Raw genomic sequence first — 134163 nt, forward strand, 5'->3', positions numbered from 1 at the left:
GGACATGCCAGCCTCCTGCCGCCCTAGCCTTGAGGGCTCAGGGAGAGGGGAGACCCTGGGTCAACTGGCAGTCAGGTTGCTGCCCCCCTTAGTGGGGGAGTCAGGGAGGAGACTCGCAGCCTCATGCTGAGGGGGCCCTGAAGCTGGGAGAGCCCGGGCCAGTCTGGGGGCTGAGAAGGCTCACCGAGGAGGAGATGAGGGTGCAGCTCCGAGTCTCAGCTTCCGAGTCTCCTATCCTTTGAATTCCTCCATCTCTAGCGACCCGTCCCCGGCCCCCCAGGAGCCTCGATGTGGAGCGCTGTGAGGTTCCTGAGCTTAACACTTCACTGACACCCTGTGTCCCCATCTTGCTTTCCCATCGGCTCGGGCCTAGGGAGTATCTGCTGGGGAGACAGGTCTACGGGCCGGACCACGGGGCAGGGGTCAGGTACGGGACGGGAGGCTGGACTGCGGGGCAGGGGGTCCCCCTCCCCGGCCTCCGCCTCTCACGCACCTGCGCTGGCCTCCTCCCAAGCCCCGGGGGCGGCGGGCGGGCTGCGCTGGGAAATCAGAGGACCGGGAGGAGCTGGCGGGGGGCGGGGGGCGGGGAGACGGGGTAGGGAATTCCCCCTACGCCTGCCCGGGCCTGCCCCTCCCCCCTCCCCGCCAGGTTGGGGGCGCGGCTCAGGGAATTCCACCGCATGGCTAGGGTCCCAGGGCGGGGAGCGGAGGGACGGGCCAGGCTGGGACCCGGTGCAGCTGCCTGCCTCCCCAGACACCAGCTGTCCCTGCCCTTCCGGGCCGGAGTGCCTACCACCCCGCCTGTCTCGGGAGCCGGGGCGGGGAGGCCACTACCTCGGTCAGGACCCAGGAACCAGGACCAGGGAGGGACGGTGTGGGAATGGTTCTGAACATGAATGGGGCCTGTGGGGGAGTGCGCGCGCGTGCAAGTGAGTGAGGGGGCTGAAGGCAGGTGGGGCGCCGGAGCGGCGGGAGGGGGCATGTGTCCCCGTTAGATCCTTCTGTCTGGCAGCGCGACTGTCCCCTCCGCACTCCCACTAGAGCCCACAGGGACCCACCCCAGAAGGGGAGGGGGCGAGGAGGTGGCGCCGGGACGCCTGAGTTCCCGGGGGGCGGGCGGGCGAGGCGTCTGGACCTGCTCCTCCGCGCCAGTCCCGGGCGGGGCTTCCCTGCCTCCCTCAGGAGGAGGGACCCGCTGGGGACACGGGGGGCGGGCGCCAGCGCATTGGAGACCTGGGCGAGGGAACGCAGAGCACCAGGCGCAGCGGGAGGGGCCGGGTGTGGAGGCTGCAGTGCAACCCCGAGCGTGGAGAGGAGAGACAGGACCAGAGGTCCCGGAGGGGCCCCCGGGTAGGGACCGGGCAGAGAGACGCCTCTTGGGACAGACACCCCGGAGAAACTTCCCCTCCCCAGACCGAGAGCGCCCCTTGGGGCGGGACGAGGACAGGCGGACAGAGGACAGAGCCCCTCAGGGCGCCTGGAAGACCCCGGAGCGCCCTGGGTGTCCTGGGTTGGGGCGATGGGGACACGGGCTCTGCAGGGCCTCCTCGTCCTCCTCTTCCTCCCGCTGCCGCTTCCACGCAGGGCTTCCGCTGGGAGCCTGCACAGCCCAGGTGAGTGGTGGCAGCCGGGCCCCTGACCTGGCCCCCCACTCCGCGCCAGCCCCCGGAGCTGGGAGGGGGCAAGCAGGTGATTGGAGCTGCTGGGTAGCCCAGGGACCGGGAGGGAGCTGCGCCGGGGCGGGCTGGGGGCCTGGCGGGATTGGCAAGCTTGGGTGCCCTACCACGGTCCGGACCCTCCCAGCCCCGCCGTCGCCCTGCAGGCCTGTCCGAGTGCTTCCAGGTGAACGGCGCCGACTACCGTGGCCACCAGAACCGCACAGGCCCGCGAGGGGCCGGCCGCCCGTGCCTCTTCTGGGACCAGACTCAGCAGCACAGCTACAGCAGCGCCAGCGACCCCCAGGGCCGCTGGGGGCTGGGCGCGCACAACTTCTGCCGGTCAGGGGCGGGGCCGGAGCGGGGACGCGCTGGGGGCGGGGCGGAGGCAGTGATGGGCGCTGACGGGGGGCCACTGCAGGGCCGGAGAAGGCGGGGCCTGACTGCCCTGGGGCGGGGTTGGGGTGGGGCAGGGCTGGAGCCGGGCGGGCCTTTGGCACCCACCTGCAGAGCCGCAGGTCTGGGCCGGAGAGAGGGACCAGGCCTCTGCGCTCCAGAAGCCGGTACCGGCGGGCCTGGTCGGAGAGCAGGAGTGAGGGCTTAGGCACAGCAGTGCCATTTCTCTGAGGGCGGGGACAGAGTAGCGTACTTCTGTGGGGTTAGAGTCATACCTGTGTCTGGAGAGATCAGGACGGGAGGACACTTCTCTGCTGAGCCACAAACCTTAGGACACATCGCTTCTGCCGTCAGGCGGGGTTCCGAGGCGAGGGGCCTCAAAGTCCCCACGTATGATATCATGTTCTAGCAACAGCTGAAACCTAAAAACAGTCCCCGGGCCCCTTAGGGACAAACTTCCCGCGGTTCACTAAGAAGTCCACCAGAAGTACGTGGGGGAAACTAGGATTTGTGTGACACGGAGAGAAGCTGTAGCTAACCTCTGACACGCACCGACCTCAATGGCCATTTTGCACTCTGGCTGTGGGGCGGGCCCTGGGCTCTTGGGCGGTGGAATCCAGACCACTTGCCCCCTCCATCAGCAGGAATCCTGACGGAGACGTGCAGCCCTGGTGCTACGTGGCCGAGACGGAGGAGGGCATCTACTGGCGCTACTGCGACATCCCCACGTGTCACAGTGAGTGGGCCCAGCAGGACAGGGGCGGGGGGGCCGGGGTGCTCGGGCGGGAGGCGGCTTTGGGAGGCGCCAGAGCCTGACACTAAGCACCCTCAGTGCCTGGGTACCTGGGCTGCTTCGTGGACTCGGGAGCGCCCCCAGCCCTCAGCGGCCCCAGCGGCACCTCCACGAAGCTCACGGTCCAAGTGTGTCTTCGCTTCTGCCGCATGAAGGGCTACCAGGTACTGCCCCTCCAGGCCAATGGCCCCTGACCCTTGACCTTGGGACCTTACTCCAACTCTGACGCCAAACCTTGACAATGATTTCTGGATCTCCAGCCCAATTCCCACTTCCGACCCCAACCCGACCACCAGACCCCTACCCTGAGCCCTTGCCTCTGGGGTCACCCAGTCTGTGCTCCCAGCTGGCGGGGGTGGAGGCTGGCTACGCCTGCTTCTGTGGCTCAGAAAGCGACCTGGCCCGGGGACGCCCGGCCCCAGCCACAGACTGTGACCAGATCTGCTTCGGCCACCCGGGCCAGTTGTGTGGCGGCGACGGGCGCCTGGGCATCTACGAAGGTGAGGAGTGGGCGGAGACTAAGGGGCGTACGTGAGACGGGGGCTCTGCGTGAGACCCTGATAGGGGGTAGAATCCAAAAAGGGGAGGTCCGAGACTGAGGGCGGGACCTGAGAAAGGGACTGGGTTGAATCTGGAGACTGGGGGCGGGGCTTGAGGAGTAATTGGGCGGGGTCTACGTTTGGGGCGGGGCCTGAGGAGAGGATTGGTTTGGGGGCAGTACCTACTGAAGTGATCTGGGCGGGGCTTGGAGTTGGGGGTGGGGCTGGAGGAGGGGACTGGGCGGGCCCTGCGGTTGAGGATGATGCTTGAGGAAGTGATTGGGCTGATCTAAGGACCCGGCCTCGCTGAGAGGGGAAGGGCTTCGCGGGGGGGCCCGCCCCTGACCTCAGCCCCGCGGGGCCGCAGTGTCTGTGGGTTCTTGCCAGGGGAACTGGACGGCGCCTCAGGGCGTCATCTACTCCCCGGACTTCCCGGACGAGTACGGGCCTGATCGGAACTGCAGTTGGGCGCTGGGCCCGCCAGGGGCCGCGCTGGAGCTCACCTTCCGCCTCTTCGAGCTGGCCGACCCGCGCGACAGGCTGGAGCTGCGGGATGCCGCCTCCGGCCGCCTGCTGCGCACGTTCGACGGCAACCGCCCGCCCCCGTCAGGGCCCCTGCGCCTGCGGCCAGCCGCGCTGCTGCTCACCTTCCGCAGCGACGCGCGCGGCAACGCGCAGGGCTTCGCGCTCACCTACCGTGGTGAGGCCCGACCCGCCCGTCTGCCCTTCCGCCCGGGCCCACGCCCGCGCGGTCCGGCCTCACATCCCTCTCCGCAGGCCTGCGGGACGCCCCTGAGAAGCAGGCGCCCCCCAGGGGTTCGGCCCAGACCCCTGCAGCACCCCTCGACGGGGCCAACGCGAGCTGCAGCCCCCGGCCCGGGGCTCCGGAAGCTGCGATGGGCGGTAAGGAGGGCGAGCAAGGGGGGAGTGAGTTTGGGGTGCAGCCCCTACTGCCCTCACAGCGCCCATGTCCCCGCAGCCCGCGTCTTCTCCACGGTGACGGCCATCTCGGTGCTTCTGCTGCTGCTTCTCTCGCTGACGGGCCTGCTGCGCCAAAGGTGCAGGCACTGGGGCCAGGCCTGAGATTTGAGGGCACTGGTGGGGAGCCTGGGCCAAGAGGGGCACGAGGCTGGGGAGGGGGGCCTGGGGTATTCAGTGGCGAGACTTTGGGTCCACACAGGGAACAGTCTTGGGATGGCAGGAGAGTAGGGATGCTGGTGGCTGGGATGGGCTCAGGATCCAGTTGACGTCTGCTCCCTCTCCAGGAGCTGTCTGCTGGCCCCGGGGAAGGGGCCTCTGGCGTTGGGGCCTTCCCGGGGTCCCAGGAGAAGCTGGGCCGTGTGGTACCGCCGGCCCCGAGGGGTGGCCCTGCCCTGCCCGTCTGGGGAGCCCCAGGCTGAGGGTCCAGCTGCAGGCTACCGGCCCCTGAGCGCCTCCAGCCAGAGCTCTCTGCCCTCACTCATCTCCGCTCTCTGACTCCAAGCCTCAGGGGTCCATCTCCGCCAGCGGGATGGACATCTGAGATGCTGTGCCACACGCTACCTCGCCTTCCGGCCATTTACCAGCAGCTCGGCCTCTGGTCATCTTGGGGAAGCCAGAGTCGGGCGGGAAGCATCTGGTGCTACATGGCGACCCAGGCATGACGCTAGGGTCCAGATGGTTATGGACAAAGGGCAGGAAAAACCCAGCCCACCCATTCACAGACCTTGATGTGGGGATGGTGTCTCTGGTTTCAGGGGTCTTTGGGCACCTCTTGGGGTGCTTCTGGGCTACTGCCCTCAGGGAGAGGTCAGGAGTCAACAAAAGTAGTCAAAAGACCAGCTACAGACTTTTGAATAAAGGAACTATTTTGATTCAGGCCTGGGCAAGTTCTTACGCGATGGGGAGGAGCTATGCAACTGAGGTGCTGGAGCCGAGAGTTGGGCATCTCTATGCAAATAGAGGACGTTCGTTCTACACTGAGTGAGTTTAGTGGAGCGGCTTGGAATGCAGAGGACTGAGGATTGAGGCGGACGGATGCATGGGCGGGGTCCTGCAGGAAGAAGCTGGAGGGGTGGCCTGTTGTGGGCAGGATTATGCAGAGGGGGTGTTTTCCTGGGCCTAGCTCCGGTGGACAGGGCACAGACTGCCAGGCTGACCTTTCTCCCCGCGCCACCTGCCTCTCTCTTTCTCTTCGTTTCCTGCCTGTCTTGGGCGGGGCAGAGGGTGAGCCTCGTGGGCCATAACAAGGATCGAGTCAGGCCGAGCCCAAGCTCGGAGAAGCCTGGTCCGAAAGGCAGGGCCTCGCCTTAGGGCGGCAGGCGCGTGAGGCAAGAAGCAGAGGCCTGGGCATCTTGCTGCGCTCCGGGGAGTCGGGCCCGTGGAGAGCTCGCCCCCGGGAGTAGGGGAGCGCAAGCTTTGGCCGCGACCGTCCGAATGGCCCAGGGCCGACAGCACCTTGGACAGAGCCCGGCCTGCTAGTGGGGCTGGGTGTTGGGGCTGCGCCTGAGAAGGTGGGTACCCAAGGGTGCAGCGACCCGGGGGTCGCGGGGACACCCGGGGCGCACACTGCTGGGGGACCCGAGGCGCCGGGGCCGCTCCCAGAGAGCTCCCGGGAACCAGAACGTCGGGTCACAAGCCGACCGCCCCTCATACAAACGAGGCGGGGACTGTATAAATTATGCCAAGGGGCGAGGTCCTGGGCGGTCTACCCCTGCCTGCCGCGCCAATTGGCCTTGGCAGCACTGACGTCATGGGCCTAGCGCGCGAAACTACTACAGGCCTGTGGGGGCGAGAACCAGGGCGGAGCCTGGCGTCTCCTCCTGAGTCCCGCCGCACCCGTCTTCCCAGCTGTGGCTAGATAACCCGCCGGCCGCCTCCGCACTCCGTCCCTCCGGCCCGCAGTCCTCGGGGCCCGGGCCGGCACTGCGCTCCGGCGCCGGCGCGTTCCGCACCCTTCCCAGTGGCGCAGGGGGGCCGGGCTCGCGCCTGCGCAGCGCCGAGGGGCACGGGCCGAGATTCCCGCAGGCCGGCGGGGCCCGGCATGAGCGTCCCGGAGCCGCGGCGCCGCTGAGCCGGAGGCCGGCGAGGGAGTCCCGCGGGCCATGGCGTTCCTGGCCGGGCCGCGCCTGCTGGACTGGGCCAGCTCACCGCAGCACCTGCAGTTCAACAAGTTCGTGCTCACAGGCTACCGGCCGGCCAGCAGCGGCTCGGGCTGCCTGCGCAGCCTCTTCTACCTGCACAACGAACTGGGTAACATCTACACTCACGGTGAGCCCGCGCCGCCCGGCCCTAGCGCGGCCAGGAGTCGTGGTCACAAAGCTGCCATTGTCCCGGGCTGCGGTGCACGCTCCCGCTCCCCCGGGGAGGGGGCCCGGGCCGGGCGAAAGGAGCAGAGCGGTTCCCGCGCCCGCGTAATCCCCCTGAGCCCTGGGGGAAAAACCTGGTTTCGGGCCCTCAGTAATCCCGGCGTCTTGAGCACCCTCCCCAGTGATAGGCGTTGACTCCGCGAGGAGGGGCCCTGGAAGGGAAGCCTGGTCCGGCCCGGCCACTCCCCGCGTGGACGTCCTGCCACCCCCTCTCCTGCAGCCGCGCTGCTCAGCCTGGTGGCGGCAACTTCCTCCCCCAGTAGGCGCCCGGCCCCTCCTTCCCGGCCCACCGGCTGGCTCTGCTGACACAGCCCTGCCCGTCCTTGAGCTGCCCCAGCTGGGAGAGCGGCCCTGAGCAGCACCTGGCCTGGCCAGGCTGGGGGGCTGCAGACCCACCAGACCCCACCTGGAGTGTGCAGCCAGTGGCCCAAGGCTGCTGGGCCTGGTTTGACCCCTGCCACAGGGCAGTGCCAAAGTGCCTGACCAGGAGAGGCCTGGGCTGGGGAGAAGCTCAGTGAAGGATTCTGCCCACCCTCCAACCCCCCCAGCAGCTAGGACAGATGGGTTCCCAAAGGGCATGTCCAGGGTGATAGGACAGGTTTGCTTCAGCCTCTTTTCCTCCTGGCTGGCCTTGCCCTTGCCCTTTTCTGGAAGACAAAAAGCCCCAAAACCTGCATTTTTCTAGACCCTTACTTACAGGACACAGGGGTTGGGAGGAGCAAACTAAGTGGCCAGGGTCTGGTACCACTGCCCACATATCCTACTCTGCTCAAGGTCAGCACCTGCTTAAGGCTTCTGCGGACCCACCAGGCCAGTTTGGGGCCCCCTGCTCACAGGGGAGGCCATGTGGCTAATGGGTGAGAGGGGTTTGGGAACCAGGCTGCCCAGGCTGGACCGCTCCATCGCTTTTTTGCTGAGTTCACCTTAGGCAGGTTACTCAACTTCTCCAAGGCTGTTTCCTCATCTGCAAGGCGGGGATAACGGTCTCTAGTTCCCAGGACTGTCTGTGAGTAACTAAAGCCCCCAACTGCCTCAAGCCCAAGGCTGGCAAGGTGGTCAGCTAACAGCATTATAGTGTCTCTTATCCTGGGTATTATCTTTAGACTTAAGACTCCTTGAGACAAGCCTGCCTCTTGTCCAGGGCTTGTCCCCAGTGCTTTCTGAAGTCTTGGTACTTGGGACACTGTCAGACCGCTGTCTCTCTCCCCCAGGGCTGGCCCTGCTGGGTTTCCTGGTGCTGCTGCCCATGACCATGCCCTGGAGCCAGCTGGGTAAGGATGGCTGGCTAGGGGGCACACACTGCGTGGCCTGCCTGGCACCTCCCGCAGGCTCTGTGCTCTATCACCTCTTCATGTGCCACCAAGGGGGCAGCCCCGTATATGCCCGGCTTCTTGCCCTGGATATGTGTGGGGTCTGCCTTGTCAACACCCTCGGTGAGCCAGCTGGAGGGCTGGTCAGGGGGCCGGAGATGGGTGGGTGGGTGATGGGTGGGGGATAAGAGAAACAGGGAGGGGAAGGCAGGGAGGCTCGCACAAGCCCTGGAGAGGGAAGGGCAAATGGACCCCTGAGCAGTAACCCACTCTCCCTCTTTGCAGGGGCCCTGCCCATCATCCACTGCACACTGGCCTGCAGGCCCTGGCTGCGACCAGCCGCCCTGCTGGCCTACACCATGCTGTCAGGGTTGGCCGGCTGGCGGGCGCTCACCGCCCCATCCACCAGCGCCCGGCTCCGCGCCTTTGGCTGGCAGGCTGGTGCCCGTCTCCTAGTATTTGGAGCCCGGGGAGCGGGGCTGGGCTCTGGGGCCCCAAGCTCCCTGCCCTGCTACCTGCGCATGGATGCACTGGCGCTACTCGGGGGGCTGGTGAACGTGGCCCGCCTGCCTGAGCGCTGGAGGCCCGGGCGCTTTGACTACTGGGGCAACTCACACCAGATCATGCACCTGCTCAGCGTGGGCTCTATCTTACAGCTGCATGCCGGTGTCGTGCCCGACCTGCTCTGGGCTGCCCACCATGCCTGCCCAACGGACTGAGCCACTGGCCCACCATGCCAGCCTGCAGGTCCCCTAGGGCCAACACCACCACACTTCCCTCCTGCTAGTCTGCAAGGGGCTGGCTCCCTGGATGTTTCCAGGAAACTTGGGACTTCCACGCCGGGAGCCATAGTCTGTTCACTCAGTCTTCACATGGAGAAGCCTCCTCTTCCACCATGCTGCCAGCGCCAGCTTCCCTCCCTGCTGTCTTCTTCCAGGCACTGTCTATGTTGGCTAGAAAGAAACCTTGCCCTTTCTGGGCCTCAGTTTACCCTCTGGGACCTGTGAACGTTGGTCCAGAGAAACTGGGAGGGATGTCTTGCTGTGACAACTGGAGTCTTGTCAGTTTGCTGCCCCCTCAGCTCACCCCTCCACAGCCCCCACACACGGAAACCTCGTGGATCCCCTGGCCCAGCCTCACCCGCCTACTTCCTCATCCCCTTCCCTGCATGCTAGCCCTCCCAGCAGCCTGTGGCTCATCTACCCTGCTCCATTCTGCTCAGAGCCTGAAGAGTAAGGGGCTGCAAGCAGCAGGACTGGCCCCTTTGTCCAAGGACCAAGGCAGCACTGATCCTTCTTGTACCAAGATGGCCAAGGGGCAGGAAGGCTGCTGCTGCTGTTCCCAAGCAATGGGCATGGAGATGCAAAGAGACATGTGGCCGGTACCCAGGGGGCTGAGGACCCACCTCTGCCTGAGCCCCACCTGCCCACCAGGAAATTTGCTCCACACAGAAGCACAGCTCCCAGCTCTGGGCTATTGGTCTGAGGCCCGGGGTCCCTGGGTTCCACAGCTGGGCTCTGCTTCCAGTCCCGTCCCAGGGGGCCTTAAGTCCTGGGCGACATCAATAAAAGGAGCAGGAAGCCCTGTGTTGCCACCTGAGCAAGCTGGGGTGCTCCCAAGACTCAAATAACTTTTATTAGACATGCTAGGCAGAGGGCATTGGGGGTCCCCAGAGGGGCACCCGCATTTGGGAGGGGCGGGGGTAAAAGGTTAAAAGTACTGAGGTTGGGCTGTGGGGCTCAGGTTGAGTCCAGTGAGTCCTCAAATAGGCTGAGGAGGTTCCGGGGCTCGAAAGAAGGGAAGGAGCCCAGAGAAGGTGCTGAGTCAATGTCACTTAGGTCCAGGGGGTCCCTGGGGGGAAGGAGGGGAAAGAAGAAAGGAATGACACCCCAGAACTAAAAGCCAAACCAGCGTGCCTCCACCCAGGACTCTGGCTCCCCAGGCCAACTCATCTCAGGGTGTACCTGCTCCAGGGGGCAGGGGAGCCGCTGTGGGGGGTAGAGGTGCTCCCAGCAGTCCTGGCCAGGACAGCCTCTGGAGAGAGTGAGGGCCTGTGCCAGGGTGAGACAACAGACAAGCAGGGTGTCAAGGGGTGGGGGTCCAAAGGGAGGTGGTTGCAGCTAGGGGCGCAGGCAGTGTGACCAGCTCTGTCCTGGCTCTTGACCCGGGCTCCCATGTGACAGAGAAGCTGGAGCCCCAGTTGGGGACATCAGACACATGGTATATTTTGAGAAGCAGCTTTACAGCTTTCAGAGCCCTTGAGCCCGACCAGGCTCCATGTTCCAGGACACATGGGCTTCTGCTGAGCTGGCTCTGAAATGAACATTTGGCCAATGAAACTTACCTGCCACTTCATGTCCACTCTAGGGTGTCTCCAGAGTGAGAGACTGATACTCATAAGGAAGGGCCAAATGACATCATTCCTCCTGAGAACTGTCCCCACCAAGTAATGCATTTGTCCTTTGTAACGGTTTCTGAATTACAGCCTCTCGCTTCATCACCAGGTACCCTGGGATGGCAGGGACCCCTCCAGGGGCTGGGCTCGCCTGGTTCTGGGGGCTCCCCGCCACCTTGTCCCTGGGCACTGGTGGCTATTCTAGTGGGATGGGGGCTGTACCGCCTCCCTCCTCCAGCGAGTGCCCTGACCCACAGACTGTTCCCAGGGTAACAACTCCCAGTATGGCTGCCCAGGTATGAAGCTGAGCCAGGTATGAAGCTGCCTGTCCGCCTGTCTGCTCCACACAGCGGCTAAGCCACACACTGAGCTTAGCATAAGAAGAGCTGCATTCACGCTAAGCCAGGCTGTACCCATGCTGGGCCCACACACCTACCTGAAGCTGTCATCTTCCCAGTTGCTGGAGAGGCTGCTGTCTAGGAGGAAGCTGCAGGGTGGCGAGCCAGGCGGGGTGGCTGGAGGGCCCCGGGGCTGCAGCCAGCTGGCAGGGTGGGCCAGCCTGTGGCAAAGCCAGCATAGCAGGGCCAGCAGGGCCTGCGGGAAGAGGGTGCGGGAGGCTGGGTGGACCCTGGGGCAGGGCGGGGTGGGCCTGTCCCCAAGCTCACGAGCTTACCTGCCACAGGGCCCAACCTCGGCTCAGGGCTTCAGCTGCCATGTACCACAGGACACTCCAGGGCCTTGGCTGCCTGAGCATGGGTAGGGCCAGTAGGGCCTCGGCCGTGGCCCGCAGTGTGGGGTCCGGCTCCAGCATCATGGCAAGGACGCCATGTAGCTCAGCAGACAGACCTGGATGTGGGGCAGAGGGATGGGCATGTCATGCGTCCTGAGTGCAGCTGGGCCCAAGCCCAGTGGTCCCACATACAGGCCCCCAAACCTGGGGTGCAGGAAGGGGCTCCACAGGAGCTGTCCCCCTCCACTATGGCACACCCCCTCCTGGCCTCCACTCACCTGCAGTGAACTCAGGGGGCAGATAGCCCTGGCGCAGCTGCTGCCAGCCCTCCCCACCGTGAGGCAGCTCCATATTGCAGGCCACTTCCAGGATGGTGAGGCCCAGACTGGAGGGCCCAGGGGCCAGGGACAGAGGGGGGCAGGGTTGGCCTTGGAACACAGACCCCAGCCCCAGAGGAGGGGGAGGGGAAGGGGCCTTGAAGCTTCTGCCCCAGACCAGGGAGGTAGAGAAGAGGGGCCTCTGATAAACTCCCCAGGTGGGAGAAGTCTGCCAGATCAGCCCACTGAACAGGCCCTGTGGCTGCTGTGGTTACCAATAGTAGTATGGGAGCCACTGGGTGGGTTCAAACTGCCAACCTTTCAGTTAGCAGCCGAGCCTTAACCATCCACACTACCAGGTCTCCTATTACTGCTGCTGAGATAATTGGACGCAATTATCAGAGTCCATGCAGAGGGTAAACTATGGAGCCACATGCCTGCTGCAAGCCTGGCTGCCCCCTTAACCTCTGTGCCTGCCCCACCCCTGAAGAGAGGTAACAGTGGTCCCTCCTGACAAGCTGTTGCAATGGGTCATCTCTGTAAAGTGCTCCAGAGGTGTTGCTGCTTATAGGTCCCAGGCTCAGCAGACCCTTCGATCCCTCAGGAGCAGCCCCTCCCAGGCCCTAGGTGTAGGAATCCACAGCCTGGGCTGTCGGAGGCCCAGCGTCTTCACCTCAGCTGACTTTGGAAGGCGTTTCCCTTGGGGGAGTAGCCCTCTCTGCTGACCACCACCAGGAGTGACCCGCAGCCCACGCTGCACCCCCATATCCCAGTCCTCACCTGAACACGTCTGCCGCTGTCCCATAGGAGCCCTGAAGCAGCTCGGGGGCCATGTAGCGGGGGTCCCCCTCTTGGGCCTCACAAGCCCCAGCTGCACCCAGCTCTACCAGCAGCCCAAAGTCACCCAGCTTGCAGCGGTCCCAAGGCCCCAGGAAGATGTTGGCAGGCTTGATGTCAAGGTGGACCAAGCCTCGGCTGTGCAGGTGGGCCAGGGCGAGCAGGGTGTCCCGCAGGTAACCCCAGACCTGGGCCTCAGGTAGGCCGGTGCCCTTGGCCTCACAGTGCTGCTGCAGGCTGGGCCCACACAGCTCCATCTGCAGGTACAGCAGGCCACCTTCCTCCCAGGCACGCTCCAGCCGCACACAGCGTGGGTGACGCCCCACCTTCTCGTGGCTGCCCACCTCAGCCAGCTTGCGGGCGCGGTCCTTCGGGCCCCGGAACGGCAACACGGAGCGCTTGATGGCATACAGGCGGCCATCTTCCTTGGAACGAACCTGGAAGGGAGGTGGCGCCCATAGGCGTGGTGTGGCTGGGGCAGGCCACGGTGGCACAGAATCTGACAGATCCAAGATTTCAGCCATGCCAGTTCAACTTGCCAGCAGCTATCCTAGAGAGACCCTAGCCCACTGCAATAGCGAAAATGGACACACCACCCTCAATAGGGCCTGTCTGGGGGAACCCAGCGAGCCCAACGAGATGGATCTATGAGCTCCAGCAGGGAGAATCTCTAAGACACGTTGTGAAGCGGGAAAACCAATACAGGCAGCATGATCCTGTCATGTAAAAAATAAAACAGGTCTGTCTTCATGTGTTCAAGTAGGCACAGACGTAGACAGAAAGATCTGGAAAGGAGGACACCCATCTGAGAAGCTGGGCTCCCTTTGGGAAGGAGGCTAATCAAGGTGCCTACACTGTGTGAAATTTTAAAAACATTGTATTCATGTAGTACTTGTGCAAGGGAAATCAACATTATAAATGAAATATAAATGACTGGAAAATATGTTTTAAGGAAAAAACAGAGGCGGCAGGGTGTAGCCCAAGTGCCTGCCAGCCCAGAGGTGGGGCACCACACTCAGCGGGTGGCTCCGGGGACCAGGAGAGCTCGCCAAGAACCCCAGCATGGCTGGCTCCAGAACAGGGAAGGCATGCCAGGGTCGGGACAAGGGGAGAGTGTGTGCCGAGGGGGCACCGGCAGGGGTCTGCCCAGGGAGCTGTGAGAAAATAGCCAAATCAAGCAGCAAGGGAGGCACCCACCAGCCCAGGAGAGGAGGGCTAGAAGGAAGAATTGGGAGTGCTGCCTAGGTCTTGGTCCTGTCTAGCTAGGGGGAGGGAGGCCCAGGACCATTATCCTACTCACCTTGAACACCTCTCCATAGGAGCCGTGGCCCAGGAGGCCGAGCCGCTGGAAACACTGCTGGAAGAAGGACTCAGGCCGGCTCGGGTTATAGCCAGAGCTCTGCAGGGTCTCTGAGGCCTCACCCCAGAAGGACACTTTCCGGGGCTGGGGCTGGTGCCACCCTGGGGTCCGTGAGGGGAAGAGGCGGCTGATGGGGATGCTGCCCTTGGCGGGCGGCCGGGGCGGAAGGCTTCGACTGAGACCCCTGGGCCTCTTGAAGGAAAAGCCAGGTTCTGCGTGGCGGAAGTAGGCAGGGACTGGGGCGGGGGTGCCACACAGGGGTGGCAGAGTGCCCTTCGTAGGCATGGGCATGGCCAGCGTGGGTAGCCCTGCAAGGGGCAGAGAGCAGAGGCTGAGCACAGGACAGTGTGTCCACTAAACAGCACCTGGTCCTAGGGCCCAAGGAAGCTGTGGAGGAGCGCCACATCCATGCCCCGCACAAGTTCGTCTTTAAACATGAAGGCCAAAGGGCAGCAAGCACCTACCGGGAAAAGGCAGAGTACCAACATACATACATGTGCACATGGTGTGGTCTGTATTTTGAGTGGATAGTAGAAACATAACATGAACACCACATGGTCTTTGTCCTTGAGGGCCCCATAGTCTTGTAGAGAGCTTAAAATCTCGTCACAAACTTGCTGTTTGACCTTGGTCAAATCATGTAAGACAGAAATATTAATTCTGGCCCACTATGCCTCATCTCCAATTCAAAAATAAAAAAGCTCTGAATTCCAAAAGTTTCTCTTTTTTTCATGGTTACGGTGCCAAAACTCATTGTTGGAGTTCCACTTCTAGAATGGCAGCAGGAGCTGGGCAGACCCTTGGGGTGAAGCAGGTATAACTGGTGAAAATTGTTAAAAAAAAAAAAAAAAAAAAAATTACGGTCTCTAGAAATGATCCTAAGGGTATATGGAAAACAAAGAAACATTTAAACAAGAAAATCTATGAAAGTCTCTCTAAGAAGAGTGAGAAACTGTGGCACTTGAGCCATGGCCTGCTCCCTCCCTTCCACCCACCCCCAGCTCAGAGTGAGGGAAGCTCCACTCTGGGTGGGTGTGGCCAAGAAGACAAATCTCAAACATTGACTTCAAAAGTTGCCCTAGCAAAAGAACCCAAATTTAATTGGATCAGTCTGTGAAGTAATTTATGCCCCAGGGTATTGTTGAAAACAATAGCACAATCAGCTGATCATTAGTGGAGCCCAACAGCTGGGTATGAACAGGTAAAAAAATAGTCAAGGAAAACCCTGCTAAATAAAAATCCTGTCATCCCAGGAGCCTGTGCACATGCCCAAGATGGCGCCCTCTGAGGAGCAATGTCAGGGATTTCACACTGAAGGGGCGGCAGACTTCACTAAAATAGTCCAGCCAGTTACTAAAGAAATAAACAAGCAAACAACAATAACAAGCCCTGAAGGGAGGCAGGGAATCAGCATCCAGAGTTGCTATAAAATATTATAAAAAATGTCCAGTTTTCAACAACAAAAATATGAGATATGCAAAGACATAGGAAAGTGTGACCCATACACAAGAGGAATAGCAGGCAACAGATACTGCTTGTGAGAGGGATCAGATGTCAGATTTCGCAAAAACTTCAAGTAGCCATTATAAATATGTTCAAACAACTAAAGGAAACCATGCTTAAAGAGGTAAAGGGAGGTATGATAATGTCTCACCAAATAGAGAATATCAATAGACAGAAATTATTAGAAAACTACCAAACAGAAATAGTGGAGTTAAGAAGTACAGCTAAAATGAATAATTCACTAGAGGGGCTCAACAGTAGATATAAATTGACAGAAGAAATAATCAGTGAGCTTGAAGATAGATCGATGGAAATTATGCAATTCAGAGAACCAAAGGAAAAAGGAAAGAAATAATGAAAAAAGAAAAGCCTCAGACAAACGTGGAACATCATTTTAAGCACAACAACATACATGTAATGGGAGGTTCAGAAGGAGTGCAGAGACAAGAATCAGAAAAATATTCAAACAAATAGTGGCTGAAAACTTCCCAGTTTTGATTTAAAAAAACATTAAATTACACACCCAAGAGGAGTCCCTGGGTGAAGCAACTAGTTGAGTGCTGGACTGCTAAATGAAAGGTTGGTGGTCCAAATCCACCTAGAGACACCTCAGAATAAGGCCTGATGATCTGCTTCCAAAAGGTCACAGCCTTGAAAACCCTATGGAGCAGTACTACTCTGCACACATGGGGTCGACATGAGTTGGCAATGACTCAACGGCAACTAACAACAACAACACATCCAAGAACCTCAACAAACTCCAGGTAGGATAAACACAAAGAGATCCACACACAGACACATCCCAGTAAAAATGCTGAAAGCCAAAAACTAGGACAAAATCTGGAAAGCAGCAAGAGAAAAATGGCTCATCACTTACAAGGGACAGCCCTCCCGATAAACTCAATAGCTGACTTTTCATCATAAACAATGGAGGCCAGATGACAGTGAGATGACATATTCAAAGTGGGGGGGGGCTGTCAACCGAGTATCCTATATTCAGCAGAACGATCTTTCAAAAAATAAAGCTAAACAGACATTCCCAGATTAAAAAAAAAAACAGAAAATTTGTTCCTAGCAGACCCACCTGACAAGAAATACTAAAGGAAGCTGTTCAGGCCAAAAGCACGAGACCCCAGACAATAATTTGAGACCATGTGAAAATACAAAGAGCAGTAGTAAAGGTAATTATACAAGACAGTATAAATGTATATTCTCCTGATTCAAATTGCAATTGTATAAAGCAATATGTATATAATGGTATTTGGGGCATACATAGAAATGTAATATATTTGCAAATAACAGCACAAAGGGGGTGGGTGGGAGCAAAGCTGCACTGAACTAAGGAAATGACACCAGATGGTAACACAAATCCACAAAATGAATGAAGAGAATCAGAAACGGTAAATGTCAGGGATTGAATTGTGTCTCCCAAAAATATCTGTCAACTTGGCTATGCCATGATTTCCAGTATTGCATGATCGTCCACCATTTTGTCATCTGATGTGATTTTCCTGGTGTTGTAAATCCTATCTCTATGATGTCAATGAGATGGGATTACTGGCAGTTATGTTAATGGCAGGACTCAATCTACAAGATTAGATTATGTTTTAAGCCAATCTCTTTTGAAATATAAAAGAGAAGCAAGCAGAGAGACATACCGCCAAGAGAGAAGCACCAGGAGGAGAGCACATCCTTTGGACCTGGGGTCCCTGTGCTGAGAAGCTCCCCAACTGGGTAAGATTGATGATGAGGACCTTCTCCCAGGGCCAACAGAGAGAGAAAGCCTTCCCCTGGAGCTGTCGCCCTGAATTCGGACTTCTAGCCTCCTAGACTGTGAGAAAATAAGTTTCTCTTTGTTAAAGCCATCCACCTGTGGTATTTCTGCTATAGCAGCACTAGATAACCAAGGGAGTAAATAAGAAGGTTAATATAACAAACTCCATATGCACTTACTAGTTTTTCTTTCTTCTCTCAGCTTCTTTAAGAAATTAAAGAAGACCTAAATAAATGGAAATGCATTCCACGTTCATGGGTCAGAAGATTCATGTAGCTAAGATAGCAATACTTCCCAAATTGATCTACAGATTTGCGGAAGTTGAAAAGATGATCCTAAAATTCATAGGAAAACTCACTGGACTTAGAAGAGCCACAACAACCTTGAAAAAGAAGAACAAATTTGGAGGATGCATATTTCCCAATTTTAAACCTTACTACAAAGCAACAGTACTCAAGACAATCTGGTACTGGCATAAGGATAGACATGTAAAGCAATGGAAAAGAATTGAGTGTCCAGAAACAAACCCTCCCATTTATGGTCAATTGATTTTCAACAAGGGGCCAAGCCTGTTCAATGGAGAAAGACTTGAAACAGATGGTACTGGAAGAACTGGATATCCATGTGCAAAACTCATTTAGCAGCAAAATCTGACCTGATCTATTTTTCCCTCTTAGTGTGAATATTCATACATTTCATGGTAGAAATATTCATGTGATTGGTTTTGGAGTACTGTCCCAGATGCACAGGGGTTGCTATATATGTTATATACGCCACATGATCTTTCTGAGACATTTTGAATTCCAAAACACAACTGGCCCCAGGGTTTTGTGGGCCTTTAGTATGGACTGTAACTCAACATAAAGAAAACAAAAATCCTCACAACTGGACCAATAAGCAACATCATGATAAACAGAAAATATTGAAGTTGTCAAGGATTTAATTTTACTGGGATCCACAATCAACACCCATGGAAGCAGCAGTCAAGAAATCAAAAGAGGCATTGCACTGGGAAAATCTGGGGCAAAAGGCCTGTTTCCAGGGTTAAAAAGCGAAGACCACTTTGAGGACGAAAGTGCACCTGACCCAAGCCATAGTATTTTCAACAGCCCCATATGCTTGCAACAGCGGGACAATGAATAAAGAAGACCAAAGAATTGATGCCTTTGAATTATGATGCTGATGAAGAATATTAAATATACGCTGGACTGCCAGAAGAATGGACAAACCTGTCTTAAGAAATACAGCCAGAATGCTCCTTAGAAGAGAGGATGGTAAGACTTTGTCTCACATACTTTGGACATGTTATCAGGAGGGACCAGTCACTGGAGAAAGACATCATGCTTGACAAAATAGAGGGTGAGTGAAAGAGAAGATCCTCAATGAGATGGATTGACACGGTGGCTGCAACAATGGCTCAAGCATAGCAACAATTCTGAGGATGGTGCAGGACCCAGCAGTGTTTCGTTTCGCTGTACACAGGGTCGGTATGAGTCGGAACTGTCTCGACGGCATCTAACAATAGTACCGATCTCATGGAGGCCTAAGCCCAGGATCTGGCAAGCAGAGGGCTCAGTGAATACTGTTATTATTACAAACAAGGAGCCATGGTGATACAAATGGTTAAGTGTTTGGCTGCTAACCTAAAGGTTGGTAGTTAGAATCCACCTAGCAGCTCTATGGAAGACAGACCTGGCCATCTGATTCCGTAAAGATTACAGCCAAGAAAACCCTATGGGGCAGTTCTACTCTGTCACATGGGGTCACCATGAGTTGGAATTGACTTGATGGGCACCCAGCAACATTACAGGCAGTCCCTGGGTTACCAACATCCGGCCTGTAGTTACAAACCAACTCTCATAAAGCCTATTATATTAAAAATTTGAGGTACATACAATGGCTTATAATAACAAATGGGTGCTACTTTGCAATCCTATCAAATTATTATTTTTACTATTATTGTATTATTATGTTAAAGATGTTTTAGTGTATCTCGAAGTGTTTCTTTAATGTTTTTTATGCATAGAAAGGTCACTACATACTAACGCAAACATTTGACTAACTGACTTAGGTACTAACTGTACCTAACTTCCAATTTACAAATCTGACTTAAAGACAGACTTAGGAAGAGAGCTCTTTTGTAATCTGGGAACTGCCTGTATTACAAACAATGCTCAGAGTGTAACTGAGAACACACACACAGTACTGTTGTCCCACTTTGGAGGTGACTGTACATTGGGCAGAGAGGGCTGTCAGTGTTGCTACAATGTATTAGAAACAAAAACAAGAAAAGAGAGGAGTTATTCTCCTATTTTCAGAGAAGGCCACAATGTATCCAAGAATGGCATACCCAGAAGTGCGTGAGTAAGTAGGTGAAACAGGAGAGAGTGGTCATCTGAAGCATGAGAACCAGCTTGGCCTGGAGTAGCCAGGGGAGGGACCCCCTGGGAGTCCACAGAAAAGACCCACCCTACACCCTCTGAGGACCCTTCCTCCTGGGTTCTGCTTCTATTTACCTCAGGAATCCCATGCCAGAGTTTCTCAAAGTGAGGAACAGGGCTGCCAGGATCCCCTGGGGCACTGGTTAGAAATACAACCTCCAGGACCAGCCCGGACACCTCCGAGGACACTGGGCACCTACATCTCAAACCAGCTCTAGGGCCACCCCAATGTCACTTACGTTCTAACACCATGGCCTGTCCAAACCAGCCTTGGGAGAGGGGTGGGGGTGGTAGAAGAAGCAGGGGTTCCGAGGTGAATCCAGGGTGGCCCTGACCCCAAGCCAGGTTGGGGTGACCTCCGCAGGTTCCGGGGGCCTCACCCTCTCACTGGGGGGCACACAACAGCTGGCCACGTCTGCCGCGCTAGACTGTGAGTTCCTCCCGGGCAGGGCCACTGCTGAGTCACCTCCGTGGGCGTGGAAAAGCCCTGATGAACAGAGTCAGGAGAGGGGCTGTCACCGGGGCAGGGGTGGTCACTGAGGGAGAGAGGGAAAGATGGACCTTGATAAAAGGTGGGCGGGGATTTTCCCGGGGAGGGTAGGGTCAAGGCGCATCACCGGGGAAGGGGCCCCCAGATGAGAGGGGACGAGGAAGGAGCTGGGGAAAGACTTGGGGGGAGGGGCCGTCCGGTGAGGGAGTGGCCAGGAAGGGGCTATCAGAGGACCCGACTCAACGGGACGGGGTGGGCGGGCTGTTGGAGGGGGAGGCCCGGTCGTGAGGGAAAGGGATGCAGGGGTAGCGGGGAGGCCGACCCGGGAGGAGCTGGGTCAGGGCCAGGCACCGCCCGGAGGCGGCCCGGGGAGGGGCTGCCCGCCCAAGAGCTCTCCAGGCCCGGTCTCCGCTCACCTGGGAGGGTGGGCGGAGCGCCCCTTGGTGCAGTCCCTGTTTCTGGGTCGGGAGGAGGCCGCGGGAATCCTTGGGGCGGCGAGGCGAGCCGGAGTCAGCCGCCGACCGGTCCGGGTGCCCGGGCGGGAGAATCCTCCAGAGGGGGAACGGCCCGTGAACGCGCGCGGAGCCGGCTCGCGCCAAAAACTCCTAACCGGCCTCGAGGCCCCGCCCAGGAACTCTTATTTCCCCTATACAGCCTATCGGAGCTGCCCAACCTTCTTGGGCTCCGCCCCCTCACGTCCGGGCGTGCGCGGCGCCGACCCCATCTCCGGCGGCTCTCTGGACCGCGCGCTCTCAATGCGCAGGCGCAAAGAGTTCCGGGAGTTGGCCCGGGCTTGCGTGGCCCGGCTGTGAGCAAAGGCGAAGTGCGGGGTTCCAGGCGGCTGTTGGGCGTTTCCTCCCGGCTCCCGGGTAGTCACTGGCCCCTGGCCTCACGCCCGCAGCCCTCCTTGAGCTGGCTCAGTTTTTGCTCCGTGAACGGGTGGTCACCACAGTACGCCCCGGAGGCGTGGTCCCAGGGGGCGGTCACTCGAGGCAGGACTGGAAGTCCCTGCGACCTCCCGGGTACCGGCGGCATGGAGTGCCCTGAGCTTGCTGACTCCCTCATTCGTTCAAACCTGTACCGGGCAAGTCCCCTAACCCCCGGAGCTCGCGTCTTCGAAGCCAGAAAAGCCGCCTCCTTCAGGAAGCCCTCGAGATTGCCAGGCAGGAGCCTTCTCGACGCGGTCTCCCCTGACCGCAGACTCCCTGCCTCCAGGATTTAGTCCCCTTAGTGGCAGCCCTTCCCAGTCTCTGGGTTTGAGATTTGAGCTCAACTCAAACGCCCCTCAGCCCCTTGCTAAACCACCTTGGCAAAACACAGGGCCTTCCTGACCTCCGGATTAGTCTCCTCACCTGTGAAAACGGAGCTGATGACCCGCCGCTCACGGAGCTGGAGGCTCAAATAGGATGATCGCCTTAAGGTGCTTAACAGGGGACTGGTGCTGAACAAGGGCGGATTCCTAACAGTCTAGTCCTTCACGGAGGGAACCATCATCCCCGCCACCCTCCCTAAAACACCCTCATCTCTTCCTCCTTATTTTCACTGTTGCACTTTTTTTTTTTTTATTGTGCTTTAAGTGAAAGTTTACAATTCAAGTCAGTTTCTCATACAAAATCTTATACACACATTGTTATGTGACCCGGGTGGCACTCCCTACCATGTGACAGCACACTCCTTCTCTTCACCCTGTATTTCCTGTGTCCATTCAACCAGCTCCTGACGCCCTCTGCCTTCTCATCTCACCTTCAGAAAGGAGCTTCCCTTGGTACTGGTACAACAACAGATACATGGACCAATGGAACAGAATTGAGAATCTAGACATAAATCCATCCACATATAAGCAGTTGATATTTGACAAAGGCCCCAAAACAGTTAAATGGGGGAAAAGACAGTCTCTTTAACAAATGGTGCTGGCATAACTGGATATCCATCTGCAAAAAAATGAAACAACACCCGTATCTCACTCCATGCACAAAAACTAACTCAAAATGGATCAAAGACCTAAACATAAAATCTAAAATGGTAAAGATCATGGAAGAAAAAATAGGGACAACGTTAGGAGCCCTAATACATGGCATAAAAAGTATACAAAACATTATTAAGAATTCAGAAGAAAAACTAGATAACCAGGACCTCCTAAAAATCAAACACTTATGCTCATCCCAAAGACTTCACCAAAAGAGTAAAAAGACTACCTACAGACTGGGAAAAAGTTTTTAGCTATGACATTTCTGATCAGTGCCGGATCTCTAAAATCTGCATGATACTGCAAAAACTCAACTACAAAAAGACAAATAACCCAATTTAAAAATGGGCAAAAGATATGAATAGACACTTCACTGAAGAAGACATTCAGGTAGCTAACAGATACATGAGGAAATGTTCATGATCATTAGCCATTACAGAAATGCAGATCAAAACTACAATGAGATTCCATCTCACTCCAATAAAAAAAATAGGCTGGCATTAATCCAAAAAACCCAAAATAATAAATGTTGGAGAGGCTGTGGAGAGATTGGAACACTTATACACTGCTGGTGGAAATGTCAAATGGTACAACCACTTTGGAAATCGATTTGGTACTTCCTTAAAAAGCTAGAAATAGAACTACCATATGATCCAGCAATCCCACTCCTTGGAATATATCCTAGAGAAATAAGAGCTTTTACACAAACAGATACTTGCACACCCATGTTCACTGCAGCACTGTTTACAATAGCAAAAAGATGGAAGCAACCAAGGTGGCCATCAATGGATGGATGGATAAATAAATTATGGTATATTCACACAATGGAATACTATGCATCGATAAAGAACAGTGAGGAATCTGTGAAACATTTCATAACATGGAGGAACCTGGAAGGCATTATGCTGAGTGAAATTAGTCAGTTGCAAAAGGACAAATATTGTATAAGACCACTATTAGGGCATTCACTAATTAGACAGTAGATAAGAACTACTTTATGTGAAGGGAAAGACAGCACACAATACAGGGGAGGTCAGCACAATTGGACTAAACCAAAAGCAAAGCAGTTTCCTGAATAAACTGAATGCTTCGAAGGCCAGCATAGCAGGGGCAGGGGTCTGGGGACCATGGTTTCAGGGGACATCTAAGTCAATTGGCATTATAAAGTCTTTTTTTTTTTTAATAATTTTTATTGTGCTTTAAGTGAAAGTTTACGAATCAAGTCAGTCTGTCACATATAAACTTATATACACCTCACTACATACTCCCATCCACTCTCCCCCCAGTGAGTCAGCCCGCTCCCTCCCTCCAGTCTCTTTTGACCATTTTGCCAGTTTCTAACCCTCTCTACCTTCCCATCTCCCCTCCAGACAGGAGATGCCAACATAGTCTCAAGTGTCCACCTGATACAAGTAGCTCACTCTTCATCAGCATCTCTCTCCAACCCATTGTCCAGTCCCTTCCATGTCTGATTAGTTGACTTCGGGAATGGTTCCAGTCCTGGGCCAACAGAAGGTTTGGGGACCATGATCGCTGGGATTCTTCTAGTCTCAGTCAGACCATTAAGTCTGGTCTTTTTATGAGAATTTGGGGTCTGCATCCCACTGTTCTCCTGCTCCCTCAGGGGTTCTCTGTTGTGCTCCCTATCAGGGCAGTCATCGGTTGTGGCTGGGCACCATGTAGTTCTTCTGGTCTCAGGATGATGTAAGTCTCTAGTTCATGTGGCCCTTTCTGTTTCTTGGGCTCATAGTTATCATGTGACCTTGGTGTTCTTCGTTCTCCTTTGATCCAGGTGGGTTGAGACCAATGGATGCATCTTAGGTGGCCTCTCGTTAGCATTTAAGACCCCAGACACCACACTTCAAAGTGGGATGCAGAATGTTTTCATAATAGAATTTATTTTGCCAATTGACTTAGAAGTCCCCTTAAGCCATAGTCCCCAAACCCCCACCCTTGCTCAGCTGACCTTCGAAGCATTCAGTTTATCCCAGAAACTTCTTTGCTTTTGGTCCAGTCCAGTTGAGCTGACCTTCCCTGTATTAAGTATCGTCCTTCCCTTCACCTAAAGTAGTTCTTATCTACTAACTAATGAGTAAATAACCGTCTCCTATCCTCCCTCCCTCCCCCCTCTCGTAACCACAAAAGAATGTGTTCTTCCCAGTTTATACTATTTCTCAAGATGTTATAATAGTGGTCTTATACAATATTTGTCCTTTTGCATCTGACTAATTTCACTCAGCATAATGCCTTTCAGGTTCCTCCATGTTATGAAATGTTTCACAGATTCCTCACTGTTCTTTATCAATGCGTAGTATTCCATTGTGTGAATATACCATAATTTATTTAACCATTCATCTGTTGATGGACACCTTGGTTGCTTCCAGCTTTTTGCTATTGTAAACAGAGCTGCAATAAACATGGGTGTGCATGTATCTGTTCCTGTGAAGGCTCTTATTTCTCTAGGGTATATTACGAGGAGTGGGATTTCTGGGTTGTATGGTAGTTCTATTTCTAACTTTTTAAGAAAATGCCAGATAGATTTCCAAAGTGGTTGTACCATTTGACATTCCCACCAGCAGTGTATAAGAGTTCCAGTCTCTCCACAGCCTCTCCAACATTTATTATTTTGGGTTTTTTGGATTAATGCCAGCCTTGTTGGAGTGAGATGGAATCTCATCCTAGTTTTAATTTGCATTTCTCTAATGGCTAATGATCAAGAGCATTTTCTCATGTATCTGTTAGCTGCCTGAATATCTTCTTTAGTGACGTGTGTGTTCATATGCTTTGCCCAATTTTTGATTGGGTTGTTTGTCTTTTTGTGGTTGAGTTTTAAAAGAATCATGTGGATTTTAGAGATCAGGCGCTGGTCGGAGATGTCATAGCTGCAAATTTTTTCCCAATCTGTAGGTGGTCTTTCTACTCTTTTGGTGAAGTCTTTAGATGAGCATAGGTGTTTGATTTTTAGGAGCCCCCAGTTATCTGGTTTCTCTTCGTCATTTTTAGTAATGTTTTGTATTCTCTTTATGCCTTGTATTAGGGCTCCTAACGTTGTCCCTATTTTTTCTTCCATGATCTTTATCGTTTTAGTCTTTATGTTTAGGTTTTTGATCCACTTGGAGTTAGTTTTTGTGCATGGTGTGAGGTATGGGTCCTGTTTCATTTTTTTGCAAATGGATATCCAGTTATGCCAGCACCATTTGTTAAAAAGACTATCTTTTCCCCAATTAACTGACACTGGGCCTTTGTCAAGTGTCAGCTGCTCATATGCGGATGGATTTATATCTGGGTTCTCAATTCTGTTCCATTGGTCTATGTGCCTGTTGTTGTACCAGTACCAGGCTGTTTTGACTACTGTGGCTGTATAATATGTTCTAAAATCAGGTAGAGTGAGGCCTCCCACTTTCTTCTTCTTTTTCAGTAGTGCTTTACTTATCTGGGGCTTCTTTCCCTTCCATATGAAGTTGGTGATTTGTTTCTCCATCACACTAAAAAATGTCATTGGAATTTGGATCGGATATGCATTGTATGTATAGATGGCTTTTGGTAGACTAGACATTTTTACTATGTTAAGTCTTCCTATCCATGAGCAAGGTATGTTTTTCCACTTATGTAGGTCCCTTTCAGTTTCTTGCATTAGTACTTTGTAGTTTTCTTTGTATAGGTCTTTTACATCTTTGGTAAGATTTATTCCTAAGTATTTTATCTTCTTGGGGGCTACTGTGAATGGTATTGATTTGGTGATTTCCTCTTCGATGTTCTTTTTGTTGATGTAGAGGAATCCAAGTGATTTTTGTATGTTTATCTTATAACCTGAGACTCTGCCGAACTCTTCTATTAGTTTCAGTAGTTTTCTGGAGGATTCCTTAGGGTTTTCTGTGTATAAGATCATGTTATCTGCAAATAGAGATAATTTTACTTCTTCCTTGCCAATCCAGATGCCCTTTATTTCTTTGTCTAGCCTAATTGCTCTTGCTAGGACCTCTAGCACAATGTTGAATAAGAGCAGTGATAAAGGGCATCCTTGTCTGATTCCCGTTCTCAAGGGATATGCTTTCAGGCTCTCTCCATTTAGAATGATGTTGGCTGTTGGCTTTGTATAGATGCCCTTTATTACGCTGAGGGATTTTCCTTCAATTCCTATTTTGCTGAGAGTTTTTATCATGAACAGGTGTTGGACTTTGTCAAAATTTGGCATAATAAAATCTATTAAGAAAACATCCTGCATCCCACTTTGAAGAGTGGCATCTGGGGTCTTAAAGGCTAGCAAGCAGCCATCTAAGATGCATCAATTGGTCTCAACCCACCTGGATCAAAGGAGAATGAAGAACGCCAAGGACACAAGGTGATTATGAGCCCAAGAGACAGAAAGGGCCACGTGAACCAGAGACTACATCATCCTGAGACCAGAAGAACTAGATGGTGCCCGGCTACAACCGATGACTGCCCTGACAGGGAACACAACAGAGAACCCCTGAGGGAGCAGGAGAGCAGTGGGATGCAGACCCCAAATTCTCATAAAAAGACCAGACTTAATGGTCTGACTGAGACTAGAAGGACCCCAGTGGTCATGGCCCCCAGACCTTCTGCTGGCCTAGGACAGGAACCATTCCCGAAGGCAACTCTTCAGACATAGATTGGACTGGACAGTGGTTTGGAGAGGGATGCTGGTGAGGAGTGAGCTTCTTGGATCAGGTAGGTACTTGAGACTGTGTTGGCATCTCCTGCCTGGAGGGGAGATGAGAGGGTGGAGGGGCTTAGAAGCTGGCGAAATGAACACGAAAAGAGAGAGTGGAGGGAGAGAGCAAGCTGTCTCATTAGGGGGAGAGTTATTGGGAGTGTGTAGCAAGGTGTACATGGGTTTTTGTGGGTGAGACTGACTTGATTTGTAAACTTTCACTTAAAGCACAATAAAAATTATTAAGAAAAGAAAAGGAAGGCACTTGCCACAAAGTCTCTTGTATATACTTGATGTTGCACATATCCTTATTGAAATTCTGTCCACTATTTATTGGTTTACTTGCTGACTCCCAGTCTCCCCCTAGCCCTTGTCACCAGGTCCAGGAGAGGGTTTGGCACAGAAGAGGATCTGTGCATATACGTTAACAAGAACAATTTTAACTCCTGTCGTTTATGGGTATTATCTCAGTTGATCCTCACTAACCCAATGGATTTATCTTTATCTGCATTTTGCAGTTGCGGAAACTGAGGCCCAGAGAAGGTAAGAGGCTTGCCCCAAGGGCAAGAACCAATGAGATTCTTTCCTCCAGACTCTCCCTGTCTCAGTTCAAGCTGCCTCCCTCCTCCCCTTCCCCAAATTGGCTGAAAGGCTGTGGACTGCAGGACTCCCAGCCCGTCCTAATGTCTGTACCCTTAGTGAACCCTCTGTGCATGGACCAGCACCAGGGGAGGGCTGGCTGCGTTAGGCCCAATGCCAGAGCATCTGTGGGGGGTGCAGCCCCACCACACACACCCCACCTTTTCATTAGCATCTCTGGCTGCCACAGCCCCTGAGACTCAGGGACTCAGGCTGGTCCCTTGTTGAAGCCCCCAGGTTTGTCCCCAGGAGGACTGGGAAGCAGGTAGGCCCCTCTCCAGCTGCCCAGGACCACCTCTACCGGGAGTCCTGCACTCAGGCCAACTGCCCATTCTTGAAAGTCTGATTTACAGTGATTTAAAAACAAAAATAGATCTTTTTAAATTCAAAAGCATGCCTCCCACGGACAAGTCACAGCATGGGTAAGGACTATAATACAAAGTTAAGTACAGATAGCAGGTGAGAGAGAGGGCTGTTGGGTCCAGGAGCTGTGGACTCCAGTCCTGCACTGCCACTTGTAGCTGTGTGATCTTGGGCAAGTTGCTTTATGCTTCCGAGCCTCAGTTTCCACATTTGTAAAATGGGGATAATAACAATACCTGTCTCCTTGGGGGGAGCCCTTGTTGTGCAGTGGTTAAGAGCTTGGCTGCTAACCAAAAGATCAGCAGTTGGAATCTACCAGCCACTCCCTGAAAACCCTATGGGGCAGTTCTACTCTGTCCTGTAGGGTCCCTGTGGGTTGGAACTGACTAGACTGCACCGGGTTTTTTTTTTTTTTTTTGGTCCTTGGGGGTATAAGCATGAAATGAGAAAACATACTTGAGGTGCTTAGTACAGGACCTAGCATACAGTTGGAGTTTACTCTTTGTTTAGTAGTAACAGTTAACGCCCCATTATTTCCCGGGGGTCTAGCCAGAGAAGTCCAGGAGCAGAGCTGGTGAGAGCCGCGAGCGCCCCCGTGTGTCCCGTTGCCGCAACAGCATCTCGGAGCTCCTCGCTGGGTACCTGCGGACCTGCCCAGGCTCTACCCTTAGGGAAGCCCCTCCAGAGATAGGGAAGCTTCTTAAACCCTGGGTGAATGATAGGGCCACAAAACAGAAATACCGTGATGTAAGAAAGTCTAGGAAATGAGGCCCCTGAGTGGGAATGTGGTTACCCCAGGGGGAGAGAGGGCATTGCAATGTGGGCTTCTAGGGAATTCGGCAATGTCCTTTCTGCCTAGATGCCAGTTGCATGGGTGTTTGCTTTATAAATGTTTGCTATATTGTGTGTTTATATCTTACGCACACTTCTGTATCCACGCCATATTTCACAGTTGCATAAGGCTTTCATAAATGATGGGCGGATGAGGATAGGACAGGCATAGAAGTCAGCTTTGTACTGGCTGGAGTACGTGGGGGTGCCTGGCAAGCAAGGCTTCAAACTGGTTCTTCTCAGTTCAGTCACGCCCGAGGAAGTGAAACCAAAACAGGCCTGAATATTTAAAATTTGGGTGAACCGGAACCATAAGTGGAATGGGAAAAATCACTGGTACAGATTGGAGAAACCCCAAGGTGGAGGCTTACTACAACTCTTCCAAGTCTCCCATTCCAGGGCTTCAACCCGTAATTTTTCCCATTCCGGTTATTGTTCCAAATTACCCAAATTGTGAAAATTCGTGTCTGTTCCACTTTTGCTTCATCAGCCATGGCTGAACCAGTTTGAACCCATATAAAGCCCTGATGGCAAGGCATCCCAGAGGCAGCCAGTGCCAGGACTGGGCTGAAATGCTGCCCGGGGTGGATGGAAGGAGGGGTCTGAGCCAGTGATGAGGGGCCTTCAGCTCAGCAGGCCCCTGGCTGCACCTCCTGAATTTGCACCCTCACAGGTGCTGCTGGTGTCAAGCAGCTGGCTGGGAATCTCTGCCCTTGTCACAGGCTGTAGCCATTTTAGGCAACACACTCGACAGGACACTGCGGCCTTGCACCTCCAGTGCCCCAGCTGTCACCTTCACCTCAGCCCCCAGCCCTGGCCCCTCAAAGCTTCTCCTCTGTTCAGATGCTGGGCCATGTCCACCTCAGGCTTGGGCACCGGGGAGCAAAAGGTAGTCCAGGCTAGGGCTCCACTAGGTGCTTTCCTAGCCCTGAGCAGCCCATGTGCCCTCGACTGGCCCCGTTTCCCTCTGTGGGGCTGAGGGTGAGCTGAGGGGACAGCCGTGCTGGGGGTGGGAATGGCATCATTGCAGGGGCCAGGGCTCCAGCCAGGCCCTGGTCCTGAGTGGCCCACAAGCTGGCCGGAGGCCCCAGGCTGGCTGGCATTTCCCACAGGCCTATGCCAGCACCCTGCAGACAGGCGGTGGGGTTGAGTACCAGCATTCCTTCTGGTGGTGGCCAAGTGGGCACCTAGCTTGTACCTCCCTCGTGGCCCCTCCAGGTCTCTTGCCTCCTCCTGGGCCAAGCTTCCCCGGTGCCCTGTGGGGTGAGCTGAGTGTGTCTGGGTGTCTGGGTGGTGTAGCTGCCCAGCTTTCCCAGGTCTGAAGCAGATGCCTTTGCGCCCAGACTGGCAAGGGCAGGCAGGGAGGGACTAGGTGTCTGGGGCAATTGGGCCTGCTGCAGGCCCAGCAGAAGCTTGTAGACTAGTAGAGAGAGGGGGAGTGTGGACACTAGGGTCCCTGGACTGCCTGAGTTCTAATCCCAGCTCCATTGCTTACAGTCTGAGGCCATGTCACTTCTCCTGTCTGTGCCTCTGTTTCCCCATCTGTAAATGGGGATCAGAAGTAGCTCATTCCAGTAGCTCTGACACAGAGCTACTATTATTGTCATCACCTTAGAGAAGATTCCTGTCCAAGGTCAGCAATCAGAGGTGGTGGCAAAGAGGAAATCTGAACAACTCTGAGTCCAGCTCCTGGCCTGCTAACCATGAGACCACCCAGCTGCCCTCCATGAGGACCAGAGACCAGTAGGCACCGGGATAGGTGGCCTGGCAGGAAAGCCCTCCCTGGGGAATGTAAATGAGCTGTCCCAGCTGTCCCAGTCTCTCAAAGGGTAGTTGGGGCCAGAGGCCACCCCTGAGCTCCTCCCAGCAGCCAGCAGCAGGTCCCACCTCCAGGACTTGGGGGGCACCACTATTTGCCCAGGCAGGGCGGGAGCACATGGGCACAAGGTAGGCACCTGGGGGTCTGGCCCTGAGCTGGGCCGAGGTGACTTATGCAAAGGTGGGTCTGTGGGGGGAAGGTAGGGGCCCCAGGCACGGGTGTGTGTGTATGTGTGCGTGGCCCCTGGGTGGGGGCCCTGGGTGGGGATAGGGGGCAGCAAGGGTGTGCAGCGTGGGGAGAGGAAGCAAGGGTGGAAGTGCAGGCCCCTCTCTCAGTGCTGGAGTGTCCCTAGGGGAGCCTGCAGTGTACAGGAAGCTGGGTCTGGACCCGCATGTGTGGTGGGCTGACAGGCTGCCCCGTTGCCTGCCTGGCCCCCTCTTCACTGTAGCCCTCTCCAGGTCCCCACCCTGCCTGGCTTGGAAGGCTGTACCCTCAGCCAGAGGTGCTGGGAGGGGCTGGCTGGCAAGGGGACAGGCCAGCAGACAGAGAGGGTGTGGGGCCTCTGGACTAGGGTCCAGGGATGGGGGGCTGAGTCACTGCTGTCCCCAGCCAGCTCGGTGGGGTCACCAGACTTAAGGAGGCAGCAGCTGGGGTCCAGATCTCCCCCTCCCCCACTCCCCAGGCCTGCCTCTCCTGCCTGCCCATCCTCACTGCCCATCAAGACCCCTGGCGGCTCTCCCTGGCTCCAGGACTCATCTGCTCCCCCCAGGAATGGGGAGCCACTCCCAGTCCCCTAGGGGTCCCCTCCTCAGCCAACCCCTGTGGACCTATCCCTTCCCCATCCTGAGTGCATAAGGAGGCTAGACCTCTAGGCTCTGACCCCCAGATTAGAGTTGGTGCTGCTGGGCAGGAGTGAAGCCTTCTGAGAAACAGTGAGGATGCAAGGCCAGGCTGAGGTGGGTGACTGTCCTTGTGTGTAACCTGCCCCGTGGAAGGCAGAAGGTGTGGCTTAGGGATAGGGGCTAGGGCCCACTCTTACAAGCTGAGCCTCAGGTGGAGACAAACGGCCTGTTTCTGGTGAGGCATGTTCCAGCCTTGAGAATTAGCTTGGATCATAGTCTGACTCTGCCATGGCCTGTCAGACATGGACTGATTGAGATAACACTGTAGCCTGTGCCACCTCTGTCCTTAATACTCCCTGGCCTTCTGCCCCTTCACCCTTTCACTGGGTAACACAGTAAATCCTTCAGGCTCCCCTCCAGCCCTGCCCCCACCGCTGGCCCTGGCTTGAGCCCTGTCTCCTGCTGTATTTGGGGTGGGCCTGGGGTGCCACCTCCCCTCATTAGCTGCTGGGGGGACACCGGAGCCCTCCAACCCTAGTGCCAGGGCCAAGGCGCTGATGGGGCAAGGAGCCCTGGAAGCCTGTCAGGGGCCTGTCCTTGCTGTCAGCACCTATGATAGATGAAGGGTGGGGCAGCAGAGGCCAGGCTAGACCCACCTCCAGAGGAGGGGTTGGCCACCCAGGGTCTGCACACAGCCACTCACAGCTGGGGTCCTGAGCAAGGGTCCCACCCACAGGGCTGTTTAAAGGGCTAAGGGTGCTGGGACCTCCCACTCACCATTGCACCATGGGCACCCAGGCCTTCCTTGCCGCCCTGCTCCTGCTCTGCCTGACTTCTGAGACCCTGCAAGGTGGTGCGGCGGGGGCTGGGCAGCAAGAGCTGGGCGCTGGGGTCTAGATAGAGGGTGGGTTCTGGAGAGAGGAAGGGGCCGGGGTGTGAAGCCTGGCTGACTGTAGAATAGGGACGGGTGGGTTCTGGGGGTTGGGGGATAAATGCCTGTTAGCCTCTTGGGTCACCAGCCCTGAGTCAGCAGCCCCCTTCCTCCCCCAGGGCTGCCCCCACTGCCTCTGGATCCAGAGGTCAGGGAAGGGGCCTGGCTTCTCCCACAGGGGACTCCAGGCCTGCCAGCTCCCCATTCAGAGGCAGGGAGCCCTCTCAGGAGAGCACCAGATGTCCCGCAGCTCCGGACTCCAGATGTAGGGCCCGGAAGAGCACAGGGTCCTCCTCAGCCCCCAGTCAGCGCAGTTTGGGGAACACAGACACCCAGCACACAGAGGCAGAGGGACCTGGGCGTGGGGATGTCAGGACTCCGTGGGGGAGGTGACATGGTGGCCTGGGAGAGGTCGGGGCTGGGTGTCATCGAGGGTGTTTCCTTCACTCCAGGGACCTGTGGGGGCCTAAACGTGGGAGGTGAGGGTCACCCTGAGACTTGATCTAAGCTACAGGAGAGAAAGATTGGGGGTGAGGGGTTGGGAGGATGAGACTTCTAGGATGGACAGGGAGGTGTGAACTCTACTGAGGAAGAGGTAGAAATGGTGGGGGTGGCTTGGGGAGTGTATGTCCCCCCAGGCCCTAAAAGACTCAGCTCAGACACCATTCTCCAGGCCCAGAGACCCTCCAGTCTCAGCTGCCCCTACCTTCAAGCTGTCATTTCATTCCCACCCCTCTGTAAGCCCCAGAGGAGGGTGCATTCCTGCTCTGCAGAGAGGGAGGGGCAGCATCTGGATTCAGCTCTTTGCCACCCACTGAGTCACCCCCTTCTCCCCTACCCTGCAGACTTGGGGAGCCCGAATGGCTACAGATCAGGTAAACTGATTGGTGGGCAGGGTGGGGGCAACTCTGTGTCCTCCAAACAGGGGCCCCTCCTGGACCCTAAGGCTCAGCTTCTCATTCCCCCATAGGCTACAGCCCCCCCATTGGCCTGGGAGCAGGTAAGGGGTGGGCACGCGGATGGGGGAGTCTGAGGTGTAGGGCTGGGAAGGGCCGGGGACTGTTGGTTGCTTTCCACAGCAAGTGAGATTTGGGGGCTGGGAGACCCAGGGCAGCAGCAGGGACAGTGGCAGGAGGGAGACAATCAGAAGCACACGGGGCTTTTGCACCCACACTGCAACAGTGCCCCCTTCCCAGGTGGAGGGCCCACCTGTAAGCCCTTCCTAGCAGGCCTCCTGTACCTGTGTGCCTGCTGTACTCCCGCCCCTGCACACCCACACCCACCGCCAACACTCCCCCCCCCCGCCCCCCGCCATCCTTCAAGACTGTGCTCTGGTGTCATCCTACCTGTGTGACCAGACCTGGCCACCTCCCTAAACTCTTTCCTTTCCCTACTTGTTCACCTTCTGGTTCCCACTAAGCCTAGCTCTAGGGCTGCAAGCCAGGCTGGGGAGGGGGAGGAGGAATGAAGGAAAAGGGGGTGCAAAGGCCTGCCCCCCACACATGGTAGACTCCACACTCAGTGGGATAGTTTGACTTGAGCTGAACACCTTATAGGCCCTGCAGCTCAGCGTGGCTATGGGTCAGGTAGGGGGGCATGGGGATCTGGGGAGAGCCTGAGGGACATATCTAGGGTCCCTCACCTCCTTTATCTCTTCCCCAGGCTTCAGAGGGGGCATTAAACCTCAGAAGGCAGGTGAGTCCTGCGCCGGCCCCAGTGCTCATTCTCTCTCTGTCTCCCCACTTTCTCTCACACCCCTCACCTTCATCTGTCCCCCCAGGATTCAGCAACAGGCTCAGACTGGGAGGCCAGCCAGGTAAGAGTGGTGGGGTCAGTGTCTGGAGTGTCCCCTGTCCCCTGTCTCTCAGGCCCTGAAGGGCAGGATGAGTGAATGGTGAGAGATGAGGGTGAGGGAGAAGGGAGCCTTCAGATTTTCTGGTTTGGTACAAGAGAGGGGTCCAAGGGTCCCGCCCCCCCACCTCAGCTGAGACCCCAAACCTCCCAGCTCACCCCTCCCTCTCTCCCAGGCCCCCCAGCTCAGAATGGCTTCGGCGCAGGTAGAAGTGGGGCCAGGGTGGGAGTGGGGGGCTGGGGACCAGGGGTCTGAGACAGCCCTGAGATGAGGGCTCTGAGACCCTCACTTGCTCCATGTCTTTCTCAGGCATCGGAAGGGGCATGAAACCCCAAAAGCCAGGTAAGCAGCCTCACCTCAATCCTTATGTCCCTCCCCATCTCTATGTCCAGTCCCCCCAAGCAGTGCCCACCCCCCACTCTGTCCTGCTCTGTCTCCCCAGAATTAGGGAGTGGCCTGGGAGCAGGGGCCTTCCCAGATGCTGCCGCCCAGCCAGGTGAGGCCCTGGGAGGAAGGGAAGAGGGAGGGAGGGGATGAGCTTGTGAGGGGAGTAGGAGGGGGGTGTCTGGGCCTACTGGGGTGTGGGGCTGGGTCAGCAGTGGAATGCCCAGACTCCCCATGCCTGGGAGGGGCAGACTGGTGACTCATTGGAGGTAGGAGGGAGGGGGACCATAGGACTTCTGATGTCTGGTTTGGGGAGGACCAGGGCACCTCTGCTTTGTCTCCACCTCGGCTGGGACCCCAACCCCCTCTCTCCCCACCTCAGAAGGACTATGGAGTAGGGAGCCCGGGGAGGAGGCTGGGTTCTGGATGTCAACTCATCTGCCCCATCTCTCACTGCAGGTTTTGGAGGGGCCATGAAGCCCCAGAAGCCAGGTGAGTCCTACCCCATGCCTGTCCCAGTCTGCCCCCCTCCACCTCTTTCTCAGTCTCTGCTGAAAGCCTCAACTCCTCCTCCTTAGTCCCTCCTGCTGCTCTGTCTCCCCAGGATATGGGAATGGGCTGGCAGCCAGGGTCTTGCCAGGGGCAGGAGCCCAGCCAGGTAAGGACACTTGGGGCAGGACTTTCCAGCTCAGGGAATCAGGAGACAGTGGGATCTAGGGAGAAGGCAGGGGTCTCAGCTTGTCAGTCTCTCCTCAGGTCTGGGAGGGGGCATGAAATCTCAGAAGCCAGTGAGTCCAGAGCCCTGCCCACCCCACGGCTTGTGACCCCTCTCTGTCTCCCCCAGGATTTGGGAGCAGAAATGATCTGGGAGCTGGGGCTTTCCCAGGGGCAGGAACCCAGACAGGTGAGGGTGGCCAGGCAGGGGCTGCAGGGAGTGGCGAGGGGGCCCAGAGTCCCAACCGCCATTCTTAGGGGAGGGGGCTGGTTGGGGTCAATGTCAACCTTTATGTCTCCCCAGGCCTAGGAGGGGGAATGAAATCTTAGAAGCCAAATGAGCAAGGGCCTGCCCCCTTGCCCTACCTTCTCCCTCCCTGTCCCCATCTCTGCCACCATCTGCCTTGCCCCTCCCAGGGACAGGTCCCCTCATTGGTCTGCTGTGGTCTGGGGGAGGGTCTTCCAGGACGCACCCTGGGTCCGCTTGCTGAGAGAACTGTTGTCCTGGGGTGGGAAGCCCACAGGCAGGTTAGCCCACAGCAGCCCAACACCAGCCTGGTTTCAGCCTCTGCAACCCTCTCTCTAAAGAGGCTGTGGCTCACAACAGCCAAAGACCAGATAGGGGAGGGTAGGTGGGAGCTGGGGGCATATGTTTGGGTTCAGGGCAACCCAGTGGTGGGGTGCTCCTGGCTTCCTCACCTGCTCCCATCTCATTCTCAGGCATCAGAGGAGGTGTGAAACCTCAGAAGCCAGGTGAGCCCTGCCCAGTCCCTGTGTCCTTGTCCCCCTTGACGGCCTGGCCTGCCCTTACTCCTTTCTGCTCTGTCTCCCCAGGATTCGGCAATGGGAACGGACTTGAAGCTGGGGCCTTCCTGGGAGTCGGAGCCCAGCCAGGTGAGGGCACTCAGGGTGAATGGGGGTCTAGGGAGAGGAGGTAAGTCGTGCTAGTAGTCAGGAGGGCAGAGCATCCATTTCTGGAGGGCCATCCATTTCACGGGGCAGGGTCTGCATGGGGCTCAGCCAGAGTCTCTGGTCTCTCCCCAGGCTGGGAGGGGGCATGAAACCCCAGAAGCCAGGTGAGCTGGAGACCCTGCCCTGCTCCTGTCTGCTCTAACTCTGCCACCTCAGCATTAGTCCCACCTCAGTCCTCCCCAAACCACTCCTCAAAGCCCTGCTTTTCTTCTCCTGGCTATGGCGGCAGCGACAGGAATGGGCTGCAGGCCCAGCCAGGTGAGGGCTGTTGGGCAGGGGCTGCTGGGAGGGCAAGGTTCCTAGCAGAAACCTGGTTCTTACCAGAGGGGTCCCTTTTGGGTTCATTCATTCAACCATTGTTCCCGGAGCACCTACCCTGAGCCAGGCCTTGCTGGGCACCTGGACACCTAGGTTGTCACAGTGGACCCTGTCCAGCCATCACTGGGCTCAGCCCCTAAGCTGAGAACCAACTGTACCCTCACAGGCCAAGTCAGGACCTGGAGGAAATACATTACACAAGAGTGTGGGGTGGAAGTGAGGGGGTGGAGCCTATGAATGGGGGCAGAGCCTGGGATACACCCTCAGGGTTTGGGGGTTTCAAGCTGAGAGTGATTTTTAAGCTGAGAGTGAAGGCCTCATCTACTAGTGAAACACTTCTTGCTCCTGGACACTTGGACACTCTCTGAGAGGTTGATGGGGCATTTTGGAGCACAGGGCAGGGAGAAACTGCCTGATTTTAGAGCTATTAGGAAGTCCAATAAGAAGCCCTGGTGGTGCAATGGTTAAGCACTCAGCTGCTAACTGAAAGGTCAGGGGTTCCAACCCACCAGTGGCTCTGCAGAAGAAAAGTCCTGGCAATCTGCTCTGGTAAAGGTTACAGCCAAGAACACCCTCTGGGGCAGTTCTGCTCTGTCACATGGGGTTGCCTGAGTCAGAATCCACAGGACTTTGTACAACAACAACAGGAAGTCTGATGGGCCAGACTCACTGATGGATAGGGGAGAGATGGGGAGGGACAGGCTAGGGGCTGGGAGGGTGTGCAGCCCCAAAGCCAAGAGGCTGCCTACCCCTCACAGCCTTCTCACCTGCTCCGTCTCACTTGCCCGTTTCTGAGGTCAGGCCCACACAGTCACCTCCCCCACTTCTGGGACTCAGCCCACCCAAATGAAGGATGAGTGTGGGGAGCCAGGAACCGGCCAGTCCCCAGCCTCATGCAGCCCACCCACTTAGCACCACTCAGTCTCCCCATGTCTCCTCTAAAATAGGCCCTGCAGCTCCAAATGGCTTTGAACCAGGTAGGGGCAGGATGAGGGTGGAGGCTTGGGAGCCCAAGGCCAGAGTTTCTGGGGGGAAGCCCAGAGATGAGGGGCTCCTGGTTCCCTCACCTGCTCCTCATCTCTCCTCTAGGCTTTGGAAGGGGTGGCAAGCCTCAGAAGCCAGGTGAGGACTGCCCCGTCCCTGTCTCTGTCCCTTATCTCTTTGTGGCTTCCGAAGTCCCAGAGCCCCCCGCCCCCACCCCTTATTCCCCTCTGCTCTGTCTCCCCAGGATTTGGGAATGGGAATGGGCTGGGAGCCCAGCCAGGTAAGTGGGGAAGGGCTGGTTCTGGAGTCTGGGTGGAGGTGGGGCGAGGGGGTCACCTGGGGTATCTCAAAGGGCAGAGCTGGTGAATGATTGGGGCTAGGGAGGGAGCCTCCAAGATGCCTGGTTCCTGACTTGTTCTAAGAGGGAGGACCTTCACCTCCACCTCATCCAGGGTCCAAAACCCCCCTGCTTACCCTTCCTCTCCCCACAGGCCCCCCCCCACTGAGAATGGCTACGGAGCAGGTACTGAGGGTTGGTGGGGCTGGGGTCAGGATGCTGGGGTTCTGGGGTGGCTCAGAGATGGGGGATCCTGGATCCTTCACCTGCTCCCCATTTCCCCCCCCATGCTTTGGGGGGAAAACCTCAGAAGCCAGTTGAGCCCCACCCTGGCCTGCCTCTCTGTGTCTCCTCCAAAGTCTGAGCACCCCTGTCCTCATCCCACCTCCATCTGTTCCCCAGGATTCATGAACGGGCACAGGCTGGGAACCCAGTCAGGTGAGAGGATGGGGTCTGGGTAGGGGTCCCCATCTGGGGTGTCCTCTCCCTGCCTCTCTTCCAGACCTCAGAGGGGCAGGACTGGTGAATAATTGAGGGGGCAGACTCCAGGATTCCTAGTTTCTAGCTTGGTCCAAGACAGGGAACCTTCACCTCTACCTCAGCTGGACTCCAAATGCCCCCTCCTCAGCCCTCCCTCTCCCCACAGGCCCAGCAGCCCAGAATGGCTATGCAGCAGGTAAGAACATGCTTAGAGAGGTGCTGGGGAGGCCTTGAGATGGGAGCCCCTGGGTTCATCACCTGCTCCCCCGTCTCTCCCCCAGGCTTTGGAAGGGGCGTGAAGCCTCAGAAGCCAGGTGAGCCAGGCCCTGGCGCTCTCTCTCTGTCCATGTACCCTCTGAAGCCCTGAGCAACCTACTCATGCCTTCCTATCTCTCCCTAGGATATGCGACTGGGCCAGGGAGCAGGGCCTTACCTGCGGTGGTAGGAGCCCAGCCAGGTGAGGACACCTGGGGCAAGAGCCTGTCCTTCTTGGAGGGAGGGGCCAGGGCAGCCAGTTGTGTCCTGAGTGTGTGGGGGAGGGCTGTGGCTCAGCCTCTCTGTTTCTCCCCAGGTCTAGGTCTAGGAGGAGGTGCCAAATCTCAAAAGCCAGGTGAGGGGAGAGCTCCCTTCCTCTCACCTGGACTATAAGGCAGCCCATCCCTGCCCAGCCTCCTCCTGACTCCCATTCTGAATCCCTTCCACACACCGCCCCTCACACCCCTGCTTTCCTTCCCAGGATATGGTAATGGAAATGGGCTGGGAGCCCAGCCAGGTGAGGCTGCTGGGCCAGGCCCTCAGGTGTTGGGAGGTGGGAAGGGTGGCAAGAACTGGGGAAACAGGGGAGTTAGGGCCTGGGGGGTGGGAGGGGGCTGGGTGGGGTCATAGTCAGCAGCACTGTCTCTCCAGGCCTAGAAGGGGGTGTGAAAACTCAGAAGCTGTGTGAGCAGGGGACTGCCCCCAGCCCCTTGTCTCCTCTCTCTGTCCCATTTTCTGTGCCTCTCTCATGTCTCTCAGGTCTCCCGCTCTGTCCCCACCTCTGTGCCTCTCTCAGGTCTCCCTCTCTGTCCCCATCTCTGGTATCCCTCTCTTGAACACTAAGTGTACTGGGCTGAGTCTGTGCATGAAGTTCAACACCCACTTCCTGAATGCAGGCTGTCTGGGTTCTACGAAGGGAGGAGGGGAGGGAAGGCAGGCCCCAGGACCTCAGCCCTGACCACATCCCCTCAGCCTGTTCCCACACTGGCCCCACCCAATCACCCTCCCCTGCTTTCACTCCACAGGCCCTGCAGCTCAGAATGGTTATAGACCAGGTAGGGGCCGACAGGGCTCTGGGAGGCCATGAGATGGGGATCCTGGGTCCCTCACTTGCTTCTTGTCTCTCCCTCAGGCCTTGGAGGGGGCGTGAAACCCCAGGTGCCAGGTGAGCCCAGCCCTGCCCCTGCATCTCTCTGTCCCCCCAAAGCCCTGAGCTCCCTCCCCTCACTCATACCCCCACCCCATCTGTCCCCCAGGATTTGGGAACGGGAAAGCGCATGGGCTGGGAACCCAGCCAGGTGAATGGGGCAGGACTGGGTCTGGAGCCTGGGTGGAGGTGGGTGAGGGATCACATGGGGTGTTTCAAGGCACAGGATTGGTGGATGATTAGGGGTAGGGAGGGAACCTCCAAGATATCTGGTTTCTGGATTGGTCCAAGTGGGGGGACCTTCACCCCCTCCTCATCCAGGGTCCAAAACTCCCCTGCTTACTCTCCATCTCCTTACAGGCCCCCCAGCTCAGAATGGCTACAGAGCAGGTACTAAGGGGTTGCGAGGTGCTGGGAGAGGACGAGGAGGAGAGCAAGATGGGTGCTTGGGGCAGAACCTGGTTCTGAGGGTCCCCTGGTAGACTCCTGTCTACCTTGGAGAGGGTGGAATTGGGGATGGGATGGAGGTAGTAGGAGGCAGAGGAGGGCCTCCAGGATTTCTGGGTGCTAAGCTAGGAGGAAAAGGGAGGCCCAGCTTCCAGCCTCATCCTCCAACCCAGCCTTTCCCTGACCCTTCCTCATAGGCCCTGTGGTCCCCATAGGCTATGGTCCAGGTAAGGACTGTGGGCACTGGTGGCCAGATGCCAGATTTGGGAGGAGAGGCCCAGAGATGGGGAGTATTGGGTCCCTCACCGGCTCTTATCTCAGTCTCCAGGCGTTGGAGGAGGCATGAAAGCTCAGAAGCCAGGTGGGCTTTTTTTCTCCTTCCCCCCAAAACTGTCCACTCCCCCTCACCCTGTCCCATAGCCCTCACAGTTCCCACCCTATCTCCACAGGGTACAGGAATGGGCTGGGAGCCGGAGCCTTCCCGGGGGCAGGAGCCCAGCCAGGAGCTCAGCCAGGTGAGGGAGGCTGGGGGCGGGGCGGCGGGGGCGGCACAGTTCTGGAAGAATGAAGACCAGGGGCCATGGGGCAAAAGCTTGGGTCCTGGGAAGGGAAGGGGCAGGGTGGGCTCTGCCTGTTTCTCAGCCTCTATCTGTCTCTCCCCAGGCCTGGGAGGGAGTGTGAAACCTCAGAAGCCAGGTGAGTCCATCCCGGCCTGGCCCTCTTCTTGAGGCTCCCTCGCCTCAACTGCTCCCCTCATGCCTTGCTCTTCCTCCCCAGGATACCTGCCAGGGAATGGGCTGGGAGTCCTGCCAGGTGAGTGCAGTGGGCAGGGCCTCAGTACAGAAGAGAGCAGGGGTCCTAGGACAGGGGTTGGTTGGGGTAGAATTAGCCTCTTTCAGCCCTGGTTGTACAGTGGTTAAGAGCTCGGCTGCTAACCAAAAGGTTGATGGTTGGAACCCATCAGCTGCTCTGCAGGAGAAAGACCTGGCAATCTGCTTCCCCAAAGATTACAGCCCTGGAAATCCCATGAGGCAGTTCTACTCTGTTCTATAGGGTTACTATGAGTTGGAATCAAACGGACTCAGTGGCAACAGGTTTGCTTTTTGTTTTGTTCCCCCCACAGGCCTGGGAGTGGGTGTGAAGCCTCAGAAGCCAAGTGAGTGAGGGAGCCCCCATGTGGTCCTGGTCCTGCACCTCCCCTGCCCTTCCTTCTGGAGCCCCCTTTCATGATGCCCCTCACAGTCTTGCTGTTCCCCTCCAGGATATGGCAGTGGAAATGGACTGGGAGCCCAGCAAGGTGAGGCTGCTGAGACTAGACTGGGGGTCCTGGGAGGGAAGTGGGAGGGATGTTGCCGGAAGGTAGAGGGGGCTGGGTGGGCAAAGAGCAGGTGCCACACGAGGTGGCCCTGGACCCTGCCCATGGCTGGCCACCTGGTCATCAGAGCAGGTAGGCATTGTGGCCACAGGATCCAGGCTTTTTCCAGGATGGCCAGTGCCCTCCCCTTGGATGCTATGTCTGCCCAGAAGCCACTGCAGGCCAGGCTGAGCCAGGAGGGCAGCCGGGGGGAAGGAGCTAGCCTGGGCTCACTCCCCACTCCTTTCCTCCCCCATCTTGGGTCCCTGCAATGATGGGGTCCCCCCACTCTTCCTCTCTGGGCCTCCCACTCCAGGGGTCTCTTTGGGGAAAGGGGGTGGCTGGGGCCTGAAGCCCCAGCCCCCTCCCCTGGTGCAGAGTGGTAAGTTTCCAGGTCATTGGGGGGTGGGAGGGCTGGGGGGTTCCTTTCTCCACCTGGGAGGGTCATAGGAGGGGCTGGGCCTGGCTAGGGTGCTCAGAAGTCCCTCACGCCATCGTCCAGCTGAGATGGAGGCTTAAGGGAGGCACTAGTTCATCACACAGCAAGCCAGCTGAGGACAAGCCTACACTCTGGCCCTGGGAGCCCAAGTGACACCATAAATCAGCACCCTCCATCACCCCCACCCCGCCCTTTGCCTTGGGCTCACTCCTGCCCCCTGGCTTTCTTCCTAGCACGGACCTCAGCCATCCAGTGGGGACTGAAACCTCAGAAAGCAGGTGTGGGTCTCTCCCCCAGGCCCCATATCCCAGAGGGCTGTACTCTCACCTGGGTCCAGCCCCCTGTCCCCACATCAGATCATGGACACTCCTCCATCCCTTCTGCTCCCCAGGCTGCCTCAGCTGTTCAGGCTCCATAAGGCCAGGAAGTCCCTCCCTGAATTTACCCTCAATCTCTCTTGCTGCCTCCTAAACTCATGTCTTCTGGTTCCGTTCCCCGTGGATAGAGGACTCCCTATTCCTCAGAGTCTCTAAGGTTCATCGTTGGCCCCCAAGGAGTCAGGGAGTGTCTGGTTCCTCTCCACTGTCTTCCATATTCCTTGCAGGGTATCAGCCTCCAAATGGGTATGGACCTAGAGCAGAACTGGGTGAGAAGGCCCTTCCCTGAGCCCTTCTTTCCCTTCCCTCTGCTGGGTGGGGGTGGGGTGGGGATGGTTCCTGGTTGCATTTTGGGGTCAGGCATATGGGGGCCAAAAGTTACAGCCATCTCTCTCTCTGACTCCTAGGCTTTGGTGGTGGCCTCAAGCCGCAGAAAATTGGTGAGCCTCCTGGGCCCCCCATCTCAAGTGGGAGCTGCATCTCCCTCATTACACACTTCTCTCTGTTCCTATCTTGCTCTGTGTCCTTCTCCTTCCTTCCTTACTAGGCATTGGACCATAATGATGGCCAGAACAAGGATGGTCCTGTCTTAGGCGAGGGTAGAGTAGAAAGGAAAGGGCAGGTGAGGAAGGAGGGGAGGCAGGGAAGGCTTCCTGGAGGAGGTAGCCCCAAAGGTGGCACATGGGCTCATCAGTTAAGGGCAGGGAGGGGAGAATGCTCCAGGCAGAGGTGACAGCCAGTGTGAGGCACTCTTACGGTGGTCCCTGGGTCAGTCTGTCTGTCTACCTTTATCTCTCTGAGCTGGTCACTCTGGCCCTCCCCATGCTGCCCCCACCCCTCCTCAGGCCTGTGTACCCCCAGCCCCTAATTTCTTTCCTGCAGATTTTGGCTACAGGAATGGTGGTCTGCGACCTGAGGTTTTCCCTGAGGCCCGCCCACAGCCAGGTACCTGGCAGGGCTGGGGTAGCAATGGGGGTACTGGACTTAGGGACTGGCCCCTGCTGCTGACATTCTTTTTTCTCCTCCAGGGTTCCCTGGGGCCAATGGCTTTGGGAATGGTGAGTTGGACCCAGTGGTCACAGGACAGGAAGGGGTGGAGGGGACATCCCGAGGGGCTGGACAGGGATAACTTGGCTCTCTTGCAGGGCATGGGGAGGAAGCGCTCACGTACCCCGAAGCAGCAGCTCCAGACCTAGAAAAAATGGTAAGGACTCAGTATTCAGGTAGGAGAGTGAGTGCTGGTGAGGACTGAGGGGGGAGCTAAGGGAAGGAGGCTGGTACTGGGGGGAGGGAGAGGGGACACTGGGGCCATGGGAGGACCAGGGCATCCTGGATGTTCGGCTCCAGTAAATACAGTGGCCCATACCAGCTCTCCTCCCGCAGGTCAGGCTGTGGCCCTTCAGAGCTCTCCCTGGCCCTCCCTCCAGCCCTGGGGAGCTGCCTCCAAGCTTGAGTATGCAGCTGGAGCCAGGGGCGCCTATCCAGGGGTGGGGGGCCAGCCAGGTAATGGGGTGTATGGAAGGGTATGATGGGGGAGAGGGGTGGCTGCAGGGAGCCCTGTGGAGATGGGGGAACATGGGGGTGGGGTGGGCCGGGAGGGCTGGGGCAGAGGCCAGCAGAGCAGGTTCCTTGAGAATGAACCAAGTCACCGAGATGGGAGGGTGATGGGGCCTCGGACAAGGGTCGTGGAGACTCAGGGCCCCCACTTCCCTCCCTTTCCCCTTCCAGGGCCCTATGAAAAGCTGAGGCCAGAGCTGGGCCCCGGGGCCCTTAGGTGAGTGGGGGTCTCCCAAAGCATGGAGTGAAGCTGGGGTGGGCAGGAGAAGAATCGAAAACCCTCTGATGATGCCAGGTGACCCCTATTTGTCTGCTGTGCCTTAGGGGGGCCTGAGGGGAAGAGAGGCAGCAATGGCCTGCTGGGAAATGGCTATGGAGGTGAGGAGGAGGCCCACCATGTCACCCCTCCAGGCTGCACTGGGGGAGGCCCACCACTGTCACCCCTCCAGGATGCACTGGGGGAGGCCCACCACTGTCACTCCTCCAGGCTGCACCTGGGGAGACCCTGCCCTTGGGAGGGGTGTCAGGCTCTCTGGCCACATGTAGGTGTCTGCCCAGGGACTGACTTTGGAGGCCAGAGAAAACAGAGGGTGCAGGCCCCCTGGTGGGTGAGGAGAGGAGAGGACAAGACAAGAGCTCTCTGGGGTCTCTGACCCCGCGTCCTGCCCTACCTAGTCCCAGGTCGCTGTCCTTTTGGGAAGTGCTGAGGACAGAGCATCCACTGCCTATCCTGAAGCCCTCTGCATCAAGCCCCAACCACCTGCCCAGGAGGAAGGCCAGACCCTAGGCTCAGCCTTGGTGCTGCATGGCCTGGAGTCACCTTAGGCTGGAAGTATTAATAAAAGTGCTGTGGTTCCTTGTTTGTCTCTGTGTGTTGTGGAGAGGGGTTGGCTGGCTGAGGCTGGCTGAAGTGGGGGTGGGGCAGCCTGAGCCTGTACCCTCCAGCCAGCACCTCGTTCATTCATCCACTCATTCATTAATTCAACAATGTGGCCACATGGCAGGCACCATGCTGGGGATCAGAGAGACTGTGAGAGCAAAACAGACTGGACGCCTGCCCTCAGGGAGGGGGTCACAGAGTATGGGGACAACACTGCCTGGGGTAGTGTACTCATGCATGGAAACAAGACTTAATGATTGGAGTTTTAATCAATAATCCAACTATTAAAGTTATGAAAGTAACAATGTCATTTTTCTTAAGTCAGATGTCATTTTATTAATTAATCTAGTAATGTGAATGTAAAACTCACTTTCACATTCTTGGATGAATACCCAATTAGATTTGCGTAATTACATAAATTTGACAGATCTACTTCCCCCTCAATATTTAATATGCCTTACAAACCTGATTAATTAATTCGATTAGATATTTCAAACAACAGTTACAAAGTGAACAGACTAGGTTCTCTGGATGCAGCAGGGGCACAAATCAAGTAGCATCTGCCTAAGCACTTAGGAGTTCTTGCAAATGAATAAACTAGACATTGAATATATCAGATTATTGGACTCCTTCAAATATCTTAAAAAGCCAGTTACTAGTCCTGAATTAAGGAGCCCTGGTGGCACAATGCGTAAGTAGTCAGCTGCTAACCAAAAGGTCGGTGGTTTGAACCCACCCAGTGGCTCCATGGGAGAAAGACCTGGCATCTACTTCCATAAAGATTACAAACAAGAAAAAAGTTCTACTCTGTGACACACTGGGTCACTAAGAGTCTAAAATGACCCAGTGGCACTGAACAACAAAAGTCCTTCATTTCTTCCTGTCATGATTACAGATTTTCTCATCCAGTAATTGGGAAGCAATTTACCATATTTTTGCAAATAAGGTGCCCACGGAAATAACGTGACCACACAGACAGCGTATGAGAATGATGAAATTAATTACAACAGCATGCCCATGTATGTCTCGTGCCATATCCAGAAGTGAATTTTGGCCTCATTCACCATCCTCCCATATTACAGGTAAATCATATCATTCTGTTCATTTTCTTTTGTTCCTTCATCTTCTTTAATCTCCTGCTTATGTGTATAAAAATAGTCAGAAAATGTTAATTTTGTAGTTCTTTGTGCATTCATACTCTGGTCTCAACATGGCATCCCATTGTTGCAATGATATATTTTTAGGAAATTACACAAGTCGAATTTTGTATATCACTTTTGATCTACTGGTAAATACTTTTGACTTAAATTTCAGTAATGTAAAATTAATACCTACCTTAAGTGAAGTTTCCATGTGATCAGAAATTGAAGTTGGCAACATATTAAAAAAAAATTTGGTATACTGCATTTATGAAAATAACACGCAGGGGTGTTGCATGGTTGACTAAAACGTGTAACACACGTGTTATTTGCTTAAAGAAATGGTATTCTCCCAGGCTGGCTCCAGCAGATGGGTTGCACAATCACATATTGATCTGTGACCCAGAGTCTGGTTACTTGCAGGACAAGTCTCTCTGAGCCTCTAGTCCTGGGATGAATTTTTCCAAGGCCACACCTTTCCTTGCAACCTGGTGAAGAAGCTCTAATTGAAAGGAGTCTAGGAGACTGTGAGGAACTCAGCTCATCTACTAAAGCCTGATTTGTGGTGGTGGGATTTAGGTGTGGATCAAAAACCTCCCCACAGTTTACACAACATTTTGGGTTGATCAACATTTAGCAGATTCTGTAAATATAGTAGATTCTGCAATAAACATTCACGTCCCGGGATGGTGCAAGCGGTTAGCAATTGGCAATTAACCTAACAGATGGAGACTTGAACCCACCCATTGGCTCTGGGAAAGGCCTGGCAATCTGGGTCTGTAAAGATTACAGCCAAGAAAATCCTAAGGAGCAGTTCTACTCTGTAACACATGGAGTCATCACGAGTCAAATCGCTCCAGGCAATAGGTTTGTTTTCTTTTGTTTTTGTAAAGACTGGGATTCTAGCCTGACTTCCCTTAGCTACTTCATTTGATTGGCTCCTTTTGAAAATCATTACAGACTTCTGCTTTTCCACAGAATTATTGATTCTTTTAAAATATTTAAATGGCCTCATCTTGTCTTTCTCTGCCCTAAGCCAGGGAATAAGCCACATTCCAAAGTTTTTCTTTTTACTGGAGAATAGTATTCGAGACCAGCATCTGGGCACAGCACGGGATATCTGCTCAGTGTCCGAAACTGAGCAGTATCAGTGGAGGTGATGGGCGATATCCTGCTAATACACCTAGAAATCCTGTTCTAATTATTCTAATAAGGATTCTATACTCCAATTTTAAATAGATCGATCATTTTCTCCCTTTTTTCTTACCCAATGGTCATTTACAACTGCTTTTAGCAACCTTAACACAAATGCTACCTAATGCCACCAAGCTTCGTTTTTGAGTTGTGATACCGCTTTATCTTCTCTAGGATAACTGAAAAAAGCCTGGTGGCCCAGTGGTTCAAGCGCTCGGCTGCTAATCAAAAGGTCGAAGGTTCAATCCACTGGCGGCTCCGCGGGAGAAAGACGTGGCAGTCTGCTTCTGTAAAGATTACAGCCTTGGAAACCCTATGGTGCAGTTCTACTCTGCCCTGTAGGGTCGCTATGCGTGGGAATCGACTCGACGGCAATGGGTTTTATGACAACCGAATGAAAGCCTGCTTAGACCTTGTCGATCTACTCAGGAGCATCATTTCGGAGACATGGACAAAAACTAACCTAAAGGGGAGAAGCACTCCTGATTGGCCTTCGCAGGGCAAAAGGGGGGAAGCCGCGGGCGTTGCAGCGGCGCACTGGACAGTCGGGCCGGCTTAGGGCGCCTACCGCCCGTATGGAGCCCCTACTTGCCGGGGTAGCGCTGGGGTCTGAGTGTGTCCGCGGTTCTGCGGACACCTTGATTGGCTAGGAGCGGGAGAGGACCGGAAGAAGACCTGGTCATAGAGCGCTGCTGTCCCTGATTGGCTGCCCAGAGTAGCTTCTGCCCGCCGGCGGGAACAAGGCGTTGGCAGCAGGCACGCCAGCTCCTGATTGGCTGGCGGCGGCTGCGGCGGGCGGCCCCGATTGGCTGGGAAGCCCAGCGCTGCGCGCGGCCGCCCGCGAAACTGCGAGACCACGGCCGGCGGGACTTAGGGCCCTGGGGCGGCTGCGGCGGGAAGCTGGACCCGCGGCTCCTTCGCGCCCGCGCCCGCGCCCGCGCCCCCTCGCGGCTGGGCGGGCCGCACCCGCCGCGGACCCCGCCGCCCGTGCCGTCGCTGCCATACCCGCCGCTGCCCCGCCTGCCGCCAGGCCTGAGCCCGGCCCCGCCGCCGCCCTCAGGTCTCGCTTTGGCAGCGCTGCCGCCGCTGCCTGCGCTGCCGCTGCGGCCCGAGCCACTGGCGCCCTGGAGTCTCGGCTCGCACCTGGCACTGCCCGAGCTGCCGCCCGAGGTTTGCGCCCCCGCGCCGCCCGCCGCCGCGCTCGCCGTGCAGGGCCTGCCGCGCCTGCCCGCGCCCGTGCTGCCGCCCGCTCACCTGCCGCTGCCCGAGGCCGCCGTCGCCGCCAACCTCGCGCCCGTGGGCCTGCGCCCCCGCCTGCCCCTGGTCGCCGAGCCGCCTCCGCCGCCGCTGCCCGCGCTGCCCTCGCTCTCAGGCCTGCTGGCGCAGCCCGCGCCCCGCGACCTCTGGCAACTGCCCGCCTTCCCGCCGCCGCTGCTAGTCTTCCCGCCGCCCCCGCCGCCCCGATTATTCCTGTCGCCGCCCTGTTGACGGCCTGGCCCTCGCTGTGGACCGGTGAGTAGTAGCACCATGCCCGGACCCAGGGACTGTATCCCCGGACCCGCTGCCCACGGCCCCAGGCGTCCAGAGGCGTGACTTTCCGGAGTGGGAAGGGGGAGTCAGAGGGGAGCAGCCCGGCTTAGGAGAGAAAGTAGGAGGTCTGAAAACAAACTCATTTTAAGACTAGAGTCTTGTCTTCTGTTTTCCCCACTGCCCCACAGGAAGTCTCCTTCTGGGCTATTTGAGAATGTAACTCATCCGGTGTGCTGATAAGAGAACTGGCTGGAGGTCAGGGCGGCAGCCGGGCAGATGAAGGGAATAGAATTCTTGACTGGATGCCGCATTTTCCCTTATGAAATAAAGGGGCTGGATGCCCTTGCTAAGGCCCTCCTCCATTCCGGTTTGCATGGCTTTCTGGAAGCGCTGATCCTCCCTCTCACGTCTTGAGAGGTCAAATGCTCATCTGAAAGAGACCCAGGACCGGGGCGGCCAGGAAGGGGCAGCAATGATACACAATCGTTACTGGGATCATACTGGGCTGGAGTAGGAGGGTCACCTGTGAGACTGTGACTCAGCGCCACGGCACAGAAGCACCTCCACGGGACAGGAGCGCCCCCACTGTGGGTCAGAAAGTCCTGTCTCTCCTCATGGTGACCTGCTCCCTCCCCTGCCAGCTTCTCCACAGTGTGTACAACTCAAAATAAAGTTCTCTTTGTTCTTTAGGTGGCTGGGGGTCAAGTCTCCAGGCAGACATCCTGTCTCAATGGCTGTTCTGCAGCAGCCCAGCAGGAGTATCAGGAAGCCAGGCCCAGCCTGCTTGATGCCAGCTTTAACCTTGGGATACCTCTGAGAGCTTGGGAGTCACAGCAAGAAGGGCAGTGTGTCTGTGTCCTGAGGCTGGCATGACAAAGGACCACAAACTGGGTGGCTCAAAACAGCAGAAATTCATTTTCTCACAGTCCTTGAGGCCAGAAGTCTGAAATCAAGGTGTCACCGGGCCCTGCTCCCTCTGAAGTTTTCCGGGGGGTGAACCTCCCTTGCCTCTTCCAGCTTCTGGTAGCCTTAGGTGCTCCTTGGCTTGTGGCTGTGTTGCATTGATGTCTGCTCTGACTTCACATGAACTTCTCCCCTGTCTCTCCCAAATCTCCCTCTGCCTTTCTCCTATAAGGGCCTGTCGTTGGATTTAGGGCTCAGCCTCAATCCAAGGGAATCTCATTTTGTGATCCTTATCTTAATTATATTTGCAAACACCTTTCTTTCAAATAAGGTCACATTCACAGTTTACAGGGTTAGAACTTGGACATATCTTTTTGGGGGCCGCTGTTCACCCCACTGCAGGCAGTGTCCTCTCACCTGTGAGGCTGCCTGCCCAGGACATCTGTGGTTTAGGCCTGTCCCTCAGTGGCAGAGTTCTGCATTCCCTTGGAGCCCTGGAGCAGGGGCTGAGGGCACTAGTGTGGAATTATGGCCAAGCAAGTCCCCATTTCTGTTAGCTTGCTGCCCCTACCCCTGGCTCGCTTTACCTGATATAGCCCTCTGCCCCTCTCAGCTAAGACTCAGACATAAACAGGAAGGGAAGCATGAATATATGCTCTCAAAGAAGACAGCATTGATCACTGGGCCTACCCGCCCCCAAAGAAAACTCCAGACTGATAGTGCTGAGTGCAGGGTTGAAGGTTGACAGGACTGATAATAAAGTTAATTGCTACCCTGTTCCATGGAACCTGTCCAGTTAGAGTTTACAAGTGAAACTGCCATTATGTTTTTGACAAAATACCCTTGTCCCAAATCAATCCCTATAGTGATCCCCAAAGTGTGAGGGGTGCTTACTGGCTGGGAATTGGAGTGGCTGGGGGTGGGCAAGGAGGTTTTTTCCCACCAGTTTACAGCTCAGAGTCACCTGAGATACAGGGAAGTTTCGACTTGCCTAGCGAGGCTCTGAGTGGGGCCAACACCAGGACCAGGAGATCTGACCTGGAGTCCCTCAGGCTGTCTCCAAATGGCGAGAACACCTCTTTTTCCACATGGGACAGAGATGGTGAAAATGAATCAGGTGCAGGGTGGTTTCCAGTGTAATTAGACCCTGATGCGGTTCTCTGTGGAGATTTCCTGGGGCAGGGAGCTACTCAAGAGTTTGGGGGAAGGGAAGGAGAAAGGGCTGGCTTTGGAGAAATGGGGAAGAGGTGCAGGTGGGATGCTTGTGGGAGGCTCAACTGTACTGCTGGTGGGAAAGGGGCCTGGCCTTGAAGTCAGGGTCTAAGTTTGCACCCAGACATGTACTATTTTCCTTCTCTGCATTTGGCGACATTTCCTTAGCTAGCTGAGCCTCAGTTTCCTCATCTGTAAAACGTGGACATGTGAGAATTATTTCCAGACCTCAAGGTTTCATCTGCACATTCTAGCATGGGAGCCAGGGGACCTGGGTTCGGTCTTGGCTTCTCTTTCTGTGGTTCAGTTGTACAGTGGGTATGCAGCTCCTACCCTACCCTGTATCTTCCCTGGTGCCAGAGGGGACTCTCGGTAACCATTAGTTTCCTTTGTCGTTGGGCTGCACTTTCCCTTCTAGAACAAGCGAGATAGACGATAGGGTTGGGGCTAACCCACTTCTACCCTACGCCCATCTGAGTTGAGCTCCAGTTTCTCCTGCCAGCCTGACTCTCCCACCTCTTCTGTCCTACCAGGGAAAACAGAGGTGAGGCCGGGCTTTGTCCTTGTATAGGGGCTGGTGGAGGGCGTGTTCCCTTGGCCAGGCCTCAGTTTCCAGCCCTCAGTGGTACCAAGGCAGCGGTGGAGAGGGTCTCCTCCCTTAGCCTTTCCCAGTGAGGCAGGTGGGGGAGGGTATTGCAGCCTATGAGTTAAAGTATCATTGAGATGGTAAGTGCACCTAGGGGGCCACCCCTCCATATCAATAGGTTTCCCAGGGTCCAACTGCATCAGGTAGACTGGCGGGCCTAGTAGCACCTCGGCTGTGCTTTCTGTCTTAGATCTGCCCGAGGGAAGTTGAGGACTGACGGTAGAGGCGCTCCTGCCTGCCTGCCCAAGAGTCCCATCCTTTGCTGTGGAGGGGAGGGGCCATCTCTTCTGACCACCCTTTTCTGGCCTCTTCGCCCTCCAATATTTGTTCTCCCTTTACCTGCTCTCACCTTGTGTGGAGGTGCTTTGTCTTATGGAAGAGGGGAAGAGAGAGGGAAATTTGGAGAGGGTGCTGCTTTATCAGGGCGCCTTGGAGGCTAGTCCAGCGGGGATGGTAACGGGTGTCCTCGTTCTGAGCACCCACCTCCACGTGGCTGGCCACTTGGCTTGAGTTTATGGCTGTTGGGGTCTAAAATGGGGGAACAATGCTTATTTGTGCGTGTGGCACCTACACTGGCCCTTTTCCATTTTTTTTTTTACAACCTCGGGGGTTTTGCACTGCCTGTGGAACACGTCTGCCATTCATGCATGGCCCTACTGCCCAGTGACCACTGTCTTGGGCCCAGGACACGGGACCTTCAGGGCCACGACTAGGAACATCCTGGGCGAACTGGGATGAGTTGGTCACATTAGGCTCCAGGCAGGAGGGGGATTTCTCTGGGCTGGGGGCAGAGAGAAACCCCTGGGGAGGCTGAAGGACCCCTCAGAGACCTGAGCTTGCCTCCACTGCCTGACACCTGCCCAAACCTGTGTGGCTGGATTCCTGGTATCCCCGGAAAGCCTGCGGAGAGAGCCCCTGGACAGGCTCACCTCTATTTGCCCTTCTCAATCGCCCTTCCCTCCCACCCCTCAACCCTGAAATCCGAGGCTTTCTGGGGGCTGGAGGAGCTGGACAAACCCGCCCAGGATTCTGGTACCAGCACCCGCTGTTTTCCCAAAGGAATGGAGCCGGGGCAGTCCCTCACACCAGACGGGGCTCTGAAGAGCAGAGAAGAACCCTCTGAATCTACGTTCCAGACAGCTGCTTGGCACTAGCCTCAGTTTTCCTGTTTTAGAGGGGGAGAGTTCTCAAGCTTTTTGGAGTCCCAAGCCCTTTTGATGGAAGCCATAAACCTCACCTCCAAAAAATGCTAAAACCCCTTTCCAGAAGCAATGCATCCACTCCTGGGTTTGAATCCTGTACTGATCCTTGAAGATGGAAACTTCGTTGGCCCCAGTGAATAGGCCAAGCAGGGACAGACCCAGCCCCCTCAGGAAGGGCCGTGCAGGGCCCTGTGTTCCTTGGATGCCCAGACGATGCCCCTGGCCAGTCTGCACCAGCTTCACCCCAGCCCTCCCAGGCCTGGCCCCAGGCGTGGAGGTGAGCGTCTCTCCCAGACAAGACCTCCCCGCTCCTGCCCCGTGCCTTTAGGAATCCTACTACCACTCTGCAAAGTGAATAAGGGGATTTTCATCACACTCTCCCTTTTCAGATGATAATACTAGGAAGGGGCTCTTAGCACTCAGGGAGGGGCTGGAGAGACTTCACAACCCCTCCCCCCAAATGAGGGGCATACGTTTGTGGTGGTAGATTCCAAGGGTACTATGAGGTTTCTCAAAATGGCCTTTGACTCAAGGAGGTTAAGGATCTTGACCTTACATGATCTGACCCAGGAGGAGGGTGGAATTTGAATTCTGGTCTGTGTGATTCTCAGGTTGCGCAGCCCACAGGGGGAGTCAAGGGCTCCTCAGGTCTTCAGGAGGGGAGGTCTTTCCTGCAGACTGGAGGCAGGGCTCAGGGGCTCATGGAGTCACCCTGGGTTTCACCCCCTTGCCTACCTCCATGGTGTCTCAGCCAGAGAGGCCTGACTGCTGGCCACTCAGTCCCCATGACAGAGAGCCAGCTATGTATTGGGGCTGCACCCCCACCAGGGCTCCTGCCTCCTCCCCCTATAACCCCCATGTGTCCCCCCCTCCATACTTCCACAAGAGGCTCTTTATCCCTGGCTCAGCCCCCCAGCTTCAGCAGTGGTGGAGGGGAGGGCACACCTGAATGAAGGTAGCAGTGTGTGTGGGTAGTTTCTAGGCCGTTGCCTGGGCGATGCCATCTGAGCTGAGCGCCAGGCGCCTGTCGTCCAGGGAACGGGGCGGGCGGGGCCCCTCCCTCGGGAACCACTAGGGCCACTGGGCGGAGACTGGAGACAGATCAGATTCCGGAGAGTTCAGGACGGGGTGTGCCATACTGGGGGGACTGGGGGCATTTGCATTATGAAACGAGGGGAGAGAGCAAAAATGGTGGGGGGGCGGCTGGGGAGAAGGAGGCAGGCCCGGGACTCCCCCCCATTGCTGACCCCATGGCCTGTCCTCAGATTACTGCTCACACGAAATTCTTTGTTGCCCTGTCCCTTCCTGGTCGCTATATTCGCCACAACTGGTCCGAAGGGACCCTCAGCCCACCACCGGCCCATGGCACCGCTAGCCCCGCCTCCTCCCCGGCACGCGATTCCCCAGGTTCCCCAATTGCGGCCTCCCCTCTCTTCACTTGCTCCTCCCCCATCTCAGCCTTAAATCCCCCCCCCCACCTGCCACTGAGTGGCAGAGTCCCCAGGTGGCATCTGGTGGAGGGTGCAGTGCTCAGCGCGGACCCGCACCCGCTGGGAGGCAGCACAGGTGGGTCCGGGTCTGTGTGAGCTCAGTGCGATAGGTGGCAGCTGGGTTGTCACTGCAACATCGGTGAAACAGAGCATCTGATGGGCCACAGCCCCTTGCAGGGACACAAGCTGCTGGACTGGGCAGAAGGTGAGGCTGATCAGTGTTGAGCGAGGGTCCCACACACCTGCGAGAGGAGAGGCCCACAGATGTGAGGACTGTCCTGGGGAGGACACTGACGACCTCCTCCTCCTGCTGGGCACTGAGACCCCCACCTGGCGTCTCACCACCCCTGAGTCAACCAGACTACCTGGCTTAGGAAAACCTAACTGAGGGGGCAGATGGCTTCAACTGGGCTTGAACTGCTGGGGATGACCCTGGCTGTGCTGGGCTGGCTGGGGACCCTGGTGTCCTGTGCACTGCCCCTGTGGAAGGTGACTGCCTTCATCGGCAACAGCATCGTCGTGGCCCAGGTGGTGTGGGAGGGGCTGTGGATGTCCTGCGTGGTGCAGAGCACAGGCCAGATGCAGTGCAAGGTGTATGACTCGCTGCTGGCGCTGCCTCAGGACCTGCAGGCTGCCCGAGCCCTCTGTGTTGTCGCCCTCCTGCTGGCCCTGCTCGGCCTGCTGGTGGCCATCACGGGTGCCCAGTGCACCACATGCGTGGAAGACGAAAGCGCCAAGGCTCGCATCATGCTCACGGCAGGCACCATTCTCCTTCTCTCGGGAGTCCTGTTGCTCATCCCTGTCTGCTGGACAGCCCACGCCATCATCCAGGACTTCTACAACCCCCTGGTGGCCGAGGCGCTCAAGCGTGAACTGGGCGCCTCCCTCTACCTGGGCTGGGCAGCGGCTGCCCTGCTTATGCTGGGTGGGGGGCTCCTCTGCTGCACATGCCCCCCACCCCAGATCGACCGGCCCCACGGACCCAGGCTGGGCTACTCCATCCCCTCCCACTCAGGCACGTCCGGGCTGGATAAAAGGGACTACCTGTGAGGTTTTGGGCATCACCAACCCCCCCAACCCTGCCCCGCTGAAGCTGTCACCAGCCCACTCATCCACCTGAGGCCTTCGGCTGTGACTTTGCCTGGACACCTTGCTCCAACACTTGCCTGACACCATCACCAACCCCTCCACTTTGCAGAAGACTGTCTAGCCGGGCCCAGACTCTCCTCAGTGGTGTCCCCACCTCATTGTGCCCCATCCCCCACAAAGGCTGGGCCAGAGCTAATGACGTGATCCTGGCCTGCCCCTAGCTCCCCGCTGGAGCTCTGTTGCTTTCATCTGCTGTTCAGGACAACCTGAGCCCCCTGCTCTTCCTCTGAGCTTCTCCCCCAAGCCTGGGCTGCAGCTTCTTGGCTCTCAGACAAGCTCCCATGATCTCCCTGCCTCAAGAGCTGGGCCCTGCCTTACTAAGAGGTCTCCCTGACTTGGGCAGCCCAGGCCATCACCTCACCCTCTACCCCACCTGAGTCTGGAATAAACAGCATTTGTAACTTGGCTTCCTCTGATCAGTGGCAGTCCTCTGGGCGGGGCGTGGCCTGCTCCAGGCCTTGTAGGCCCCTGGCGGGGTCCCGGCCAGGGAAAGCACAGGGGCAACAAAGGAACAACAACGGACAGTGCCCACCTCCCAAAGGCAAGTTAACAAAAGACACTTTATTTAGTAAAAACCCTATTTGGTGAGCACAGGGTGAGGTGTGCAGGGCTGGAGGTAAGGACAGATCTACAGCACAGCTGTGAAGTGGGGAGGAAAGTGGTAACAGCCTGAGGTCAGAACACTTGGAGGTGGGGTTTCTTTGGTAACTTCTCTGCTGCTCTTCTAGGAGTGGAGCCCCAGAGCCCCTAGGAGGTGGGGAGTCCAGAGGCCTGATGGGAAGGGGTATCCCTGCCAAGTCCAGGAGGTGCTTTCCTAGCAGTAGCAGCAGCTCCTCTTGGGGACGGGCAATCTTGTCAGGAAGAGCTGGGACAAAAAGCAGCTCTCCACAATGGCCCCCCAGCTGGTTTATGGGTGCTGTCCAGAGGTGATCCAGAAACTCCAAAGCACCAACAGCGAGAAAGAAACACCAGCAGCAGACACCTGGGCGGGAGAGTCATCTCCTTGTCACCCAGTGGATTTAAAAAAAATGTCCCGAAGAAATAAAAACAGCAAAAACAAAGGATTAAAGACATCCCAAAGCTGCCAAGTATCAATACCTGTAGGCTCTCTCTCCAGCTCTGGGGGGAGAGGGGAAGAAGGCTCCCTGGTCAGGGAGCTGTCACTCCCCCACCCCCATCACACGTAATTCTTGGTGGGGTACTCGGAGGGCCCCCGAGAGTTGCCCTGCGGGGCAGATGCTGAGTAGTGGGCTATGTAATGGCTGGAGCCCTGAGATCCCCCAGAGGGGCATGTGCAGCACAGAAGCCCCCCGCCCAGCAACAAAAGGCCAGAGGCAGCCCACCCCAGGTAGAGGGAGGCCCCCAGCTCTCGTTTTTGGGACTCAAGCACCAAGGGGTTGTAGAAGTCACGGATGATGGTGTTGGCTGTCCAGCAAACAGGGATTAGGGCCAGGACTCCTGAGATGATGAAGATGATCCCCGAGGTGAGCACCAGGCGAGCCTTGAAGTCCTTGTCCTCCACACAGGTGGTGCACTTGGCCCCGGCAAGGTAGACCAGCAGGCCGAGCAGGGCCACCAGAAGGGCAATGACACAGAGGGCACGGGCGGCCTGCAGGTCCTGTGGCAGCGCCAGCAGTGAGTCGTACACCTTGCACTGCATCTGGCCCGTGCTCTGCACCACGCAGGACATCCACAGCCCCTCCCACATCACCTGGGCCACCATGATACTGCTGCCGATAAAGGCAGTCACCTTCCACATGGGCAGGGTGCAGGATACCAGGGCATTCAGCCAGCCAAGCATCGTCAGGATGATCCCGAGGATCTGTAGACCAGTGGAGGCCATGGCAAGGTCCAGGAGCTTTGAGGGAACAGAAGTAGAGCAACACTGAACTCACCGCCTTCCACTAACCCCACGCTGCAAGCCTTTGCCACCACACAGGACAAGCAAGAACATGGACCCTGGGAGTTGGGACACTGTCCTGTCACATGGGCAAAAGCACACTCCCTGAGCCTCATTTTATCACTGGCAAAATGGGCCTTTAATACTTTAGCATCTCTTTTTCTCCCCAGTTAGGTGACAGGCATTGGCTTACAATGGTGAGTAAGCAAGCAAGCCTGTCCTGAAAGTGAAGAAGGCAAAATATAGCAGGCTAGTTTATGGTGTGTCCACTTTGACTAAGGCTTATCAAGCAACAAAGTGGCAAAAAGTGGGGTGAACAGTGTCATCTACAGGTGCTTTCTGTGGGGGCACAGATAGCCATGAACTTCAGGCTCAAAACTTGGCAGCTTTAACACCAAAGTTGGTGTCCAAACCCCTGGTTACCAATGTGAGCTCAGGATGCTGTCTTTCCCGGCCTAGGCCTCCCCAGCCGCCCTCTCCAGGCCAGAAGGTTGCCCAGGTACCTTACCCGGGTGGCTGGCGGCCCAGCCCCAGCCAATCCGGATGGAAAAGAAATAACAGAAACCATTAATCCTTCTTCCCCAAGGCCACCCTCGACCCTGGCCCTCCGGCCCTTCTGCAGAGGGTACCCCCCACGCTGGGGTCATTTTCTTGTGCATTCTTCCCCAAAAATGTCACATTAGTGTCGCCTCTGGATGCAGCTTCCCTAGCCCCCAGCCCTCTAAGCACTCGGTACCTGTCTCCTCCTCACATCCCAACTGGTGGAGACGGCCACAGGGGGTCAGCTTTAGGGTTCAACAGGTTTTCCCACACGTCTCGGACCCAAACATAGCGCGGCCCTAGCCGTATGGCTGGAGGGTAGGCTCTGGATTCGCTTCTCCATGGCCTCCCCACCCCGGCCCCAGGGAAGGTGACCGGGTGTGGCCGCGCCATCCTAGCCCCAGGTTAGGGACGGACTGCGCCGGCCTAGCCACCCCTGAGCGCGCCATGTGCTTTCCATACCTTCCCGGTTCGGCTCAGTCCGCGCGCCCCAGCCCGCCCTCAGCCCTGAAGGAGGGTGCCCGGCTTCTGGGCCGGCCCCAGCTGGGGACCGCGCGTCCTGGAGGAGTTTAATGGCGACGCCAGGGGCAGGGTCCGCTCCCTCAGGTGAGGGGGAGGGGATTCCCGCCCCTGAGAGGCAGCGCAGATGGGGGAGGGGCGCCAGGGGTTTCGGTGCCTTTGTCGGTGCCTGGGGAGGGGGAGGGGTGTTTAAGCCCTCCGGAGCCGCCAAAGGACCCAACCTACTCGGCGGCTGCGGCGCAGCCCCAAACCCAGGGTCTCACCGCAAGGAGCGCAGCCCGGGTTGTCCACACGCACTTCACTCATGCTGCCACGAACCCTGCACCCAGGCCCCTCGGTGCGTCTTCTTCCCGGTACCCCCCCAACTTACCCTCGGCACACCTGCAGAGAACTACAGAATGGTTCGTAGGAGGTGGCAGAATGTTCGATGGGGCGGAGGCGAGAGGGGTCTTAAGGCGGTCGTGACGTCACTTGCCCCTCGCCCCCGGGGAGGGGCAGAGAGCCCGGCCCAAACCGCGCCCGACGCGCGAATCCCACCCTAGTCAGAAGGCGGCACTCGAGACCGGGCACAGCACGCAGTCCAGCTGGTGACTTGCGGCCCGCGGTGGGTGAGGGCGCGAGACCTGGAGCCAAACGGAGCTGGCCTCTCGACTCCGCCACTTCCTACCGCTGTGACCTCGGCAATTCACACCTAACCTTCCCAAACCTCAGTTTTCTACTTTGCAAAATGGAAAAAACAAGCCTGCATTTTAATATGCTACTGCTTCCTAAGGTGCGGTTAAGCGGCACGCGGTAAACTCTCAATGAATGTTAGGGATTATTTTTGTTCTGTTGTTATTGTTAAGCCTCTGGGGCCCTTAAGAAAGTTGCCACCATCTCTGCGATGAGAGCTGTTTCGTGTCTCTCTGATGGCCGTCCCCCTCTGGACTTGGTACCGAGAGGGCAGGCCCGCCTCTGCGACCCTGCAGGGTCCTGGGCGCAGAGCTAGTGTTTGTTGAACGAATGACAGACCTTAGCCAGTTTGCAAGGCGGGGCGCTGGGAGACTGGCTGGGCGCTGTGAGGAGCGGGGCGGGGTGGGAGGAGGCTCCGCCCCGGAAGGCGGGGGCGAGGCGAGGACGCGCTGCCTCCAGCAGCAGGCTGGCAGAGGGAGCAGACGGCGGCGGTTTGTGGACGCGCGCACCATGGCTCTTGGCCCGCTGCGTCCGCTGCTGCGGCTTCTCGTGCTGGGACTCTGGCTGGCGCTGTTGTGCGCTGCGGCTGGGGAGCGGACGCCAGGTACGCGGGCGCGGGGCCGGTACCCGGCTTGGAAATGTGGGGGCCGCGTGGCTGGGAGGACCCAGGGCTGGGGGCAGGGGTGCCGAGTCTGGGGGCTTGGGAAATGTGGGCCGAATCTAGGGGAACGAAGCAGGCATGAGAGTCCGGGGCCAGGTGGTCTCCAGGCACCGCATTCCCTGGCTAGGGGAGATCCCATCCAGCTCTAAGCTTCATCCTCAGTCCGGGCCTCAGTTTTCCCTCCTGCCTACGTCGGGGGCTTCTTCCTGAAAGTCGGGGCTCGAAGAGGGGGCAGAAAAAAGTTTGTGGGCGGGATGTCTCATCTGCTAACGGGTCACGCCCCCAGCCTGCACAGTATGGGGTCTGCTCATCCCCAGTGACCCGAGATTGGAGATGCCGAGAGACACGGGCGTCTTTGCCCCCTATGCCATGTGGGGTGCCCCCTTCCGTCCGTCCGGTGACTTAAGTGCCCAGCTATGCGGGGGGAGGGGCCGGGGTCGGGCCTGGTGCCCGGGAGTGAGTCACCCGCCAGCGACGGGTGGGGGCTAGGTTGTGGAGGACCTGATCCCTCCCCCCTAGAGACTGGCGCTTCTCTCCCACATCCCACTGCCGTGTCCCAGACGGGCCGTGCGGTCACCTGTGAGGAATGCGGGGGAGGGCGCTGGTGACTCAAGTCATTCGAGCCGGCCGACCCTGACCTCAGCCCCCAGAATAGCCGCGCCCCGCCCCAGCATCTGACCCGAGGCCCCCTCCCCAGGTGCTGCCCCCTGCCCCCGCGGCACCTCCTGGAGCTCGGACCTCGACAAGTGCATGGACTGTGCGTCGTGCCCCGTGCGGCCACGCAGCGACTTCTGCCTGGGCTGTGAGTGGGGGTGGGGTCGGACCCGGTGGACCCTGGACCCGGAGAGAGGGATGCTGGGGTGGAGAGGGGACTGTAGGCTTTCCATCTGGAGCAGAATCCGGAAGAGGGAGAGTGGGGAAGGGGCTCTGATCAGAGCTGTGAATGGAAGGGGAATGCATGAGGCTCAGATCTGGGGGGTGAGGTCTCACTTCACATCCTGTCCCCAGGTGCTACAGCCCCTCCAGCCCCCTTCCCGCTGCTCTGGCCCATCCTGGGGGGTGCCCTGAGCCTGGCCCTTGTGGTAGGGCTGCTTTCTGGCTTCCTGGTCTGGAGAAGATGCCGCAGGAGAGAAAAGTTTACCAGTAAGTGTGCCCCAGCCTGCCCGCCTCTGTCACTGTTCAGTTTCTCCTTCTCACTGTGACCCCTCTTGTCTTGCAGCCCCCATCGAGGAGACTGGCGGGGAGGGCTGCCCAGGTGTGGCACTGATCCAGTGACAGTGAGCGCCCCCTGCCAGCCTGTGCTCCCACGCATTCATTCATTCATTCTGGAGCCACCCCTTGCCTCCCAGACTCAGCCTGTGCCAGGCTCAGCCAGCCACCCGGAGGGGTGATGGTGGTGAATCATCTCTGAGGCCTGAGGTTTTGGGGAGCCTTCCAAGGTATCTCTCATTGCCTGGTCTCAGGCTCCAGGACAGAAAGGAGCCCCATCCAGCTCACACACTATCGACCACTGACACTGAGGAACTGCAGCATTTGCACAAGGGGGTCTCTACCCCCCATGCCCTGGGGGGCCAGGCCGACCTGAAGGGCAGACACAACACTAGGCCCCACCCATTCAGATGTGCTGAAACGCTGACAGGGGTCTCAGCCTGGGGGGTTAGGGACCTGCTCTGAACACTAGGGGCTGGCCCTCTAGGGGGGCCGGCTCTACCACACTGCCTCTACTAGCCCCCAAAGTGGGGAGATATTTATTTTGGGGAAAAAGTTTGAGAGGGAGGGAGAATTTATTAATAAAAGAGTTTTTAACTTTAAATGGCTTGGAGAGTGGCAGGGTCCCAGCTCGACTTCCCTGGCTGGAGGGAGGGAGTGAGTCAGGCAGCCGCGGGGGTGGGGGCGAGGCTCTGACTCACACATTCTCAATGCCTGAGCCCAGCCTGCCAGGGCCTGGCTAAGCCCAGACTGTTTTCCAGGGAATATCTTGAGGGAGAAGCCACGCATCCGGCACCCCAGCTCTCCCTAGGCCCCAAGTGAAGCCTTCACTTGTTCAGCAGTCTTTATTCAGTGCTCCTCAGTAGCATGCCTTCTTCCCCAAGCTCCTGCCCCTCCTGCCCTCCCACTCAGGGCTCTGTCCTCAGTGTCCTCCTTGGTGGGGGGGAAGGTCCTGATGCCCAGAGGCCTGGTCTGGTGGAGGAGGAGAAGCAGGGAAGCTTGGTGCTGGTCTCCCCTATGTGTGGAGAAAGGCAGGTGGGCAGGACATTACCCACCAGTACTCAGAGCTCCATTATGTCCCCAGCTGTGGTAACAGAGTAGTGGGGGATGGAGTGTCCCCCAGCCTCAGCAGCTGGAGGGCTTCAGGGATCAGGTTCCCAGAGTAGCACCACAGATGGAGCTCAGAGCAAGGGCTCCTGGAAGAGGAAATGACAGGGCAGGGCTCGGCTGGCCTGGCAGAGCCACCCCCCACTAGATCCAGGTCACCACCCTCCAAGGAGTCAAGATGGGAAACAACCCAGAAGCTAAAAATAGCAGGATGAGGCAGGGCCTGGAGGCTGGGCTGAAGACCAGTGTGATCCTCCAGGGGGCTGGCAGGTGGAAGGTGCCCACCTGAGTGGGGGTAGGACTGGAGGTAAGGCCCTGAGAGGGCTGCAGTAGGGGTGGTGGTTGTGCAGTCTGAGTTGAGAGAAGTGGGTGGCCATGTTCTCCTCGGACAAGAACTGCTTGTGCAAAGTCTCCCTGGGGAAAGAAGGGAAGGCAGGTTGGCTGGGATATGGAGAGGGGAGGCAGCCTGATGGGGGTCAGAGGTGGGCAAGGTCTAGTTGGGAGTCCCTCCTTGCCTCCAAACTCACTGCACCTCCTCCAGGCGCCGCTTGGTGCTCATGGGCACAGCTTGGAGAGGGAAGCTGAGAAGAGACAAGAGCCAGGTGCATCCCACCCTCCTGGCCCCATGCCAAGAGGATCTGCCCGCCTGAGCCTGCAGCCTCAGCCAGCAGCCCCCATCCCTGTCTTAGCTGACCCCCTAAGTCACGTCTCCTCTCCTGGGCCATCCAGCAGCCCTGAGCCCCCAGCCCCATTCCAGTCTCAGTTCACGCCCAAGCTCCACCAGCTCACCCGCCATGTGTCATACTGCAGACCAGCCCTGAGCCCCCTGGCTAGGCCCACCCCGGGGGCCTCACACGCACCTCGCGTCCAGGCTCCAGGTCGCCCCTGAGGCAGCACTGGGGTCGCGCTGGGTCCGACCCCGGGGGCCACGCTCTAGGGGCTGCGGCAGGATCTTTGGGGCTACCCGTCCTTCGAGCAAAGGGGAGGGATCCGCCCGACAGGGGCGGTGCCTTGGGGGGGCGTGGCACGGCGGGAGGCGTGGCCTTGGCGCGCGCAGCAGTGAGCATTCACGCAGGCGCGGAAGACGGGCGGCACGCGGCTGGAAGGCGGGTCTGTTCAGCGGGGTGGGGGAGGGGATCAGGCGTAGCAGGGCTACAGGGGGCGCCACGTAGTGCCGCGGCCTTCAAGGTGCTCATCTCGGTTCGTGGGGCTTGGGGCGGAACGCGGAAACCACCTTCGCGCCGGACCGGCGGCAGTATTGGGACGTGGGGCGCCGCAGACGAGTTGGTCGCGGGCACGTCCGGACTCGTGAAGCCGCGTCTCACGAAGCATTCTGGGACTTGTAGTCCTCGAGATGGAGCGAGTAGTGCCACAAGCGGTTCCTCTGGGTCAGGTGAGGCAGGCACGGGACGCAGGGCATTCTGGGGTTTGTATTCCAGGCCCGGGTCGACCGGGCGGGCGAAGAATCATGTCCCGAGCCCTGTTGCGCGTGGGTTGCTAGTGGAAATCGGACTCAGACCGGGAGCCAGAGGAGTACCCCAGAAGTGAACACGTTTTTAAGTATTGGGGACAAGAGAACCACTTCTTAAGCGCTTTTTACATGGCAGACCCTTTGCGATGCTGTTTATATACATTAGCGCATCTAATTGAGACACAAACTCCAGTGAGTTCACTTGATACTTGAGGAAACTGAGTAGAGAAGCTAGGGAGCTGGCTCGAGGTCCCATTAGGTAGCACACCTGAGCTCTCCCTTTCCTCATCCTCTTCTTGGCGCCTCCCAGGGTTGTATGGGCAGGCGCCTGCGGGGTGGGCTGCCTTGAAGGAGGGCTGAGAAGTCTGGACAGTGGGGGGCTGGGCTGTAGCAGGGCTAGAGGTCTGCAGGTTCTTATCCCACCTCTCCTCCCAGATGGAGGTGTTTCAGGCCCTGCAGCGGCTGCACATGACTGTCTTCTCCCAGAGTGTGTCCCCCTGTGGGAAGTTCCTTGCGGCAGGCAACAATTACGGGCAGATTGCCATCTTCAGGTACCCATGGCCCCTGTTCCCCTGCACCCACTAGTCCTGGCACTCGGCCTTCCTGGGACTGATGCTCCCGGCTTCTGGCTCTTGGGCCCCCTCCCCTTTCCCTTCTCAACTTCAGCTTGTCCGCTGCTTTGAGCTCCGAGGCTAAAGAGGAAAGTAAGAAGCCTGTGGTGACCTTCCAAGGTGGGTGCAGCTGTCAGGTCTGGCTTTGGGGATCCCAGGGTGGAGGAAGGGGCCAGATGGGGTCGCTCAGGTTCTTTCCCTTTAGCCCATGATGGGCCCGTCTACAGCATGGTGTCCACCGATCGACAGCTAGTCAGTGCCGGGGATGGGGAGGTAAAGGCCTGGCTGTGGGCAGAGATCCTCAAGAAGGTAAGGAGTGTAGACCTGGGGAACAGGCTGGGTGCCCAGGCCCAAGGAGAGCCTTAGAGGTCACTTGGCGTTTTCTACCATGAAGGGCAGCAAGGAGCTGTGGCGTTGTCAGCCACCATACAGGTGAGCCAGGGCCACGTGGGGGGAGGCACTTGGGTATGTAGGCACCCTTGAACCAAAGCGGACCTTGCTTTTCCTCCCCCAGGACCAGCCTGGAAGTGCCTGAAATCAATTCTTTGCTGCTCGTCCCCAAGGTCTGAGGCCCCCTAAGTCCTTTGTGATTGGGGGCTCCGCCCTGCTGTGTTCTTGGCCCAAACTTTGGTCCTTCCACCTGTCCCCGTCCTGATTTGTCATTGATTTCCAGTCCTGCCCTGCCTTTCTTTGCAGGAGAATTCTCTTATCCTGGCTGGGGGAGACTGTCAGCTACACACTATGGACCTTGAGACTGGGGCCTTCACGGTGAGCAGGGCCTGAGAGCCAGGGGCAGGTCACGTGGGGGCGGGGTGCTTTCTGGACCTGCTCCTGACACAGCCCCTCTCCCCGCAGCGGGCCCTCCGGGGCCATACGGACTACATCCACTGCCTGGCGCTGCGGGAGCGGAGCCCCGAGGTGCTTTCGGGTGGTGAGGATGGGGCCGTGCGGCTTTGGGGTAAGGGGCTGGCTGGTTGGAGGGAGAGATGGTGGTGGGGAGGATGGGACAAGGATGGCACCCCTCAAGGTTCTCTCCACAGACCTCCGCACAGCCAAGGAGGTACAGACAATCGAGGTCTATAAGCACGAGGTGAGGCCATGCCCCAGCCCCATCCTCCTTGCTCTTCCCCAGCTTCTCTGTATCCGCAACTCTCTTCTTCCTCCCTCTAGGAGTGCTCCAGGCCCCACAACGGGCGCTGGATCGGATGCTTGGCAACCGACTCAGACTGGATGGTGAGCTGGCCAGAGGGTGGGGTGGGATGGGTGGCAGCTCTGGGCCCTGCTTTCAGGGGTTCATGGCTCACAGCGGCCGGGGACCCCTGCCTTTCTGGCCAGGTCTGTGGAGGGGGCCCAGCACTCACCCTTTGGCACCTGCGGTCCTCTACACCCACCACCATCTTCCCCATGCGGGCGCCACAGAAGCACGTCACCTTCTACCAGGACCTGGTAGGCTCTCTGTCTCCTTCTGCCGCCCTTGCTGGCTCCCGTCTCCAGCCCTGACCCTTGAGCCCTCTCTTGCCCTCTACAGATTCTATCTGCCGGCCAGGGCCCCTGTGTCAACCAATGGCAGCTGAGCGGGGAGCTCAAGGCCCAGGTACCAGGCTCTTCCCCGGGGCTGCTCAGCCTCAGCCTCAACCAGCAGCCAGCGGCTCCTGAGTGCAAGGTGGGTCCAGTGAAGGGATGGGATACTGGGACGCTGGGGTTGGGCAGGGCCCTCATGCCCCTCTTGTCTCCAGGTCCTGACAGCTGCAGGCAACAGCTGCCGGGTGGATGTCTTCACCAATCTGGGCTACCGTGCATTCTCCCTGTCCTTCTGACCCACCAACACACCCTTCACCCCAGGAGTTTGGAGTGCTTTTTTTCCCTTTCTTTTTAACAAATAAAGTTTCCAACGTTTCTTCCATGTGCTTCCTTCCCAAGAATGGAGGCCAAGCTGGTGTTGTGATTTATATATTACTCTGTCTGATCTTGATACATAAATACACATTGTCATCCTGGCCTGGAGAGTGCCCAGTGCTTAGAAAAGATAGACCTATAGACTCCTAAAATAGGCAGCTCTGCCCCACCACCCACCTCTTACCCCTGGCCCCAAAAGCTGGCCCCTGCTCACTGTGAGCCCCTGCCTGGGTTTCGGGATGGGGAGGGCACCAGCCCCCCTTGGAACACAATCTGGAGCCTATGGCTCCACTGGCCCGAAGAGGAAACAGTCCCAGAAAGGGCAAGGGCGGTGCCCTTGGCCTCCCTCAGGTCCTTCGGAAGAGGTTGCTGAGGAACCCGCCTGCGGGCCCGGGGCCCAGGCGCAGCGAGAAGCGGGGTGAGGCGCGGTGCGGAGACTTGGCGGAACTCAGCTCTTTCTGGCGCTGTGAGCGCAACTGCTGTCCGATCACCACCTGCATGTCGTCCTGCCAGGAACCGAATCGAAGGGACGGTCAGCGTGCTGGCCCCGCCCCCAGGGCCCCGCCCCTTAAGGGCCAGCCCTGTCCCTTACCTGCCAGGCTTCCAGCTCCTGTGTTAGCGCCACCTTCTGGCGTATGGCACGCAGCAGCTCCCGGGACAGGGAGTCCCGCTCTAGGGAGATGCGGCTGAGCTCTAGGGACAGCTCCAGGGCCCTGAGGACAGAAAAGGGGAGGAGGGTGTCCAAGCATAATGGCACCTCAGTGAGCAGGGATGGTGAAGGGCTTCTGGACCCGGGCAGGAGACCAAGGAGATCTGTGCAGCCCTGGATGGGAGTGGAGGAGTCAGGACCCGCAGGGCCCGAGTGCTGTGGGGGCCTGTAGCCCAGCGCGGGCGGTGGTGAGTGGTGACGGAGGCTCACTTGTTCACGGCCTCGTCCCGATCAGAGAGAGCGCTGCTCAGGGCCTCTTCGGGGTCCTCCTCCTCCCGCAACTCCTTCTGCCTCTGCAGCTCCTCCCGCAGGGACTGCATCTCCTCCCGCTGCAGGGCGATCTGTGGGAGGGGAGGGGCAGAGAGGCAGATGGGCTCCTGGGCCTCCCAACCACTGCCCTTCCCAGCACCCTGGGGCTGCTGCCCCCTGGCCCTGTTCGAGGGACTCAGATTAGCCCCCAGGCTCATGCGGGCGTAGGGGCAGAGCCTGCAGGAGGAATGCAGGGAGAAGTGTAGGGGGTGGAGTTAACGGGGGCGGGGTGCAGTCCAGAAAGTTATCCTGGGGGGGTGACATAAAGGCTGCCTCTAGAGCATGACTGCTGGTTTGTTAGGGTGAAGGGTGATCCAGGTGGAGGGGGCTTAGTGGGCAAAGGCTAGCGGCAGAGATAGAAATGGGGGGGGGGAGAAAGTGATAGTGGGGAGGGGCTCTGCATCCAACACTGCGGTCCCCACACAAGCACACGACCTCATCCTCCAGCCTGGCCACTTCCGCCTCCTTCTTCTCCAGCATCTCCGAGGGGCTCAGAGTTGTTCGCTTCTTGGGGGGCTCCAAGCTCTCCTGGGGCAAAGCCTGTGGGCTGGAAGGCTCTTGGGGCTCCACGGACAGGGTAGTCTGCGGGTCAAAGGAACGGTCAGTGCGGGTCGAACCTCTTGGGACCCGGAAGAGCCGAGCCTGCGCCCCTCTGAGGCTGCGCTAGTGGTGGGGCTGCCGGGCCTAAAGCTCACCAGGGCGTCTCCGCGTCCTTCTGTGTCCTGGTCATGGTCGCTGTCGAGGGTGCGGGCAAGCTCGGACTGTAGGGAGGCGCCCGACACGTCGGCATTCTGGAAGCGGGATTCCTCCTCTAGCTCCAAGACCCGCCGCTGCAGCCTCTGCAGTGCGCCCAGAGCCTCTCTTGCCTCGAAGCGCGCATGTTCCAGCTGCAGACAGAGGGACAGATAGACAGAGGAGTGGGAAGGGGGGGGTCAGACAGGCATACCGGGCTCACCCACGAGGGGGCGCCAGAGCGACTCTCAGCAGAGGAGTGCAGCCCCGCGTCCCGCCCCCCGCCCACTCCCGCCCCTGCAGTATCCCCGGAGGGGCCTAGGGCCAATTTCTTACCAATGAAGCTGGCTGAGGCCGGCATCCCAATTCTAGTCTCCCATCACCTTCTCCCCACCCTAACCTGGTCAGATCACCTTGCAAAAGCCCCACCCTCCCGCTGCCCACCAGCTCTACCTTCGGCATTTATTGATCCTTTCTTCTCAACCAGGTGTGGCGCTGAGCGTCACCACAGCCCTGTGAGGTAGGTACCATTACCATCCCATCTCACAGGTGTGGAAACTGAGGCTCAAGCGTCCCACAACAGTTAGCAGGGAGCTGGGATAAGAATCCAGGCAATCTGATCAAAAGCACAAGCTCAGGAGACCTCAAACAGCAGGCCATACTGCTTCTTTTCTTTCCCTTTTCTCTACCTCCTCTGCCCCACACCCTGGTCCAGGTCCCCACAATCTCTTGCCTGACCCTTGCTCCTCAGTCCTTAGTCTCTTCCTTGGCCTTCAGCTGCCCAGCTCTGACCCACTCTAGGCAGGTGGAGACTCAACTGAAATCCAAAAGTGATCCTTCCCTGCTCAAAAGCCTTCCATGGCTGCCACTGGCTCTCCAGCAGATACTCATGTAGGGGCCTCTAGGGATCCAGGTCTGGCCTTATCTCCCAGAAAGCCTAAGGCAGCAGTCGAGAGTGGAGCTGGGCACCCCCCAGACATGTGGTCACCTCCAGGCTGTGCTCCCGCTGCTCTCGCCGCAGCACCAGCAACTCCTCACGGGTGACCTGCAGCCAGCCCTGGCCCTTCTCCGCCTCCTCACGCAGGCCCCGAATCTGGGCCTCTAGGTCCTGCCTGCGACTCTGCAGCATCTTGTTCTGGGGAAAGGCCTCTGAGTTGGGGAGGGGTTAGGTGCTGTACCAGCCCCAGACAGCCCCAGCCCAGCCTTCTGCTCAGAGAGGCCCCAGCCCCACCTGACACTCACCTCTCCCTGCAGACTCTCTAGCCGCGTCCTCAGCTCTGCCCCAGCTAGGGCCTGTGCTTGGTACTGCCCTCGAAGGGCATCCAGTTCCCTCTGAAGCTTCTGCTCTGTCTGGGAGGCCTGGGGCATGGGATGGAGCCGTCAGCTGGCTTAAGCCTCAATATCAAACCCAGAGCACCCACCCCAGTCTGGGGACCCAGGGACCAGGGACTGGGGCTGCCCAACTACCTGGGCCAGCTGCTGGCTGAGCCGGAGGTTCTGCTCACTGAGCTCCCCCAGGGCCCGTGCCCTCTCACGCCCGCTGTCCTGCTGCTCTGAGAGCTGCTCCCCGAGCTGAGCCCGCAGGGCTTCCACGTCCCCCTCCAGCTCCACAGCCCTGGCCTCCCACTCAGCTCCCCGGGCTGCCAGGCCCCAGCGGAGCTCATGATTCTCCTGCTGCAGCCGCTGTGGGGGTGGGATGAGGGCCAGAGTCAGGGAGGCAACATGAGATGGGGCAGACACAGGAAGATGGGACAGAGACCCAGCAAGAGAGGAGAGAGCCGGGGAGGTGGAGGCAGAGGATGAGGCCAAACAGGAGGGCTGCCCTCTGGGCTGGCTCCCCAGTGCCCACTCACCTCTGGCTGCTGCCTGGGCTTCTGAACCTGAGGCCGCAAGCACCATTTCTGGAGCCAGAGATGGGTGGAATTCAGGCCACCGCCCATGGCCTCACACCACTGTGCTCCAGGGGCCTCTGGAGGCTCAGCCTCTGCCCAGCCCCTCTGGGCCAGCTCCCTCTAATTAATCACCCTGGCCCCACACCTCCGCTTGCCCCCCCCAAAACCTGTCCAACTAGGGGTGGGGGTGGGGGGTGGGGTGGGGAGGAGGATGTGCAGGGCACACCCAGAGGCCTAGCATGGGGTGGCAGGTCAACTGGGGGGCGGGCTCTAGGCCTTCACTCTCTCTAGCCCTCAAGATAAGAAGGATCCAGGTGCTGATAACAATTGCTGCTGCAAATAATAATTAGCAGTTTGTTATAATTAGCCAGGTCTTGTGCTAGTACTTTACTGCATTATTTCATTTAACACTTCAGAGGTAGAATCCTTAACACCCACATCTTGCCAATACGGAAGCTGAAGTTCAGAGAGGTTAAATGTTTTGCCCAAGGACACACAGTGAATTAGTGGGGCACAGGTTCCAACCCAGGCAGTCAAGCTCTTAACCAAATACTGCAGGGGTATCACAGCCCAAGGATTTAGCTGGCGAGTTCAGAGGTCTGATTGTTCTGGCTGTTGTGTGGTTAAGCAAGTCCCTTAATACCTCTGAGCTCCATGCATGCAGCAAGTATTTCCGGAGCTCCTGCCATGTTCTGAATTCTGGCTGTCAGTGATAATCGAGACCACCATGTTCACTCTCCTCAAGTAACTTAAATCCAGAAGGCAAGAAAAACCAAAAAAAGGCAAAACCGTTGTTGTGGAGTTGATTTCGACTCAGCGTGACCCTACTGAACAAAGTAGAACTGCCGCAAAGGGTTTCCAAGGAGTGCCTGGTGGATTCGAACTGCCGACCTTTCGGTTAGCAGTTGTAGCTCTTAACCACTACACCACCAGGGAGGCCAGTCATGGGCAGATGGACACCTGCTTGAACCAGGTCATTTCAGAGGGACTACAGGGCTGTAAAGAAACCCTGGGAAGTGATTATGAGGAAGCAGTCAGGTAGGATAGGGACTCCTTCCCCCAGAGGATGATGTCTGAATTGACTCTTGCAGGGCAAGAAGGAGCCAACCAGGAAAAGCTCACAAGCTAAGAGACAGCACGTGCAAAGGCCCTGCGTCATAAGCCTGAGTTATTCAAGGAACTGAAAGGGCCCAGGCAGAAGTGGGTGGGCAGGTGGGTGCTGTATGACCAAGATGAAGTCCGGGAGGTTGGAAGGCTGGACCTGGCAGGGACTTTCAGCCCACACGAAGTTTCCATCGCAGGCTAAGTGTGAGGAAGGGTTTTTGGAAGCTGCAGGGCGAGGAGTGAATTGGCCTGATCTGCAAGCTTTGAAGCTCCTCCTGGCTGTCCGGTGGAGAATAGGCTGCAGGGGCAAGAGTGGAAGCTGTGTGGAGGAAGCAGGCAGTGCCGCAGCACCTCAAGAGGTGCTGGCGGTTGCAGAGGCAATAACAGTGAGTGGATTTGGAATCTAGTTTAGAAGGGAACTGACAGGGCTTAAAGATGTGGGGGAGAGAGCAAGAGAGCGGTCACGGAGGTGTGTCCCCTGAGATGGGAAGCTGGCTGGGTGCAGCAGGTGTGGGGTTATAGAACCATGAGTGCTGCTTCTTTTGAGACCCCATTCGGTTGCCTGGGGCGGTGGGGGGTGGGGGCAGTGGTTAGCTACCCAGGCCTGGGGCTCAGGGCAGTGACTGGGGCTAATGACACAGTTAGGGGTGTCGGTGGTGTGAGTGATCCTTGGGGGGCCAGATGTGCCCCCAGGGTGAAAGTGTGGCTGAGAACAGAGCCCAGGCTGAGAGCAGCTCTTCCGTCATAGGCTGGGTGAGAGTGAGCTGAGATGGGTCCTGACCAGTGCTGAGCCCAGGGCCAGGTAACTCAGGTCCCACGATTCAGAGAGGGCCAGCAGCTTGTCCACGCCACACAGCCAAGCCTTGACTTGTCCTCAGAGCCCATGCTCTGGACCATTGGGCCACAATACTGAGGGGACAAGGCCCAGCTGGAAACTGGTCCAGAGGTGTCCTTCTACCTGGCTGTCATCCCTCAGTGCACTTGCCCACCTGCCTGCATCCTAACAGTCTGTCCTCCCCTTTGTCTGGTCCCTTCACCTGGCCACACCTGTCTGCCAGTCCTTCTCCTGCCTGGTTATCCTCCCCTACCCAGCTGTCCTCCCCCTTCCCACCTGCCTGCTACCTGCTCACCTGCCTGCCTCCTGCCAGCCTCCCCTTTACCTAGCCCCCTCTCTTCCCCACTCCTGCCTGATCGTCTTCCCCTACCCAATGTTCTCCCCCCACTCACCTGCCTGTCCCCTGCTCACCTGCACTCCGCCCACCTGTCCTCCTTTTGCCTGGCCCCCTTCCCCTCTACACCTCTGGCCACCTGTCCTCCCTCTGCCCATCCTGCTCCCTGACCCTTGGCCCAGGTCCCTGACAGCCAGCTTACTTCCTCACGCTCCGAGTGTTGGGCACTCAGCATCTCCAGCTGCTGCTGCAGCTCCTCATTCCGCTCTAGGAGCATCTTGCCGAGTTCGGCGGCCAGCACCAGGTCCTTCTCCTTCCGCTGTAGCTGCAGGGCCAGGTCCTCAGGTTCCTCGGGCTCGGGGCCCCCTCCCAGGAATAAGCCACGCCGCTCCAGCTCAAAGGGGAAGAAGCCCTCGTTGCCGCTGGGGGAGGTGGCCCCTGAGAGCAGCCCCGATGGGAAGCTTGGGCCATCTGGGGAGCTCATGGTGCCTGAAGCATCTGTGGGCACAAGATACTCCACTCTGCAGCCCGATGGGGCTTACACCCCACTGGCCAAGACCTGGCCCTCCTTCAAGTCTCCACCTGCCCATCTGGCCACCTGGCCCTCCCAGCCCTACAGGCAGGACCTCCCTGGGCCAAGAGGGGTCAATGATCTGTGTCTTGGCCACCTGGTTTCGTTAGAGTCCCCAGGGTAAACTGAGTCAGGGAGCAGAAAGAAATGAGCCAGCTTGTCTTTGCCTGTGCCAGACATTCTTTGCATCAGGAAAACTTGTCCCAGTGCTTGGGGCCAGAGGCCACCCCACCAGGAGTTCCTGCCCCTTCCCCTGTGTTCCCTGCACCCAGCTGTTCTGGCTTCCAGCCGCTGACAATCTGGGAAACTCAGCTCATTTTCCCAGAACCCTGGTTCTTCAGGACTCAGGACACAAAGAGGAATCTGATCCCTCTCCTCCCAGGAATCCAGGACCCCACACTTTGGGAACTCAGGGGCCCTGATCCCCCACCAATAGCTCAGCCCCCTCCCCTTCCAGAAGCCCAGGACTTGATGTCCTGGTCTCCAGCCCCCAGCCCTCCCAGGTATCCTGGCTCTCATGATCTTGATTTTTCAGGACTAGGGTGTTCTGGTCCCCACCTCTCCAGACTCAGAGATCCCAGCATCTACCCTTTCTGGGATTCCCATCCCAGCCCCCAATTTTTGCCGGCCCAAGGCCTTCTGGCCTCTACCCTTGGGGACTCAAGTATCCTGAGCCCCAGCCCTCCCCTCTGCAGTGCCACCCCGGCCCCCAGTTTCCTAGGGCTCAGGCGTCAGGCCCAGACAGGGCGAGGTAACAGGTTGTGCTGGCCGCGCCGCAGGCACGACTCCGGGTTTCTGTTTACTTCCCGGCCTGCCCCTGGGACTCAGAGCCCGCCGCTCCTCTGGGGCGCCCAGGCCGGGCTGTTCAGGGACTCACGAGGGCCCGCACCACGGGACTTCCCTGGGAACTACCCCTCCGCCTCCGGAAGACCCCAGCCCCTCCCCCTAATACACTCGCTCGCACACCTGTTTCTCCCCTCCTCCCCGCGCCAGGCGCAGAATCTCACACCTGCCTGCCGGATCCAGGTGTCGCGGTGGTCCCAACGCAGACGTCGGGCCCCCCAGCCCCCTAGCCCTCGGCCCTAGGATCTGAAGCCCAGCCAGCCTTCCTTTCCCCCGGCAGCCTTCTGCTTCCCAGGGGCAGGAGTCCGGCAGCCCCTCCAGCTCCCGCATTCCTCCTCTCGCGCCGACTCGGCCCGGCCCATCCTGCCCGAGGCTCGAAGGCCCCTGCCCTCGGCGACACCTGGGCTCTCACCCGCAGCCCCCTGTCGGGCTCCGACCGAGGTCTCGGCGGTCCTGGGTCTCCTCTTCCGGAGGCGGTGCCAGGTGCGCAGCCCGCACAGGTGAGGGGGAGGGGCTGAGGGCGGGGCTGGGGCGCCCCCTGATGGCCGGAATGGCCAGGTGGAGCCGAAAGAAAGTTGCCTCCACCCTGGTCAGAGGCACCTTGAAGCCATTGGAAATGACCAAATGAGCACCTACTGTACGCAGAACCTACGCTGAGCCTAGATGTTGGCTCCTTTCCCCTCACAACTGTCCTCTGAGGTAGGAAATTAGTAACAATGATAATAACAACAAAGCTGATACTAAGCTTTCTGCTAAATAAGCTCTTTATAGGCATAGTTCATTTACCTTCATTATTACCTCATGAAGCAGAACTACTGTTATCCCCATCTTACAGATGAGGAAACTGAGGCTCAGGGAAGTCACCTGACTTGCCCAGGGTCATACGGGCTGAACTTGAATGTGAACCCCAGAAGTGTGATGTTAAGGTCTGTGCTCTTAGACTGATCTCCACACTCCAGATGAGGAAATCGAGGCTCAGTTAAAGTGAGTTGCCCACAGCCACACCTTAATCCATGTAGCTCCACACTCCGACGAGGCTCCTGAGCTGTGCAGAGCTGGGTGCCTGCTCCTATCAGGGATGGAGGGCTGGAAATGGAGACTGGGAGGAGTTGGGCCTGAGGCTTAGGGCCCAGCCCCAATGCAGCCTGGGCATGCAGTCATGTTCCAGGCAGACCTTGGACAAAAGGAGAGCTGGTGCAGTGGTGTGCTGGTAGATATTTAACAACAGGCTCCCAGGGATGGGGAGGACTCACTTGTAGCATTTGCCAATTTCCCTGGTATAAATAGTCCCTTCACTGCAGATTTCAAGCTATAGATGTGACGTCACTGAATTAGAAGTTTGGAGGGGATGTGCACAATGAGCTTTTGTCACCTGGGATCAGCTGGCTCTAGCACACATCTGGATGGGGGCCAGGACTCCTGAGTGCTGGGGGCCTGGGGGCCTAGATACTAGGTGGGAGCTGGAACTCCTGAGATGTGGAGAAGTGGATGTAGGGAGTCCTTGGAGGTGTGGTTAGGGACAAGGACTCCTAGGTCCTGGGGCTAGGACAAGGATTCCTGCTAGCAGACAGTTGTCGTGTGCAGTTGAGTCGATTCCAACCCTATATGACAGAGTAGAACTGCTTCATAGGGTTTCCTAGGTTGTAATCTTTACCTGAGCAGATTGCCAGGTCTTTTCTCCTGTGGAGCTGCTGGGTGGGTTCCAACCATCAACCTTATGGTTTGCAGCCGAACGCTTAACCATTGTGCCACCAGGACATTGTTGTTAGGTGCAGATGAGTCAGTTCCAACTCATAGCGACGCTATGTACAACAGAACAAAGCACCGCTTGGTCCTGTGCCATCCTCACGATCTTGTTATGCTTGAGCCCATCGTTGCAGCCACTGTGTCAATCCATCTCCTTGAGGGTCTTCCTCTTTTTCGCTGACCCTCTACTTTACCAATCAAGTTATTTTTCTACATGGACCAGTCCCTCCTGATAACATGTCTAAAGTATGTGAGATGAAGTCTCGCCATCTTTCCTTCTAAGGAGCATTCTGGTTGTGCTTCTTCCAAGACAGATTTGTTTGTTCTTCTGGTGTATTCAATATTTTTCACCAACACCATAATTCAAAGGCATCAATTCTTCCTCAGTATTCCTTATTCAGGTGCTGATTCCTTCACCTGGAAGTGGAAGATGTGAGCTCAGAGTCACCCTGTGCCTCACTCATACCACACCCCCATTTGGCACAGGCTCCCTGATCTCTGATCTTCCTGCTGCCTGGCCTACACAGGGCTTCTCTGGCCAAGTCCCTGCTCCCAGGAGGTTCACAGTCTGTTGTGGGAGGGGACATAGACCCATAAACAAGAAACAAACCAATAAAACAATCCAGCAAAGGAGCTTGGGCCCCGGAGCTGGCATCACATGACTTCAGTACAGATCCCAGCTTGGCCACTTGCTGGGCAGCTCAGCTAGTTAAGCTCTGTAGGCCTTAGTTCTCCCATCTGTAAAACGGAGGTGATGTCCCAGTTTATAGAGTTGAGGATTATATGAGGTAATACGTGTGAAGGACCAGCATGCAGTCCTTGTTAGTGAGCCTCTGTGTGGCAACAATAAGTGACTTCTCCACACATGCTACATGGGATTTCATCCTCACAGCAACTCCATGAGGTCATGCCATTGTCATCCTCCCAGTTCACAGACAAGGAAACCAGCTCAGGGGGGTGAAGTGACTTGCCTGTGGACACCTGGCAGAGTTTTTGCCCCAACTTGCCTGGCTCCCTCCCAGATGCGTTCTGCTTGCCCCTTGGGGCCTCAGCATAGACTGCCCAAGGCATTTTGAGATCCAGGAGGACTTTGTGGGTAAGAGGCACTTGAGCCCCAGGGCTCCCCTGGCTGATGGGAAGGAAGGTGTACAAGGTTTGCATGTACAAGGTATTGCATGCTGAGGAGAGGGTGATCATAGGCCAGGAGTTTCCAGGAAGCTGGCTTATTTGGGGGATGGGTGGGAGGCAGGTGACCCCTTCTTGTCAGGACTTGTCCCTACCCTCCCCCGGGCCTCCCTGGGTCCACTCTGTCCGTTCTTATCCCTCTTCCTCACCCAGCCTCAGAATGCTGTGCTTTCTTTAAGCAAGGCAGAAAAATATAGAGAACAACAGAAGAAACACCCACGTTCTCAGCACCAAGAATTAACAAAGTTTAGCCTGTTATCCGACTTGATAGTGATCTTTTTTTTTAGTAACAAACATGACAGTTACCGACCCATTGGCCCCACTGCCCTCCCAACTCCCCCCACAAAGGCAGCCATGTTGGGAAGGGCTAGATTTCAGACTAAGGTGTTTTGAGGCTTTTATGACATATACAAAGTCTATGGACAATAGGCAGTATTGTTTGGAATATATACCTTCCTTGCATAAAAGATTTGTTCTGCAATTTTCTTTTCTTGTTTAACCTAACGTGTCTAAGTTTTTCCTCAACTTCTAAAATAATCAACTTTAATGAAGTATGATAAATATTACATATACTACACGCTGCCGTTGAGTAGATTCCAAGTCGTGGTGCCCCCATGTGTTACAGTGTAGAACCGCTCCATAGGGTTTTCTTGGCTGTAATCTTTATGGAAGCAGACTTCCAGGCCTTTTTTCTGCAGCATCTCTGGGTGCATTTGCACCAGCAACCTTTAGGTTAGTAGTTGAGTGAAAGCTATTTGTGCCACCCAGGGACCTCTACTGCATAGAATAAAATTCACCAATTTGAATCCTTAGTTTGGTGAGTTTTGACAAATGTACTTGATAGCATAACCACCACCACAGTCACGAGGCAGAACATTTCCATCACCTCAGGAATTCCCCGTGCTCCTTTGCAGCCAATCCCTCACCCTACCCCTGGCCTCTGGCAGCCATTGATCTGCTTTCTGTCACGATGGTTTTACCTTTTCTAGAATGTCAAATAAATAGAATCATACAGGATGTCATCTTTTGTGTCTGGTCTCTTTGACTTAATATAATGCTTCTTCAACTCGTTCATGTTGTTGTGTCAGTGCAATCAGTGGGTTTGAAAAATTTTAAACCTAAGGAAAGTTGCAAGAGTAGTACAATGACTACCCACCACTTAGACTCACAAATGTGAATATTTTGCTATGTTTGCTTTATGCCCCTTAAACTACATTTTGCTAAACCGTTTGATACTTGAGCTTGCATCTCCTAAGGACAAGGGCATTCTCCTACATAATCACACACTATTATCACAGCTGAGAAACTGAACATTGATAAACTAGATACAATAATCTCACCTAACATATAGCCCATGTTCAGATTTTCTCAGTAATATCCTTTGTCCTCTGCCCTATAGGGTCGCTATGTGTCGGAATTGACTCGACGGCACTGGGTACTGGGTTGGGTCCTTTGTAATTTTCTGGATCCAGGATCCAATCAAGTGTCTCTTTAGTCTTCTTTAATAGAAAGTAGTCCCCTTGCCTTTTTTTTTTTTTTTAATAATATTTCATTGTGTTTTTAGTGAAGATTTACACAGCAGTTTAGGTTTCCATTCAACAATTTCTACACAAATTGTTCAGTGACATTGGTTACATTCTTCAGAATGCATGAACGTTCTCATATTTCTGTTCTGGTTCTTCTGTTTCCATAATCTAGTTTCCCTGCCCCCTTACATTCTCTCTTTGTTGTAAAGTAATTCTTGACCGCTTGATTTCACATAGGTGATTTTTTAAAGGAGCACTATACTTACCAGTGATATTCATTATTTTTTGAGCCAATTTGTTATTTAGCTACAAGGTGACCTCAGGGGTTAGTTTCAGTTCAAAGTTTGAAGAGTATCTGAGGGCAATAGTCTCAGGGAGTCCTCCAGTCACAACTAGTCCAGTAGGTCTAGTTTTTTTTTTAAGCAATTTGGGGTTCTGTTCCACATTTTTCTCTCATTCTGTTAAGGTCCACCTATGGTGGCCCTGATTAGAATGGTCGGTAATGGTAGCCAGGTACCATCTCGTTCTTCTGGTCTCAGGGTGGACCTCTTGCCTCCTGATTTACCTTTCAGGACAATGACTTTTTTAAAAATTGTGGTAAAATATATATAACAAAAATTTGCCATTTTAGCCATTTTTTAAGTGCACAACTCAATGACATTAATTACACTCATGATGTTGTGCAACTGAAACAGGCTGCTCGGCCATACTGAAAACCCCCATCAAAACCCCTTTCCCACCTCTTTGTCTTGCTAACCACAAGCTTGTTTTGAGCAGGAGGTCGCAGCAGGTAGTGGCTCGTCCACTGACTAGCCCTAGCTACACCTTGAAGCAGGCACAGATTGAAATCACATCCTTCAACTGACCCCCCTCCCCACCCCCAAATATATTCATGGGAGGGCTAAAGGCAGAAAATTCCTGGTACCAAACCCAATCCCCTGATGCCATTGGAAACAAAAAGCTCCCCAGCCCCCTTAGTCAGCGAGCACTTGGCCTTAAGGTCATTAGACCCCATGCGCTCCTTGTATGCGCTGACAATAAACTTGCCACTTCCTGCTTCCGTTGCAATCAGTGTCGGTCGTATTTCAATCGGCTAATAAGACAGGACAAGAACCCGAGTGGCGCTCGGTTACACAACCATTTTCAAAAGTTTTTCATCACCCCAAACAGAAACTCAGTATCCATTAAGCAATGACTCCCCATTTCCTCCTCCCACCCGCCCCTGGTAACCACTAATAAACTTTGTTCTCTATGCATTTGCCCAGTCTAGATACTTCATCTAAGTGGGATCATATGATATTTCTCTTGTTGTGCCTGCTTATTTTACTCAGCATAATATTTTTGAGGTTCATCCATGTCATAGAATATATCAGAACTTCATTTCTCTTTACAGGTGAATCATATTTTATTGTTTTGTTTATCCATTCATCTGTTGATGGACGCTTTCGTTGTCACCACCTTTTGGCTATTGTGAAATGCTGCAATGAACATTGGTGTACAAGTATCTGCTTGAGTTCCTTCTTTCAGTTCTTTGAGGGTACAAGGACAATGACATTTTTGCAGAGTCCAGGCAGTCATTTTGCAAAAAGTTTCTGAGATTTATCCAGACTGCTGCATATAGATTTATATCTCAATTTATTTATTCATTCTATCAATGAACATTTAAGCTTTTTGAACATTTTCAATGTTGTAAACAACATTGTAATTAACATCCTTGTACACAGATCTCCATGGACGCATGGGTGGAGTCTCACTCTGTCCTGCACCTAGAAGAGGAATTAGTGGGTGGAGGACATTCCAGGGATCAAGTGCTGTATAACAACCACTCCACAACTTAAGGGATTAAAACAACAATTTATCTTTTTCTCTTGCAGTTTTGAGGGTAGTTGGGTTTCTGCTGGTTGGTTCTGCTGCTGGGATTTAACGTGGTTGCAGGCAGATGGTGGCTGGGGCTGGAGCCTTCAGAAGGCTTCTTCACGTCCATGTCTGCTGCTGGGATGGCTGCATCGGCCTGGGGTTGGTCAGCTTTTCTCTCTCCATGCATAGCTGTCTCAGACTTTGCCTTAGATATCTTGTGCTGCTGTAACAGAAATACCACAACTGGGTGGCTTTAATAAACAAGGAATTAATTTTCTCACAGTTTATAAGGCTAGAAGTCCAAATTCAGGGTGCAGTCTCTAGGGGAAGACTTTCTCTGTTGTTCTCTGGGGGATGATCCTTGCCTCTTTTCAGTTTCTGTTCCTCAGTTCCTTAATGGTCTTCATGTAGTGTGACATTTTTCTTGTCCCATCTGTGTTTCCTTGGTTCTTGTATTTCAAAAGTGATTGATTTAAGATACACCCTGCACTGATATGGCCTAATTAAAAGAAAACCCTATTCCCAAATGGGATTACATCCACAGGTATAGGGTTAGGATTTACAACACATATTTTGGGGGGACACAATTCAATCCATAACAAACTTCTCACATGGCAGCTGCCTTCTCCTAAAGCCAGGCAGGTTCCAAGAAGCCCAGTCAGAAGCTGCAAGACTTCTTAAGATTCAGTGTGAGAGGTGCCAGAACACTCATTTCCACAGCATTCTGCTGGCCAAGCAAGTCTCCGAGACCAGCCCAGATTCAAGGGTAGAGGGTTAGATTCCACCTCTCCCGGGGGAGAGTAATGAAGACTCCGCAGCCATCTTTAAGGTACCATAGAAACTATGCTCTTCAGCTACAATATTGCCAAACTGGTTTCCAAAGTGTAGGTATTAGTTTACACTCTTTGACTCCATTTTTGATGTTCTACTGCTGATACTGCTGACAGCTTTCAAGTCTCAGCCCTTTCCCCCTATCTGGGCAGGCTGATAAGAAGACTCTGATTCTCTCTCTTGCAGTAGAGGAATGTTTAAATCATGCAAGCCCTGGCCAGTGTGGGGGGACCCTCACCCTCTAACCACAGTTAAAGCTCTTTCTTTGCCTTCTGAACCCATATTGGGACCTGCTTGGGAGCCTGCCCTCCCCCCCCAGAAGGTCTTATTATGTGAGCGATCAATTTCTTCATGTGGTGTTGGTGTGTGTGGCACCACAAGTCTCAACATTTAAATCAAATTTTGGGTGGAAGGGGGATCCCATCATGGGGCCATCACAAAGCACACTCCTATGAGCAGAGTGTGAGTTTCACCTGGCTACACCTGCCCAATACTTGGCATCATCAGGTTTTTTCATTTTTGCCAATCTGATGGCAAAAGGGGGAAAGGGGGACTTCTGTGTTTTAGTTTGTCTCTCCAGCTCGACAGTCCTGGTCACTCATTGTTGTTGTTAGGTGCCGTTGGTTGGTTCCAACTCATAGCCACCCTATGTGTACAACAGAACAAAACACTGCCCAGTCCTGTACCATCCTCGCAATCATTGCTATGTTTGAACCCATTGTTGCAACCACTGTGTCAATCCATCCTGTCGAGGGTCTTCCTCTTTTTCCTTGACCATCCACTTTACCAAGCATGATATCCTTCTCTAGGGACTGGTTGGTCCCTCCTAATAACATGTCCAAAGTATCTGAGATGAAGTCTTGCCATCCTCGCTTTCAAGGAGTACTCTGTCTTTACTTCTTCCAAGACAGACTTGTTTGTTCTTCTGGCAGTTCGTGGTATATTTAATATTCTTCACCAGTACCACAATTCAAAGGCATCAGTTCTTCAGTCTTCCTTATTCATTGTCCAGCTTTCTCATGCATATGAGGTAACTGAAAATATTATGGCTTGGGTCAGGTGCACCTTAGTCCTTAAAGTGACATCTTTTCTTTTTAACACTTTAAAGAGGCCTTTTGCAGCAGATTTGCCCAATGCAATACATCAATTGATTTCTTGACTGCTGCTTCCACAGGTGTTGATTGTGGATCCAAGTAAAATGAAATCTTTGACAACTTCAATATTTTCTTCATTTATCATGATGTTGTTTATTGGTCCAGTTGTGAGGGTCTTTGTTTTGGTTATGTTGAGGTGTAATCCGAACTGAAATCTGTAGTCTTTGATCTTCATCAGTAAGTACTTCAAGTTCTCTTCACTTTCAGCAACGAAGTGCATATTGCAGGTACTTAGTGAGTCTTCCAACACTCCTGATGCCACATTCTTCTTCATATAGTCCAGCTTCTTGGACTATTTGCTCAGTATATAGATTGAAAAGTATGATGAAAAGACAGAGCTCTGACACACCTTTCCTGATTTTAAACTACAAAGTATCCCCTTGTTCTGTTCAAATAACCACCTCTCTGTCTATGTACAGGTTCCTCATAAGCACAATTAAGTGTTCTGGAATTCCCATTCTTTGAAATGTTATCCATAATTTGTCATGATTCACACAGTTGAATGCCTTTGCATAGTCAATAGAACACAGGTAAACATCTTTCTGGTGTTCTCTGCTTTCAGCCAAGATCCATCTGATACCAGCAATTATATCCTTGTTCCATGTCCTCTTCTGAATCTGGCTTGAATTTCTTGCAGCTTCCCGTCGATGTACTGCTGCAACCATTTTTTAATTATCTTCAGCAAAATTTTACTTGTGTGTGATATTAATGATATTGTTTGATAAATTCTTCATTCTGTTAGATCACCTTTCTGTGGAATGGGCACAAATATGAATCTCTTCCAATTGGTTGGCCAGGTAGCTGTCTTCCGAATTTCTTGGCATAGATAAGTGAGCACCTCTATTGCTGCATCCGTTTGTTGAAACATCTGAAGTGGTATTCCATCAATACCTGGAGCCTTGTTTCTTGACAATGCCTTGAGTGCAGCTTGGACTTCTTTCTTCAATACCAGCCACTGTTGATCGCATGCTGCCTCCTGAAATGGTTGAACATCAATCAACCCTTTTTGCTACAGTGCCTCTGTGTATTTATTCCTTCTTCTTTTGATGGTTCCTGAATTGTTCAATATTTGCCCATAGAGTTCTTCAATATTGCAACCCTAGGCTTGAATTTTTTCTTTAGTTCTTTCAGCTTAAAAATGCCCAATGCATTCTCCCTTTTTGGTTTTCTAACACCAGGTCTTTGTTCATATCACTATAATACTTTGTCTTCTCAAGCCACCCTTTGAAATCTTCAGCGCTTTTACTTCATCGTTTCTTCCACTTGCTTTAGCTACTGTAGGATCAAGAGCAAGTTTCAGAGTCTCTTCTGACATCAATTTTGGTCTTTTCTCTTTCCTGTCTTTTTAATGATCTTTTGCTCACTCACATCCTCCACTATCCCCCCTCCTGGCTGCTCAGAGATTAAGCTGCTTAACTCGCACTCAGTCCGGGCCCCCCACACTCCCAGGAAGGGCCTCTCCACCAGGATTCCTCCTTCCTCCACATCCTTCTCCTGCTGCTGGGCCCCAACAGCGCCTCGGGCCCTAGGTCTCTGTCCGCGGGATCTCCTCCCCTGGTGATCAGCCGGGTCTGATGCCCCTTCATTCCCGCATACCTCACACACCCCTCCCCCCGGACCCCCGCACCTGGCATGGGGCAGGCTCTCGGGTTCTGTGTGCATTTTATTGGACTTTAAATGTCTAGGACTTAGGGAGGAGGCTGCGCGGGGAGGGGACCGCGCTGTTCACAGCGGTCCCTGGGTCTGGGACCTGGAGATGCCGAGACTTGCGTGTACGAGGTGGAGCATAGCGAGCAGCCCACGGGGCCGCAGGGGGCGCCGGAGAGGCCGGCGGGGGGCGACTGGGGAAGCCAGCGGGGAAGGGAAGCTGGGCCGAGGCTCCGGCTTCCGTGCTCCCTCCCCCAGAGCCTGCTTCCCTGCCTCCTGCGGCCGCGGGGTCTCGGGGAGGCGACGGGGAAACAGCTGAGCCGCCTCCACCGGGCAGGTCCTGGGAAAGCAGAAGGGGGCCCTGCCCTGACAGTCCCGTAGCCGGGATCCGGGAAGAGAAACCCGGGGAGGGGGGTGCAGGAGGAGAAGCCTGGCGGTGGTCGGACTTGCGCTTGGAAGGGCCGCCAGCGGGGTCCTTGGACCGGTGGGGGACGGAGGGCCACCGCGTGGACTCCGAGCCTTGAAGATTTGGCCCCTTGCCCTGCCGCGAGGCTGCGGGTTTTCGCCGTGCGCCCGCCCTGCCCCGCCCCACACTCAGGAGGAGGGCCGCCAGCGCGCACCCAGGCCACTACAGGACCCTGCCCGGGACCCCAAGAGAAACCACAGCCATCCGGAGTCCGGACCTCCGCCGCTTTCCCACGCCCTCGACCCTCCCGGGACCCCCAGCCCCAGCCAGGACCCAGACCCGTCGTGCGCACCCAGATCTCTGAACCCTCCCCACCCATCTAGTCACCAAGACCCGTTTTTCCGCCGGTTCCGTTGCCTCGCGCCAGCCCCCCCCATCCTTCGGTCCCCAGGGCGACTCCGCCAGCCCCCTTCGACCCGGCGGCTGCCCATCCTGCAGCAGGCCATGCTACGGCACCCTCTCCGACCCCAGCTCCGGCTGCTGGCGCTGCTGCTCCGGCTTCTGCCGCTGCTCGCGCGCGGCCCGGAACCGGCTGCACAGGACCTGAGCCTAGGAGTGGTGAGTGAGGGGCTTCCGGCACCCGGGGCCAGAGGGGGTCTGGGGAGGGGAGCTGGGGCTCCGGGATCTGAGGCCCGAGTTCATGGGGGTCCAGGACTCCTCGGTCCGGGGACCGGACTCAAATGTCCAAAGAGTGTGGAAGCGGTCTGGGGACCCGGATTCTTGGATCCAGTCTGGATTCGGAAATCAAAAGAGGAGCTTGGGTGGGGAGCTGGGAGCTAGGACTTCTGAATCCAGACAAAGGCTGGGAAACTCAGGGCTGGAGGGTGAGGACCTTGAGCAGGCGAAGCTGAGGACACTTGGGGCTGGGCGCTTTGGGCTTCGGGACATAGCGAGGGGCTGGGCTTCTAGGATGATGGTGTGGGGGAGGAGGGGGGAAGGATGAGTCCCACCCTCTCTGCCATCCTACCTCACTCGTCCTGTCTGCCACCTAGGACTGGCTGACCCGCTATGGCTACCTGCCGCCGCCCCATCCAGCCCAGGCCCAGCTTCAGAGCCCTGCGCAGCTGCGGGATGCAATCAAGGTCCTGCAGCGCTTTGCTGGATTGCCTGAGACCGGCCTCATGGGTAGGTCGCTCCACCCAACTGCCCTCTCTGCACTCCGCCTGAGCACCTTAGTGTGGGCGTTAAGAAAACGCTTATGACAGGCCCCAACTGGGGAGATTCCCAGGCTTTCCTGTTTCAATAAATACAGTAAAACCTGTGAAAGCTGGGACAATGTAAGGTGGAAACCTGTCAGATGAGGAAAACTCAAATATTTCTCACTTAAATAAGTGATAGAAAAGTGGTAAGACTGCACTGTCAGAGGCAGAAAACTTGTGACACCTGGAAAAACAAGGCAGTCCTTCTGAATTCCTGCTTTCATAGGTTTCACAGTAATTATTGAGAGGTTGGGCTGGTAGAATGACGGACAGATAAGGTCCCTGTCCTCACATAGCTAACATTCTAGAGGAAGGAAGAAACAAACAAAAACATGCCACCAAGTGGATTCCGACTCATAGAGATTCTGTAGGACAGAGTAGAACTGCCCCATAGGGTTTCCAAGGCTATAACCCTTATATAAACAGACTGTCACATCTTTGTCCCACTGAGCGGCTGGTGGGCTCCAACTTCTCACTTTTCGAGTTAGCAGCCAAGTGCTTTAACCACTGTGCTGCTAGGCAGAAGAGGAAGCCACAAATCAAGAACACAAATATGCAAGACAATTTCAGATAGTAGCAAGTGTTTAAAAGAAACCTTGGTGGCACAATGATTGGTAGTTGGAGCCCACCCAGTGGTTCCTTGGGGGAAAGACCTGGCAATCTGTTTCCAAAGATTATAGCCTAGAAAACCCAATCGAGTAATTCTACTCTGTCACATGTGATTGATATGAATGGAGAATACACTGCACAGCAACCAACAACAACTGCAACAGCCAGTATTTTCAAGAACATAAAATGCTAATGGTATTGAGTTGGGGCTGGCCAGGGCAGGCCCTCTGAAAGTGTCACATGGGCTGAGGCCAGAAAGGGGAGGAGCCAGGCCTGGGACATGGGGAAGAATGTCCCAGTTAAGTGCAAAGGCCCAGTGGTAGGCACAAGATTGTGTGCCTGGAGTGAGAGGAAGAATGAAGAGCTAGACAAATGCCTGATTTGTAGGGGAGACTTGAAGGTGTTTGGGTTTGATTCCAAGTGTGATAAAAAAAAATAATGGGAAGGTTTGAAGGAGGGAAGCGACTTGATCTGATTTGCAACTTTCAGCTTCCTGGGATTGTTGGTAGAAAATGGAGGGTGGGGATCAGGGAGGCCTGGAAGGGGCAGTTACAGGGTCCAGGGGAGCGATGATGGTGGCCTGGAGCAGGGGTGGCGGATGTGGTGAGAAGTGGTTGGATTCTCAGTGTGTTTTGGAGGTAGAGCTGAGAGGCCTGGCCTTGGGCTAAATGGGGAGGGAGGGTGAGGGCCCTTGGCTAGCTACAAGTGAAGGCAGGGTCCTTTCCTGTCCAGTCCATTCGTGAGCAGCCTGGAACAGTGTCTGATATCTAATATGTGTCAATAAGTGTTTGTCCCATCCACAAATGAGGTGAGGCTTGAGCTTCCTTTGAAGATGAGAAGGCTGCTGGGGTTGAAGTGATAAATGTTTTGTTATATGTTTCACCACAATTAAAGAGGAAGAAAAAGGCTGCTGAACATGGAACTGGGAAAGGGGGTTTCAGGGGGTTCCATGTGGACCAATAGGGGACAGCTGATTTGCCACGGGAGATCAGAGACTGGGTGGCTTGGGGACTTTGGACTTCATCTGGATGTGAATGGGAACTTGCAAGCTAGGCTGTGAAATAGCAGCAACCTCTCAGGGGCTTCTAGCCTCCAAAAGAATGATCCTGGGTTACTCACTGCACCCCCAAGACTCTCCAGAGTCCACCTGCATGGGCCCAGGGAAGTGGGACCCCGAGATCCTGGCCTGAGACTCCAGCAGTAATATCTTGGTTGTATGAGATAGCTCTGGACTACGACTTTGTTGTTGCTGTATATCATGCATCAAGTCAATTCCGACCCATGGCGACCCCATGTGACAGAGTAGAACTGCCCCATAGGGTTTCCTACGCTATAATCTTTACTGGAGCAGATCGCCAGGTCTTTCTCCCATGGAGCCGCTGGGTGAGTTTGAACTGCCAACCTTTTGTTTAGCAGCCAAGTGCTTAACCACTGCTCCACCAGTGCTCCTTAGACTCAGATGCCTGGGTTCAAATACTGCCTGTGGGACCTTCCTGGGCAAGTTTCCTAACCTCTCTGAGCCTCAGTTTCCCTATGTAGAAAGTTAGCTGGCCCCATTATTTGGGTAGGCTGTCCCACTGCTGACCCCACTCCACCATCCCCTCCCGCAGACGCAGCAACAATGGCCACCATGCACAAACCCCGTTGCTCCTTGCCCGATGTGCTGGGGGTGGCAGGGCTGGTCAGGCGCCGCCGCTATGCTCTGAGTGGCAGCATGTGGAAGAAGAGGATCCTGACATGGAGGTATGTTGCAGTGCCCACCCCCTGCCAGGGCTGCCTGTGGGGCCCCAGCCTGGAATGGCTGCCTTCTCCCAGCCACCCTTATCCAGCAGCCCCCTCCTCTCTTCCCAGGGTGCGTTCCTTCCCCCAGAGCGCCCAGCTGAGCCAGGACCTCGTGCGAACCCTTATGCAGTATGCTCTGGATGCCTGGGGCAAGGAGTCAGGCCTCAGATTCCAGGAGGTGGGGTCTCAGAACCCTGAGCCTGACATTCTTATTGACTTTGCCCGGGCCTACCACCAGGACAGTTACCCCTTTGACGGGCTGGGGGGCACCCTGGCCCATGCCTTCTTCCCCGGGGAGCATCCCATCTCTGGGGACACGCACTTCGACAATGAGGAGGCCTGGACTTTTGGCTCAGAAGGTACAACCTCTCCTCTCTGAGAGGCCCTTTCCCCAGGTCTCTCTGTCCTGAAGAGTCAGGCTTCATTTACACATATTAACATGGCTGGATGACTTTCCCGGGTCTGCCATAGCAAAGTACCACTTTGTGGCTTATAACAACAGAAGTTTCTTTTTATTTTTTAAGTTTTTCTGATTTATTTGTTGTTGTTGTTGAGAATATACGTAGCAAAATGCATATCAATTCAATAGTTCCTACATGTACAATTCAGTGTCATTGATCACATTTTTCGAGTTGTGCAACCATTCTCACCCTCCTTTTCTGACTTGTTTCTCCCCCATTAGCAAAAACTCACTGCCCCCTAAGGTTCCAATCAGCTGAGTTGCTGTTGTCAGTTTGATCCCATATAAATAGATCCTAAAGGAGCACAATACTCAAGGCAGGCATTGTTTGGTTTTAAGAAGACTTCAGGGGATATATTTGGCTTAAGGTTTAAAGATTATCTCAGGGCAATAGTTTCAAGGGTTCATCCAGTCTCCATGGCTCTAGAGAGTCTGGATTCCATGAGAATTTGAAATTCTGTTCTACATTTTCCCTCTTCTGATCAGGATTCTTCTATAGAATCTTTGATCAAAATAGAACAGAAATTTCTTGTCTCACAGTTCTAGAAACTAGAAGCCTGCACTCAGGGTGTCAGCAGGGCTATGCTATCTGCAAAGACTCTAGGAGTTTTTCCTTCCTTGTCTCTCCCAGCTTCTCGTAGCCCCAGGCATTCCTTGGCTTGCAGCTGTAGCATAATGCATCTTCCGTGTGTCTCTCTCTGTGTCTGATCTCCTCTTTCATAAGGACATCACTCATATTGGATTAGGACCCACCTACTCCAGTATGACCTCATGCTAATTTAACTGATAATGTCTTCAAAGACACTCTTTCCAAACAAGGCCACATTCACAGGTAGGGTGGAGGGTAGGGACTTCAACATATCTTTTTTCAGGATACAATTCAATCCATAACAGAGGCCTATCACGTGCCTAAACGTCCCTGGGTGGTGCGAATGGTTTGTGCTTGACTACTAATCTAAAGGTTGATGGTTCAAACCTACCCACCGGTGCTGGAGAAAGAAGTTCCGGTGATCTGCTTCTGTAAAGATGACAGCCAAGAAAACCCTGTACAGCACAGTTCTACTCTCTAACATATGGGGTTGTCATGAGTCGGAATTAGCTGGATGGCAACACGTGTTTTTTTTTAACCCTGTGCCTGGCTCTGAGCTGGGGCCCGAGGACTTAAAAGATACAAAAACACACCTCAGATATCTGTTCAGCAGCTGAGTCAGAAGAGTAAGCCACAGCTACCACACAGAGTGCCAGGAATCACAACAGAGGACGTCTTTGAGCTTTTGGGTATTCAGGCGAGACAAGTAGCTAAGGCTCTCAGGTGAGATTGGGATTGCTGGAGGCCACTCCATTCACCCAATGAATCTGTACTGAGGGCCAGCGCTTGAGTGCGGGGTGGAGGGAGACAGGTGATAAGGAAGCACCAGTCAGTGAATTGGCCCAGTCAAAGGTAGTGAGGAGTGGGAGGACCTACTGAAGTGAGAAATGGCCTGGAACATTCAGGCCTGGAAAGCAAAAAGATTGTGTTGACCCCTGAAACTATAGCCCTGAGATAATCTTTAAACTTTAAACCAAAAAATATCCCCTGAAGTCTTCTTAAAACCAAACAGCGGTTTAGCTTAGCTAGTAAAGAGTGTCTGCCTTGGGCATTATGGTCTTTTAAGAGCTATCTATATGGGGTCAAATTCACAACAGCAACTAGATAGGAACCTTAGGGAGCAGTGAGTATATGTTAACTGGGAGGACCAACTCAGAAAATGAGGATGAGAATGGTTGCAAAACTCAAAGAATGTAATCAATGTTACTGAATTGTACATGTAGAAATTGTTGGATTGGTGTATGTTTTGCTGTGTATATTCTCCACAACAACAACAAATAAAATAAATTATTGAAAAAAATATGTATGGTGTTGTGAAGGAGATTGTAGAAGAATGCCACTGTTGTTAGTTGTTGAGTTGATTTCGTCTCATGGCGACCCCATGTGTGTCAGAGTAGAACTGTGTACCATAGGGCTTTTAAGGCTGTGACCTTTTGGAAGTAGATTGCCAGGCTTGTCTTTTGAGTCATCTCTGGGTGGATTTGAACCATCAACCTTTCAGCTAGTAGTCAAGTGATTAAGTGTTTGTACCACCCAGGAACTCCTCTAGATGATGGCAGGTCCCATATCACAAAGCGCCTTGGAAACTGTGTGAAGGAGTTTAGACAATGGGGTTCTGAGGTCAAAGGGGGGCCATTACAGGGTTCTGCGTTCTAGAAATATCACTGGCTGCAGTAGCGGCAGAGAGACGGGCAGCTCATGCAGGATTCAGGTAAGAGATGGTGGCTATGGCCCAGGAGGGAGGTGGGAGTGGAGGACAGAGCTGAGGGAAGTTAGTTAGGATGGGCAAAGATTGTGATCTGATTGGATCCTGGGGCCACGGAAGATGGAAGGGTGATGTCCAGGTTTTTGGCTGGGTCCCTGGAGAATGGTGTGCTGCTAATGCAGGTGGACCAAGTAGGAGGAGGAGGAGCAGGTTTGGGAAAGGCAGCGATGAGTTCTGGTTTCCAATGTGGTGGTGCGTAGGCAGTTGAGGATCTGACTGTAAAATTTGGACTCTGTCTTAGGTCAGGTTCCCCAGAAGCAGAGCTTGGGATGGAAACTCCTGTGCAAGTGATTTCTTGGGGGCACGTTCTCAGAGGCAAGGAAGTAAGGGAATCAGGAGCACTGGGCGAGAGCAGCAGAGCTGGGCTGTGGTCTCAGCTGACGGAGTGCTTTGGAGCATAGGAGCACCAGAGTTAATCTTGTCTGGAGGCAAGGAGCCCTGGTCCCTGGGGGGCACAAATGACTACTAACCTAAAGGGTGGTGGTCGAACCCACCCAGCGACAGAAGAAAGCCCTGGTGATCTGCTTCTGTAGAGATTATAGCCAGTAAAACCCTATAGAGCAGAGTTCTACTCTGTAACCCATGGGGTCTGCATGAGTTGGAGTTGATTCAACAACAATGGGTTTGGTTGGTTTGGTTTGGTTGGAGGCAAATGGGCCAGCCTTGTATCAATCAGTCATTGGCTGTGAGCTGCAGGGGTGGGGCAGCCTGGGCAAGAAGGATAGCACTTTTTTTGTGAAGGGGCAGCTGGGGCACGGGTGCCCAGACCTTGTATAGGCACTTGTACAGGCACATATAGTATCCATGATGGAGAGAATGTGGGCTTTGCAGCTCTACTCCAAGGCAGGGCCCCTCTACTTGCTAAGTGTATAGCAAGATACTTAACCCTAATGGCCTCAGTTTCCTCATTTCAGATTAAATGAGAGCACAAGGCCTGACAGGGGGTAGTGCTCTCTTAATTGCAGTGATTATCAGAGCTGGGCCTAGTTGTAGATTTGAGAATCAGCGGTATGCAGTGGGTTCCCATGGTTCCTAGGAGGAGAGTGTATCATGTGAAGAGCAGAAGGTCAAGTACAGAGCCATGAAGATCCCCACAGTTAAGGGGTGGGCGGAGGTGGCAGAGAAATCAGCAGAGATGGAGAAAGAAAGGCCCGAAAGGTGATCAAAAACAAGAGTGAAGGAGGAAGTGGTCAGCAATGGCTAGTACAGGAACCAAGTCCAGTAAGTGACACAGGCCTGGATTTAGTCATCAGGGGACTTGGCGACCTTAGTGCCGGCAGGCTTGGGGTGGGTAATAATACAGACCACAATGGGGTTAGGCATGAGAGGAGCTGAGGAAGTGAAGACTGAGTTTAGAGGACCCAAGAACCTGGCAGTGGAGGGAAGGGGAAGATAGGAATGTGGGTAGGAGGGGGAAGGGGAAGCAGGTCCAAGCAGTGTCTTAGGATGAGAGACTTTTGAACACTCTGGAATCCTGGATGAGCCAACAGAAAGAGGTGGTAGATGGGTGAGAGATGGATGGATGGATGGATGGATGGATGGATGGATGGATGGGTGGACGGATGGACGGATGGATGGACGGATGGACGGATGGATGGATGGATGGGTGGATGAATAGGTGGGTGAACTAGATGGATGGATGAGTGGGTGGATAGATGGATGAGTGGATGTACTGGATGAGTAGATGGGTGGATGAATGGATGGATGGATGAATAGATGGATTGATGGATGGGTAAGTGGATGGATGCATGGCTGGATTGGTACATGGGTTGATGGATGGATGGGTAGATGGACAGATTAGATGAGTGGATGGGTGGGTGAATAGATGGGAGGGTGGATGGATTGGATGAGTGGTTGGGTGGATGGATGGGTAGATGGGAAGGTGGATGGATTTGCCAGATAGGTGGGAGGGTAATTGGGTAGATGGGTGGGAAGGTGGATGGATGGATGGGTGGGTGGGTGGTTGGGGCATTGTCTCAGAGGAGGTGAGTGAGGTAGGGTGTTGGCACAGGGTAGGACAGCAGGCAGGAGGTGGGCATGGGGAAATGTGCTATGTGTCCCTCGTGGGCCGGAAGTTGCAGATTACATATAATGGCCTTTATTGATGAAATAGGAAATGCACTTGTCAGCATTTGCCATTGGAAAGTGGGGGGATGGGGTGGGATAGTAGCTTGGGGGCATGTGAGCCTAGGATAGAGGCTGAGGGGAGAGGTCAAAGTTGATGCCTGATGGGGGATCTGGCAAGCGTGAGAGGAGACACCGAGGGCCCCTGCGTCTTCTCACAGAGATCTCGTGGGGCTGGGTCTGCACAGTTGTGTAATTTCCTCCAGCTGCATAGCGTGAGAGAGTGCAAGGATGGTGTACGTCAACCGGAAGCCCAACTGGGCCAGTGCAGCTGAAGGAGAGAGCTGTGCAGAGAGACTGAAGGGAGTGTGGTCTACCTGATTTAGACACCCAACTTCCTCTGATGTCTCAGAAAAAGATGCAGAAAAGTCAGAAAATCCAGTTCACATAGAAAATCAATAGTTAACACAATGTGACCAAGAACAGCCAGAGTGCATACCTCCGTCCCAGCACTGCCACCCAACTTGGCCCATCTGTGCCTCTGTTTCCTCACCTGTACAATGGGGACACGAGACAGGGGTAAACTGAGGTAAAATGAGGATCAGCGCTGCTTGTATTACAACTTAGCCCAGTCTCTCATTCTTGACTCTCATCTGGCAGCCTTGAGGAGTTGAAGGAAATGTGCTTTGCAATTGGCAGTTCATTTCCTTTAAACCCACTTTCAGCTCTGCTAACCTGTGTACAGAGGTTTCCATTAAGGAGTAACATCTGGGGAAGCCTGTGCATGTCCAAGGAGGGTGGCCTGGCTCAGTCTCTTCTGGCCTGTCATGGGCCAGGCTGGAGCAGAAGCAAGCAGGAGGCGGGCGGGATTGATGCAGGCCTGGGTTCTGGCACCCAGGCTGAGTCTTCCGGGAAGAGGCCACAGTGGTTGAGGATGGGGGAACCGAGGCCAGGAGGCTGTGGTCTGAGAGAGGCAGCTGAGGTGGCAGATGACTGCAGTGGGGGAGGGGTGAGGACAAGGCGGAAGGGAGGAGGGAATGGGAGACTGAAAGGGAGAGGAGGGGTAGGCTAGAAGAAGAAGGGGAGGGGGAAGGACACCAGTGGGGGTGGGGGAAGGCCTGGGGAGCTGAGGCTGAGATGATCTTCCTTCCCAGGAGAGGGGAGTGAGAAGGTTGGGGAGGGGCAGGGATCTGTCCCTAGGCAGTGCTGAGAGGAGGGGAGTCTCCATGGGCTGGGGCTTCCTCCAGGGGGCTGTGTGTACGCCTGGGGCTCCTGCTTCCCCTCACTGTTCCTACTTCTGCAGAGGCCACCCTTCCGGGGAGGGGGGCAGGGCAGTATCTGTACAAGGTCACCCCTTCCTCTTTCCAGGCATTTCCTCTTGCCTGCTCTATGTCCCCTTCTCCACGACCAGTGGTTGGGTCTCTTCAGTTCTGACCTCAGTGTCCAGCACTGTCGAAGAGGTGATACTTAAAGCCTTTACTGAATGAATGAATGGATACCTAAATGGTGAAATGGCCTAAAGACAAGAATGGGCAGAGGAAGCCTTGGTCACACAAGAAGGTTCTTCTGGCTGTTCCTGACTGCCAGTTGCCCCCACCCCCAGGAGGCTTTCCTGGTGCGAGGGTGGCCCCAGCTGGCTCTCCCTCTCTCTGTCCTCAGATGGCGAGGGAACAGACCTCTTTGCTGTGGCTGTTCATGAGTTTGGCCACTCCCTAGGCCTGGCCCACTCCTCAGCACCCGACTCCATCATGAGACCCTTCTACCAGGGCCCAGTGGGCGACCCCAGCAAGTACCGCTTGTCCCAGGATGACCGAGATGGTCTGCAGCAGCTCTACGGTAAGGTGGGGGTGGGGGGTGCCCCAACCAGTCATGAGGCTGACCCTGGGCCCACAGCATCAGGGCCAGGGGAAACCATGCTCTCCGACTCTCTCCATGCAGGGAAAGGGCCCCAAACCCCACATGAGGAGCCCACAAGGAAGCCCCTGGCTCCTCCTCCCCAGCCTCCGGCACTGCCCCCGGACAGGTGAGCCCCCACCGGCTGTGACATCTGGCAGCTCCCTAACCAATGCGTCCTCCTTTGTGACATGGGGAGAGTCAGAATCCCGGCCTTATGGGACTGCTGTGGAGTGGAGGTGAGGAGACCAGGAGCCCCTGGCCCCTCTCTGCTCACCTGTCCTTGCCTCCACAGCCCCTCATCCCCTTTCCCTGACCGATGTGAGGGCAATTTTGACGCCATTGCCAACATCCGAGGCGAAACCTTCTTCTTCAAAGGTAAGTCACTTCAGAGCTCACCTGGGCCGAGATGATTGACATCTTACTCACTTAGGGTGGCTGTGGGGTTTCCCAGGATGTGGAACTTTCTGTGCTAAAACCAGAAAAGTCACAGGCAAAACAGGACGAGTAGGTCACCCTCATCCACTGAGCTCTGACTTTCAGCTGGGTCCCCACCATCCATGGGAAGGGGAGCCCCAGCACTGGTCCCAACACTCCTCATTTACACATTTCGGGAGAAACCAAACCAGTTGCTGTTGAGTTGTCTATGACTCATGGCAACCCCATGTGTGTCAGAGCAGAACTGAGCTCCACAGTGTTTGCAATGGCTGATTTTTCAGTAGATTGCCAGGCCTTTCTTCCAAGGCATGTCTCGGTGGACTCAAATCTCCAACCCTTCACTCAGGAGACAAGGGCTGACCCTTTGCACCACACACGGACATCTGGGGGGAAACCTCCTGATGCAGACTTCCCTGTGGCTGGCTCTATGCCCACCCCATCTTCCCTCCAGGCCCCTGGTTCTGGCGCCTCCAGCCCTCAGGACAACTGGTATCCCCCCGGCCTGCCCGGCTGCACCGCTTCTGGGAGGGGCTGCCTACCCAGGTGAGGGTCATCCAGGCTGCCTACGCCCGGCACCGAGATGGCCGCATCGTCCTCTTCAGCGGTGAGCGGGGTCCAGGATGAAGGGAGAGCTGGGGGGACTTGGGGAGTCCACCCTGACTGCTGCCTCCTACCAGGCCCCCAATTCTGGGTGTTCAAGGACCGGCAGCTGGAGGGCGCCGCCAGGCCTCTGACGGAGCTAGGGCTGCCTCCAGGCGAGCAGGTGGACGCCGTGTTCTCCTGGCCACTGAACGGGAAGACCTACCTGGTCCGCAGCCAGCAGTACTGGAGGTACGACGAGGCGGCTGGCAGCCCAGACCCAGGCTACCCACGCGCCCTAAGTCTCTGGGAAGGGGCACCTTCCGCTCCAGATGACGTCACCGTCAGCAACACAGGTGAGGAGGGCGCAGGGAAAGGGGTTAGCCCTGGGGATGGGCAGGGGGTTCTTGGGGAGAGGAGACAGAGGCAATCCTGGGGGATTTGGGGGAGCATTGGGAGAGACACAGGGAGGGAGGGGAGGACATGCGGAGCGCCTGGACCACGCCCTTGAAGTGTCTTCTTGGCCCTTACAGGTGACACCTACTTCTTCAAGAGCGCCTACTACTGGCGCTTTGCCAAGGGCAGCGTCGTGGCCGATCCTGATTCTCCCCAACCCATGGGGCCCAAGTGGCTGGACTGCCCCGCCCCCAGCGGTGACCCCCCTAAAGCGCACCCCAAGCCTGGAGCCTGCAATTGCCAGTGTGAGATCAATGAGGCCACGGGGCATCTGTCTATGCCCCTCCTGCTGCCCTTCCTGTCCCTGCTGCTGGGGGGCGCCGCCTCTCTTTGAGGGAGGGAGCAACCTGAGCCTGAGAATCTCCCACTGCTGGACCTGGTGGGGGGTTGCTGGTAGCTTGGTACCCCATTGTCTGTTTCCAAGGTTGGGGTATGGGTCTCCGCGGGCCAGGAGCTGGGTGGATACCCTGCGGGGGGAGCCACCCAGGACTGGGCCGCCGCGCCACCCCTGCACATACGGATACCTCCAGCCCTCCAAGATGCGGCTTCCCCTGCTGCGGCTGCGCCGACTACAGAGTCTCCGCCAGGGGGCGCCCCGACTCTGCGAAAGCTCTGTCGCAGGTGTCTGGTGGCAGCAGGCCGCAAGGGGGCACTGCATACCACGGAGGGTCCTGGCCTCCAGCCCCTCCCTCCCGAGCCATCTGGGGAGAAGGCAGGACCGGGGTGGGGGGGAAAGGAGGGGGGGAAGGAGCGGGGGAAGGGGGGGAAGGAGCGGGGGGGGCGCGGAAGGAGGGGGGTGGAGGGAGGGGGTGGAGGGGGGAGGGAGGGGGCGGGGGGCGGAGGGAGCGGGTGGGGGAAGGAGCAGGTGGGGGAAGGAGCGGGTAGGGGGGAATGAGGGGGTGACAAGTATCGGGAGGTGGGCTAGCAGTTGCGAGTCCAGGCAGATCGAAGGGCTGGCCCTTTGCTGGAAAGGAGGACCTCGCCCTGGGCCTTGCTGACACCTGTAGCGCTTTCCTTTTTCCAGAACAGCTACCCTTTCCCATAGCGCAACCGGAGCTCCCCTCCGCCCCCTCATTGACTGTCAGCTATTTGGGTCAAGAGTGAGGACAGGCACTTCAGGCAAACGCCCAGCCTCATCCCCTCTTCCCACCCACTGCTCCAAGCTTCCAGAAGCTTCTCACCCTGTCCCATCCCAATGATGTCCCCCCAGTGCAGTCGTTCCGCATTGGTGGGACCCTAGTCCAGTGCCCAACATCCTGGGTGACGAAAGCGGCAACACAGACGACCCTCTGAGCACCGGCCACGCTGACTTCCTCAGTGTCAGTGAAATTCCCAGCCCGCTACAGTCTGGATCACATCCAGGCCCAGACTGCCCTTCCATCCCCCTTTCAATAGGGCATCCCCTTATTTCTAAAAACCTCTCACCACCAGTTTGGGTTCTGCAGCATCCCTCAAGAACTACTCAGCTCCTTTCAGCTAAATACTAATTGAAAGTCGCAACCCAACCCCAGTCACTGCCCCCCAGAGCTCTGGGTGGCCCTGGTTCTCTGTGAGGGGTTGGTGGGACCTGGCTGTCCCCACTCTGTGCTCTTCTGGGCACCTCATTTATCCCTCACCTACCTGACGCATCTCACTCAGGCTGAGTTCAGTGTCCGGTACCCAGTAGGGGCAGTCCATATCTGATGATGGAATCCAGAACCTTAGTGCCTCTGGAACTCTGCTTCTGGAATATTCCACTTCAGAATCACCTGCAGAATAAAAAATGCAGATCGCATAACCTCACCACAGACTCCTGGAATCCTCACTCTGGGGGCAGGACCAGGAATCTGCATTCTGCAAGCTGCAAGGAGGGTGGTGGCTGTGATGGGCAAGGGAACCGACCCAAGGCATTTCTTTATCTCTGCCATTCTCTCCCTCCCAGGGGCCAATCCTCTTCATAAATTCTCTACAGAGCCAGCTGATGGCATTGGTTGACCATGGGTGCAGTCCATCAGAGTGGCCACTTCAGCCTCAGCAGCAGCCCCATGCTGCTTCCTGGAGCTGAGGCTGTGGGCAGCAGTCCCAGTGAGCAGAAGTGCCCACAGTCGATGGTGGTGACCAGGTCAAGGACAAAAGCCAGGCATCTTCCACCAGGCCATGGCCTGAAAATTCTAAGCACCTATAAAACCACCTGACCTCTGACAGGCATCTGTCCAAGTATGAGGAGGATAAAACTTGTATTTTACAAGCACATCAGCCTATTGAGGGGGCAGTAAAAATACTCAGAGCAAAAGCCTTCATTTCTCCTGAGCATCATTGGAGCTGGGCTGGGGGTCAAGTTTCGTGGCAGAACTGGACAGGCCTGAATTGCTCTGCAGAAGTTGGAACCCAGGACTTATGGGGAACAGCAGGTGAGGGAGTACAGGAGAATGGATGTGACAAAAAGGCAGAGAGAGGAACTCAAGAGCTGGTTGTGGGGCCATAGAGGAGGGTGTCCAATGTGAAATTTGAGATTGCTTTTATTGCTACGTGTAACCTTCTTCTGCAGCCTTTAAGAATGTATTAAGTCTGCTACACAAAACTGCTGTGTCAAATTAGTTATTTTATTTTAAATATGGTACAGTCCCATCATCAAAATAAAAAACTTTTGTGCTTCAAAGGAGACCATCAAGAAAGTGAAGACAAACCACATAATAGAAAATTTTTTTTGCAAATTATGTATCTATAAGAGACTTGTATCCAGAATACATAAAGAGCTCCTACAACTCAATAATAAAAAATAACCCAATTTAAAGACTGGATCTGAATAGACATTTCTCCAAAAAAGATAAATAAATATCTAATAAGCACATGAAAAAATTTGCAACATTATTAGCCAACCATCAAGGAAATGCAAATCAAGACCACAATGAAATACTGCTTAACACCCATAATCAGTTGACTCATGAGGACCCCATGTGTTCAGAGTAGAACTGCACTCCACAGGGTTTTTTAGGCTGAGACCTTTTGGAAGCAGATCTCCAGGCCTTTCTTCTGAGAAGCACCTAGGTGGGTTCAAACTGCCAACTAGACTGAGTCTTTAAAAAGGACAAGAAGAAGCATTGGTGAGGATGTGGAGAACTTGGAACCCTTATACACTGCTGGTGGGAATGTAAATTGGTGCAACAACTTTGGAAAACAATCTGGCAGTTCCTCCAAAGGCTAAACATAGGGTTCCTGTATGACTCAGCAATTTCACTCCTAGGCACATAGCCAAGAGAAATGAAAACATACATCCACACAAAAACTTGTACAGGAAAACAAAATAGAAGAGTAGCTGCTGAGGCTGCCTATGTGCAACCAAACACCTCAGGGGATATGGCTCCTTGGTTTGGAGGTTTAGGGTTGTGGTTTCATGGGTCATGCCAGTTAATTGACCTAATACTGTTTTTAGTGCTTCTGTTCTACCACCTCCTAGTCCTTGGCATAGTGACTAGCAAGTGGGCATCTAAGGTACAACAATTGGTCTCTATTTGCCTGGAGCAACAGAGGAAGAAGGAGAGCCAGGAATAGGAGTAAGAAATGGACTATGAGGCTAACTGCCTCCATGACAACTGCCTCCTCTGCCATCAGAGCAGAAGAACTGGATGGTGCCGGACTACCATTACTGAACGTTTAGATCAAAGACTCTACAGAAGAATCCTGATCAAAAAAAGGGGCGGGGGGTAGTGGGATTCATATCAGGTATGCAAGGATGGTTCAACATTAGAAAAATCAATGAGTGTAATCCACCACATAAACAGAACAAAGCAAAAGAATCCCATGATCATCTCAATCAATGCAGAAAAGGCATTTGTTAAAGTCCAACACCTATTTCTGTTAAAAACTCTCAATAAAATAGGAATAGAAGCGAAAGTCTTCAATGTAATTAAAGGCATCTGTACAAAGCCAGGAAACCCTGGTGGTGTAGTGGTTAAGTGCTATGGCTGTGAACCAAAGGGTCGGCAGTTCAAATCTACCAGGCGCTCCTTGGAAACTCTATGGGGCGGTTCTACTCTGTCCTTTAGGATCGCTATGAGTTGGAATTGACTCGACGGCACTGGGTTTATACAAAACCAAGGAAACCCTGGTGGCGTGGTGGTTAAGTGCTACGGCTGCTAACCAAGAGGTCGGCAGTTCGAATCCACCAGGTGCTCCTTGGAAACTCTATGGGGCATTTCTACTCTGTCCTATAGGGTCGCTATAGTCGGAATCGACTTGACGGCAGTGGGTTTGTTTTTTTTTTCACAAAACCAACAGGGAACATCATTCTCAATGGAGAGAGGCTGAAAGCATTCCCTCTGAGAATGATAACAAAACAAAGATGGCCTTTATCACCGTTCCTATTGAATCCACTTTCATTCTCCAAGATGCGTCTGTTTTTGGCATAGGCCAAATAGGCGAGTTGAATGGAAATGTGGCGGGAATCACCACCCCTGCATCCTTCAAGTCCTTGATGGTGGCAGTAATCTCGGCAATTCCTCCAGGAATGTCGTATTGTCTTTGGTTTACTGTTTTCCCAGGTAGAAGCAGTTCTAATAGGTTCCACTTGGCTTTTCCTACCATAATAGTCGTCACTCCATTTGTTAGGGATCCAGTATCGGAGTTCTGCCAGTTGCTGAGTATATCTGTTCCAATTATGCATTCCTGAACTGGGAAAATCACTACAGGATGGGTTGGAGGACCCATTGCACCTACTACAAGATGGACATGAGCTAAGACTCCACTAATAACCTGACCTCCATATGCCCCCACTGACTGGTGGGCCAAAGTGATTTTTTGGGTCTCCTGGAATTACTGTCAGTTTAGAGCCAGTACCCAATAATCCCTGAAAAGTCTGATTATTTCCTTTCCCCCAATGAACAGTCGCTCTCATAAAAGGCCGTAGGTCCCTTTGGGGATGGCTGGAAGAAAGATTAACAGTATAAATTCCTCAAGGGAAATAAGCTTCCCTTCATCCAAGGGATTGCGCGTCTTTAAACTCGCTAAAGTCTGGGAATTAATCGAAGGGCCATGACTCTCTATTCTGGCTATTCAAGTTAGGCTGCTATTCACTTGACCTAGAATTCTTCTGCTTATACAGATCAAGTAAATATTTAGTAGATTTCCTATCTATTTCACTCCTAGGGACACCATGACTGAGTAGCCAAAGTACATATGAATCAGACTATTCTGATTACTGGTTTGATTCCACTGTCCATTACGGTAACCTTGCCCACCTTGTCTTTGTGGATTGAGTGCTGACATTTGGCCCCTACAACCATGGGGTCTAATCAGCCCCATTGTAATTATGTGTCTTAATTCAGTTAGGGCTGTTCTCACTGTCAAACCTGACTTACATAAAATAGCAATCACAGCAGTCTTCAAGGATGCTGGGCCTCCCTTCAAAAATGTGTTCCTCACAGTTGTGGTAAAAGGTGTGCCTTCTGGGCGCTCCTTATGTGGATCTGTGATAAATCCATTCTAACTTGCCAATTTCTCTAAACATTTGGATACTTTCTCTCATGGATGTAATTGTGTCCCCCCACAATATGTGTTAATTGTGTTAAATGTGTTAATTTGGTTAGGCCATGGTTCCCAATATTGTGTGGTTGTCCTCCATTTTGTGATTGATGTAATTTTCCTATTTGTTGTAAAGCCTAATGTCTGCCTGTGGGTAATGAGGCAAGATCAGATTATGTTAAAGATGATTAGGGTGGGATGTAACACCCTTACTCAGGTCACATCCCTGATGCAATGTAAAGGGAGTTTCCCTGGGGTGTGGCCTGCATCACCTTTTATCTTACAAGAGGTAAAAGGAAAGAGAATAGAGCAGAGAGTTGGAGACTTCGCATCAGTAAGAAAGCAACCCCAGGAACATAGTGCATCCTTTGGACCCATGGTTCCTGCATGGAGAAGCTCCTAGACCAAGGGAAGATTGATGACAAGGACCTCTCTACACAGTCACAGAGAGAGAAAGCCTTCTCTTGGAGCTGGTGCCCTGAATTCAGACTTCTAGCTTACTAGACTCTGAGAGAGTAAACTTCTGTTTGTTAAAGTAATCCACTTGTGGTATTTCTGTTATAGCAGCACTAGGTAACCAAGACACCTTCTTCTATAGCATACTAAGGCAGGTCTGGTACTTCTACTTGATTTAGTGTAGGCCAGCTAGCAATCCATGCTTCAGCAACCCAACCAAATAAACCATTAGATCCTTTCCGAACCTCTGGGCTGAAACATGAATAAAGAATCTGTGCATTAAACCCATTGCTGTTGAGTCAATGCTGACTCACAGTGATCCCATAGGACAGAGTAGAGCTGCCCCATAGGGTTTCCAAGGAGCACCTGGTGGATTCAAACTGCCACCCTTTTGGTTAGTAGCCACAGCTCTTAACCACTACATCACCAGTGTTTCCAACCTGTGTTTAGAGGGCCCATATCAATAAACTCAGACTGGTCCATCTTTATGTTCCCTGCACTATTATCCCACACCTTAATAGCCATTCCCACACATATTCCCCAGCTTTTGGTTTGCACATATTTGAAAAGTCAAGCAGTTCTTTTGAAGAATAGCATACCTCCTCTTGGGTCACACTTTGTACTTCACCTTTTGGGGATTGTTGGGACTTAATCTATTCATAGAAACCAAAATGGGTGGTGGGGATGTGTTTTGAGAACTTTCAGCATTTTCTTTTGAAAACTTTTTTTAAATTGAACTTTAGATGAAGGTTTACAGAACAAACTAGTTTTTCATCAAATAGTACACACATTGTTGTATAACAGTGGTTAACAACCCTGTGACAGGCCAACACTCTCCCTTCTCAACCCTGGGCTCCTTATTATCAGCTTTCCTGTTCCCTCGTGCCTTCCAGTCCCTGCCCCAGGCTGGTGTGCCCCTTTAGTCTTGTTTTGTTCCATGGGCCTGTTCAATCTTTGGCTGAAGTGTGACCGTCAGGAGTGACCTCATTACTGAGCTGAAAGGATGTCTGGGGGCCATACTCTCAGGGTTTCTCCAGTGTCTGTCAGGCCAGCGAGTCTGGTCTTTCTTTTTGAGGTAGAACTTTACTCTACATTTTTCTCCAGCTCTGTCTGGGACCTTCTGTTGTGATCCCTGTCAGCGCAGTCAGTGGTGGTAGCCAGGCACCATCTAGTTGTACTGGACTCAGTCTGGTGGAGGCCGTGGTAGGTGTGGTCCATCAGTCCTTAGCATTGTCTTGAAAGGCACTGGCCTCTGGCAATGACTCAAGACAAAAGCTCTTCAGGCACAGCTGGGTTAATCTTAGCAGATGATGGTAGAGCGGTAATGGTTTTACTGGGGAGCCTGGCTTAGGAGATAAAGATGGAATAACCTGTTCAGATGGGAGTGACAGGTTCTGTTGGCAGGAGTGATTCAATGGAATTTTGGGGGCTCAGTGTCCCCAGCTTCCTGATTATTTGCCTTATGTCCCCATCCCAAGTGTCAAGATCCCATTTGTTCCCAATCCATGCCCTCACTTTAACTTCAGACACCACTTGAGGTAGGGAATGCAGTTGATGCTGTAATTCGGCCACTCTTACAATAAGACTGTGGGTTTGGTTTTTGGCAATATCAGCTCTGTTACTACAAGAAATAAGGTTTTTGTCTGAGGTGGGTTCCCGAGTGAATCAAAATCAGTAAAGCATATAAATATATACAATGAGAGATTTATATCAAGGAAATGGCTCACGCTGTTGTAAAGGCCCAAAAATCCCAAGTCCCTGGGTCAGGCTGGAGGCATCTCCCGACTCAAGTAGCTGCAGGGGGCTGGCAAACTCAAGACTGGCAGGGACCAAGGGCTCTGACTCATAGGCTGCAGAGACCGAAGAATCCCAAGATCAGCAGGCAAGCAGCAGGTAAGCTGCTAGCTAAAGTCCCAAGAATCAGAGTTCAGATGAACGGGAGCCAGCTGCAGGAGCCAGAGCAAGCAGAAGCCCAGGAGCCTCGCCAGAAAGTCAACATATATTGGATGCAGCCCACTCCCCCAAGAAAACTCCTTTTCGACTGATTGTCTACTCAGACAGCAGATCCCATCATGGAGGTGATCATATCATTATATGACTGCCAACCTACATCATAACTGCCAAACCACTGAGAATCCTGGCCCAGCCAAGTTAACACACAACCTTACAGATCACAGTCCCCCCTACTTGTCAACTTGGCACCAGTACACATCTGCTTAAACTATACATAATCTCTGAATAAAGACAATTATAAAGTCATACTTGCACCTAACAGGATACAACTAACACACACTACCCCTGTTTACATCTCTGATAGGGATCACAATAGAGAGTCCCGTACAGAGTGGGAGAAAAATGTACAACAGAATTCAAGTTTGCAGACGAAAAAAAGCCAGACTTACTGGTCTGACAGAGACTGAAGAAATGCCTAATACTATGGCCCCGGACACCCTGCTAACTCAGAAGTGAAGCCACTCCTAAAGTCCACCTTTCAGAGAAAGATTAGACAGGCCTATAAAATAAACAATAACACACATGAGGAATGTGAGAACAAATGGGCAACACCTGCCCGAAGCAAGACTGCAAGACAGGAATGGACAGGAAAACTGGACAAATGGACACGGGGAAACCCGGGTGTAAAGGGAGAAAGGGAGAGTGCAGACACATTGCAGGGATTGCAACCAATATCACAAAACAATTTGTGTATAAATTTTTGAATGAGAAACCAATTTGCGATGCAAATTTTCACCTAAGCACAATAAAATAAAATAAAAAATAATAAAAAGGACGTGGGGTGGAATTTGAACAGAGTTTCAAATTCAAGCTGTCTCTCCTTGAGACAATCTTTAAACTTTAAATCAAAACTGTCCCCTGAAGGCTTCTCTAAACCAAACAATAGTTTAGCTTAACTAGCAAAAAATCTGTTCCTTGAGCATTGTGCTTTTTTAAAGAACCATCTATTTGGGATCAAATTGACAATTTAAAAGGTTAGATAGGAAGTTTGAAGGGCAGTGAGTTTTGTTAATAGAGGAGGGACAACTCAGAAAAAGAGGGTGAAAACGACCGCTCAACTTCAAGAATGTAATCCATGTCACTGAATTGTGCATGTTGAATTTGCTGAATTGCTTCATATTTTGCTGTGTATATTTTCAACGACAATAAAAATTGGAGATGAAAAGTTGGAAAAAAAATCATTAGAATACAATGAAATATTGGAAGCTTCAAACTATTGACTGAAAAACAAAACAAAAGAAAACCAATCAACTTGTCCAGGAATGTTTATAGCGGCATTATTCACAACAAGCAAAAGGCAGAAACAACGCAAGTGTCCCCATCACTGCCAACCACTCCTGCAGTGTGTAGGTGGTGGTCTTGGGACTGGAGGACCCATTTTCCTGGTCTTGCAGGTCCTGGCACATTCTGAACCAAGAAGCTAGTGGAACCCTATCTGGACTTTTAGCCAGAAGCAGCTCTGTGCAAGGGACCCAGGCAGGCTTAACCTGTACACTGACCTCCACCTAGCTGTCTTCCCTCTCCTCACCTCCTTTCCCAACTCTGGACTTTCCCTTTGCCTCTCCCTTCTCTCAGACAGAGAGGGTTGGAGGAAGCAGCACCTTCCTGGCAGCTCAGAGACTGGAGGGGCCTAGGCCAGGGACCAAGATTGTAAGAGAAGTGTCCTTACCCTTCAGATGCCCCTCAAACCTCTGTCTTTCTGCCACACGTGCACACACACACACGCACACGCACACACACACACTCACTCAGCTCTGCCTCCTGTTTTGAGGAGGCTCCACCCTCACCAGCCCCTCCCTCTGCTGCAGTTAAATCAGCTAGCCTCACTTGGGGAGCAGAAACCTCAGCTGGGTTTCGTGCAGATTGGACAGGGAGGAGACTTAGGAGGTGTTTTTCTAGTGGAGGAGAAGGTGCCTGTCCCAGTAGAGGCCTGGACTCTTTGAGGGACAAGGTCAGGCTTGGTTGTGGGGGACAACCAATCTATAAGTTTTATCTACAGGGAGGGAGCTGAGGGCACTGAGGCCAGAGGGAGTCCCCAGCAGGAGGGGAAGAGGAAGAGTCCTTGCTCACTTTTCCTCACACCTGTCCCTCCTCACCAGGCATTGGCTTCTGGAACTCTAAGCTACCATGCAGTTCCCCCATCTTCTGATCCCTCCTTATGGATCTCCCAGGGGCAAGGCGGGGTGGGGGGGAGGGGGGAGAGGTACCTGGGGGCCTGGGTTCACAGACAGAGCTGGCTTCTGCACAGGGTTGGATGCTGAAAGGGGCCCATGCTCAGAAAGGCACCACGTTTGGTTGATCTAATGCTCTGTTGTTACTATCTTAAAATTCTAAGTAACTTTTGACAAAGGGCCTGCATGTTATTTTGCTCTGGGTCCCAGAAATGATGTAACCAGTCCTGGTTATGGGGTCAGAACGTTGGTCTTGGAGGTAAATTATGGGGGGCAGCTCCTTTTGTGCATGTGTGTGAGGAGGCATGTCATTTGTGTTCATTTCTGGGGGTGTGTGTGTGTGCAAAGGCATGTGCTTTATTTAGGTGTTCCCAGGTGTGTGTGTGGCATGGATAGTCAGGGGAACTGAGTAACAATGAATGCTTATGGGATAAGGGAGTTAGTTTAGAAATCAGATCTATATGGTTATGGGAGAGCTGGGGAATGAATCAACAATCCCAGAAGCCCCCTTAGACCTGGGCAAGCCTGGGAAAGCCTCGGGGTGAGGGTGGGCAATGCTTTGGAGGGTTTTCCTTGAAACTTCTTTTTTTTTTTTTTAATTTTTATTGTGCTTTAAGTGAAAGTTTACAAATGAAGTCAGTCTCTCACACAGAAATTTATATACACCTTGCTATATACTCCTAGTTGTTCTCCCCCCAATGAGACAGCATATTCCTTCCCTCTGCTCTCTATTTTCATATCCATTCAGCCAGCCTCTGACCCCCTCTGCCCTCTCATCTCCCCTCCAGACAGGAGCTGCCCACGTAGTCTCATGTATCTACTTCATCCAAGAAGCTCACTCTTCACCAGTATCATTTTCTATCCCATAGCCCAGTCCAATCCCTGTCTGAAGAGTTGGCTTTGGGAATGGTTCCTGTCTTGGACTAACAGAAGGTCTGGGGACTATGACTTCCGGGATCCTTCCAGTCTGAGTCAGGCCATTAAGTCTGGTCTTTGTATGAGAATTTGAGATCTACATCCCACTGGTCTCCTGCTCCCTCAGGGGTTCTCTGTTGTGTTCTCTGTCAGGGCAGTCATCTTGTAGCCAGGCACCATCTAGTTCTTCTGGTCTTAGGCTGATGTAGTTTCTGGTTTATGTGGCCCTTTCTGTCTCTTGGGCTCATAATTACCTTGTGTCTTTGGTGTTCTTCATTCTCCTTTGCCCCAGGTGGGTTGAGACCAATGGATGCATCTTAGATGGCCTCTTGCTAGCATTTAAGACAGCAGACGCCACTCTCCAAAGTGGGATGCAGAATGTTTTCTTAATAGATTTTATTATGCCAATTGACCTAGATGTCCCCTGAAACCATGCTCCCCGAACCCCTGCCCCTGCTACGCTGGCCTTCGAAGCGTTCAGTTTATTCAGGAAACTCCTTTGCTTTTGGTTTAGTCCAGTTGTGCTGGCCTCTCCTGTATTGTGTGTTGTCTTTCCCTTCACCTAAAATAGTTCTTATCTACTGTTTAATTAGTGAAAACCCCTCTCCCTCCTTCCCCACTCTCATAACCATCAAAGAATATTTTCTTCTCTGTTTAAACTATTTCTCGAGTTCTTATAATAGTGGTCTTATACAATACTTGTCCTTTTGCAACTGACTAATTTCACTCAGCATAATGCCTTCCAGGTTCCTCCATGTTATGAAATGTTTCACAGATTCATCATTGTTCTTTATCAATGCGTAGTATTCCATTGTGTGAATATACCATAATTTATTTATCCATTCCTCTGTTGATGGGCACCTTGGTTGTCCATCTTTTTGCTACTGTAAACAGTGCTGCAGTGAACATGGGTGTGCATATATCTGTTCGTGTAAAGGCTCTTATTTCTCTAGGCTATATTCCAAGGAGTGGGATTGCTGGATTGTACGGTAGTTCCATTTCTAGTTTTTTTTTTTTTTTTTTATCCCAAGAATATGGTTCTCTGGTTAGGGTGTCTCTTTTTTTTTTTTTTTTTTATAATAACTTTTATTAAGCTTCAAGTGAACGTTTACAAATCCAATCAGTCTGTCACATATAAGTTTACATACATCTCACTCCCTACTCCCACTTACTCTCCCCGTCTTGAGTCAGCCCTTTCAGTCTCTCCTTTCTTGACAATTTTGCCGGCTTCCCTCTCTCTCTATCCTCCCATCCCGCCTCCAGACAAGAGTTGCCAACACAATCTCAAGTGTCCACCTGATATAATTAGCTCACTCTTCATCAGCGTCTCTCTCCCACCCGCTGACCAGTCCCTTTCATGTCTGATGAGTTGTCTTCAGGGATGGTTCCTGTCCTGTGTCAACAGAAGGTCTGGAGAGCATGACCGCCGGGATTCCTCCAGTCTCAGTCAGACCATTAAGTTTGGTCTTCTTATGAGAATTTGGGGTCTGCATCCCACTGCTCTCCTGCTCCCTCAGGGGTCCTCTGCTGAGCTCCCTGTCAGGGCAGTCATCGATTGTGGCCGGGCACCAACTAGTTCTTCTGGTCTCAGGATGATGTAGGTCTCTGGTTCATGTGGCCCTTTCTGTCTCTTGGGCTCTTAGTTGTCATGTGGGCTTGGTGTTCTTCATTTTCCTTTGCTCCAGGTGGGTTGAGACCAATTGCTGCATCTTAGATGGCTGCTTGTTAGCATTTAAGACCCCAGACGCCACATTTCAAAGTGGGATGCAGAATGATTTCATAATAGAATTATTTTGCCAATTGACTTAGAAGTCCCCGCAAACCATGTTCCCCAGACCCCCGCGCTTGCTCCGCTGAGCTTTGAAGCATTCATTTTATCCCGGAAACTTCTTTGCTTTTGGTCCAGTCCAATTGAGCTGACCTTCCATGTATTGAGTGTTGTCTTTCCCTTCACCTAAAGCAGTTCTTATCTACTGATTAATCAATAAAAAAACCCTCTCCCACCCTCCCTCCCTCCCCCCCTCGTAACCACAAAAGTATGTGTTCTTCTCAGGTTTACTATTTCTCAAGATCTTATAATAGTGGTCTTATACAGAATTTGTCCTTTTGCCTCTGACTCATTTCGCTCAGCATAATGCCTTCCAGGTTCCTCCATGTTATGAAATGTTTCAGAGATTCGTCACTGTTCTTTATCGATGCGTAGTATTCCATTGTGTGAATATACCACAATTTATTTACCCATTCATCCGTTGATGGACACCTTGGTTGCTTCCAACTTTTTGCTATTGTAAACAGAGCTGCAATAAACATGGGTGTGCATATATCTGTTTGTATGAAGGCTCTTGTATCTCTAGGGTATATTCCGAGGAGTGGGATTTCTGGGTTGTATGGTAGTTCTATTTCTAACTGTTTAAGATAACGCCAGATAGATTTCCAAAGTGGTTGTACCATTTTACATTCCCACCAGCAGTGTATGAGAGTTCCAATCTCTCCGCAGCCTCTCCAACATTTATTATTTTGTGTTTTTTGGATTAATGCCAGCCTTGCTGGTGTGAGATGGAATCTCATCGTAGTTTTAATTTGCATTTCTCTAATGGCTAATGATCGAGAGCATTTTCTCATGTATCTGTTGGCTGCCTGAATATCTTCTTTAGAGAAATGTGTGTTCATATCCTTTGCCCACTTCTTGATTGGGTTGTTTGTCTTTTTGTGGTTGAGTTTTGACAGAATCATGTAGATTTTAGAGATCAGGCGCTGGTCGGAGATGTCATAGCTGAAAATTCTTTCCCAATCTGTAGGTGGTCTTTTTACTCTTTTGGTGAAGTCTTTAGATGAGCATAGGTGTTTGATTTTTAGGAGCTCCCAGTTATCGGGTTTCTCTTCATCATTTTTGGTAATGTTTTGTATTCTGTTTATACCTTGTATTAGGGCTCCTAGGGTTGTCCCAATTTTTTCTTCCATGATCTTTATCGTTTTAGTCTTTATGTTTAGGTCTTTGATCCACTTGGAGTTAGTTTTTGTGCATGGTGTGAGGTATGGGTCCTGTTTCATTTTTTTGCAAATGGATATCCAGTTATGCCAGCACCATTTGTTAAAAAGGCTGTCTTTTCCCCAGTTAATTGACACTGGTCCTTTGTCAAATATCAGCTGCTCATACGTGGATGGATCTATGTCTGGGTTCTCAATTCTGTTCCATTGGTCTATGTGTCTGTTGTTGTACCAATACCAGGCTGTTTTGACTACTGTGGCTGTATAATAGGTTCTGAAGTCAGGTAAGGTGAGGCCTCCCACTTTCTTCTTCTTTTTCAGTAGTGCTTTGCTTATCCGGGGCTTTTTTCCCTTCCATATGAAATTGGTGATTTGTTTCTCTATCCCCTTAAAATATGACATTGGAATTTGGATCGGAAGTGCGTTAAATGTATAGATGGCTTTTGGTAGAATAGACATTTTTACTATGTTAAGTCTTCCTATCCATGAGCAAGGTATGTTTTTCCACTTAAGTATGTCCTTTTGAATTTCTTGTAGTAGAGCTTTGTAGTTTTCTTTGTATAGGTCTTTTACATCCTTGGTAAGATTTATTCCTAAGTATCTTATCTTCTTGGGGGCTACCGTGAATGGTATTGATTTGGTTATTTCCTCTTCGGTGTTCTTTTTGTTGATGTAGAGGAATCCAAGTGATTTTTGTATGTTTATTTTATAACCTGAGACTCTGCCAAACTCTTCTATTAGTTTCAGTATTTTTCTGGAGGATTCCTTAGGGTTTTCTGTGTATATAATCATGTCATCTGCAAATAGTGATAACTTTACTTCTTCCTTGCCAATCCGGATACCTTTTATTTCTTTGTCTAGCCTGATTGCCCTGGCTAAGACTTCCAACACGATGTTGAATAAGAGCGGTGATAAAGGGCATCCTTGTCTGGTTCCCGTTCTCAAGGGAAATGCTTTCAGGTTCTCTCCATTTAGAGTGATATTGGCTGTTGGCTTTGCATAGATGCCCTTTATTATGTTGAGGAATTTTCCTTCAATTCCTATTTTGGTAAGAGTTTTTATCATAAATGGGTGTTGGACTTTGTCAAATGCCTTTTCTGCATCAATTGATAAGATCATGTGGTTTTTGTCTTTTGTTTTATTTATGTGATGGATTACATTAATGGTTTTTCTGATATTAAACCAGCCTTGCATACCTGGTATAAATCCCACTTGATCAGGGTGAATTATTTTTTTGATGTGTTGTTGGATTCTATTGGCTAGAATTTTGTTGAGGATTTTTGCATCAATGTTCATGAGGGATATAGGTCTATAATTTTCTTTTTTTGTAATGTCTTTACCTGGTTTTGGTATCAGGGAGATGGTGGCTTCATAGAATGAGTTGGGTAGTATTCCGTCATTTTCTATGCTTTGGAATACCTTTAGTAGTAGTGGTGTTAACTCTTCTCTGAAAATTTGGTAGAACTCTGCAGTGAAGCCGTCCGGGCCAGGACTTTTTTTTGTTGGGAGTTTTTTGATTACCGTTTCAATCTCTTTTTTTGTTATGGGTCTATTTAGTTGTTCTGCTTCTGAATGTGTTAGTTTAGGTAGGTAGTGTTTTTCAAGGAATTCATCCATTTCTTCTAGGTTTTCAAATTTGTTAGAGTACAATTTTTCATAATAATCTGAAATGATTCTTTTAATTTCATTTGGTTCTGTTGTGATGTGGTCCTTCTCATTTCTTATTCGGGTTATTTGTTTCCTTTCCTGTATTTCTTTAGTCAGTCTAGCCAATGGTTTATCAATTTTGTTAATTTTTTCAAAGAACCAGCTTTTGGCTTTGTTAATTCTTTCAATTGTTTTTCTGTTCTCTAATTCATTTAGTTCAGCTCTAATTTTTATTATTTGTTTTCTTCTGGTGCCTGATGGATTCTTTTGTTGCTCACTTTCTATTTGTTCAAGTTGTAGGGACAGTTCTCTGATTTTGGCTCTTTCTTCTTTTTGTATGTGTGCATTTATTGATATAAATTGACCTCTGAGCACTGCTTTTGCTGTGTCCCAGAGGTTTTGATAGGAAGTATTTTCATTCTCGTTGCTGTCTATGAATTTCCTTATTCCCTCCTTGATGTCTTCTATAACCCAGTCTTTTTTCAGGAGGGTATTGTTCAGTTTCCAAGTATTTGATTTCTTTTCCCTCGTTCTTCTGTTATTGATCTCTAGTTTTATTGCCTTGTGGTCTGAGAAGATGCTTTGTAATATTTCGATGTTTTGGACTCTGCAAAGGTTTGTTTTATGACCTAATATGTGGTCTATTCTAGAGAATGTTCCATGTGCGCTAGAAAAAAAAGTATATTTTGCAGCAGTTGGGTGGAGAGTTCTGTATAAGTCAATGAGGTCAAGTTGGTTGATTGTTGTAATTAGATCTTCCGTGTCTCTGTTGAGCTTCTTACTGGATGTCCTGTCCTTCTCCGAAAGGGGTGTGTTGAAGTCTCCTACTATAATTGTGGAGGTATCTATCTCGCTTTTCAGTTCTGTTAAAATTTGATTTATATATCTTGCAGCCCTGTCATTGGGTGCGTAAATATTTAATATGGTTATGTCTTCCTGATCAATTGTCCCTTTTATCATTATATAGTGTCCTTCTTTATCCTTTGTGGTGGATTTAAGTCTAAAGTCTATTTTGTCAGAAATTAATATTGCTACTCCTCTTCTTTTTTGCTTATTGTTTGCTTGATATACTTTTTTCCATCCTTTGAGTTTTAGTTTGTTTGTGTCTCTAAGTCTAAGGTGTGTCTCTTGTAGGCAGCATATAGATGGATCGTGTTTCTTTATCCAGTCTGTGACTCTCTGTCTCTTTATTGGTGCATTTAGTCCATTTACATTCAGGGTAATTATAGATAAATAAGTTTTTAGTGCTGTCATTTTGATGCCTTTTTATGTGTGTTGTTGACAATTTCATTTTTCCACATACTTTTTTGTGCTGAGGCGTTTTTCTTAGTAAATTGTGAGAACCTCACTTTCATAGTGTTTGACTTTATGTTAGTTGAGTCGTTACGTTTTTCTTGGTTTTTGTCTTGAGTTATAGAGTTGTTATACCTTTTTGTGGTTACCTCATTATATACCCCTATTTTTCTAAGTAAAAACCTAACTTGTATTGTTCTATATCGCCTTGTATCACTCTCCATATGGCAGTTCAATGCCTCCTGTATTTAGTCCCTCTTTTTGATTATTGTGATCTTTTACCTATTGACTTCCATGATTCCCTGTTATGTGTATTTTTTTTTAATTAATCTTAATTTGTTTGTTTTTGTGATTTCCCTATTTGAGTTGATATCAGGACGTTCTGTTTTGTGACCTTGTGTTGTGCTGATATCTGATATTATTGGTTCTCTGACCAAACAATATCCTTTAGTATTTCTTGTAGCTTTGGTTTGGTTTTTGCAAATTCTCTAAACTTGTGTTTGTCTGTAAATATCTTAATTTCGCCTTCATATTTCAGAGAGAGTTTTGCTGGATATATGATCCTTGGTTGGCAGTTCTTCTCCTTCAGTGTTCTGTATATGTCGTCCCATTCCCTTCTTGCCTGCATGGTTTCTGCTGAGTAGTCAGAACATATTCTTATTGATTCTCCCTTGAAGGAAACCTTTCTTTTCTCCCTGGCTGCTTTTAAAATTTTCTGTTTATCTTTGGTTTTGGTGAGTTTGATGATAATATGTCTTGGTGTTTTTCTTTTTGGATCAATCTTAAATGGGGTTCGATGAGCATCTTGGATAGATATCCTTTCGTTTTTCATGATGTCAGGGAAGTTTTCTGTCAGAAGTTCTTCAACTATTTTCTCTGTGTTTTCTGTCCCCCCTCCCTGTTCTGGGACTCCAATCACCCGCAGGTTATCCTTCTTGATAGAGTCCCACATAATTCTTAGGGTTTCTTCATTTTTTTTAATTCTTTTATCTGATTTTTTTTCAGCTATGTTGGTGTTGATTCCCTGGTCCTCCAGATGTCCCAGTCTGCATTCTAATTGCTCGAGTCTGCTCCTCTGACTTCCTAGTGTGTTGTCTAATTCTGTTATTTTATTGTTAATCTTTTGGATTTCTACATGTTGTCTCTCTATGGATTCTTGCAACTTATTAATTTTTCCAGTATGTTCTTGAATAATCTTTTTGAGTTCTTCAACAGTTTTATCAGTGTGTTCCTTGGCTTTTTCTGCAGATATCCTAATTTCATTTGTGATATCATTAAGCATTCTGTAAATTAGTTTTTTATATTCTGTATCTGATAATTCCAAAATTGTATCTTCATTTGGGAAAGATTTTGATTCTTTTGTTTGGGGAGTTGGAGAAGCTGTCACGGTCTGCTTCTTTAAGTGGTTTGATATGGATTGTTGTCTCCGAGCCATCACTGGGAAACTAGTTTTTCCAGAAAATCCGCTAAAAAAAAACTGCAGTCAGATCCCTATCAGAGTTCTCCCTCTGGCTCAGGCTATTCAGATGTTAATGAAGCCGCCTGGGGAGGGTGGGGGAGGGAACAGAGAGGTAGGAGAGTAGCACCTCAGAATATAGCCAGAGTTGCTTGTCTTGCTTGGAAAGACTATTATATCTGAGATTCCCGCGGGCGCGTCGCCTATGTGTGCTGTCTGTGTGGAGATTGCCCCCGGGGGGTCTGGCCCGCTGGAGTCACGGTCAGATCCTCCGCTTCCAGCCCCACGCCCAGCGTCAAGGCTCCCCTACTGGGACGGTGCACTCTCGACTCCAAAATCAGTCGCTGCCTCCCGGGGACTTCTCGTCCCTCCAGCCGCGTGGCCGTGCCGCCCCCGTGAACCAGGTGGGCCCCCTCCCGGGGTTAGTTCAGATGGGTGGAGTAGCTCCCCGTGCTTGTGCCGCGACCGAGTGTCCCGGCTGGAACGCTGTTCTCCCCGCTCCAATACCAGTCGCTGCCTCCCGGGGACTTCTCCTACCGGCTGCGTCCCACGCCGCCCGCGCGACCCGGATGGTCACCTTCCCGGGGTTAGTTCAGGGAGTGGAGCAACTCTCCGTGTTTATGGCGTACCTGCGTGCAGTCCAAATCCCTGTGGGACGGTTCCCCGGCTCGGGTGCTGCTCTTTCTGCTCCAAGATCAGTCACTGCCTCCCGGGGACTTCTCCTAACGGCTGCGTCCCACGCCGCCCGTGGAACCGGCTAGTCCCCCTCCCGGGGTTAGTTCAGGGGGGTGGAGCAGGTCTCTGTGCTTGTGCCGTACCTGACTGGTATGCTGGCTCCAGGCTCTGGAAACAATCGCTGCTTCCCCGTATTAGTTCGTTCTCCGTCTCTAAATCTGTGTTTGTTGTTCAGGGTTCGTAGATTGTTATGTATGTGATCGATTCACTTGTTTTTCCGTGTCTTTGTTGTAAGAGGGATCCGAGGTAGCGTCTGCCTAGTCCGCCATCTTGGCTCCGCCCCCCATTTCTAGTTTTTTAAGGAAGGGCCAAGTCAATTTCCAAAGTGGTTGTACCATTTTACATTCCCACCAGTGTCCTTGAAACTTTTTAAACTCCCCTCCAGTGCCTGGGTTTGGCTGGGACACCCCAGGACTCACTCAGGAGCTATGTGTCTCTCCTTGTTGGAGCCCCCTTTGACCATCTATCTACTCCCTGCCTCCTGCACACACATGGGGTCAACAAGATGCCCCAGGGAGCTGTGGGACTTGTGCCAATGTGTCATCCAGGGCCTAATTTCTGCCCTGTTTCCAGGAGGGTGGCCTGGAGAGTAAATTGCTCCCACTGGCCAGTGTGGTACTTGCTTTGCCCTATACCCTGAGCTGACAGTTTAGTGCTTTTGCTTATTTGGGGTGTGTCATGGATTGAATTGTGTCCCCCCCAAATATCTGTCAACTTGGCTAGGTCATGATTCCCAGTAATGTGTGATTGTCCACCATTTTGTCATCTGATAAGATTTTCCTATGTGTTATAAATCCTACCTCTATGACATTAATGAGATGGGATTAGTGGCAGTTACGTAGCTCAATTTATAAGATTAATCTACAGTTCAAGCCAATCTCCTTTGAGATATAAAAGAGAGAAGTGAGTAGAGAGACAGCGGGACCTCATACCACCAAGAAACAGGAGCCAGGAGAATAGCGTGTCCTTTGGATCCGGGGTTCCTGAGATAAAAAGCAACTCAGCTGGGGAAGATTGATGACAAGGACCTTCCTCCAGGGCTGGCAAAGAGAGAAAGCCTTCCCCTGAAGCTAGCACTCTGAACTTGGACTTCTAGCCTACTAGACTGTGACAGAATAAACTTCAGTTTGTTAAAGCCATCCACTTGTGGTATTTCTGTTATAGCAGCGCTAGATAACTAAGACAGGGTGGTCCAAATTGTTTGTGTAGACAAGACCAGGCAGATTCTGGGGGTGGCACTGACCATCCGACTATCCACGAGCCAAGTGCTTCCAGCCCCCTGATTGGGGCCATGACATGGGAGCTCGTGGGGAATACATGAGGTACCTCCTGCCTCTGTGGGTCCATTCTAGTGTAGGGGTAGGGCTGAGTCTCAGATGGCCTGCAGGATTGGCAGTCAGCAACAAAGCTGAATGCAGAGTAGACCCCGTGGGGCACCCCAGCCTCTCTATCACCACCACAGAGAGGAATGGCTATAGGAAGAACTTCTGCCTCCCAGCCCCCAACAAGTTTCTCTTTAGGCCAACCCTCACTGGGACCATAGAGGGTACGGGATCTGGGAACCAGAGTTCCTAGTTTAACCGGCTGATGCAGCACGCCCACCACGATGTGCATATGTCTCTCTGTGTGTGTGTGCTTATAACTCATCTCTGGGAAGAGGGAACATATAAAGGCCTGAGTGTCATTGTTACCTCCACAGAGAAACATTGTTGAGGAGACTCTGAGGACCAGAATGGTAAGAATTTCTTCCTCATGTCTGTCAGCTCTGGGCTGTGAAGCGGGGTCATGGATTCTACTGCGTGATGCTGAGGCACTCAGGGCCACCTGCGGCTCAAAAGAGAGAAGGATCAGGCTGTTGTCCCAACTTCTGCCTCTTTTCACAGCATGAGAATTTAGACAGACAACTTGATACAATCGAAAGCGAACTCTCAGCACATGGACAGGTGAGTCATCGTGTCTTTCGTATCTGGCTCCAGGTCAGATGTCCCCACCCCCATGCGCCCCACAATTTGGGTGGAGTGGGTGGCTTCATGGAGATGGTGCTACCTGAGGATTCTCATCCCTTTCACTGGACACATCTTTGCACATCCACTAACTTCTGAAGACACACCTGTGCAGAGGTGAGTGCACAGGTGAGGGATAGTGAGGCCTGGGGAGACCAGGGGTGTCCAATCCCACAGCATGTGGATGTAGAGCAGGGGCTGCCAGGTGTCTGGTCCCAGGCACCTGGGTCTGGACCCCGCTGGGGTGGGGAGGAGGGACAAGGAGCTGAGAACGGGCTGGAGCTTGATCATAAGGTTCAACACCAGTCCAGCTGGGGTGAATTTTTTGTTATTGTCGTAGGTTGCCTGTCTAGTTCATTCCACTCATGGCCACCCCCCTACTCCCTCCTGCTTTACCATCACCTCAACTCCCCCTGGTTTAGGTATGGGGCTGCATGTAGCACAGGTGCCCTGACAGAAAGGGGGATTTCCCAAGAGCTCAGAGGTAGGCACTCAGGCTAGCACTGCCTCCTGCCCTCAACTGAAGACATCGATTGGAGCTTGAGTGTGCCTAGTGCCAGGCCCAGAAATCACCCTGGAACAGTTAGATTCAGCCATGGTGGGTGGGAGCCTCGGGGCCAGCTCCTTCCTGTCTGCAGAGCAGTTGGGGGGAAATGGGGGGCATTCCCATGAGGGACTTCTGCAAATGGGTCTTCTGTTTTCCCAGAGTCCCACCAGCCTGGGGGGCCTCTCCGGATCAGGGTCTGGGGTCATACCCATGCAGCCCAAAACCTGACCCTGACCCTGACCCTGACCTTCCCTCTACCCCACAGGACTCGGCTCACTCCCCTGCTGAAATGCAGCTGGAGTCACCTGAAACAGAGATGAAATGCTGGACGACATGCAGCAGGACAAACATGGAATGCTACAGCTCTGGGAAATTAGGCAGGAAATATGCAAAATGCTATGGTGGCATGAAATTTTGCAGGAAATACGTGCGATGCTATGGTGGCATGAAATTTGGCAAGTGTTAGGTTCCAGATCCAGAGGCCTGCTGACCCTTCCAGGGACCATGAGAGTTTGGGGAGCCAGGACCCCAAGGAGAGATTTTGCGCAAGGGTGCAGAGAACGTTCTAGGAGCCCTTACAGTGACTGCTGAAGGAGTGGCAGGAAGTGCTGGCCGGGCAGCTGAAGGTGCCTGCAGGGTCCAGGCCATGAGGTGAAAGCTGTCTGCACCTCTCCTGGCCCTGGGCAGCTAGGGCCAGGCAGGAGCCTGCGGCCACAGGTTGAAGACTCTGATTCCCACAGCGCTGGCCTTTGTCCCCCTGCTAACCCTCGCTGACCAACCCTGGACAGCCCTGCTCAGTCCTTCCCTGTGCTGCCCTGGCCACCCCCCCGCAAAGCCCTCCTGCCTGCCTGGCTTTCCTTCCCCAGGTCTCACTGGTTGCTCTGGTCCCAGCACCCAGCTCACAGCAGGTCTTAAAAGTTGGCTGAAGCCAAGGAGTGGCTGCTGGATCCTTCTGTGACAGGCAGGGAGGAGGGCGGGGTGGAGGGCCAGCTGGGCAGCAGGGCTCAGTTTTTATAGGCAGAGGCTGCTTGTCAGATGGACCCAGGCTGGGCTCTGGGCTCTGCGTGAGCAGAGACCCTGCATCTGACCCCTCTTGTCTGTAAACGGGAACACAAGTCACCCTGTGCTTGGGGGTTTGTGGTGAGGCATTAGGGCCATCGGGCCTGTGTCGTGCTTAGCAGGTGCCTGGAGCAGAGTTGGCTCTGACTCATAGGCCCTTATTTACAAAGAAAGAAACACTGCCCAGTCCTTTGGCATCTCCAGCACTATATCAGACATGTTCTGTTGTTATACATAAGATTTTCATCGGCTGACTTTCCAAGGTAGATTGCCAGGCCTTTCTTCCTAGTTTATCTTAGTCTGGAAACTCCACTGACACCTGTCCACCATGGGTGACCCTGCTTAGATACTGGTCTTTAAAATACCAGTAGCATAACTTCCCATCATAGCAACATGTAAACCACCACGGTAGGACAGACTGGTGCACAATATGTTTGAGTCACTGCTTTCAAGCATTTTGGGTATATACCTAAGGGTGGAATTGGTAGGTAATGTCCCTTTTTGACTAGTGTCTCTCTCTGGCCTGACGCACCTGAACCGGGGGCCTGCCCTCTGCCTCCACTGACTCTCGGCCATATCCTTAGCCCATCGCCCAGCACCCTCCAAGTTCTTTCATACCCTTTCCTTGCTTTTCTCCTGTGACCCTGTACAAACCTCCAGTGACCCCTCTTTATGCCTCCACTTGGCTTCTTACGCAGAAAGCACTTTGTGTGCTGACATCACCTGTGGCTTGGGCAGCCCACCACTTGGTTTTCACCACCATCATGAGCCAGGATGACTGTCATGCCCTCCTAGCTAGTCTCCCTGGTCTTGTCTCTTTTAAGTCATTCCTTATCCAGGAGCAAAGCCTAAACAATTTTATCTTAAAAAATGAAATAACTCCCTTCCTTAAATCCTCATTGCATCTTCCCATTGTAAAAGGACCTTTGCCCTGGCCCATAAGGCCCAGATCATTCAGTCTCTGCATATCTTTCCTCTTAGACAAACATTTTCCAGCCACCTACCAACCACCTCCCCTCTCAGGCCTTTGCACATGCTGTTCCCTCTGCCCGGGACACTGTTCCCTATGCCTGGGACACCCTTCCCCAACATCTTACCAGGCTGCCTCCCCCTTTTCATTCAGGCCTTTCTGCCATCAGTATCCAAGCACCTACAGGTCACTGGAGGGAGCTCTGGTGGTGCAATGGTAAAGTGGATGAGTGCTAACTAAAAAGTTGGTGATTTGAACCCACCCCTAGAAAACCCTATGGGGCAGTTCTACTCTGTCACATGGGGTCGCTGCGTTGCCTCCTGTCACCCAACAACAACAACAACACAGGTCACTGGCGCATAGTAAAAAAAACCTTTGCCGTGGAGTTTATTCAGACTCGCGACACAGCTAAGGACGCAGGGAAAAGGGCTGGCGCTGGGGATGGGCTGGGGGTTCCTGGAGCTTGGGAGACAGCGGCAAGCCTGAGGAATTTGGGGGAACTCTTGGGAGAGGCATAGGGTACAGCGGAAGGGGCGGGTTTGGGAAGGCACGTACCAGACCCTTTGAAGTGTCTCCTAGGCTCCCAGGTGGCACCTACTTCTTCAAGGGCTCCTACTCCTGGTGCTTTGCCAAGGGCAGAGTCGTGGCCCATCCGGACTCCCTACGACCCATGGGGCCTTGCCCCAGGGGTGGCCCCCCTAAAGCGCACTCCAACTCTGGAGCCAGCATTGTCAGTGCAAGATCAATCAGGCCACGGGGCCCCAGCCTCTGCCCTCCTGCTGTCCCTCCAGTCCCTGCTGGTGGGGGGCGTCGCCTCTCCAAAAGGTGAGGAAGAACCTGAACGGAGAATCTCACACCGCAGGCCTGGTGGAGGGTTTCAAGTCGCTTGGCTCCCAATCGTATGTTTCCAGGGTTGGGGTATGGGTGGCTCAGTCGTCTCGGAGCTGGGCGGATTCCCTACGGAGGGGGCGCTCCCCAGGACTGCGCCCTCTCGCAACCCCTGCACGCGTGGATACCTCCACCCCTCCAAGGTGCGGCTTCCCCTGCTCTGGAGCGCCGCCTTCGGAGCCTCCCCAGGGGGCGCCCAGGCTCAGCGAACGCGGAGCGGTAGACGTCTCGCGGCGGCCGGCAGCAAGGAGGTACTGCGGTGCACGGGGCGGGGGGGGGGGGGGGGGAGGGGCTTGGCCTCCAGCCCCTACCTTCAGAGCTGTCTGGGGAGAAGGCAGGACGGTGTGTGTGTCGGGGGGAGGGGGGCTCGTATGGTGCGGATGTTAGCCCTATGGGGACGGGGGCAGGAGGAAGGGCTGGCCCTTTGCTGAGAGGGCGAACCTTACCCTGGGCCGCGCTGGCCCCAGTAAAAAAAAAAAAAAAAAATTTTTTTTTTTTCAGTAGCACCTTCTTTTTTCAGGAATAGCTAACTTGTCCCGTTGCGCAGCCTGCGCTCCTTCCGCCCCCGCCTTCCTGGCACCAAAAGCTGGCGGCTGTTTGGGTCAAGAGTGAGGACAGGCACGACAGGGAACCGCCCAACCTCATCCCGTCTCCGCAGCTGCTTCTCTGGACTTCCAGAAGCTTCTCACCCTGTCCCGCCCCCACCACCGCCCAGTGCAATCACGCCACATTGGTGAGACCCTTGAGTCCAGTGCCCCACGTCCTAGGTGACGACAGCGGCCACACGGACGACCCTTTGAGCAGAGACCCAGCTAACCTCCTCAGTGTCAGTGAACTTCTGGCCTCCCCCAGCCTCCTGCAGTCTGGACCCTACCCTGACTCAGATTGCCCTGCCATCTCCACCTTCAACAGGGCACCCTGCTATTTCTAAAAACCTCTCTCCACATTGGCTTCTACAACATCCCTCAAGAACTACTCAACTCCCATCAGCTAAATACTGATTGAAAGTTGCAACCCAACCCCAGGTCACTGCCCCCCAGTGCTCTGGGCAGCCCTGGTTCTCAGTGAGGTGTGAGTGGGACCTGGCTGTCCAGACTCTGAGCTCTCCTGGGCACCTCATTTATACTTCACCCATCCTGCACATCTCACTCAGGCTGAGCTCAGTGCCTGCTACCCTGTGGGAGATAGTCTGTATATGATGGAATCCAGGATCTTAGTCAGTGCCTCTGGAACTGCTCTGTGATCCCCATCAGAGGAGTTGGTGGTAGTAGCCTGGTACCATCCAGTTGTGCTGGACTCAGTCTGGTGGAGGCTCTGGTAGTTGTGTTCTACTAGTCCTTTGGAATGATCTTTCCCTTGTGTTCTTGGTTTTCTTCATTCTCCCTTGCTCCAGATGGGGTGGGGCCAGTAGATACATCTTAGATGGTCACTCACAAGTTTTTAAGACCGAAAACATACCCACCAAAGTAGGATGTAGAACATTTTCTTTATAATCTGTTATGCCAATTGAGTTAGATGTCCCCTGAGACCATTGTCCCCAACCCTCAGCCCAGTAACTTGGTCTCTTAGGAAGTTTGGATGTGTCTATGAATCTTCTTTGCTGAAAGTGAAGAGGACTTGAAGCACTCACTGATGAAGATTAAAGAGCACAGCCTTCGCTATGGATTACACCTCAACATAAAGAAAACAAAAATCTTCACAAATGGGCCAATAAGCAACATCATGATACACAGAGAAAAGACTGAAGTTGTCAAGGATTTCGTTTTACTTGGATCCACAATCAACACCCATGGAAGCAGCAGTCAAGAAATCAATGGACACATTGCATTGGGCAGGTCTGCTGCAAAAGACTTTAAAATGTTGAAAAGCAAAGATGTCGCCTTGAAGACTAAGGTGCATCTGACCAAAGCCATGGTGTGTTCAATCGCCTCATATACATGTGAAAGCTGGGCGATGAATAAGGAAGACCAAAAAATTGACACCTTTGAATATACCGTGGACTGCCAAAAGAATGAACAAATCTGTCTTGGAAGAAGTACAACCAGAATGCTCCTTAGAAGCAAGTATGTCTCACATACTTTGGACATGTTATCAGGAGGGGTCAGTTCCCTGGAGAAGGACATCATGCTTGGTAAAGTAGAAGGTCAGAAAAAAGAGGAAGACCCTCAACAAGATGGATTGATACAGTGGCTGCAACAATGTGCTCATGAATAACAATGATTGTGAAGATGGCGCAGGACCCGACAGGGTTTCATTGTGTTGTACATAGGGTCGCTATGAGTCAGAGCTGACTCAACAATGCCTAACAACAACAACAACAATGAGTTTTGGGCCTTTGTCAAAGATCAGGTGACCGTAGGTGGATGGATTTACATCTGAGTTCTTGATTCTGTTCCATTGGTCAATGTGTCTGTCGTTGTACGAGTACCAGGCTGTTTTGACTACCGTAGCTGTATAGTAGGTACTGAGGTCAGGAAGTGCGAGGCCTCCTACTTTGTTCTTCTTCTTTAATAATGCTTTACTTACCTGGGGTGTTTTCCCTTTCCACATAAAGTTAATGATTAGTTTTTCCATCTCTTTAAAGAAAGCTGTTGGTATTTGGGTCAGGACTGCATTGTATTGGTAGATTGCTTTGGGTAGATTTGACATTCTCACGATGTTGCATCTACCTCTCCATGAGCATGGTATTTTTTTCCATTTATGTAAGTCGCTTTTGTTTTTGTGCAGTAGTGTTTTGTAGTTTTATTTGTATAGGTCTTTTATGTTCCTTGTTAGATTTATTCCTATGTATTTTATTTTTTTAGGGTCTATTACAAATTGTATTGCTTTCCTGATTCCCTTTTCATAGTTCTTTTTATTGATGTATGGGAATCCAACTGATTTCAAGGTGTTTATCTTGTACCCTGCTACTCTGCTGAATCTTTCTATTAGTTCCAGTAGTTTTCTTGTGGAGTTTTTTGGGTTCTGTATGTATAGTATCCTATGAATAGGGATAGTTTTACTTCTTCCTTATCAATTTGGATGCCCTTTATTTCTTTTTCTTGCCTTATTGCTGTAGCTAGGACTTCCAGCACAATGTTAAATAGAAGTGATGATAAGGGTATCCTTGTCCTGTCCTTATTTTCAAGGGGAAGGTTTTCAGCCTCTCCCCATTGAAAATGTTGGCTGTTGATTTTGTATAGATGATCTTTATTATGTTGAGGAATTTCCCTTCTATTCCTATTTCATTGAGAGTTTTTATCAGGAACATGCTTGGACTTTATTGAATGCCTTTTCTGTGTGACCGAGATAATCATGTGATTCTTTTCTTTTGTTGTATTTATGTAGTGGATTACATTGACTGACTTTTTAATGTTGAACCATCCTTGCATACCTGATACAAATCCCATTTGTTCATGGTGCATTACTTTTTTTGATATGATGCTGAATTCTACTTGGTAGAATTTTGTTGAGAATTTTTGCATCTGTATTTATGAGAGAGGTTGGTCTGTAATTTTCTTTTTTTTGTGGTGTCTTTGCCTGGTTTTGATATCAGAGTTATGCTGGCTTTATAGAATGAATTTGGAATATCCATTCCTTTTTATGTTCTGAAATAGTTTGAGCAGTACTGGTGTGAGCTCTTCCCTGAATGTTTGGTAGAATTCTCCAGTGAAGCCATCTGGGTCAGGGTTTTTTTCTGTTGGGAGCTTTTTATTACCTTTTCAGTATCTTCTTTTGTTATGGGCTGGTTCAGATTTTCTACCTGTTTGTGTTAGTTACGTAGGTAGTGTGTTTTTAGAAATTTGTCCATTTCCTCTAGGTTTTCAAATTTGTTGGAGTACATTTCTTCACGGTACTGTTATGATCCTTTTTTACTTCAGTTGGGTCTCTTGTAATGTCTCCTGTTTCATTTTTTATTTGGGTTATTTGCTTCATCTCCTGTTTTTCTTTTGTCAGTTTGGCTAAGTTGTCGATTTTGTTGATCCTTTGAAAGAACCAACTTTTGGTTTTGTTGGTACTTTCTGTTGTTTTTCTATTCTCTGTTTCATTTATTTCTGCTCTGATCTTCATTATTTCCTTTTTTTCTGGTAATTGTGGGCTTCTTTTGCTGTTATCTTTCTATTTGTTCCAGTTGTAAAGATAACGTTTTGATTTTGTCCCTTTCTTTTTTGATGTGTGCATCTATTGCTATAAATTGACCTCTGAGGACTGCTTTTGCTGTGTCCCAAAGGTTTTGGTACAACGTGTTTTAATTCTCATTTGATTCTAGGAATTCTTTTTATTCCATCTTTGATTTCTTCTATTATCCAGCAGTTTTTAAGCAAGGTGCTATTCAGTTTCCATGTTTTTAATTTTTTTTTCTTGCTCTTTCTGTTATTCTACTTACATGGCAGTGTGATCAGAAAAGATGCTTTGTATTATCTCAATGTTTTGGATTTTGTTGAGGGTTGCTTTGTGGCCTAAGATGTGGTCTATTCTGGAGAACATTCTATGTACATTGAAAAAGAATGTGTACTTTGCTGCCTTTGGGTGGAGTGTTCTATATATGTCTATGAAGTCAAGTGGGTTGACTGTGGCCTTTAGATTTTGTGTATCTTCAATGAGTTTCTTTCTAGATGTTCAGTCTTTTACTGATAGTGGTGTGTTGAAGTCTCCTACTATTATTGTGGAACTGTCAATTTTTCAGTGCTCTTTGAATTTGTTTTATGTATTTGGAGCCCTGTCGTTGGATGCACAGATATCATAGTTATGTCCTCATGGTGGATTGTCCTTTTAATTGTTATATAATGTCCTTTCTTGTCTTTTATGGAGGATTTTGTCTTAAAGTCTATTTTATCTGAGATTAGTATTGCCGTTCCTGCTCTCTTTTGGTTACTGTTTGTATGATATATTTTCTTCTGCCCTTTGATTTTTAATAATGTCTTTGTTTCTAAGGTGTGTCTCTTGTGGACAGCACACTAATGTTTTTTTTTTTTTTTTTTTTTAATCCATTCTGTCACTCTGTGTCTCTTTTTGGGTGCATTTAAGTCATTTACATTCAGTGTGATTATCGATAGGTGTGAGCTTATTGCTATTATTTTGTAGTGCTTTTTTTTTTTGTGTGTGTGGTATTGATGTTTTCTTTGTTCCTCTTACTCTCCTGTGCTGAATTTCTTTTGTTTGTGGATTTTCTTTCTGTTTCTTTCATTTTTCTAAATTTTGTGTTTACTGAGACTTTGTTTTTCTTCTTTATTTTTTTTGTGTTGTTGCCGGTTTCTTTGTTCCACTTAATTTTCTGTGCTGAGTCTTTTTTCTTTACATATTTTCTTTTCATCTTTTTCATTGTTGTTGATTTTGTATTTCCTGAGTCTTTATTTTTTTGTTTTTTATTTTGATGTGTAGGATTGTTAGTTTCCTTTGTGGTTACCTTAATATTTACCCCTGTTTTTCTAAGTTTAAACCAATTTTTTATTTCTTTATATCATCTTGACTTCCTCTCCATATGAAAGATCTATGACTACATTTTTAGTCCCTCTTTTTGTTTTAATGTTGTCATCTTTTACATATTGATGTCTCTGTTTCCCTATTTTCAGTGTTTTAGTTTGATTTATTTTTGTGACTTCCCGATCTGGGTTAAAATCTGGTTGCTCTGTCCTGTGTTCTAGTCTTGGGTTGTTATCTGATGTTACTGATTTCTAACTGGAGGACTCCCTTTAGTATTTCTTGTAATTTTTGTTAGGTTTTTGCAAATTCCCAAAACTTCTGTTTATCTCGAAATGCCCTAATTTTGCCATCATATTGGGTTTGGGTTTTTTTTTTTGTTTGTTTGTTTATTGGAGAGACAGTTTTGCTGGATATATAATTCTTGGCTGGCAACTTTTTTTTCCTTCAAGGCTTTATATATGTCATCCCATTGCCTTCTTGCCTGCATGGTTTCTGCTGAGTAGTCTGAGCTTAGTCTTATTGATTCTCTTTGTAGATGACTTCATTTGGTTTTGGCAAGTTTGACTATATCTTGGTGCCTTTCTTTTGGGATCTACATTGTATGGGGTTTGAGGAGCATCTTGGACAGATATCTTCTCATCTTTCATGATATCAGGGAAGTTTTCTGCCAACAAATTTTTAACAATTCTGTATTTTCTGTTATCCCCCACCCCCCCCGCCCCCCCGTTCTGGTATTCCAATCACTTATAGGTTATTCCTCTTGATAGAGTTCCACATAATTCTTAGGGTTTCCTCATTTAAAAAAAAATTCTTTTATCTGAATTTTCACTCAGATAAGTTGGTGTCAAGTGTTTTATTTTCAATCTCACTAATTCTGACTTCCATTGCCTCAGTTCTGCTCCTATGACTTTCTATTGAGTTGTCTAATTCTGAAATTTTATTGTTAATCTTCTGGATTTTCATTTGCTGTCTCTCTATGGATTCTTGCAGCCTGTTAAATTTGTCACTGTGTTCTTCTATAATCTTCTTAAATCCCTCTGTTGGTTTGTCTGTGTATTCCTTGGCTTGTTCTGCATTTTGCCTGATCTCCTTCCTGATCTCTTGAAGAGTTCTGTATATTAATCTTTTGTACTCTACCTCTGGTAATCCCAGGAAATTATCTTCCTCTGGAAGATTTCTTGATTCTTTGCTGAAGCCATCATGTTCTGCCTCTTCATGTGATTTGATATTGACTGTTGTCTCTGAACCATCAATAAGTTATTATATTTATTTATTTTATGTTTGCTTACTGTGTCCTAGCTTCTTGTTTTGTTTTGATATGCCCAAATGGGCTGCTTGTGTGAGCTAGTTTGATTATTGGTATCTTTGCAGCTCTCACATACTGTCACCAGGTGGTTAGATCTGTTGCTAGGTATGCAAGCCCAGGAGTCTGTTTACTTTTCTTGTATGGATTCAGCTCAGGTGTCCAGGTAGTCAGTCACCTACAGTCCTAGACAGGCAGGGGTGATTGGTGTAGGCACAGGTATCTAGCTGCAGTAGGGGGTCAGGCGCTGAGCAAGGCAGGGGCTGACAGCTGCCCTTGAGTGTTTGTGAGGAAAGTATGTCCCTGGTGCCTAGATTTCGTAGTTGTGGGGGGGTTTTGTATCCAGACTATGGGCACTCAATGTTGTTGGCTGTAAGTACTGGAAGGCACTACTTATCCTTGGGCCCCTGTCACGGGTGGCTAGGTGGCATGGGTGGAGCCACCAGTTGTCAGGCCCCTGATGTGAGTAGGTGAGGACCCTGCTTAATAGGCAGAATAGTGTCAAATATCATGAACCTACCACTCCACCATATAGCTAATACAGTTGAAGTTAGGCTTCAGGTATATACCCTGTTGTACTGCACTAATGAGGCCCTACACTGTTGAAATGGGCCCACACAAGTCTATGCAGGGGTGAAAGGGATTCAAAGTTTGTGGATCCCTTATGCCTGTGCCTAGGCAAAGGAGCTCTGCCTGCCCTGAGTTCCTGGCTTAGAGGAGCTGGCAGATTATTTTTTCCCTGCTTGTTAATTTGTTCCCTCTCCAAGGCTGGGAGAATGGCTCAGGGTGGGTGACGAGTCCTACTTCTGGCCCAGGGGATGTGACAATCTCTGAAGCCGGCCTGGGACCTGGTGCAGAGTAGGGAGGGGGTAGGTAAATGGGAGAAGGGTTTTTCCCAAAGGGGTGGTTTTTGATTCGTGTGGTGGGTTAGACACATGTACTTATCTTTTGCCGATTGAGAGTTGCTTTTCGCTGGTTCTGGAGGCTTGAGTAGACTGTCCACTGCTTGGTCTTTCCTGATGTGGCAAACGTGTCCTGAGTGCCATTGCTTGCCTCACTGCACACGCCAGTGATCTGGCCCACAGGGTGCTGGTTCCTGCTGGCTCATGTCTGGCAACTCCTTGCTGCTTCTGACCCATCGCTCCCTCTCCTTGCTGCTCAGTCCGATTCCTCAACTTTGCCTTTGATGTTCAGGGCTCCTAGATTGTCATATATAATCAGTTCACTTGTTTTCTTGGGTCTTTGTTGTAAAAGAGACCGCAGGAAGTGTCTGACTACTCTGTCATCTTGGCCCCGCCTCTCTTCTTTGCTTTGATGGGTGGGTTTGTTAACTTTCTTTGTGGTTGCCTTGAAATTTACCCTTGCCTTCCTAAGTTTAAATCAGTCTTTTATTACTTGATATCACCTTGACTTCCTCTTCATTTGAAAGTTCTATACCTACACCATTTATTCCCTCTTTTATTGTTCTGACATTGTTGTCACTTAGAGATTGATGTCTGGTTCCCTGTTCTAAATGTTTTAGTTTTGGTTTATCCTTGAGAGTTCATTACCTAGGCTGGTATCTGGCTGCTGGCTCACAAGGCTACAGAAATTGGTGAATCAAGTGAGATGATAGGCCACTAGCCCATGGGGCTGTGGAAGCTGGCAAATCCCAGAATCAGAAGTTCAGATGGCAAGTATCTGGCTTGAGTCCCAAGAGCTGGGGGTTAGACAATGACTCAGGATCCAGGTGCAGAGAGAGAGAATCCTGCAAGAGTACTGATGTACATACCTTGGATGCAGGCCACAAAGGATAACTTGAGCAAGGGTAGGACTTGAATCATGCCTTCCTGCAAGGCTATGACTCAAGATCCACCCCATACCAGTCCTGCCTCATTAACATATAAAAGCAAACCAAACCAAACCCATTGCCATTGAGTAGACTGTGACTGATATTGATCCTACAGAGGTTAGGATTTATAATACGTAAAATGGAGGTTAGTTAGCATAATCACATTAGATCACAAAATGGAGGATAACCATACAATGCTAGGAAACAAGGCCTAGCCTAGTGGACACATAACCCAACCATCACAGGTTCCATATACCTTATTTGCATAGTCCCCCTTAATCATTGTATGTGAGTCACAAAGACCATGGCTAGAGGGGCCATATTATGTAATTCATTGCATCACAATGGGTTTCTTTCTTTGGAGAGCAAAGAGCGGTGTATTTGCTACTATTGGCATTAAAAGCAACTGAACAGACATATGAGATGATGAAGACAATACTCTGATTGCTGGTGTGTGTAATCTCATCTGGTGAAGGATTTATGCCTTTAGTATCAGTTGAAACAAATAAACAAAAATGATCACCACAATAAAGTCATTAAATATTTGCTAGGAAAGCTTTTCAGCAACAATGACATTTATGCTGTTCTGAAAAGTTACTAAAATTCTTTACCTACAAGGTAATAAATTTAAGAGCAAATAGATGAGTTCTTGTTAGATGCCATAGAGTGGGTTCCGACTCATAGCGACCCATGTACAACAGACTGAAACACTGCCTGGTTCTGTGCCATCCTCACAATGTTGTTATGCTTGAGCCCAATGTCGCAGCCGCTGTGTCAGTCCATCTCGTTGAGGGTCTTCCTCTTTTTTGCCAACTCTCTACCAAGCTTGATGCCCTTCTCCAGGGACTGATCCCTCCTGATAACACATGCAAAGTATGTGAGACATAGTCTCACCATCCTTGCTTCTAAGGAGCATTCTGGTTGTACTTCTTCCAAGACAGATGTGTTCATTCTTTTGGCAGTCCATGGTATATTCAATATTCTTCGCCAACACCACAATTCAAAGGCATCAGTTCTTCTTCAGTGTTCTTTATTCATCATCCCGCTTTTACATGTCTATGAGGCGATTGAAAACACTATGGCTTTGGTCAGGTGCACCTTAGTCTTCAAGGTGACATCTTTGTTTTTCAACACTTTAAAGAGGTCTTTTGCAGCAGATCTGCCCAATGCAATGTGCCTTTTGATTTCTTGACTGCTGCTTTCCTGGGTGTTGATTGTGGATCCAAGTAAAATGAAATCCTTGACAACTTCAATCTCTTCTCCGTTTATCATGATGTTGCCCATTGGTCTAGTTGTGAGGATTTTTGTTTTCTTTATGTTGAGGTGTAATCCATAGTGAAGGCTGTGCTCTTTGATCTTCATCAGTAAGTGCTTCAAGTCCTCTTAATTTTCAACAAGCAAGGTTGTGTCATATGCATAGCTCAGGTTGTTAATGAGTCTTCCTCCAATCCTGATGTTGGGCTCTTTTTCATATAGTCCAGCTTCTTGGATTATTTGGTCAGTAAACAGATTGAATAAGTATGGTGAAAGGATACAACACTGACGCACACCTTTCCTGACTTTAAACCACACCATATCCCCTTGTTCTGTTCAAACAACTACCTCTTAATCTATATACAGGTTCCTCATGAGCACAATGAAGTGTTCTGGAATTCCCATTCTTCCCAATGTTATCCATAATTTGTAATGATCCACACAGTCAAATGCCTGTGCATAGGCAATAAAACACAGGTAAACATCTTTGTGGTATTCTCTGCTTTCAGCCAGGATCCATCTGATGTAAGCAATAATATCCTTCATTCCACGTCCTCTTCTGAATCCCGCTTAATTTCTGGCAGTTCTCTGTCTATGTACTGCTACTGCTGCTTTTGAATGATGTTCAGCAAAATTTTACTTGCATGTTATATTAATGATATTGTTTGATAATTTCCACATTCGGTTGGATCACCTTTCCTTGGAACAGGCATAAATATGAATCTCTTCTAGTCAGTTGGCCAGGTAGCTGTCTTCCAAATTTCTTGGCATAGATGAATGAGCACTTCCAGGGCTGCATCCATTTGTTGGAATATCTCAATTAGTATTCTGTCAATTCCTGGAGCCTTGTTTTTCATCAATGCCTTCAGTGCAGCTTGGACTTCTTCCTTCAGCACCATCAGTTCCTTATCATATCCTACCTCCTAAAATGGTTTAACACTGACCAATTCTTTTTGGTATAGTGACTGTCTATTCCTTCCACTTTCCTCAAATGCTTCCTGTGTCATCCAATATTTTGCCCATAGAATCCTTCAATGTTGCAACTTGAGACTTGAATTTTTTCTTCAGTTCTTTCAGCTTGTGAAATGCCACACATGTTCTTCCTTTTTGGTTTTCTAACTCCAGGTCTTTGCACATGTCATCATAAGACTTTGTCTTCTTGAGCCACCCTTTGAAATTTTCTCCTCAGCTCTATTATCTCATCATTTCTTCCATTTGCTTTAGCTACTTGACTTTCAAGAGGAAGTTTTAGAGTCTCTTCTGAGATTTTTCTTTCTTTCCTGTCTTTTTAATGACCTCTTGCTTTCTTCATGTATGATGTCCTCGATGTTATTCCACAGTTCTTCTGGTATTTGGTCACTAGTGTTCAACGAATCAAATCTATTCTTGAGATGGTCTCTAAATTCAGGTGGAATGCACTCAGGGTTGTACTTTAGCTCTCGTGGAGTTGGTCAGATTTTCTTCTGCTTCAATTTGTACTTACATATGAACAATTGATGGTCTGTTCTGCAGTCAGCCCTGGCCTTGTTCTGACTGTTGATATTGAGCTCCTCTATCATTTTTCCACAGAGGTAGTCGATTTGATTCCTGTGTATTCCATCTGGCGAGGTCTACTTGTATTGTCACCATTTATGTTGTTGAAAAAAGGTATTGGCTATAAAGAAGTCGTTGGTCTAGCAAAATTCTATCATGTGATCTCTGTCATCGTTTCTATCACCAAGGCCATCATTTTCCAAGAACCAGTTCTTCTTTGTTTCCAATCACCAGTAATTATCCATGCATACCGATTGCCATGTTCCATCAATTTTGGACTGCAGAAGTTGGTAAAAATCTTCAATTTCTTTATTTTTGACCTTAGTAGTTGGTGTGTAAATTTGAATAATAGTCATATTAACTAACCTTCCTTGTAGGCATATGGATATTATCCTATTACTGGCAGCATTGTACTTCAGGATAGATCTTGAAATGTTCTTTTTGACAATGAATGCAACGCCATCCACTTCAAGTTGTCGTTCCTGGCATAGTAGACCATATTACTGTCCCATTCAGCATGGCCAATACGAGTCCATTTCAGCTCATTAATGCCTAGGATATTGATGTTTATGCATTCCATTTCAATTCTGGTGATTTCCCATTTTCCTAGATTCATACTTTGTACACTTCAAGTTCCTGTTATTAATGGATGTTTACAGCTGTTTATTTTCATTTTGAGTCATGCTGCATCATCAAGTGAAGGTCCTGAAAGCATCCTGAAAGCTTGTATCCAGTCATGAGAGGTACCCACAGAAATCAGATGCAACAAGAAATAATCATTCAATTACATTAAAGAAATTTAGCTACCAACGTTGGGGTTAGTTGGAATTTGATTTGGATTTTGCCTAATCACAAAGTCATAAAATATAATGTTTCCTAAGGTCTATGAATTAGCTGTGTTAAATTATTTTTACCTAACTCACAATAAAAAACTATTGCTTATAAAAAAAGTTGCTGAACTGGTGTATGTTTTGCTGTATATATTTCCCACAACAATAAAAATCGAAGAGGAGAAGGTGAAAAGAAAAAGTAATTGGAAAACAATGAAATAAGAAAATCTTCCAAGTAATGACTGAAAAAAAAAAAAAACAACAAAAAACAAAGAAAAACTAGAAAAGTTGTACATGAATGCTCATAGCGACATTATTCATAACAGGCAAAAGGTAAAACTGTACATGACATGGCCCAAATGTTCTTCAGGCAGATACACATCCTTGAGAGCCACTCTTGCAGTTTTAGGTTTTGGTCTCGGGTCTAGATGACCCACCTTCATGGTCTTGTAGGTCCTGCCACATCCCAAACCAAGAAGCTGCAGTGGAAACTTCTCTGAACCTTGGAGACAGGATGCAGCTCTGTGCAAGGGACCCAGTCAGCCTCAACCTGTACATTGACCTCTACCTGGCTGCCTTCCCTCTCCTCACCTTCTTTCCCAACTTTAGACTTTCCCTCTGCTCCTCTCCTCTCCCAGACAGAGGGAGTTGGGGGAAGCAGCCCCTTCCTAGCAGCTCAGAGACTGGAGGGGACAAGGCCAGGGACCAAGATTGTAAGAGAAGTGTCCTCACCCTTCAGATGCCCTTCAGGCTTCTCTCTCTGAGGCGCACACACACACACACACACACACACACACACGCGCGCACACACACACACTCATCTCTGCCTCCTACTTTGAGGAGACTCCACCCTCATCTACCCCTCCCTCTGCTGCACTGAAATCAGTTGGCCTCACTTCGGGAGCACAAACCTCAGCTGAGTTTTGTGCAGATTGGATGGCGAGGAGACACAGAAGGTGTATGCCTGGTGTAGGAGAAGGTGACTGTCCCAGTGCAGGCCTGGACTTTTCCAGGGAAAAAGCCAGGCATGGTTTTTGGGTACATCACAGCGAGAGAACTGAGGACACTGAGGCCAGAGGGACTCCCAAGCCAGAGGGAAAGAGGAAGTCATTGCTCACTTTTCCTCACACCTGTCCCTTCTCACCAGGCATGGGCTTCTGGAACTCAGCCATCATAAAATCCCCCCAGGTGAATGACAGCAAGTGATAAGAGGATAGTGGGGTGCTGGAATCCCATTTTCCCAGATTTCACCTCCCCCACCAAACCTGCTGATCCTCTATATAGATTCCCCAGGGCCACGGGGGGTCACTGGAAGGCCAGAGGTCATAGCAGGGCTGGCTTCTGTACATGCCCCCACATTCAGTAGTCCCCAGGCTTGCTTAGTCTACTGCAATGCTGTCACTGTCTTGAAATTCTGAGTAACTTTTCACAAGGGGCCATGCATTTCACTTTGCTCTGGGTACCACAAATGATGTAGCCAGTCCTGGTTATAAGGTTAGAAGTTTGGTCTTTGAGGTAAATTAGGGGGCAGTTCTGTGTGTGTGTGTGTATGTGTGTGTGTGTGTGTGTCTGTGTGTCTGTGTGTTTGTAAGGAGGTATGTCGTCTCTGTGTGCATTTGTGTGTGTGTTTTATGTGCAAAGGCATGTGCTTTAGGTGTGTCTGGGTATGTGTGTGTCATGGATAATCAGGTGAGACAAGCAACAATGAGTGTTTATGGGATAAGGGAGTTACTTTTCGGACCAGCTCTACATCTGGGCATTGTTTCCTGAGACCAGCAGCTGCTGAGATAAGAGTGAAGTGATGCAGGTCCATGGCCTGACCTATCCTGGGGTTCCGGGGCCTGACACAAGGGCAGAGCAGGAAGGAAGGGTGGGATAAGCCATGGTCAGAGGCACCACCAGCAAGGGGAGGAATCCCTGCCTGCCCCCGCCCCCCTTCCACAGGCTGGAGCTGCCTGTCTGGGAAGGAGGCTGCCTGTGAGCTTGAGAATGTGGGCAGGGGCTATGGTCCCAGGAGGCCTCAGGCTCAAGGACTGGGGACATTTCTGTTGGCCAGTCTCCCACTTCCTTCTCTGCCAGCTTCTTCATCTCCTGATGGGTCATAGGAATCAACTCTTGAGTCTTAGAAAGACCATCCCCCTCAGGCCAGCTGTGAGCCCAGCAGGAGGAAAAAATGGGGGACAATGATCCTAACTAACGACTGCCCAGGATCCAGGAGGGTGGCCTGGAGAGCAAATTGCTCCCACTGGCTGATGTGGTGCTTCCTTTGCCCTATTTCCATGGGCTGACAGAG

The 134163-nt window shown here is 52.6% G+C and overlaps 12 protein-coding genes across 30 annotated transcripts; 7 read left to right on the forward strand and 5 right to left on the reverse strand.

Annotated features, from left to right (window-relative positions):
- The first annotated feature begins 1174 nt into the window (after positions 1-1174).
- On the forward strand, positions 1175-5948 carry KREMEN2 (kringle containing transmembrane protein 2). 5 transcript variants are annotated; one of them, XM_049903656.1, is made up of 9 exons: positions 1177-1613; positions 1823-1997; positions 2696-2787; positions 2884-3008; positions 3191-3344; positions 3751-4083; positions 4161-4310; positions 4363-4441; positions 4649-5948. In XM_049903656.1, the coding sequence occupies exons 1-9, from the start codon at positions 1520-1522 to the stop codon at positions 4857-4859; spliced, it is 1413 nt and encodes a 470-aa protein (XP_049759613.1). In that variant the 5' UTR covers positions 1177-1519; the 3' UTR covers positions 4860-5948. The 5 variants fall into 5 exon arrangements, with proteins under 5 accessions (XP_049759609.1, XP_049759610.1, XP_049759613.1 ...); XM_049903654.1 differs by having other exon boundaries at positions 1179-1613; positions 2693-2787; positions 4161-4286; XM_049903655.1 differs by having other exon boundaries at positions 1180-1613; positions 4161-4286.
- Positions 5949-6449: 501 nt separating this feature from the next.
- Positions 6450-9485, forward strand: PAQR4 (progestin and adipoQ receptor family member 4). Of its 2 annotated transcripts, none has more exons than XM_049903664.1 (3): positions 6450-6632; positions 7942-8163; positions 8326-9485. In XM_049903664.1, exons 1-3 carry the CDS (start codon positions 6467-6469, stop codon positions 8757-8759), a joined length of 822 nt encoding a protein of 273 aa, XP_049759621.1. In that variant the 5' UTR covers positions 6450-6466; the 3' UTR covers positions 8760-9485. The 2 variants fall into 2 exon arrangements, with proteins under 2 accessions (XP_049759621.1, XP_049759622.1); XM_049903665.1 differs by having other exon boundaries at positions 7942-8001.
- Positions 9486-9619: 134 nt separating this feature from the next.
- Positions 9620-20504, reverse strand: PKMYT1 (protein kinase, membrane associated tyrosine/threonine 1). 6 transcript variants are annotated; one of them, XM_049903658.1, is made up of 9 exons: positions 20304-20504; positions 19637-19884; positions 13620-13987; positions 12263-12756; positions 11444-11550; positions 11109-11281; positions 10872-11029; positions 10005-10091; positions 9620-9891 (listed from the first exon to the last, which is right to left on the reverse strand). In XM_049903658.1, exons 2-9 carry the CDS (start codon positions 19647-19649, stop codon positions 9780-9782), a joined length of 1512 nt encoding a protein of 503 aa, XP_049759615.1. In that variant the 5' UTR covers positions 19650-19884; positions 20304-20504; the 3' UTR covers positions 9620-9779. The 6 variants fall into 6 exon arrangements, with proteins under 6 accessions (XP_049759615.1, XP_049759614.1, XP_049759619.1 ...); XM_049903657.1 differs by having other exon boundaries at positions 19637-19933; XM_049903662.1 differs by having other exon boundaries at positions 13620-14139; positions 19637-19933.
- Positions 20505-37077: 16573 nt separating this feature from the next.
- GREP1 (glycine rich extracellular protein 1) lies at positions 37078-44412 on the forward strand. The gene is made up of 32 exons (XM_049905011.1): positions 37078-37170; positions 37283-37315; positions 37422-37457; positions 37669-37700; positions 37917-37952; positions 38161-38190; positions 38276-38308; positions 38395-38451; positions 38566-38604; positions 38731-38766; positions 39275-39304; positions 39382-39414; positions 39506-39547; positions 39757-39786; positions 40041-40070; positions 40165-40204; positions 40293-40358; positions 40507-40539; positions 40621-40656; positions 40967-40999; positions 41105-41140; positions 41286-41290; positions 41391-41591; positions 42241-42282; positions 42421-42453; positions 42896-42958; positions 43042-43071; positions 43159-43217; positions 43397-43516; positions 43742-43787; positions 43895-43948; positions 44246-44412. The coding sequence occupies exons 5-30, from the start codon at positions 37922-37924 to the stop codon at positions 43757-43759; spliced, it is 1206 nt and encodes a 401-aa protein (XP_049760968.1). The 5' UTR covers positions 37078-37170; positions 37283-37315; positions 37422-37457; positions 37669-37700; positions 37917-37921; the 3' UTR covers positions 43760-43787; positions 43895-43948; positions 44246-44412.
- Positions 44413-53468: 9056 nt separating this feature from the next.
- Positions 53469-55534, forward strand: CLDN9 (claudin 9). Its single transcript, XM_049903315.1, has one exon. The coding sequence runs from the start codon at positions 54163-54165 to the stop codon at positions 54814-54816; it is 654 nt and encodes a 217-aa protein (XP_049759272.1). The 5' UTR covers positions 53469-54162; the 3' UTR covers positions 54817-55534.
- A 270-nt stretch (positions 55535-55804) lies between these two features.
- Positions 55805-58286, reverse strand: CLDN6 (claudin 6). Of its 2 annotated transcripts, none has more exons than XM_049903842.1 (2): positions 58245-58286; positions 55805-56773 (listed from the first exon to the last, which is right to left on the reverse strand). In XM_049903842.1, exon 2 carries the CDS (start codon positions 56756-56758, stop codon positions 56093-56095), a length of 666 nt encoding a protein of 221 aa, XP_049759799.1. In that variant the 5' UTR covers positions 56759-56773; positions 58245-58286; the 3' UTR covers positions 55805-56092. The 2 variants fall into 2 exon arrangements, with proteins under 2 accessions (XP_049759799.1, XP_049759798.1); XM_049903841.1 differs by lacking the exon at positions 58245-58286 and adding an exon at positions 57239-57253.
- Positions 58287-58991: 705 nt separating this feature from the next.
- On the forward strand, positions 58992-61014 carry TNFRSF12A (TNF receptor superfamily member 12A). Of its 2 annotated transcripts, XM_049903906.1 has the most exons (4): positions 58993-59150; positions 59905-60009; positions 60216-60350; positions 60427-61011. In XM_049903906.1, exons 1-4 carry the CDS (start codon positions 59057-59059, stop codon positions 60480-60482), a joined length of 390 nt encoding a protein of 129 aa, XP_049759863.1. In that variant the 5' UTR covers positions 58993-59056; the 3' UTR covers positions 60483-61011. The 2 variants fall into 2 exon arrangements, with proteins under 2 accessions (XP_049759862.1, XP_049759863.1); XM_049903905.1 differs by having other exon boundaries at positions 58992-59150; positions 60216-61014.
- A 456-nt stretch (positions 61015-61470) lies between these two features.
- HCFC1R1 (host cell factor C1 regulator 1) lies at positions 61471-62691 on the reverse strand. Its single transcript, XM_049903907.1, is given in 5 exon segments — positions 61471-61518; positions 61521-61612; positions 61809-61937; positions 62051-62104; positions 62384-62691. Coding segments are annotated over 4 exon segments (294 nt in total). The 5' UTR covers positions 62083-62104; positions 62384-62691; the 3' UTR covers positions 61471-61477.
- On the forward strand, positions 62674-65502 carry THOC6 (THO complex subunit 6). Of its 2 annotated transcripts, none has more exons than XM_049903904.1 (13): positions 62674-62916; positions 63430-63545; positions 63661-63725; positions 63811-63914; positions 64000-64037; positions 64120-64168; positions 64302-64373; positions 64461-64536; positions 64646-64695; positions 64776-64838; positions 64941-65051; positions 65134-65268; positions 65342-65502. In XM_049903904.1, exons 1-13 carry the CDS (start codon positions 62878-62880, stop codon positions 65420-65422), a joined length of 999 nt encoding a protein of 332 aa, XP_049759861.1. In that variant the 5' UTR covers positions 62674-62877; the 3' UTR covers positions 65423-65502. The 2 variants fall into 2 exon arrangements, with proteins under 2 accessions (XP_049759861.1, XP_049759860.1); XM_049903903.1 differs by having other exon boundaries at positions 62675-62916; positions 64461-64563.
- A 59-nt stretch (positions 65503-65561) lies between these two features.
- BICDL2 (BICD family like cargo adaptor 2) lies at positions 65562-73324 on the reverse strand. Of its 5 annotated transcripts, none has more exons than XM_049903899.1 (11): positions 73243-73324; positions 71619-71914; positions 69105-69152; positions 68719-68934; positions 68494-68610; positions 68240-68386; positions 67215-67406; positions 66955-67101; positions 66421-66551; positions 66094-66214; positions 65562-66007 (listed from the first exon to the last, which is right to left on the reverse strand). In XM_049903899.1, exons 2-11 carry the CDS (start codon positions 71898-71900, stop codon positions 65849-65851), a joined length of 1560 nt encoding a protein of 519 aa, XP_049759856.1. In that variant the 5' UTR covers positions 71901-71914; positions 73243-73324; the 3' UTR covers positions 65562-65848. The 5 variants fall into 5 exon arrangements, with proteins under 5 accessions (XP_049759856.1, XP_049759857.1, XP_049759854.1 ...); XM_049903900.1 differs by having other exon boundaries at positions 71619-71937; positions 73243-73313; XM_049903897.1 differs by having other exon boundaries at positions 71619-71937; positions 72997-73306.
- Positions 73239-83688, reverse strand: LOC126087469 (proline-rich proteoglycan 2-like). Its single transcript, XM_049905013.1, has 4 exons — positions 83570-83688; positions 82859-83354; positions 82498-82683; positions 73239-73430 (listed from the first exon to the last, which is right to left on the reverse strand). The coding sequence occupies exons 1-4, from the start codon at positions 83686-83688 to the stop codon at positions 73239-73241; spliced, it is 993 nt and encodes a 330-aa protein (XP_049760970.1).
- On the forward strand, positions 82969-98952 carry MMP25 (matrix metallopeptidase 25). 2 transcript variants are annotated; one of them, XM_049904143.1, is made up of 11 exons: positions 82969-83800; positions 84235-84367; positions 86661-86793; positions 86902-87191; positions 93370-93546; positions 93649-93733; positions 93899-93981; positions 94493-94645; positions 94719-94976; positions 95154-95321; positions 96998-98952. In XM_049904143.1, the coding sequence occupies exons 1-11, from the start codon at positions 83687-83689 to the stop codon at positions 97048-97050; spliced, it is 1647 nt and encodes a 548-aa protein (XP_049760100.1). In that variant the 5' UTR covers positions 82969-83686; the 3' UTR covers positions 97051-98952. The 2 variants fall into 2 exon arrangements, with proteins under 2 accessions (XP_049760100.1, XP_049760099.1); XM_049904142.1 differs by lacking the exon at positions 96998-98952 and having other exon boundaries at positions 95154-95793.
- Positions 98953-134163: the final 35211 nt, after the last annotated feature.

This window comes from Elephas maximus, chromosome 12 (genome assembly GCF_024166365.1).
Source record: "Elephas maximus indicus isolate mEleMax1 chromosome 12, mEleMax1 primary haplotype, whole genome shotgun sequence".
NCBI lineage: Eukaryota > Metazoa > Chordata > Mammalia > Proboscidea > Elephantidae > Elephas > Elephas maximus.

Coding starts and splice junctions, on each gene's coding strand:
- KREMEN2 (XM_049903652.1), top strand. CDS start 1,520: ATGGGGACACGGGCTCTGCAGGGCCTCCTCGTCCTCCTCTTCCTCCCG. Junction 1,998..2,692: donor GGCGCGCACAACTTCTGCCG/GTCAGGGGCGGG, acceptor CCCCTCCATCAG/CAGGAATCCTGACGGAGACG. Junction 4,442..4,648: donor ACGGGCCTGCTGCGCCAAAG/GTGCAGGCACTG, acceptor CTCCCTCTCCAG/GAGCTGTCTGCTGGCCCCGG.
- PAQR4 (XM_049903664.1), top strand. CDS start 6,467: ATGGCGTTCCTGGCCGGGCCGCGCCTGCTGGACTGGGCCAGCTCACCG. Junction 6,633..7,941: donor GGGTAACATCTACACTCACG/GTGAGCCCGCGC, acceptor TCTCTCCCCCAG/GGCTGGCCCTGCTGGGTTTC. Junction 8,164..8,325: donor CTGCCTTGTCAACACCCTCG/GTGAGCCAGCTG, acceptor CCCTCTTTGCAG/GGGCCCTGCCCATCATCCAC.
- PKMYT1 (XM_049903658.1), bottom strand. Junction 12,757..13,619: donor CCTATGGAGAGGTGTTCAAG/GTGAGTAGGATA, acceptor CCTCCCTTCCAG/GTTCGTTCCAAGGAAGATGG. Junction 9,892..10,004: donor TCCCCTGCCCCCTGGAGCAG/GTACACCCTGAG, acceptor CCTTCCCCCCAG/GGACCCCCTGGACCTAAGTG.
- GREP1 (XM_049905011.1), top strand. CDS start 37,922: ATGAACGGGCACAGGCTGGGAACCCAGTCAG. Junction 37,953..38,160: donor CAGGCTGGGAACCCAGTCAG/GTGAGAGGATGG, acceptor CTCTCCCCACAG/GCCCAGCAGCCCAGAATGGC. Junction 42,283..42,420: donor TGGACCTAGAGCAGAACTGG/GTGAGAAGGCCC, acceptor TCTGACTCCTAG/GCTTTGGTGGTGGCCTCAAG.
- CLDN9 (XM_049903315.1), top strand. CDS start 54,163: ATGGCTTCAACTGGGCTTGAACTGCTGGGGATGACCCTGGCTGTGCTG.
- CLDN6 (XM_049903842.1), bottom strand. CDS start 56,758: ATGGCCTCCACTGGTCTACAGATCCTCGGGATCATCCTGACGATGCTT.
- TNFRSF12A (XM_049903905.1), top strand. CDS start 59,057: ATGGCTCTTGGCCCGCTGCGTCCGCTGCTGCGGCTTCTCGTGCTGGGA. Junction 59,151..59,904: donor GGCTGGGGAGCGGACGCCAG/GTACGCGGGCGC, acceptor CCCCCTCCCCAG/GTGCTGCCCCCTGCCCCCGC. Junction 60,010..60,215: donor CAGCGACTTCTGCCTGGGCT/GTGAGTGGGGGT, acceptor TCCTGTCCCCAG/GTGCTACAGCCCCTCCAGCC.
- THOC6 (XM_049903903.1), top strand. CDS start 62,878: ATGGAGCGAGTAGTGCCACAAGCGGTTCCTCTGGGTCAG. Junction 64,038..64,119: donor CGTTGTCAGCCACCATACAG/GTGAGCCAGGGC, acceptor TTCCTCCCCCAG/GACCAGCCTGGAAGTGCCTG. Junction 64,169..64,301: donor CTTTGCTGCTCGTCCCCAAG/GTCTGAGGCCCC, acceptor CTTTCTTTGCAG/GAGAATTCTCTTATCCTGGC.
- BICDL2 (XM_049903897.1), bottom strand. CDS start 73,160: ATGCGGGAGCTGGAGGGGCTGCCGGACTCCTGCCCCTGGGAAGCAGAA. Junction 68,611..68,718: donor TCAGCCAGCAGCTGGCCCAG/GTAGTTGGGCAG, acceptor CCCATGCCCCAG/GCCTCCCAGACAGAGCAGAA. Junction 67,102..67,214: donor AAGGACGCGGAGACGCCCTG/GTGAGCTTTAGG, acceptor TTTGACCCGCAG/ACTACCCTGTCCGTGGAGCC.
- MMP25 (XM_049904142.1), top strand. CDS start 83,687: ATGCTACGGCACCCTCTCCGACCCCAGCTCCGGCTGCTGGCGCTGCTG. Junction 93,734..93,898: donor CCGGCACTGCCCCCGGACAG/GTGAGCCCCCAC, acceptor TTGCCTCCACAG/CCCCTCATCCCCTTTCCCTG. Junction 94,646..94,718: donor CCGCATCGTCCTCTTCAGCG/GTGAGCGGGGTC, acceptor GCCTCCTACCAG/GCCCCCAATTCTGGGTGTTC.
- LOC126087469 (XM_049905013.1), bottom strand. CDS start 83,688: ATGGCCTGCTGCAGGATGGGCAGCCGCCGGGTCGAAGGGGGCTGGCGG. Junction 82,684..82,858: donor TCCCAGACCCAGGGACCGCT/GTGAACAGCGCG, acceptor GCTGATCACCAG/GGGAGGAGATCCCGCGGACA. Junction 73,431..82,497: donor GAGGGGGGATAGTGGAGGAT/GTGAGTGAGCAA, acceptor AATGGCTTCAAG/GTGCCTCTGACCAGGGTGGA.